General features: G+C 41.0%; 1 long non-coding RNA gene across 3 annotated transcripts; it reads right to left on the reverse strand.

The window, feature by feature from the left end:
* Positions 1-23,577: 23,577 nt before the first annotated feature.
* On the reverse strand, positions 23,578-110,866 carry LOC106043553 (uncharacterized). Of its 3 annotated transcripts, XR_010833532.1 has the most exons (12): positions 110,690-110,866; positions 96,502-96,592; positions 85,093-85,259; positions 81,410-81,626; positions 67,937-68,042; positions 55,382-55,586; positions 37,752-39,495; positions 36,965-37,083; positions 36,300-36,503; positions 36,037-36,138; positions 28,581-28,750; positions 23,578-26,256 (listed from the first exon to the last, which is right to left on the reverse strand). It is a non-coding gene; the product is annotated as an uncharacterized lncRNA (long non-coding RNA). The 3 variants fall into 3 exon arrangements; XR_010833531.1 differs by lacking the exon at positions 36,300-36,503; XR_010833533.1 differs by lacking the exons at positions 36,300-36,503; positions 36,965-37,083.
* Positions 110,867-121,896: the final 11,030 nt, after the last annotated feature.

A 121,896-nucleotide genomic window follows, 5' to 3' on the forward strand; every position in this document is an offset into this window, starting at 1 on the left:
TATATATCTCAAAAGCAAACATCAATTCAAGACAAAGGGCTGTGCAGATATACCAGATGCAGAACAATCTCAGCTTGAGATGAGCTCCAGCAGAACATGATTTCCCCCTGGTACCTATCCCCAAGACTTCAAGTCTCAGCACTAAAAGCAATTGTATAAGTTTTAAAAATATTCAGTGAGCACCAGGAAAAAAAAAAAATAAGATGCAACTTCCCCTTCCTGGTGCCTTGGACACAGCTGGAAGGGGCTTGATGCACAGGTTTCCTCCTTTTGTGGCTTTTGTTTGAAGTAACACAAAATCACTTGGAATATGAAGATAATCAAAATATCTCTAGCCAAGATATGCATCATCACCAAAAAACTGGAACTAAGTGGAAGACAATCACTGAATTCAAAAATTGATCTATTGCTTTCCCCCACATTTTCCTGGAGACAGCAGACAGGCTCGATCTGGCCAGCAAGGTAACTACAAAGGGCTATAAGAACCTGAGGCAGTGACCATTATGGATTATAGGTGCCTTTCTTCTGCCACTTCAGCTTTATTCTGTAGATGTGTGTCTGAAGCACTGGAAAACATTTTCCACTGATTTCCAGTGGCCTTGTAATCCTGGCCCAAACCAGGATGCCACGGGCTATCCACCCAGACATAATTTGGTCACAGACCATAAAAATACTGGAAGGGCAAAGGAGATGGGACCTATCAAAAGGACAAAATTGAAATTAAAAATCACTTTAATAAAGATTTTTTTCAGTTCTGTTTTAACAAAACTTTGCATCAATGACAAAGAGTGGAAACTTTGAAACTGGAAAACAAGATCATATAATGATGCTGATTTAGCAAGAGCATAAAGTAGAACAAGAAAACCGATTTTCCAATTGCATTTAATTTGGAGAGTTTAAGACTTAGAGAAAATTGTGGAAACTTATTGGAGCCAGAAACCATTAGTGGACTCTAACACTATATTAGTTTAAAGGTATTCTGTCAAGTGCGATTTTAGTGTTTTAATTTTTTTCCATGTAATTACTGTCCCTGCAACATTCCTAATGCTGTCTTTGAAGCTGAAGATTAGCACTTACTTCCTTACCTTCCCTGACACCTAACCTTCCTTTGTGTCCTCTACAAAGATATTAACCAGCGGTCTCATCTGAGTTATACTTTGCTTTGTCTGTTTATCGGGCCAGTGTGACCAACGGTATTCCTTATTCATGCTTCCCAAGGATCTGCATAATAGTTGGTAAGCAGATACAGCCTCTCCTGGATTTGAGGGCACTGATAGGCAGTGAAGAAAATAATCTGGTGCCCATTAGAGACATGAGACCACGCTCTGGAAACAGTTCACACCAAACCTGTTAGCCCCGTTGGAAAAAGTATTAATACTAACAAAAATATACACCTACGTGTAAACCAATCTCTATATATTACTGAAATCTTGGCAAGAAGCATTATTGTCACAATGATCCCATGATACAAGATCCCACTGGGTCTGGGTGTTGGGGGCAGGCGTGTGCCCATCCCCATGAACTCCGTGCAGGAAGCAAGGTTGGAAAAACATGGCCTGTAGGGCTGAACTGATATAATAATCAGAATTGGTTGTGCTTTACCTTATTTTATCTTTATCTTTTGTTAAGCTAACTTCGCTTCAGTTCCTGGTAGGATACAGAGACTTAAGGAGGAGTGTTTAAGCAAGATGTCTGATTCCAGAAAGTTTCCATGAGAAGTTGCTTTGTCTGGGGAAACCCCGACTTATTAAATGTGCCATGCTGATGGGAGAGCTGCTGACTTGCTAACTGAGCGACTCAAATGTGTTTGAGCAGCAATTCGTGGGAGGTGCCAGTCAGTTTTCCTGAGTCCTATAGATAAATGTGGATATGAATGCTTTTTGCAGTAATTAGCATTCCAAATGGCATGTGGCATTTCTGCCTCTAACATTACATTAACCGTTTTCTGTTTTTAACATTGTTTGGGGAAAAGTAAAGGCCGTGTTATAAAAGACTTCAATGTGGGAGACTAAGTTTAATTTCCTTATTTTGCCATAGACGTGGAGGTCCCCTCGGTATATGACTTAGCTGCCTTCATCAGATGAGTATTTGAAAACCATGATAACTAAAGTTTTCCTTTCCTCGCCATGTTCCCCTTAGGGATATTTCTTTTTTTTTTTTTTATACAATTAGAACACGAAGAGTTTCTGAAATAAGTGAAGATTCCTGCTACCATGATATACAAGTATAACTTGTATTTACATAATTAGATTTAATTTTTCAGAAAGGAAAACAATCCAAAAAAAGCATGGCCGCTGCTAGATGCAGAAGAAAATCCATGGGCTCTATGTGTGCTTGTGCCTGGCAGAGGCCCTGCTAAAACAGATTATTCAAACGTCAAGAATGATCCACAGAAATTGTAAGCCTATTTATACTTAGGACACTTTTATAGCACTTGAAGAATCAGAAAGTGTTATGCCATAACTTACTACAATCTATCTGCAACAGATTTTATATCCCTTATTTCATAACATCAATTCACACAGAAATCTCTCTCAAGCAAAGTTGCTTTGAATAATTTTAAACATCTTTATTCTTTCAGTAATCATTTATTATACATATCACATTTTTAGAAAGCACTCTCAATTAGAGCTTATTTTATGCTCTCATGTGAAATACTTGTCTTTTGTGCCAAAAAGATCTGAGAAACATCTACAGGCAACACATTACTGTAACAGTTCCCATTGCAGCCAGTTTATTATCTTTCTAAACTGCAATTCTTCCCGTGCAGTAACCACTGAAGTCAATTGGGCTCCACGTAGGCTCTCTGCACTGATCTGAATCTATTCCCACTGAAGATAATGGTTAAACTCCCAGGGCCAATCTCCTAAGTACTTTTGAAAGTCAGTTTGTCAACACTGGCATTTTAAGGAACATTTTCCACTGGGTCATCTATGTCCTTAGCATTTGCTTTAAGCTAGAACTTGGCATACAAGATTTCATCACCGAAGAATATTTTCCTAGCAATACTCAAACTTACTCCTTCCCCAGCTCTTCAAAATTGATGTTGTCAGTTTTGTGCTTTGAGTAAGAAACAGAGTTTATTAGTTTAAGCGTCTTCAGAAGGGCCGGCTGAGCATCTTTAATCACACACAAAAATTAGAAGTCTTCACAGAAATGACAGGCTTGAATTTTCAGCCACAGAGAGTAAATTCTCAGCTGTTTATATTTCATGCGGTCTAATTTCTACCTGAGCCTCTGGGGACTTGGAGATCTCTTCCTAAATTCATATTCCACAGAAGATGAACAACTGCGTTCAAAACACAGGACTACATATATACCCGCCAGAACAAGAGAGAAGCCTGGAGACAAGTTTATCCTATAGACAATGACTATGCAAGTGGGGAAAAGCTGTCAGCCTTTTGGCTTTTCAAAGAATTCGCTGTCCCACCTTCGAATTCAGGCATATTAAATTCAATCTATACAGCTATCAGCATTGCAACATATCATAAACATACTTGTCCCATCAATAGCTTGGCAAGCTTATGTGTCTTCCTAGAAATGGTGACATGCAGATTGGGTCACCCTGTTTAGCTACTGCACTTTTATAACCTCAAAGCTACTGTATAAGGTATTTCACTATTTGCACATATTAAAACATATATATATATATATGTGGGAACTCAATTTTCCAATGGTTTTCTATGGGAAGACTGACACATAAAAAACAGGAATCAAACGACTATCTACTACTCAAAGGTGACAGCAACAGGGCGTTCATCTCCCATTTAGGTCTCTGGAAATCTCCCAGTTTTCCTCTTTTTTGGGGAGGACATTCACAAGATACCACTTGCATGTGTCACCGCCACAGAACTTTTGAGCAGTTAGGACTACATTGGTTGAAAACAGGAATATTAAGCCTTACCTGAGCCCCACTACCCACTCTTGCTCCAGGGGAAGCTGCCGCCTCATGGGGAGCACTGGGCTTGCCAGGCTCATTGGGAAACCAGCTGACAAAAACATTGTATTTATTGGTTTTGCAAACCCCACTGGCATTCAAGCCAACTTCAGAAAGGAAACTGCCCTTCCTCTTTTTTTTATCTAGCCCCAAACAATGACAAAAATAATAATAATAATGTAATATATTTATGCCAGCAGTTGCAATCCGTTACCACAAGCCCCCCAGGTGCAGCACACTGCCAATGCTCCCATGGATTTTGTTCTCACTGGAGGCTGCAGGAAAGCAGGGTAAGAGTTGATGAAAGATTGGAGGGAAACAAAGCAACAGTGAAAAACATGCCTGAAGTATAACTAGCACCCTTTGCAGAGGAGCTTTTGTAGATTATTTCTGTTGTGAGACTGGAGAATTTAGGAACAGGGGAAAGAGGAAAGGAGGCTGAGAGTATTCGGTCAATGCCTGTCTGCAACTACACGGGCAAAATGAACAAGCAGAGCAAAACATGTTTCACCTACAGCCCTCCATCCCTAATAGCAGCCATGTTGGGAATTTTGTTTAATTAGTGTAGAAGAATGGAATAAACATGTTAGGGCAGCTAAGTAGAGATGTATATTTTTTCATAAACCCTAATTTTTCCCATTTTCATGGAAAATCTAGACGATTTCAGCTTCTCTGTAGGGGAATAAATTTTCAGTAAGGTTCAAGACAGAAGGGTTGCAATCCAGCAGGGAGTGAGAGACGCAGAAAGGGAACAAAGCACCAAGGTGTTTCTGTGCTCGGTAGCCCCCAGACACTGCTGTGCTCCAGCCTTGCTCACCTCCACCAGCAGCTCTGCCTTGCTTGGGGTGGGAACAGGGCGGGCAGGAGGGAGAGAAAACATCACTGAATCACAGAGCTGGGCTAAAGCATTCTTCAAATATCATTTCACAGAAAAATACATGCACTTTGGGAGTCAATGAAGCTCATGAAGCACTTGGCTAGAATTGGAAACGGGATGTGTTGCACTGAAGAAATGGAAGACGCTGAAATATTTCATCTTCATTTGTTCCCCAAATGCTTCAATTTTTCATTCCCAAAGGACATCGTGCATTACTTCCCAGCAGCTCATCTTCCCAAGAACCACTGAAGCAAGCATGCTTTCTGCTTCCAACAGCAAAGACCTGCTTGATGGCTGTGGGACATTTTGGGGGTGCATGAGCCGTGGTGGACACCCAGAGCCAGCTCTAGCCTGCTCAGTCACTTAGAGGGACTAAACCAGAAGCAATTGTAGATTGCACGGGGGATTGGAGAGGCACTTTTCTGCAGAGCTTTCATGCAATTGCAATAGTCACAACACTCATATTCATCTCAATACAGCCACCAGGGACGATAGCTGGTAGTCAGTCCCTTCCCAGCTCCCAGGAGGTGGGCACCAGCAGTCTCTGCAACAAATCCAACAGCCTGCTTCTTGGACAAGAAGTTGGTCAGACTAGGAAAGGCGTGGGGTGGCCATTCACAGGGACTCTGGAGATCCTTCACTAGCACAGGGACTAGGAAAGATCCTAAATATTAAAATATCGGTTTCTGCAGTGCCCCGAACAGGTATTGTTGCCTTTATTGTTTGCCTTTAATAATAATAATAATAATTTTATTTAGCAACAACATACTCCACATTCCCCAAGCTTTAAGCTCCTGTATAAAGGAAGGATCACGCATCTCAAGATGTCAAGCAATGGGCAGCCTGATCCCTGGCAGTGCTTAAAGTTCAAGATCCAGCTTTCAGTACTCGCTATGAAAGGTGATGATAGAGATGACCATGATGACCTTTAATTTCTAGCCCCAAAACAGTCTTTGCTTGTCAGTTTGCTTGAAAGCTGCTGCAGCAAATGAAGAGATCAGATGCCCCATTAGCAGACACAAAAAGTCAGAGCAGGAAACATCCTCAGCTGCACCAAGACACAAGGCAGCAATTTTCTACCAACAGAACTAACACTACAGGGCCTGGTTCAAAATACAAATTCAGTGAAAGGCACTAAAAAACAAGATAATTCGAAGGCTAAATTTCACCCTACCCCAAAAAGCCTGTTTTCCTCAATTTACTACTCAGATCATAGCTTAGATTAATAAAAAAAATGTATATACCTCACTTTTATGAGATGTTCAAGCCTTGGCAAGTGTAATTCTGTTCTTAAGTAAATGTGCTTCACATAAAAACTCCAGGACATTGTGAGGTGCTTTATTTGTCATACTTTTTGGATATTATATTAATGGTAATGGCAGATGTACATGTGTGCTAGGTGTGAACATCCTATTGGATGAAAAATTTAAAAAAGAAATAAGGCCATTCAACCAGTATTTGAAATCCACTATTTTATCCCTGGCTTATGAAAATAATTTTCATTTTCATTAACGGGAGTTATACCGCTAGAAGCGCTTGCCTTCCAGAAAGAACGATAATTTAAAGCTGATTCTGCAAGCAATCTCATTGCAAGAGCACATCTGGAGCATTTTTGAATGTGCTGAGTGCTGACATAATTAAATAGCCTCCAAAACAGTTGATTCAGTCTCTACAGCTGGGATGCTGCGAGACAGGCATGTAGCTTGTTCTATCACTCATAAAACAGGATTGTTTGATCTCATCTCAGCTAAGCAGACAAGGAAGAGAAGGAAGAAATGAAAGAACTCTGCTTTCCCCTTGATTTTTAAAACTGAAGGGACAACCTACATCTTTGATGCACCATGCGCTTTGTTTTGTCAGATGGCTGCTGCTGTAAAATGGAAAAGCTTTTTCTGAGAAAAGAGGAAAAATCAAAAGAAAAGGAAAAAATGGAAGAAAAATTAAATGCAAAGCATGTAAAATAAAGTTTGAGCCACCAGGAAAAATAATTAAGAAGCAGTCTGTGTGGACTATGTCACACTGCCATTATAGCAGAGCTATCGCCATCAGCATAAAAATGCTTTTTCCGCAAAGCTCCTTTATAAATAAAATTAAAATAATATACATCGAGAACAGCAGAGGGTTGAAAAACCTGATTTGCTCTTTTTCTGCTTCTTCTATAATAGTTATTATAGAGCAATACGCAGGTGTAGCTCCGTAACTCCTGAACCATTTCTAACACAACTATCTCTGTACCGTACTGAGAACTACAGGAAGACCTGGGGGGAGCTGAGGGTGGTCTCCACTCCTCAAACAGAACAAGGACTGCTTCCTACCACCAAGAGGTCATTTATCCAGCTTGATATAAACTGTCCTCTCAACAGGTCTGTTATCATCAACTTACCTCACTAATCCTGGCAATTACAGGATTAATTCCCCCGGTCTACAGAGCAGAGTCACCCAACTTACTGGCTGTGGTAAATGGTTTTCCTTCCAGGCCTGGCTTGGTACACCCACGGGCCTACTTTGTGGCAGCCACAAACCTAGAAAGCAAGAATTTGTTGAAAATTTGCTGAAAATGTCAACTTAGCACACTGTGCTTGAGAGCCAATCATTTTAAGACTGTGTTAATTCAGGTTTAAAATATTTCTAGCTTAAAAGAAAACTGTTAGTGAGAAAAAGCACCCAAACACCTCAACTCTGCAAACATGCACGTGCTTACAAGGAGTCAGCTTCAGTGTCAGCAGGAAGCCAAGCAAATAGCAGTGCCTAGCCGTGATTTGGGAGCTGCAGAACCGAAGCGCTGAAGATAAAGCAGGGGTGAAAGTCCCCGGAGGATGAAAAAGCACGGTGTCATTACCTTTGGCAAACAGAAGACAGCAAGTGCCACCTACGTTTAGGAAGGTCTGCAAGGCCAGGCACTGAAGAGGCATTTGGTTAAAATTAATCTGCAATTTATTTCTTAGTTGCAGAAATTTGCTAAGTCATAGGTCTGATGTGTCTTAAAAAAAATACTAAAATATATTTAAAATTTAAAAAAAAATCTTAAAAATAAAAAAGCAGATTGCAACTTGTTGGTAAAGTTGCAGTAAAATTCAGGTAGCATATCGGACTGTGGGGGTGTTTAACTGACTTTTGTTTATCAAGACTGATTATACATTAAGAGAAGTGACTAGAAAAGGTAGAAGGAGGTAAACAATTTTTCCAAAAACAGCTGTGTAGTCATCTCTATCAGCCCTTGGTAGACACAGATGCGCTGAATCACCAGGTGCCGAATGGGCTGCGAGCGAGTGGCAGATTGCAAACACCAAGCGATTTGCTTTTTTCTGCACCATTGCCATCTAAGCTGATCGTGAAAAAGAATTAATAATTAAGGGTAATTATCTGACTGAACACTTTTCAATATGCTGAAATCAGGCCCATGTCGTTTATGGACACCTTATGGCTCTTCCTCCCTGGATCCTGCTGCTGCCCCATGCAGGGACACGAGAGAGGCGATGGCAGGGCGAGGACAGGCACGTGCAGACCTTATCGTGAGACTTGCCTTGACTTGGACACTTAATCTTGCCTTTCATGAATGCCACATTCTTCTTCTCCATATGCCACTTTCCCTTGGCTGTTCACCAGCCCTGAACGCCAGAGGTTACAGGAACGGAAAAAACACTTACTTCCTAATTAAAGAGTCATTTGGCAATATGTGCTGTAATTTCACTGCCTTGGTTCTTTCCTTCTTATGTGCTGCTGGGCTGGCAATGACTTTTGCTAAATAAAACCTCAACAAAGGAATGACAAACCTGTTAAAATAAAACATTGATTTGTGACCTTTATAGTAAAAAGATCCCCTTTCTTTCCAGCTTTGTTATTAAAAAAGTATGTGCTGTGAAAGGTTAAGAGACTGGAAATAGACACCTTGAATAGAGCTCCGCAAAGAAATACCTTAGGACATGCCAGCGAGGATCAAGCAGTATTGACTGAGGTCCAGGTGGAGAGTTTCTCACAATGCCTCAGCATCCTGGTAAATAGGTCTGTCTAAAGCACTCTGCTGGCTTTTCCAGCCTGGGGCTCCGGCCGTCACTTCGAAAGAGTGAGGAAGCCAAAACCTGAGGAAAAACAAGTTTTTGAGCTAGATTATTTCAGTCAGTGTGCACATGTTTAGTCCCAGCGACACAGGTATGAAAGCAATGAGCATAGCTGAGCTGGTAGCTGGCCCATAACAATTCCTCCACCCAAAAAAAGGAGCAATAACAGCACCAGCCTCCCCAGTTCCTTGTGCACAAGACTGCACTCACACCATTGCTTGGAGACTGATGATATTTTACAAAAATGCACTGGAAAGAGTCTGACCAGCTAAATATGTGACTGGTTAAGGCCACTGACTCTGTACAATATTGGCCAAACATTTCTACATTCACCAATACAATAACCTCTCCAAAATAGCGAACGTATGCCTAAAGTGACACAGAAGCCCCACAGAGATTTCTTGGTTTTATGAGAGCCAGCAATTGCACAAAGGGAACACTGCACGGCGAGGTCTTCTGTGCATGCAGGCTACCTAGAAAACCAGCACAGATCCCTAATTTCTGACTTTCGCTCTTAGACCAAGTGCCCACAGAGGACTCGCAGGTATTTCGGCTCTCCTCTCCAATGCCTTTGAGCCGCTATGATTTTGTGTGCATCACCAGCATTTCAGATTTCAATTTTGCACCAGTTTTTGTATGGCTTTGGAAGCCTAAGTGACTTTTCGACTGTCAGTTTTGATGGCCTCACTTTCCTCACCATAACCCACAAAAGCCACGTGAAATACATGAGGGCACAGTTTCTGTGAGCTAGCTCTAATACAAAGTATTTGTCACTGAAATAACTAGCTACAGATGCACATTTGCAGGCAAATCTTTCTGTGCCTTAGGTGAGATAACAGGCTGGGATGGTATTTGTCCATTTTACATTTGTGTTCTTACAAAACCTTTGCCATCAATCTGTGTGTAGTCCAGATGTCTCCTGCTATCTTCCATCGCCTTTCTGCTCATTTCTCTTCCCATCTCTGTGTCCTGTAGGTAGGTGTAATCAATTTAAATGAGATACTTTATCTCTTGCCCAGAAGTCTGGATTTTGCTATCAGTTCAATGATTTGTACACTTCACATTGAAGTCAACTATTATTTCAGAAGTATCTTTTAGTATGCAACAAATAATAAAAGATATTGTATTGCTGTCCCAAGTCACAAAACGCTATGACCTGGCTTTGCATCCATTTTCTTTACTTACACACATATCATGTTTCCTCTCTTAAATGAAAAAATACTTTTAGATAAGGGGGAAAAAAAAAACTCAAAAAAAAAAGTGGGAAAAAAAAAGCGAGTAACTTCTGCTACTTATGCCATTGTACATTGCTTCCTTGTGCAGAGAATTTCCAATATTGGAGCAGTAATTTCAAACCAAATTGGACTAGCGGGGTCACCAATCCTCGTTAAGAGACACGGCTTCCCAGGAGGGGGGCAGCAGGTTTTCTTATGCTCTGTCTCTGGTTAAGCGTTGTGTAAATTATGTGATAAAAGCAGATGGTACTACTCTTTCTAGATATGGCTGAAAAAATTGGCCTTGCTTAGAATAGTCCCTAGGGCCCTTTCTTGGAGCATTCCTCTACAAGGAGAAACAATTATTTTACTTTTGGCTGCTATTGTCTCCTGCTGAGGGAATACATGTACAGTAATGATGAACTCTGTGAAGGGTGAAATGAATGTTGCTGCAGTTTCAGTATCTTCAGCGCTGAAGAGTTTTGGCTCCCATGGACCCGGCAGGACTTTGCTAGCTGCAATCTCACACTGACTTGAGTTTGCTTAAAAGTGATGCTTTATGCTGGCTCCTGGCTGGAGCTGTGCAGCAACAAAACCCTTCACAGCAGGGCATGCCCAACACCTTGCTTTACACCACCTCAGGCCGCGCTAACCATTTATTTTCTGGCCTCTGTTAGCATTACTGATGCTTATAGGTCTACGGGGTTTGGAGAAGAGCAAAGAACACTTCAAACACCTCGGCCACCCTGTGTTAGACAGGAAATTGAGTCTGCCATTGAGATCTCGGGTTTTTTTCCGCTTGTTTACAGGACAACACAAACAAAGAAAATGCTGTCTGAACACGGCCAGCACACCGCTGAGCTCAGTTATGTCCATCTTCTACTTCAGCTGGCCTCATGAGCTCAGTTTAACACCACTCTGACGTTGCTCATATGGTTTCCAAGCTTAACACACACACCAGTCTCGTGTCTGTCCACAATATGCAAGGAATATCTTTAACCCAAGAGTGTCCTCTGCGTGGTTTGATCCAGTCCCACTGATATCATGCCGCGAGTGGGACAGTACCTGATGTTACCTAATAAATATTTGTTTGGTGTGCCTGGAGATTCACAGCAAAAGCTGTAACCTGGTCTTGTAAAATGGCTCCCTGGATATACTTCGGACAAAAATAAATATTCTCCCCAAAACTATAACTCTTCATTTTGTGATTTTTTTGAATATAGCATTTCTTTGGGGCTGAGTAACTTCCCTTTTTCCCATATATATGGTAGGGGTTTTGTTTGATTGTTTGGTTTTTGTTTTTAGCTTTTTTTTTTTCTGTCCATGATATTCCTCAAAGAGAGGGTGTCCAAGTTGAATATTTTTCCAAACAACTTATCACAGTGCACAGTGCTAGAAACACACATACCACAAACATTAGCTCTATGTGGTCATTAGGTACAGAGTTTCGAAAACAGTGCAAATCTCAGCTATGTACTTTGTAGAATTTCCAGAAAACTGCCATCTGGCCTGAAGCCCTCTTCAAACTTCATTTATACCAATACACAATAACTTGCTCATCTTCATCAAGCCAGTCCTTAAACTTATACTCAAATGACTCACGAAAACCCACAATTTCTATTTGCACAGTTAGAGCAAATCTCTTTAGCTGTACAAACACTGACACTCTACCAGTTCTCATCTTTTCTCTGGTTCTCTTGGTCTGCAATCAACACCCTTGTATATTGATGCTGTTCACGTCCTTTTCTTTTACAGGCACATTGAATTCCATTAAAATGCTCTGTGTAGTACTTCATCCCTCTTTATCTGTTTTTCATGAAACTGGACTAGATTTTTTTTTCACCGAGAATAAGAACGGAAAGAAAGATAGTATCATATAGCATTTACCTCATACTTTTAAAGAAGCTTCTGAAAAAATGTAAAATAAATATCATTGACACCAACAGTTTTCTTCTTAGCTAAGAGGTGATCACATTATTTGGTAATTTGCATGGATAACCTCAGGACTTCTCTTTTAGCATATATGTCTCATCAAAAGAGTTTCCTTCAACATATTTGACTAATACAAAAATATTTGCACGTGGCTGGTCACTTACACAGTGTAAGCATCTTGACCCAAATCACTCAATAATTTCAGCTGAACGGGACCTCTGGAGATCATCTAGCCCTGCTCCGAGCACCTCCACTACAACAAAATCAGGCTTCCCAAATCAGGCAGTATGGCCTCATCATGGCCAAGGTCTCTCCAAGAAGAGATTGACTGTGCCAAGGTCTTTAGCACTTGACCCGTGCCTTATTCCATACGTGATACTGCCTTCATTATCCTACACGATGGGCACGCTGTTATCCTCAAAAGGATATACCTTTATCTGCTTTAGCAGTAGCAAGAACCGAGGTATGATCCCACAATGTTTGTAGGAATTTTTGCTCTTTTTCCTGGATTTTTCTATTACCAGCTTGCCATAAATCTTACTGAATGATAAATTTTATATACGTATTAATTAGCATCATAAAATTAACTTAAGACAAAATGGTAAACCTTACTTGGAAACCTGTTTTTCTTTGTCTTTCTGTTATTGCTTATCATGCTTCCCTGACAAATAGAGGAGCTTCTCTAGGGCACATACATTTCCATTCAAATGAAATTAATTCTGATCAGGTACACACAGATTTACGTGCTCCTGGATGCTGATTAGATAGAAGAGTAATCTGTTTTGAATTAAACGTTCAGATTGCATTACACTATTTCATGCCATTCATCACATTAGGAAATGAAAAGTGTTGCTTCACAAAAAACAGAATCACTGAATGAGACACACTGCTATGAAATGCTTCAAGCCTATCTGAGATACTGCTAGGACAATCTACCATCTAAGTGATAATTCAATTTAATTTTTTGCCTATATTCCTTTCACTGAGCTAGACGTCATGGCAATTAATGAAGATAAAATTAAACTAACTCGAAAAAAAGAGATAGACGGTTCTCCAAAAACATTGAAATGAAAGACATGGTGTCGTTATGCTTGGAAATATCTTTGTTTTCTTATTATCCTTGAAAACCTCTGGATTTGTTGCACTACCTTTATTAAGCACAGGCTGCACTGACTCCCAGGCAGCAGGGGCAGGACAGCAACAAGCCTCAGCAGAAGACCAAGTCTGGTCCTGTTGCCACCAACAAAGCTGGAAACTGCTCTACATTGCACCACGGTGCACCACAGGCATTTGCTTCCCAAAGAGTAACTCCTCTCAGCTTTCTGGAAAGCAAAAAAAAAAAAAAAAAAAATCTAGGATTTGGGTCTCTAATAACCTGCTTAAACTTTTGTCATACTTGCCACCATCTTGACTCACGGAAAACAAATTCCTTCTGAGCGAATAGCCCTCAGTTAGGATCTCAGTGATTTAATTAAAAGGGAAAAGTTTCCTTCCACAGCCAGAAGGCAGCTAGAAATATCGGACAGTTAGCAAGAAGAGGAAAACAGCTCAAGGATATTGTTCAAAACATCTGGGTAAGAGAAAATGCAAATAATTTAACGAATTGTGCTAAAAGGAGACCAGACCAAATAATGAAATTTAAACTACATCCGAACCAGAAGTTACTGGCCTTAAGTTTAATCTGTATTGCAGGGAATCTTTTTGTCTCTCTGGTCAAGCTTCAGCTGGAAGCACCAACTCCAAATTACTAACAGCATTGTCAACATCCTTATATACAAAAGGTGCATTATTCATGGGAAAGAGAGCCCGTTCTTCTGGGATCCAAACCCAGGTTTTTGGGCTCACGCATCAAAAACTTCACACACTTATCAGGAGCAAACAGAACCACCTGAAGCTTGTCTGCTTCTTGCAGGGAAGTAAACAAAATTCAACTATTATATCCCAGAGTTCACCTTCTGCTTTTGTCCTACCTACTATTCAAGGGAAAAAAAAAATTTTGAGTTCACAGCTCTCATGAAGAATGCTGCAGTGACAGTAAAAGAGAGATGTCCTGGGCCAAGATCAACTACTGAAATACCTCTCTGAGCTACTCATACATTTGTTTGTCACACAGAGACCTCTCCTCTTCATACAGATAGAGGAAGAAATAGAGGACATAACTTCAGCTTTGGTTAAGCTGAAGGAACAAACACCCTGTTTTCTCTGGAGCTCAATAACTTCGGTTTTCTTTGTTCACCTCAACCCATAACATTGATTATGACTGGAGTATACTCATTACTCTCTGAATGCTGGACAGCATAGAAGAAAACTTGCTTTTAACCCTTTAATATACAAATGATGCCAGCAGCCTAATGCAGTGATTTCACCAAGCTAACTTCCAACAGTCTGAAAGGCTGAGACATTTTGTATTCAAGAGAAGGACTGACCACTGGACACACATTCTCACTACGAGACCACTTTTTCCTTTTCCTCAATGCCAGATTAAATTAACCTCTAAAACCCTTATGAATCAGAGGCATGCGGGTGGGTTATAACAGTCTAAGGGCAGCAGTTACTTACCCAGCTTCCTTAAAACCAAAAAAGAAAAGGTGTCTTATTTTTCAAAGACTAGAGGCTATGTGCTTTGTCTCTTCAGGTTCCTAAGGCTTAAATGAGAGAAGATTGTCTTTGCTTAACCCATGCATTGATATAATTAGCCAGAGATATTAAGTCACTCTTTGTCATTCTAGATAACTGGCTAAGCTGACATATAAACTGTGTTTGCATAGGGTGCGTGTGTGGTTTTTTGTTGTTGCTTTCTTTTGTTTTTGTTTTTTTTTTCTTTTTTAAAGTTATCATCAGTTTTGCAGTTTCTTGCCTGATTTAAGACATAGGGATCTCATCTGATTACCAGAAGCCATCAGAAATGATTGTCAGCAGCTCTGCAGCACCCTGAGTCAGCTCCCTTCATACCCAAGGGTCATAACTTCCAGGCTGGCTGATTTATGAACCACTACCCCTTACAGCCTTCCACCTCTCCCCTACCCATCTCAGTCTCAACCATCCTGCAAGCCTCACTCATCAATCTTATTAAAGGCAGCAAATATATTAGCCAAGTACACCAGCCTCTCCTTGATGTATATAATTACTCTCCTTTCCAATTTGCAGTGAAAATCTACCAATGCTCCAGTTTTTATTTCCTAGCAACCTTTTCTAGACCTCTTTTGGCTTTGTTTCTGCCTATCCCACTAGTACATTGCATCCCATTTTCACTTGGTAAAGGTGTACTTTCATGCTTTCTTTCAATATCTGGCTTTTGGTCTCCTCTGAGCCACTGTAGTCAACCTTATGATAAATGGTCTTAATTTTGAAAAACGCTTCCTGCTATTTTCAGCATTTGGAGCCATCCAGTGGCACAAATACACACAAAATGCTGCAGCTCAAATACAGGCTGTGGGAGCCAGAGACTGAGAACTGGAGGAACTGTGTACAACTGCCATAAAATCAGGACAAAGTAAAGTATGGGACAATCTCCAGAAGCACTGGAGGTATGCCAGTCCTTGGTGGAGTCTGTTTTTTTCCTCTCCAACACAACTATTGCTATTTGCCCCATATTTTGTACAGCTACGAGGCACCAATGCCACACTCACCTTCAGAAGCCAAATTAGGCTTGGTCGCACTGTATAGGCTGTACACCAAAATGTGTTTCTACTGCAAATCAGGACCTCCCAAGGATCAGTCTCCATGGAAATACCTGAAACAGATTATTTTCTGCTGGTGGGAACTCAGAGAGCAAGCTTGTTAGCGAGTGTGAGCATTGCTCAATGGGCGAGGATCTGGCCAAAACTGAAAGAGGTTTCACAGCTCCTAAGCCCCCTCACCCCCCAGCTTCATTTCCCTGGGAGACTCCCGAGGGTGGCAGCACCCATAGGAGAAGGTTGGGCAGCAGAGGGATCTTGCCTCTTGCCCATCTGCCACAGCTCTTGGCCACCATCCCAGGGAAAAGCTGCTTCACATCTCCTGGACAGCTCAACCCTTCAGCGCATGAAAGGAAAAGAGCACGGGATGTAAAAAGGAGCTGCGGGCTAGCTGTGAGTAAGCTTTAAAGCCATGCAAGAGCTTATGCATGTGCAAAGGCAAAGCATGAACTCTTCCTGCTGGTACATGCTGAAGAGGGCTGAGGTAACAGCTGGGTGAGAATTAAGAGCTTTAAAATGCAAAAGCACTCAAAATGCACTAAGAAAAAAATATAGGGAGGACGATAGGGGAAAACAAACACCAAAAATATGTGAAGAGGAGCCATACACCCTGAGGCAGAGAGGATGCCAGTCCCCAGCCCTGTGCTGGGAACATCCCCTTCACATCAGCTCGGAGGCCCTCCACCCCCCGGAGCTGCCGTCCTGCTCAGCACAGCCCCCACGGCTGCCCAGACATTACTCATTTCTTCTAGCTCGGGATCAGCTGAGTTGGTTTGGGTGACTCATTCAGTCCATACTAAGAGTCAGGTTTTAAAGTTATTCAAGCATTTCAGTAGGTATCTTACAAGATTTTTACATCTACGGATCAAAAATATATTGCATGTGAATTGCCACTAAAAGCAAAGGGACGTAGTGCCTGGAAATAGGAAAATTCTGATGCCTACATCATAAAGAGCCTCAATGTGTTTAGAAAGGTGGCCCAAGGGATGCTGAGCACAGTTCTGCCTTAACGATATACTGAGGTACAAGCATTATGGATATGACTAGACACGGTGCTTTGTGTCCCCCATGCAAGAGACATGGCTGGGTGCATGGCTGACAGTAACTCTGATGCTTGAAAACTGGGACATACCTGAATTCATTCCAGTTTCTTTCTAAACCCTAATGATGTAAATGCTAGCAACATAAATCATCTTTTTTTTTTTTCTGTACAGCAGGTCTTGCTCGCACTCAGTTTACATGGTTATAACTCACAATGCTTTTAGTGTACTCATTCCTATCTGCAGCTCAGGGAATGCATCAAGAAGCCTCTTGTTTGCTGGTATGAATCTTGTCTTTTATGTTCTGAGAAAAATACCCAAAGTTGGGTATTTTTTTAATGTCATTTTTATTCAGTACTTGACAATGGCAACAAAAACCGAACACTGAAGAATTATACTTTTAAAGAGGAGTTTCTATCAAGCAGCTATTCTTGTCCCAATGTAATATCTCATTTTCTCAGCAGTTGATTAAAATCCTTCTGTTCCACTGGGATACACCCAATGACACTCCCCTGATACAGAGACATACAGAAGAGATAAAAGAAAATCATATATCACTGGCAACGCTTGGAACATTGTTAAAAGCATATATTCAGTGCCTACTTATCTTTTATGTATACAGATAGCTGTGGTGACAAATAGCCTATTATGGTATATGATTGACAGAAAATAGAAACCAGAAACTGAAAAAGAATACTGAATAAGCCAATGATCATTTACTGGTCATATTTTATATTATTCCTCTAATTTATGCACTTTCAGATTACCCACAGGAGAAAGAAAGCAAGGAAATAAAATAACAAAATTTTAATGTGCCCCCCAGCTAAGAACTTGAGTTAATTATGGATTTCTCCAGTGTTCAAGCCAATAAAGGATGGGACTCAGGTTTATATGACGTGGATGCCATCAACATCTCTATATGCTTCTCCAGCAGCACCAGGGGGTCTTGACACTTTGAAACGCAGTGTCACAGAATGATGCAATCTCGAATCAAAACTTAATTTGACTCCAGTGCCTTTGTTTCTACAGCTTAAAAAAAATATTAAATTTTGAGATCCCAAGCAGTTGTATATTGCCATTCATAAAACCAGCGTTGACCTTGCTTTACTCGTGCATCGACACTGATGAGTTAAAATGGGACAGGAGTTGTCAGCACACCGCACAGCCTGACGGCTGCATTCATATGTCGGAGGCTTATCTCTGCTCTTCTGCTCAAGGACACTTGTGCACACTACCTTCAATAAAATGCTCACCACTGGGAACAAAAAGTCTTTGAGCTCCTTCTTGGATTTCTATTTTATTTTTCATTTGGGCAACTTCTCTTTCATTTTATGTGAAATGCAGTCCTCACTGAAGTCACTGGGAATTTTGACACTGACGTGAAAGGACCCAAATGTCACAATTTAACAACAGCCCACAAAGAAACTGAAAGTTTGGCATCTGAAATCCGTTCAGAGGCAATCTCAACCAATGCTGGGCTTAGGTTATGGTTTGCTTTGGAATCTTATTGTGTGTCTACTGAACTATTTTACAGCAAATTTTCAGTAGCTGCTATCCCAAACGTGTTATAACTGTACACACAGAATCATAAAGGAGAAAATTGAAAAATCCCTGTTAGATAGATCTGTGCACCACAATTCTGGTGATTTAACTAAGGATTTAGTGGTCATACAAGCAATCAGGTCTTTTACAGTTTCATTTGCCAGTATAATAGAAAAAATAGAGGTTTTAAGAGTAGTACTGTCAGAGCACCTCTGTTTATTAACTCTTTAAGGCCTCAGTAAATTACTTTTGACCTAAGTATTTTTCACCTTCTCATCCATTTTCTTCATGTAGTTAAGACAACCATATAAACTTTTCTCCTTAAGCAGATGAACCTATAATTACCCAATTGAGATTTCTTTGCCCTTTTTTTTTTTTTTTGTTCTTCATGAGCATCAGCTACCCCCCACTGCCAAAGATGAGATACTGGTCCCATACTGCTGATGCAGTCCAGAATCACTGTTCCTACAACCCAGCAGGTAATCATTCTTTTCATCCACTTCATTCATTTCACCTAATCAATCATCAATTCAAGAAAGTTCCTTGCATTTTTTGTATCTATCATTTAGATGGGCAAGCAGTACATATTTAGCTCCCTTAATATTTCTTCACACATCAAGTCATCAATCTCTCTAGTCCCTAAATCATTTTTGTTGCTCTTCTGTGAATACCTTCTGGCTTTCCCAAATCCTTCCACCCCTGGAAGGGCTCAGCTGAGAATGCAGCATTTCAGCTTCACTCTCACAGGAGTACAAAGTTAAAAATGAACTCTTCCTTTTTCACCAGGCATTTCTAATCATAATTAGGCCAGTTAGCACCGTTTTTATTCCAAATATTAACTCTGCAGTGGCAGTGCATAAAGTTTGAAAGTCACTCAATTTACTTTGCAAGATTTTTAATGACTGTTTTCTACCATCTTGATTGAGTTTGTTCCAAATTTTTACTGGCGAACTGAGGTTTGAAAATAGATGAAAACACCAGAGATCAACACCTTGGAGTTTGCTGCATTTTGCCTCAAAATGATGACAAAAGTCATTTGATTTCTAATCGAACACCATAAACCATCTTTTGCTTTCCAGTTCTTGTCACTCAACTCGTTTGGCATTGCCTTCTTGCAGGCTGAGTTACTGTCTCCCAGTGATGCAGGAAGCTGACAGTCTGCTTTAAAAGTTTATATATATATAATTTGTGTATGTATATATACATGTATGTATATATAATTTGTGTATATATATATATATTTATATATATATAATTTGTGTATGATGTTTACTGTAAAACAATGCAAAATTTCCTCTTCTACTGCCTTGGAAAACTTTTATTAAACCCTTGATGGGTCTGATTTGGATATGAAGTACCTTACTAACATAAGGTAGGCAAAATCCTACTGTGGCTTCAACAAAAAGCCATGCGTACAGTTTTGTCTGATACCCCTTCACATTGTAGGAGGTCTGCTCAGCACAGCAGGATGATCAGCTGCTGCAAAGTCAGCAGTGGGAGACAAGTTCAGATATTTCCCTGAGCTCAGGAAGAAGTATTGTTTTAGAGCACAAACTGTCTTACAGTTAAAATTTTATTTCCCTGGTACTCGGCTTGCAAAGTCCTTGGTAATGCATCCTTCCCAAACAACAGCAAAAATTCCTTTTTTACCTACATCCAGAGCACAGGCCAAGGTAGAGTCTGAGAAGGTGAGCCTGACCCCCGGTGATTCACTGAAATGAACGGTGCAAGGATCTTCCATGGGACCATTGCAGACCTCAGGCTAGGAGTAGATCCGCTGCCTGAACAAAGCCGTCTTTCCATGCAACACTGGCCATTGTTGGCTGGAGCTGACTTCGGTTTATTTGAAGCTTTGAAGAACATGTTGAGAGGGAAATTCTGTAGCTCACCTCTCCCTTCTTGATGCTCCTGAACCTTTCTTCTTTTCAGACACGGCATTCTACATGGAGGCACAGAGTTTTGAGAAAAACAGTACTTTCTTAAATGAGTGGCAAGGGAGGCCAGGTGCACACACGCAGGTTAGCAGCTTTTCAAACTAAATAAACATCAGCAACCTATGTAAGCCCAACTTCTTCTAGTAAAAAATAAGGTTCATGAACCGATACTTTGAACCCTGTGCTCATTTAAGGCTTTTAAAAGTTACTTCATCCCTTCCACTCAATAAGTTTTCTGATTTATTACAAAAAGGTGAAAGGTTCTCCCTCCCATTACAAATTACCTGAGCCATGCAGTTCTCTTTGATGTATCCTTGCATGACTAAGTTTATTTCCAGACTTTCAGGTCCTCACTTCTTTAACTTAAAATATTTGTCAAACAAGAGCAATTTTCTACTTATGCAGAAGCCAGCTAATTACTATGGTAGCCTGTCATTCTGTCACACCGCCTTGACAAACAATATAGCAGATTAAAGAGTTGCTAATTGGCTGATACTGTTAGAAGCAATTTCATAGTGCTAATGTACCAAGAAAACATTAAAAAGTTGCTTTGATCAGACTATGGAAAAATTTAACAAAATGAGCTTGTCAGTTTTGCAAGATGAAGAGTGTTGTCCTGAAGAAGAAATCCCATATGCAGGTAGCACTTTCAATGTGGGATTAAGGAGCACTACTGCTATATATAGTGCACAGGTACTCTGCCCAACAGAAGAAAATTTCTCATGATTCATTCTTGGATTTGAACACCATTAATGAAAATTAGTAGAAAAAAAACAAAGAAATCATTAAAGCACAAATGATGAATGCATTTAAGAATATAAATACACAAGTTCCTTGTAGGAGTGGCAAGATCCAATACGAGTAGCAAGGTACTCTATTTCATCATGAAAGACTGCGACCAAAACGATTGCCAATGAATATCCCAAATCAGCCTGAAATATGACTAATCTCTCTCTGACCACTGACGATGAGTTAGAAAAGATTGCAGATAGGATAGAGCATGCCTTTCAGTTACAATCAATTAAGCAGAAAAAGACAAAATAATAAGGGTAATTAACAACATTTGGACTAGGCTAAGATTATAAAAATTAACAGCATTAATTTTGTTACTTTCAGTTAATGTACCCTTGGACAGATTTTAAACGGATGGGTAGAGGTAAGGTCAGCGATCGGTGCTACATTTCTATACTTGTCAAACCAATGAGAAAGAAATAAAACATAAGTAGCAGGAAAGACATTAGTGAATTGTTCTGAAAAACACCGGAGCACTCAATTTTTTCCTCAGGAGAAAAATGAAACAAAGAGATAAACATTTACAGACATACAAATGGTATTCACAGCACTGTAAATATAGGAATACAGAAGTCTACGTGAGTTTAATTCTCTTCTTCATGGCCAAAGCCTTGCTAAATCTTCATATTTCTTAAAAAGCTTGTAACAAGAGATAGTAAATAATCATACTTGGGAAGAAGACAGTGTCTCCTAACTGTATCTTGATCTGTTCAGTGAATGAGTCAGAGCTCCTCTTTCCTTTCGGCTTCTATCACCTTGAGTTTCCTGGTTCCTGCAGGGAAAAGAGGAAGGAAAATCAAACAAACTTCATTCAATCCCCTTGGTAGCCATAGCGCAGATCCCAAAACAGAGCATCTGCCTCCCAGAAACTGAAAAACTGAGAACTAGTCCTTTACACTAGAAGTGCCCAGGTATGGATCTTCCATCTTGTGCAAGAGTACTTTTTATAATGAAAACATATCAGAACAAAAAGAGGAAGTGAGCATGGAATCTGGCAAGTCAACAGGGCTGCCAAATCTAATGGGAAACCCTTCCAGTACCAGGTATTGCAGGAGACGATGTGCACGATCTAATTTTTGTCAACAGAAAAATGTAAACGTTGAAAGTTAAATAAAAGGTAAAGAGTAAAGGATGGAAGTTTCTTTTACAGCTTTCTGCTGCAGGCTCTCTCCTTTAGGAGCCAACCAGTGCAGCCCATATCAAGGAAGAAGCTGGGGGGTGGCTGGAGGAATGGCAGACCCAGAGCCCACCTGCTTGGCACAGCAGTACTCACTTTGCATTTCTGGATAGTCAGCAGCAGATAGGACTTTTTGGCAAGACAAAAGAAGAAATTAAGAAGACATCTGCTATCAATATGCTGCTCTTTAGCAGCTTCCGCTTGAGTCCAAGACACTGCTTCCCCCCCCCCGAAAAGCCCTGAATCCTCTTATGGGGGGCTCCAGGAAGAAATTAATGTTTATGCTTTTGGAGGGATCCAAATGTTACCATCTGCTGTTGTGCAATTTTTCTGTATTACACTGAATGTGTTTAACACATTAATCATTGACACACTATTGTTACCCATTACAGTAACTGATGTTGTCTAAAGTGATGAGCAAGAAAAAGAATCATACTGAATGAATTTCAGCTACAAGGAAAGTTACTGACTTCTGTTCAGCGCCTTCCCAATTTAAAACGCTAATTGAAATCAGTCTACTCCTTGCATCAACAAATGAAGGATAATTATGTTGTTCTTTCAACCTTGTGTTCAGAGATTGCATTGATCTTCATTATATTAATAAGTCAAATTATCCTTCATTTCTGCTAGCTTCGTAAGTAGAAAATTATGCAGGAAGGAAAAAGTAAAGATGTTTTGCATGAATATATCCACTTTTTTTCTCTTGCTTGTTTACCATTAATAGTTATATTTCGGTTATACTATACCTCGATTGCTAAACAACATTAGTTCTTAAATGATCTGATGTTGGTTCACAGAATTAGTTTGGTCTTAGATGTAGTTCTTTAACACAAAAATACGTGAATGGCAGCAGAATTTTTCCAAGTTCCCAGAGCATAAACAATTAATTCTTGTAGGCTGTGAGGTGCAGAATCATCGGCTTCTGTGGTGGTGAGACCTCTTCCAGAGTAGCTGGTGCTGCAGGTCAGGGTGGCTGTGGATCAGCTGGAGAGACACCATAGGGAGCAACAAGAGAGACCAGACAGCTCTAAAACATGACCTAAGAAGGGTGGGAGGACTTGGAGGAGCAGTGTGAATGAGAGAGAAATGAAACCCCTTTACCTCTCAGATGTCTCAGGAGCTGTCAAGGTAAAGCGTGCAATTCCAGGGTACTCAGAAGGCACATCCTGAAAACTAGCTGCCAGCAAACAAATTTCTGCTGGCAAACAGTTTTGGACTTCGTGTTCAACTTACCTAAGTCAGTCCTTTAGTCTGCACAGAAGATCTAAAGGAATAAATATTTAAACTTTGTTGCATCCTCGTGCGTCTATTTTGGATGCTGTATCAGAGAAAAAATCTTGAGGAAAACAGCTATTTCATTTTCCTAGCAATTAAGTTTAGATGCAAAACAAGTATCCACATAAAATCCTTGTTCTTTTAAGTGAATGAATACAGATACTTCCAAACCTCCAATATTTTAGAGACATAAGCTCTAACAAAAGAGCAATTAGTACGACAGTATATGACTCCTATCTGAAAAAAGTCTTGTTTTGTACATAATTTCATTTCTGCTATGTTCAATTCTAGTTCTTACAATGCCTAAATAACAAGGAAAAATGTGAAAAAACTTACAGAACAAAACAATTTTCTTAACTATGCTATCCATGGATAGTAAAATGTAATATGCAGACTGCAGTAAATTTAACCTCTTATTAATATGAAGGAGAAAAATGAGAACAGTCTAAGAGTGCTGCTAATGGGCATTCATTTAGCACAGATTGCAATTACAATCTATGCAGCAGTTCGAAGCTGTTCTACTGAGCTATGAACGGAGTTTATACCACAATTCACAATTTGAAGAGTATAGAACAAGAATGAAAATTATACTCCTTGTTGAATGACTAACAATACAATTTCAAGACATATTAAGCACTAAATAACTAATCTTGCAAAACACTAAATTATTCAAGTCTCATTTGAACTCTTAAGGGTTTAGCAAATTGCACTTTGAGTGTCTATGATCAGGCAAAGGTCTGACCAATCGATGAGACAAAGTCAAACTTTCCATCCGCTAGCTGTTTATCAATGTCATTTTCTTTACAGTCGATTAACTAATGAAGGTTGTTTGTTTCAGTCTGTTACACTGAATATTTGGCTACAGTTTTACTAGATTTAATCACACCTTTTACAAATCAGCTTTGTTTTCAGAAACAGCAAATGATAGAACTTCATTTTATAGGTGTCACATTAGACAGGGGCATTCACATCACATCGAGCGATGGACACAGCCAAATTCTTTGCTTCTTAGTCTGCTTCCCTATTTAGTATTTAGAGAGACTTTCAAGCTTCTGGTTAATCAAAGCTAACATAGACCATTCTCTTTGGTGTCACGCCGAATTTGTAGAAATGGCTCAGAGGCAATGAGCCACCAGCTCAGCAGTCATGGAGCACTGGGATAATTGTCTCTATGTTGACAACTTCAGTCTGAGAGAAGGCTGCCTTTTCATCCTACCACAAAACATGGAGAAAGAGAGAAAACTACATTGCAAAAAAGTTTATTCTCACTAATTCAAAGGAAAAAGGAGGGTGCTGCACCACAGCTTCTCTTTCACTACTATGCTTGACCTTGCAGGCTACAAAATAAAAAATCCTTGTAGCTGTGTTGGTAAATAAACTGATTCAGGCTGACACAGTGGTGATGGAAGTGATATACATAGAACATCAAGCTGTCATTTCTATAAAATGATTTTTTTTAAACTAGCAGCACTTCAGAAAGTGCCTTAAAACACAGCAATCTTTCAGACAATTTTCTTATAACATCAAAAACAAAAAGGGATGAAGGCTGTATTCAAGTGTTAGAGGACAAAAAAAGGGCGATTCAAAAAGCTTCAGTACTGTAATTACAAATAGGACAGTTGCTATTCATATAAGATTGGAAACAAAAAATATTTTGTGCACCCTGAAATCTATTAAAGCTTCTTGAAAGTTTTCTAAATTGAAATATACCTAACTTAGCTTCCAGCACTTCCCGCTTCAGTTACATCCAAGCTGTATTTATTTTAAACAACTGTTAAACCAAAATATGATATAATCATTAAGATCTGGTTAATACTTGAGCCTTGCAAGCATGTAAGCATTCTTGTTCAAATACTACCATTTATTTCTTCTGTGACTAGAGACATCAGTGAAGATTATGATCCTATTATACTCAACGCTGTACAAACACTCTGAAAAGTACTTTTCTCATGCAAATAATATTGTAGCAAGTACCCACCTATCATTAATCTTAGTGAAGTACAGACACTTCTGGATACCTCAGGCAACCACATCCCCTAGGTATGGGATTAGATGCCTGTATGATTCTCATAATCCACATCTGCCATCTCTGGGATTATAGTTCCTAGCTCACAGGTAAATCTCAATACCAGTTTTTAAATAAATATTTCATTAAACTCTTATGAAAAGTTAGAAAGAAAAGCAAAACATTATTTCAACTCTAATACAGAATTTATTTCTTCACCAGTGATTGAAAGTATCAATTTTACTAACACTTTCAGTTAATTATTATTAATATGACTGGGATTAATTATCTGTGGGTAGTATTGCAGCACCACTTGGAAAATTTATGCTTATGACTGTCTGCTGTGCTTTGAAAATCATCATCATTTCATAATTAACATGCAAGGTATTAAACAAATTTAATCTTTTAAAGCTAATATTTTATGAAAGAGCTAGTGTAAAGTCTTTCCCATAAAATAGCAGTCAGAATTATTTAAACCCAAAGCCCACGTAATCCCATAGCATACTCGAACCGAAATAAATCAGTAGCAATCTAGTGGAAGCTCTAGGGAGGACGAAGGAGAGCTTTTGGGGCCAGGTGGACAGTTCAGACACCCCGTGGTATAGGGGGAGCCCCGTGGCAGGTTCATCTCTCCCCGTGCAGGAGCTGAAGGATGCGTTCAACCACAGCGACTGCGGTGCTGGTGACAGCAACTTTGCTTGAACTTTTCCTGTGATAGGAGCGATGATGTGTCATTCTGAAGTTGAAAGTCGGGTTCCCAGGAGGTCGTCCAAAATTAGCTGCTGATGTGTGTTCCCTAATGAAAACATGAAAACTAGTATTTAAATCGATTGAATGAAACGTCTGAGTCATCTCAGGCAAACACTGAGATGCTTCATTTTTCCCTTCTATCTCACACTACTGACTCCAGTCCAAAAGCTGGAAAACTCTCAGAGCAACATAAAGCAGCAGAGGAGCTTGTGTACAAGACAATCAGAAATGGATTTGGAGCTGATTATCAGCAGGAGCAATTTGCTCCTGGAGGCTGTAACACTGCAGATCCAGACTTTCGTCTTTCAGGGAGGTACTAGCTCACAGAATATAGAATAGTAGTTACATAAATCATAACAGCAAGGAAAGCAGCCACAGCATTACCAAGCAAAAAAACTCAGCAATGGCATGTATTTTACAGAGGCATGGGCTCTCTTGCCCCTCATGTTACAAGCCATTTAGGTATTCCTTTCGGAGCCAAAGTACCTGCTGCTACAAAACTCTTACTGCATTGCATTTCTTCTTTTGCAGTATAATATCCACTACCATAGTTTTATGTTTGTGTATAATGTGAGAGCTTATCCAGAGGAAAATAAGATGGAGCCGGTCCAAACGCTACATTGTCCTTTACAAAGGCAGAATACAGCAGCATGCCAGCCACTGTCTGCCGCTTCTCTCATCCCCCCCGAATAACAATGACAGCAAAGGACCTTCAGCAGGAGCCAGTCCCGAAGAAGCACTGGGAGGACCCAGAATGAAGTGGCCCGGCTACAGATGACAAGAAGTTGAACTTGATAAAACGAAGCTTTTCATATATCTTGGAGCTGCACGCAGACATCACAATTAAAATTTTGTGTAGCTCCTATGTGAACCATAAATAGTTTCATCAAAAACAATTAACTCAACCAGAAGGAGGTTTTTCCCCACTTTGGTATACAAATGAGCCTTCATGGACTGTAAGCACTGTAGGAAATAGTCTGCACAACCTTGCCTTCTGTTTTGAGACTGCAGTAGTCAACATCTACATTCACAATTCAAAGGGAAAAAAAAAAAGACATTGAAATGAGTCTGCTTTAAAATATCTTTTCTCACTAGTAATCAGACTGAAACCAGTAGTGAAGAGTTCATAATCATCATGCCTACTACAAACATTTGTTAACATTTATTCTCAAATCAGTCTCTTCCAAAAAATATTGTAGGAGAGTGCCCATAGAAAATAATTATGCTGGGAAAAGACTGAAAGAACATACGAGAATACATTAATTCACTTTGTACTGCAGCTGCTGTAAAGTAACCAAATTCTGTGTTAAATCCCGTTTATTTTACCTGGTGGAGCAAGTACTGCTTCAAGCACCGCAAATTAAAAATGAATCTCTTTAAGAACAATCCCAGCTCCTTTCAGGGGATTCGTGAAACAGCTGTCGAGGGAGACAAGGACAGGGGAGGACGCATCGAGCTCAGGTGGGTGAGACCCACCAGCCCTCGCAGCAGGCACTGAAATTCCCAAAGCAGTTAGGAACGGTGTCCTCCAGTACATGCTGGGGAATGTCCAGAAGGGTAAATGGGAACGTAACGAAGGCAAATGACAAAAATCTGAGCAACAGGTGCCCAGACTGAGTTCTTAGCAAGTACGAGTTCCCCTGGATTTGCTGGGAATACATTAACCTTGTTTGGGGAACATTGCCACGTAGTCAGTAGAGTTCTGACTGCGGGGTTAATGACAACTCCGCTCACCAGGCTAATGTGGCTCCAGGAACCTGAAAACTAAATTTTCTCTTTCAGATGTCAGAATCATTTAAACCCAGTGGCTCAAAAGAGAAGGCTTTCATTTACCAAAAAAAAAAAAAGTCACCCCAATGATCTGGAAAACAAGCACAGGAAGGAAAGCATGCTCTGCAATCCTCCTCTGTGAGCAGAGAAATGCAACAAAAGGTATGCTGATTTTGTTCTTTAAATGGATTTCTGCTTTAACGGAATGCTGCCTACCTAAGTGGATTTATCAGATCTGCACAAGCAGCCTAAACTACCGAGGAGCAGGATGACTTTCCTATCAGCTTAGCATCAGAAAGCTATGCAAACACTGGCAGACAGGGTTGGGGAAATCACGTCTGCTCAGAGAACAAAATTCTGGTCTGTCCAATTGTTGGCTGCACTTTAGTAAAATCACTTCAAAGTATGTGTAAAGCCACAATTTTTATTTTCATGAAAGAAGCAATAAAGTCTTCTCTTTCTTGCTGTACTCTAAAGAGACAGTAAATGCTAACATGTCTTTGAAATGCTTTCAGGGCTGGCGGCAGAGGCCCGTGTTTAGCAGAGTGTTTGCTATGAACATGTTGCACCAGTACTGGATTTCAGCTTGCTTTCAGGTACCTGCAGACTGAAGTATAAGCTCTCCATGTCTTGAAAAGTTCACGCCACAGGCCCAGCGTGACTCCATCCCTCCTGTGTGGGAAGATCCAGGAGACAACTTGCTGAAGACCTGTAGTGATGGCTGCTCTTCAGGCTTCCAGGATGAAGGATATGTGGAGATCACAGCAGCACTAAAATGAGAAAGAAGTCACCTTCATGGTATTTGCAGTGATGGGTAGCCCATGCCTGTGATTAAATGGGGTAGAGAGCAAGCACTAAGGCTGCAGGAACAGCAGCTGCCCAGCAAAACAAAATCACGAGACCATCGTGTGCCTGGCTGTCTGCAGGGCTGGCTCCTTCCTGGGGAACACACGGTGGGGTTTTGTTCACGCTTAGAGCTCCTGGCTGAGTATGTGGAGACTGAATTTGTCTTTAAATAAGACGAGCGCTCAGTTCAGTGCCAACCTGACCACTCCGGATCCATCCTGAGACCTGACAGAGCCAAAGGGTTGATGTGGGCAGCAACGAACAAACTAGGGACCACAAGTGGCAGCCTATATATCACACTAGAAACCACCACGACCATTTAGTGTGCGTCTGTGCATCTATACATTTTATATATGTTAATAAAACCCTAATATTATTAACATGATAGGAATTTCAAAAATATGGAAATGCTCTCACAGGGTGATTGAATTCAAGAGCTCCAGAGTAGTGTAAACCAGAATTAAGTGCATCCAGTGCATTATCCGTGCTGATGCTGAGGCCCACCACTGCACAGGACTTCGTTTTAGCTCACTTGTTTAGAAACCTGTTGCCGCACAAGTGTCTGAAAATTACCATGCAGTCACAACATGCAATTTTGAAGCCAGAATATAAATAGTTTTGAACAGAAGGAGGAGGGAGGTACTTCAGATGCAGATTCTAAAAAACTTCTTTTTGAAGTTTTGAAAATTTTGAAAAATTCTTCTTTAGATTTCTTTTACAAAAGGTAATATTTTTATTAAATAGCAGTTTCCGTTGGCTACATACTTAAAGCTAAATGAAAATTTTATTCAAATATTAACAAAGAAATCAGACAGTGAATACCCTGAAAAAGTTGCCTTTTAATAGATGAAAACAATTTAAAAACATTCTTTAGTATGAATAGGTTTATGCTGATTTACTTCTCTTACAAGGTATTCATTTAATAATAGAGAAAATACTAAGAGGAGCAATGAGAGCATACATACTTTCATTTTATTTTTTATTTTTTTTTTAGTTTTAGCAATACATTTTGCTTCTTTCTTGTTTCTCCTACCAAGGATTTTTTTTATTATTTCTTAAATTATTTTAAAACCACTATTAGCCCATAGTGAAAAATAAACTAATGACAGACCAAATAGATTTCAAGACATGTAGAAAGATGGCCCTAAAATGTCCAGAGGGGTTGTCTGGTCAGTGTTTCTGTTCCTTTTTATCACCAGCTAGCAAGGAACAAAACCCTGTCATTGTGATTTGTCACGCGCTGTGCGCGTGTGTGTACTTTGCAGCTGAAGTCTCATCCACTGGCCCAAAGCGATCCTGGGTGCTACTGATACAGAGCGAGAAGTAATGCACAGAACAGAAGACAATCCCACGGAAAGCAGCTAACTACTCCCACAGACGAGCATCCCACACGTTTTTGCTTGCTCTACAGAGCTCCCCAAAGGTGTGCCGCCGCAGGGCGCTTCCTCCCACGAAGATGCCGTGCTGCATCAGCAATGCTCCCCTGCAGTGTAACACCTCTCCCTTCTCCCTCACCTCCCTGAACAAAAGCTACTGTGGAAATACATAAATACTAATATTTTTATGCGAAGCATCCACAAGTCTACTCCAAATAAACTCAGGTGGAGTCCCCCACTTCACTATGTTGTGTTATGCTAAAAGCTCAAGCAGACGCCACCGTGCATTTGTGGTTTATATTTTGCTGCTAAAGAAAAGAGAAAAAAAAAACAAACATGGAAATGGAAGACCTTGCTACTTCTTAGCAGACATGGAGCTTCATAGACAGGACTGGGAGATGCAGCAGGGAGCCAACAGGCAACATCTCCCCCCAGAAACGCAGCAGACGCTCCCTGCAGAAAGGCAGCGCGCTGCATCTGGGTTCTCACTGCCAGAGGTCTTCAGCAGCTTCGGCTTTTGCAGATTAGAGCATGCTGCAAGGACTCTGAGCACAGCTGAAAAACAAAGCCACTGAGTAGAGAAACTACTAGTTAAGCTAGTTAAAGGATCACAAAGCAGACTCGCAGCCCGCATGGCGTTGACCCAGCTGAGCCGGGCAGGGCCAGGCCGGCAGGAGGGCAGGCTCACGCCGCTCGCTGCCGCTGGAAAACACAGCACTGAGTCACAGCTTAATGTTCTGAGGCTGCAGCACATTTTTTTTTTTTTTTTTTTAAAAAAATCATCAGAAACCATCTTTAAAACTGCTTGCCTGGAATTTCAAAGAGCACTTTAGAACAAGTTCTTAAATAAGACTTTCAAAATTTGCCAAGGACTACTCCACATTAATTCAGCAGAAGTAGCTGTGCTTCCCATCCCTTGCCTTGGCAGCACATTGCACCAACACTCCTGCTCAGAAACCATTTCCAGCTCTTCCAGAGCACAGGATCAAGTTTGAGGTAAGTCATTTACATAAATCCATAATGCATCCACCAAGCTCTTAGTTCTCAAGGGTGTTATAATGCTAATAGAGAAATAACAAAGGAGTAGTTTTATCTTCCTAGACCCAACACCTCTATACTTGACATCTATGGTCCAAAACGATGGATACAGCTGCAGGCTTCCCACTGTAGTATTTTCATAATCCTTGCTTCTGGGCATTTATGGTCTAAAGCTGTCTGTTAAGGGCTGCAAAAATATTTTACTAAAGCAAGTTGAAATGTTGAAGATAGCCTGATTTTATGAATGGATATTTAAACTGATATTTGGTAAGCCATGGAGAGCACTTACGGAACAGTTTGTGGCTGCGTTCATAAGCACGGTAGGGTCAAAACCATTGGGCAGAGCACCCTGGTTTACACAGTAACTGAGGCTGCAGGCATAGCACACAGCACATGCCACTCCTGCCAGGTCTACACATCCCTACTATGTAGGAATAGCAGAGAGGACTATAAATGTACTGACCCAAAGCCTTTGCTAGTAGAGAAATAACGTTTTTTTTTTTTTTTTAATATTTTGCATGTTTTTTTCCATGCCATGACACTTTAAATTAAGGCAAAATCTTGGATTTAAATTCCAGAAATACAGGGATCTACACCACAGCCATCTTACCTTCAAGATGCTATGTGAAGAACCTAGAAATTGAAGTCCAAGAAAAAGCAACCACAGGTCTGATGTATGGTAACCAAAAGTAGCTTTGAAGATGGAAATAAACAATGGACTGACACCTGCACTGTACTCTATCTTTATCTAAGACACACTGCATATTGGTTTTCTTTAACTTTAGTTCCAGAGAACGAGGATATGAAGAATATTCAGCCCACCTAATTTAAGCTACTGAGCACCCAGAATTGCTACTAATTGCCTCCCAGGTACATCCACCTCTCTCCCATTAGCTGTAAGAGAAGTTTAGATTCCTTACTTTGCTCCTTTCAATTGTGCCTCAACATTTGGTCTGGTTTTTGACATTTATAGAATCCTTTTTCTTTTTTTTTTTTTTTTAAGAGCTTTTATTGTAAATGACCTTACATGGCACTGTATGTCCTTTGAAAACTTTTAGCAATAATTGATCAATTTTCCAAAGTTTGGGGGGGGGGTGGTGGGTTAATGTTTTTTGTGTTAGTGGAGCTGGGCATATAATACATCTGAAAGCAGTTAATCCAATTGTCTTTCACCCAAAGGTCAGATAGTCCCGAAACAACGTTTTAGAAAATGTAGTCTAAATGAGCAGTGACCTGCATACACAACAGTCCTCCTCATCCGAGCATCTGTAATGATCACATTTTCCCTTTATGGGAAGCCATGCAGGATAAAAAAAGTCCTGTTGTAGGACTAGAAAGAAGAAAGGAAGCCCAGGCTTTGGGGACAATTGTCTCAAACCCTTTTAAAGGACCAGCTGATGTCCCCAGACTCAGATATCTTAAACTCCAAAGTCAGAGTGCATTGCAATATTTTCCTCAATTGCTTCCACCATAGCCAAGGGCCATTTACAACACTGGCAAACTGCTTGGGAAATGGAGGAGCAGGATGATGGCATTTTGAACACTGGCAATGTACCACCTTTTATGGCTGAAACACCAAGCCTAATTTGCCACTAGCAACTCATAAACTAAGTAATCTCATATCAAAAAAGTAACATTGCCACGGAAAAAAACTAAAGCTGCAGTTTGACCCAGTTTCAGATTCCCTTGCTGAATTTTAAAGGATTAAAACAAAAGTTGACTTTTACAAAGTAACTCCTTTAAGCTGAAAAATAACGCATAACATAAGCATGAAACATTTAAATTAAAATGGAATTAAATATAAGGTTTGGCACCGTGCAGAAAACCTCAGTTCTTAGCGTAACGTTGCAACCTTGTCTCTGCAGATGCTCTGCAATGAGCACAGGCAGTAACGCCGCCTGGGAGTCGCCCGCTAAAACACCTCAGCTACAGAACAGGTACAGAGGGGATGTAAAAACAGTCAAATGGTGAAATCCTATTCGTGTGCTAGCTTTAAATTTATTCAACTTAGTTTGGGGAACCAAAGGTAACGTTTCATCAGATAAAGCACCTCAAGACCCTTCACTACATCAGTTGGACGTTTCACTGCACGGTGTGCCCAGAAGGGACGTCTGGAGACACGAGTGCCAGAGCTGCTGGAAAAGCAGGGAAAGAGGGAGGGAGAAGGGAGAGAGCAAGGAGGGAAACTACAGTTTTGCTTATTTGGATGTTGCTTCATTTATAGAAGGCCCAACTAAAGTGATACCCAATTATCCAGGCCCAGGTGACAAAGGAGGGTCATTTTAAACTCATTAAGGGATAGATAACATGAAATGCTTTTTCCTTCTCCTGAGGAGTCCTTTCCATGTCTAAGTACTACAGGAAAAGTCATTCTTTCCCCAGTGGACTCTCAACTATTTCCATAACAGAAAGCTTCAGAACCATGAGGTGCCCTTCAGAGGTTTGCACACCCAATTCATTTCCAAGAACTATTCATAGAACAGACAACTCAAGGAGTTTCCAACCACAGCCCAGCTGAAAACCTGAAAGGCTGAACACCAGTGACCTCTCGAGGTCCCTGAAGTGCCCTTGGGGCTCCAAAAACCTCACCAGCTTGCAGCAGCGATGGGCTGCATGTTAGCGGGTCAAGGGGCACCTCCCAGCTCAGAGCATATCAACCATGCTTACAGATTAACAAACCTAATGACATCATTTTTTCAATGCACGCTGAGAAGTAGCCAGGACACGACAAAACCAGCATATTCCCTTCAGCCTGTACTTGGTGGTCCTATTGTAAGTTTTATAAAACAGGCACGCATATGTGCACTCAAGCACGTTTTGTGCATGGATATCTTCATTGCAGCTACCTGCAGGTGTTCTGCTTTTCCCCCACCTGTCCTGAGCACACTGCTACTTGCATTGAGATGCAGATTTACAGGTAAATGGGAAAACCAGGCCAGGAGTTACCAATGGAAAAGGAGAATATGATAGCTACTTAAAGAGATTAACTTTCTCATTATTGTGTCACTGCACGCTGTAATTCAAGCAGCTGGTAGCCTCATTTCTGTAACTACGGAAAATTAAACTGGGAGAGAAAGCTCCTTTTTGTGCTGTTGTTTTCATGGCTACAAGACTTTGTTATGTGCCTTTTGTGCCTGTGGTCCTGTACAGGAGGCTCAGCATTTAAAGGGCAAGAAGAGTTGTTTTTCCTATAAAATTTGCTTTTCTTTAATTTGCTACAGAAGCAGTCCTGTAAAAGTCCAGATAATCTGAACTAATTTGCAACAGCAGTGTTAACACCTCACCTTTCCCTTACACAACAGAGGCAGGCAATAAATGTAGCAAAATTAAATTTTCTTTGTTTAAATAGGTTTTTCACTGTAGGCTAATTTTTGCATCAACAAATTTATCTTTTATGGAAACATATGCAAAACACTACAATATATGTTAGAAAAAGCAAGAGTAACTCATTTTATTGGTAGCGGAGACCCTATGGGCTGATATAAATCTGTATCACTTCTCACACATCTATGGAATTTTTTGCTGCATTAATTTTGGTTCTAGCAATATTATTGCTGGGTTAAAGCTATTTTCATAGGAACACTTGGAGCAAAACTGTCCTGGAGCATAAAGAAAATTAAAACATTTTTTTTCTGTATTACATTATTATCTTTAAGCTCCTTTGAACTCTACTGCTAAAACAGGTACTGTGGGTTAAATTAACCCATCTTTACTGAGGGACAGGCAGCATCAACCTTTTCAGAGAAAACTATTTTCATGTGGGTACCTCAGGGGCATTTAAAAATCCATGCAGAGTATCTCTTACTCATGTTCAAATTAACTATATGGATTGGAGAAACTCAGCATGTATCATTAGCTTTGGAATTAGATGCTTTCCTTTCAAAGCATGAGTAATTTGTGCGCCTTCCTATCCCATATGGGATCTACGAGCCTTTTATTGAAGTAACAGTTAGAGAAAGGTAATTACTAGAGAAAACATAGGATAACTTAACCAGATAATAGGCTATGTAAAAATCTCAGGTTTATCATTTCTAAGGAAGATTTTTCCCATCAGCAAAATGCTGTGGGTTTGCCTTAACTGTTTGTCTAGATTGAAAATCTGACTCGTGGGTCAGTGGCCAAGATGCGGCTCAAGCAAAGAGAAGCTACAAGAGAGAAGGGAAAAAAATAAATAAACCTAGAAAACACTGCCCAAAAGGAAAGATTGGGAAAACTGGGGTTGTCTGATTTGCAGGTGCCTACAGGGAGTCACGATAGCACTCCGCCAGTGTTTTAAAGGTAATGCAATGATCTGGAATAAAGTCTTCTCAGTGGTCACTAGCGAGAACACTACAAGTGATGAGCAGAAATCAAGTATTAACAGCCAGAAAGAATCAGGGTAAATACTAAGAAAAGCTTCTCCAAGGTAAGGACAGTCACACCCAGGAACACGTGTCCATGGAGGTTGTGGGCTCTCCATCAGCACAAAGTCCTGTAACGACGGGCTACACAAATGCCTGTCGGTAATGGCTTAGATGCAACGGTGTCGGTGCGATGGGATGAATTCAATGACTCCCCAAATCTGTTTTCTACATGTAAATCAAGGCTGCTCTGTTCACCAAACCTAGCTCTTATTTACTCTAGTCCTATTCTGGCAATTTGGCAATGGCCTCACATATGAACAAGTAGTTCCCCAAGTGCAAAAGAGCCATTTCTCTGTGAGGAGAGCTGCAGGAAGGTGACCAGCCAGTAGCACCTAGTGGCTTTTTTTTTTCTTACTTCAACAGTGGGATCCCCTCTAGAAATGAGACACTTACCTGTAGTCCCAATGCTATCTACGTCAGCCCCATCTCAGAGCACGCCTCAGCTCAGTACAGACGTTTTCCTCTTTTCTGCAGTGTGGTGATTTGGACGAAAATCTATCAAAGTAGAGAATATCTTAGATTGTAGAAAATAAAGAATAATTCATTTGTACCCATTTGTATCAGAGCTGTAGTTGCCCTACAAGAACAGTCTCTAATATCATCTGTCCAATACACAGCCCAACGGATATTTCAGATATGTGGTTCAAAATACATACCAGTAACAATTGCTTTCAGCTGAGAGAAAACACTGCTTAACACAGCTACCCAGCAGTCAGTTTTGCTGAAATACATTCAGAAGAGAAAATCCTTCCAGAGAAGGTGAGTGACATGCTGGTCACTGCGGTAAGGTGAATAGAGCAGCTGAGTGCTTTACTGTTCTTCACTGATACATAGCTCTTTGGAGTTAGCTCTGTGAAAAGCTGAGTAAGCAAGCCCAAAAAATGTTTGTGAAACGCAGAGGGAAAATGTGGACAACATCTCACTAAAGTATCATTTGCCTGTCCTTTGACTATTTAGTTCAGTTAAATTCATGATCCATAAAATAGAGAGCAATAAAATCCATTTTTTGTTGCTGTGTTGAATTAAAGTATTACTAATCATGCTTGAGAAAACATTGCTCTTAGACACTGTTGTGGTTTTAATCAGGAAGCTGAGCAATTGCAGATATTATTTCCCCTTGACAAGTTTCAGCCCGAGTGTTTCTTAATGCCCTAGTAGCCTAAAGACTCCTGTGAGAACAAAACACCAAGCCCTAGCATAAAGACAAAGGGCCCAAACTATTCCACGGGCAAAAATTATGCAGTGATTTAGCCCAAAAGGGCTAAATTGGTTTCACTTATTCCCCTCCCCAGAGAAAAGCTGGACGTTTCCAATGGCAAACCTCCATTTGCATGGCGCGGAGCAGAGGGGAGGGCAGAGGAGGGGGGCAGCACCTGCCTGCGTCGCCCTGTAGCCACTGGTGCTTTTGTTGCACTGTTGTGACATTTCTTTCACAAACAACTGTCAAAAAGGAGAGAAAAAAAAATCTACTTTAAGCCTGCATTAACATCCAGAAAATGCAGCCCTCTATAACCTTCATGCCTTCAATGCTCATTGAAAAAGCAACATCCCTCTGCAGCCTGGGTGCTGTACCCTATTCAAATGCAAGTCCACTCCTTTGAGATTCCTTTTATTCTTTAACAAAGGTGCACTGGTTCCCAATAAGCATCCTTTATACCTACAATTTTAGGCTCCCAGATCTAAATATAAAAAGCTAGATGTCCTGTTGCTACATTAATATGTTGTCCTCATTTCTGCATTAACTCAAGTGATTCTCTTTGCTGACTTCACCCTTTTGGTGATAGCACCCCTGTGGTGTCTAAATGGAAGGTAACTGCTCATACGTGAGTGGAGGGGGGCTGATGAATTGCAAATGAGGATGACTTATGCAGCAACAGTGCAGAGAGGGAGAACATGTAAGTAGTTTTGAACTACAGGTGTCTGACAAGTATTCTTTTCCATTTCCCCCTATAGCTTCAAAGTGAAAATTCATCCACTTTGTCCCTCTAGTAAAATTTAAATGACTGCCCCACATCTAACAGGTTGATAAGCGAGGCTGTTCTCATTTTCAGGCTAGAAAGGGTTTCTGAAGTAAACATCTGGAAAAAAAAATAAAAATGAGTCCTCACCCGGCCCTCGAAGCAGAAGAGAACTTTGCTACAACCGCAGTTTTGCAATGTACAAGAGCTGTTTGTTGCTGATGAGGTTTGCTCTTGCTGCTCTTCCCTGCTGGAGCTGTTTGCTCTCGATGTGTCTGTTATTGATGCCGTCTGCCATCAGCCTCGCTTCTGTCCTGGGATTCGCACCAGCCTCGTACACAATCCTCCTCGCTCCCAGCACCATCAGCTGTCAGATAAATGTGCTTCTCTCATTAACGGTGTACCCGGCTGGCATTAAGTTTCTCAAGTCTGAAGAAACCTGCAGCGTCAGAGGGACTTGGCGTCCCGTCTGCTGTCAGGTGGGGGCTGCAAAGCTGGGGACCAAGGAGGGGCGGTGCTGTGCAAGGCGGCTTCTATACAGGTGTGACAACTCCCCGTCAGCCACGGACCCCGTCTGGTTTTCAGCCACTCCAGCCTCCTGAGGAGTGCTCCCGAAACATGTACACGCCAGCTCAAATCATGCCGTGGAACTCAGACCCCCAGGGCACAGCTTGGAGGTGCAGGGGCTCACACCTTCCCCTCTCCTGGGCCAAGCTCTGACCCCCATCGTCCCTTACCACCCACCATGCATTTCTGCGTTTTTACAGAAATAACGTCATCTAAATTTTGAGGACGCTTGTTCAAAAGGATTACTGTTGTAGAGTACTGCTACTGCCAAAATCCATTAATAATACTTTCTACATTTCATCTGTGTTTAGAAACCTGAAGAATTCTATTGATGCAAGAAACTTTGTATACATCAAATTATAAACTTCAGTGGAACGGATGATCCCAAAAATATTATAATACATATTGAAATGCTAGAAACAGATTGGTTTTAATACCTGTACAGACCTTTACTGAAAACCACAGTCATAGCGTTGTAATATATGGGAAAAAAATCATTAAAATGAATAGCCTCTGAAAGAACAAGAAATTACTCAGTAACTTAAGAATCCCAATGAGGGAAAATGACCTACAAGTGTCATCTCCTGACTGATGCAAGCAATTGAGTCAATGTCAAATAAGCAAAGCGACATATAATTTAGCTCTAGCCTTCTTAGTATATCATAGCAGCAAGTAAAGCACAAACATAAGGCTATCATATCTCAAGAGCAAAAGAAATTAAGGTAATGAATCTTTGAAAAACACACTTGGGACCATTTTTTAAAAGATTTCTAATCATTAAATCCACTGTGCCTAAATGCAAATGAAACAGCATAGCCATAAAAATGGGTAAGCCTCTAACAACTTAATTCAGACAACCATTTCGAAATGAATCTAAGACTTACCCCAATGTCTTGAAACAGTAAAACAATGCTTCAATCTGGAAATTCTCTGTGATTAAGACTCATTCTAAGATTTCTAATAATTAGGTCCCTGCTGGCAGAAGGAAAGGCTATTTCAGTCATTTCAGTTTACCTTCCAGCTCTTGCCTGATCGAAATCCCATACTAATCAAATATTTATCATAGCTTTCAAAATCTGCTTACTGCTACCAAAATATTTCAGAGCGTTAATACAGTTCAGGTTTAGCACACATGCAGACACTAAGTTGGGATTGCATTTTAAGTAGCATTTTGACCAGAGTTATTCAGCCAAACGCTTCCTGAGGAGCACCTGCCCAGGACATACACGTGGATCTGGACTCATACCACCGCCAGTTTTGCTGCTCTTCTCAGCAGGAACCCACTTCAGGTGTTCAGCCCATCCAGTGCATCCTCACAGAGGATTTCCTGAGTGGGAACAGAAGGTAAGTGGACACTTAAACATTTTGCAAAACAACACTTTATTAGAGGAGAGCTTTAAGAGCTACAGAATTGTTTCCTTTTTTTTTTTTGCCCTTTAATACTGAAAGAAATGTTAAATAAACGAGGAACCCTGTGGTCAATGGAGTAGTCTCACTGCTATCTAGTCCTACCCTAGCAGATGAACGCATCAAGTGGGAAGATATTTTAATGAAGCAGAAGATATTTCTCTGGAAATTTATGCATTTAAGAGGCAGTGCCCCTGACGAAGAGAATTCCAACAGGTTTTGAGAAGCTTGAAGTCAAAATGGCCTTTTTTTTCCTATACAAACACTTCAAGAAAATGCATTTTATGTTTCACACATTAGCTGCTGCCATTTTTCATTCAGTTTAGCTCCAGCATATGTTAAGGTATTCCCTATTGTGTTTTTACAGCTACAAACAGTAAACTACCCAAAGCTCTAAGGAACAGAGTGAACAGCATGTGTGTTGTGTTTCATCACAACAATCACAGAGAACATAAATTAGTGAAGTCATCTGTGTCATTTATCTGCCTAATTGGGCTTCCCTAAAGGAAGCATTTTCCCTTTTCCCCTTTTAAGTTGATGGTAGACATTCTGATTTTGGGTACAGACACAATATCGCCTAAAGAGAGCACTGGGAGCTTTCCTGACCTGCAGCTTCGCAGCAGGAAGAAGTTTCCGTAGGTTTGTGAGACCACGTTTTCCTTGGTCAAGTCAATTTTGACTGAAGACAGATAATGAGCATCCCTGGAGGGGGACTGCTCAGCCCCAAGGAAGTCATGGCTTCCCCTGTTCTTACTTTAGAGCATGTTTCCCTCGAGGTACTACAGCCTTTACTCCAGTCGGGGGATTGTCTGAATGCTGCAGGACGAGGTGGGGTGTGAGGCTACGTTCCTCACCTTTCAGATTAAAACAATTGTCAACAGCACCTCAAGCAGAGTTAATGGTGAATCTGAGCAAGTTTCAGGAACAGAGGACTTCAATACATACCTGGATTTATTTTTATTGAATTACTTTTCTTCAAGTTAATAATTCTCTAAGCCACAAGCCTCGATCTTCAACACTCTGCCTGTAGCATGCAAGTTCTGCAAATGTCTTTTCAGAACCACGGCATCAATTCTTTGCATAAATCAAGCCATTCAAACATGTATCTATGAAAGCTGGAGTAGTAAAAGTCCTATAATCAACTGTAAAAATGACCTATTCAAAGTCTTCAGATTTCACGCTATACAAAATGTTTGAGCTCAGCCTCTAAGCTACCACAGAATAATTCTTCAGCAGCTATCGGTGATCAGTCAAAGAAAATTTGGCAATAATTTATGACAATTTTTCAGATAAAAGGATTTGTTCACTTTTAAGGTGATAAGTCCTTTGTTTTTGACCAGGCAGAAATCCAGTGGATGAAGCCTTACCCACACAGCACTGGAACCCCCATACAGGAGAAGGCCAGAGGGAAAGCTCAATATTTTATCAATAACAAAAGCTTGGGTGCACATCCCACTTTGGAAAACAACCATCATAGCTCTGTTCGTATGCAAAATGTCTCATTAAAATTCTGTGGAATAAAGGTTCGGTAACGATGACAGAGTAGCAAATGACAATGCAGAATTTACAGTGTGCAGGTTGCTTGGGAGTACCACAGGAGAGCCTTGAAAATTGGAAAAGAGACCTGAGATCGACTGGGAACATCAGCAGAAGGAGTCGTAAGTCAGAGGCTGGTATTTGCCATTTAGGCTGACAGATAAACAAGATATGTCAGGAACCAGGATGTAAAATAAAGAATCAAACCGAGATGCCAAATGAGAAGACAAAAACCAGCACAGCAGATGGAGATAAATAACATGACTATTCACAGGAGAGAAAGTGCCTGAGAATTACGGCTTATTCACCAGAAAATGGCAGCAGCTGCCTACACGGTCACCGCGGGCTGCCCCTGCACAGGGTGCCCTCAGGCACCTCGAGGGGAGCAGGGACACGTGCCACACACCCGCGTCCCTGCTCGGGGGCGAGGACTGTCCCTGGTGACCACGGGTCAGCTCGGGCGCTGTTCCTCAGCTTCACGGCAGCTTCTGAAGCTGCATTTTGACTTGGCCTGATGCACGAAGCCTGGAGCCCCAGCGAGCGTTCAAGGTGGGGTGGCAGGGAGCTGGGAGCCGTGAAAAGGACAAACGGAGCCCCCGTGGAGCGTGGGCGTGCGGCCCAAATTTCTCACAGGTAAAATATCCTTTGCTATTTTGCTATCAAAGAAAAACGTCTTCCATTTCGTCTGAGTTATGTAACTGAAAAGCCCAGCTGATTTTGACGTGACCAGGGAATCCTCCCAGCACACCGCTAGCACCAAACAGGAAAGTCCCCAGCTTTAGCAAAAGAGAGCAAAGGAAACATTTGGCTCTGGATAAATGGTCATCTTGAATTTCTGACAGGAAACCTGACTGCATTTAACAGAGAAAAACTGAGTAACAGAGGAAGTGCTAAACAGAAGTCCATTCTAGACAATATTAGATCAAAAATAGAAAGCGAGGAAGGGTGTACACCAAAATGATGCTCCCTCTCTTTTTGGCCACTTCTGCCCTCCAGTGTGGCAGAATTGATGAGAGCAGCAGGCTGGGAGGCAAAGCCAGCCCCGAGACAAGCTCTGCCTGCAGAGCCAGGAGATTTACTGTGCAGAAGGCAGAGAAGGCTGAATTCACCAGCGCGGTTTGAAGGCCACCCCTCCAGTTGGTATCTGTCTCAGAAAGAGCTGCTTCCCAGCCATCTCCACGCGTGCTGGCTGAAGAACCGTGGCTGAAGAAAGGTGAGACTGTCTCAGTGAAGCATTTTAGCGCACAGTCTCAGCACAGTTTGCGTTTGTTGCCTTTTGTTTCTTCACTTGGCACCACCGAGAAGAGCCTGGCTCCATCCTCGGTCCTCCCTCCCGTCAAACATTTACACACACGGGTGAGATCCCCCCGAGACCCCTCCCAGCTAAACATCCCAGAAACAAAACACAGTAGGAACAGGGCATTTTCTGCTTGCAAAGAAGCACTGCTTGACTTTATGCTATGTTACATTTTTATTGGAGATAGTTCTGCTTTCTTTGAATAAAATTTGATTCCAACAAGATCACTGTGCCACTTGCATAACTAATCACATAAGGGCCTGTACACTTATTTAAGCACCACTGCTTTCGCAACATGCCCTCAATAAAGCTTAATAGACCACATACCCCAACTCTGACAAGCCAGACTTTGATTATTTAGAGTTGAGTGATTTCTTTGTTCTCTCTTAGTAAGAGATGTCACAGTCATCACAGCCTGATTGGTACTTTTCATTGAACAGGAGGTAAATATGCACTTATGTAGCAATTTATGAAGATTTTTGAAGGATGGAGAATTGGAAATGAAATATTGAAAAGAGTAAATTAAAAAATATGAGATAAACCAGCAATGAAAACAGACACTGAAGAGGATTTCTTTACAGAAATTCTTAAAACCATATTTCTGCACTAAATATTAAGTCATTTAAAGATGGCCAGAAAGGATCTGAAAATATGATTGCACGGATTACTTTCTGTCAAGAATTAAGTAACCATTAGCTAGTTCAGATGGCACAGGACCCTATTCTTCCCTAACTCTCAAACCAATGTAAACCATGAATAATGACAAAGGATGCAGTACTTACTCCAGTCACGCTAGATGAAGAACAGAGAGACAGGAGAGTCGATGCAAATGCCTCCTACCTACATAGAGATCAGTTGGTCTTTTCCCTTTCATACCTCATAAGTCTGCTCCTCCTTACTGTTTTTATTTGTGTGACTGTCTTTGTTCCAAGGGGAAACAAATATTAAAATATACATTGAGAAACAGAGGAAACAAGATTGAAATCTGCACAATAGCATCACTGCTTAGCATCCAAAAGAACCAAACAACAACAAATATTGAGGTGGCTTCAGATTTCTTTCAAAGGAATGATTTAAAAACATAGCAGTTCTGATAGCAATTTCATAAAATTATACAAATATCATCTTATTGTTGGATTCTATGAAAAGGAGCTCCTGTGAAAACACAAAGACCTCTATGGACCAACGTGGTACTCCAGAGGGACGATCCACAGCAAGGAACTCATGGCAGCTCCTCCCTAGGATCATGGGAGGAGGTCCCCTCCTTCTTCAACCTGATCCAGCTGAAAAGCCACTTTTTCATGAAAAATTGCTGTTGAAAAATTGTGCAGAATCGTGATAAAAATGTCTCCTTTTAGGAGACCACAATTCTCTTAAAAACCTCTTCAAGGTGACAGTGACAGCCCCAGGGCTGCTTGATGCCCATACAACAGAGGACGAGCTCCCCCTGAATTCAGCAGTCACAGGATGGGAGAATATCTATCCAAACCCCATCCAGAAGCAGCAAATTCATCCAGAAAGGTAACAATGAATAAGCCAGAGGAGGTAAGACAGCACTGAATACTTTATTAAAGAGAAAGCTAGTGCTATGTGCCTTATTGCTCCAAAAATCTGAAATGCCAGGCATTTACAACCAATGCAAAATGAATTATAAAAGCTTTGTTAAACGAAAATCTGTAAAAATTCAATGTTTAAAACTAGATTTTAAACTTGTGATACAGCCTACAAACTGAGGATAAATCCATGACCCTTGAAACAAAATGATAAAAACAAAAAGCAGCGTTGGAAATGAAAAATGGCCTCAAAATGCGAGAGGCAGTCTTGTCCCTGAAAGCCATGTCTTTTTCCCCTGAATATTCAGGTAGTCATCTCACAGATGTACTGCCTGAGAACTGTATCAGATCCAGCCAAAGAGGATGTAATCATAACTATTTTTACATGGCGTAAGTCTCCTCTTTGATATTTTTTAAGAATGCTGATAAAGTACTTCAAAGAGATATATGCAGTCATGCTTATCCTCCCTCCTCAACGCAGGGTGTATTCTGAGAGCTGCAGAAGGACAGAAAATTCAGCGTATTTTTAGCTGTCATTTATAATTCTATCTCTGCATAGGCTTAAGGAAGTTTCTCCTTCTGAGAAAAATGAAAGTACCGAGAATAAAACTGCAAAATCAACAACCAACATCTGCTCAACTAATATTACTGAAAGAATCTACTTCCCAGAGGGATTAACAACAACTGCAAAGCAAGGATCAATATTGATATAGTCAAATTATCCAGATGCATGCAGAGAATCATTTGCTGCTCCTGAAAATAAATTTCAGAACTTAATAAATGTAATTCCTCATTACTGAATGACGATATATGGTATGGATGTACATCCTTCTAGCGTCAGTAAAGAAAGAAACTTGAATGCTGCTACTCTATGTAAGCTTTAAAATTTTATTTTCAAAAATATGATGAATGATTTATCAAATTATTTTGAAACTTACTTTAGTATTTCCAAATGCATTATCAATCTTCACAGACTATGAAACCGAAAATTAGATTTACAAAAATCTAGCAACACAGAAAACCGGGATTCTCTCAATCCTTTGAGGAGTACATCCAAAACACGTAAATTGTAATGGGTCAATTTCTGTCACAATTAGGCAGGCTCAACTAATGTGAAGTCAATGATCCAGAAATCAAGACAATTAGGTAGCACTCATGTCAAATGACCTTACTTTAAGGGTTATTCTACTACGTTCTCACTCCCAAACTATTTAAGTAACATTCTGGAAGTTACAGGCTGTTGACTGCATTTTGTTTACCTAGGGATGGTGATATTTTGAAGTAACAATTTGAATAGCAAATTAATTATGGAGGAACAAAAAAAAGTTGGTACCTAAATTAACTAAATTTTGTTATCTAGAATTTTTTGCTCCAATTTAATTATAGCTAAATTGTATCATCACTAAATTAAACCTAGGCCCAATTAGTTCTCCAATTCTTGTTTCAAGAATAAATACTATTTGCCTTCCAGGAGCACTAAAGTATAGAAACTGCTTGAAATTATATCTTTTAAAAAGTGTTTTCTACCTACTTCTAATTAAAACCATCTATCACTGGAATATCATTTGGGTTTTTTTTGTTTGTTAGTTCTGATAAACACTCCAGACGAAAGTCTAACGCGCTTAAATTTTTACAAGCAAATGCCTTGCTTTCCTGGGATGAACCATGAATGACTCCTGGAGCAGTAGCACTCAGCTACTCACCTTGATGCTCAGCAAAGCCCTGCACCTCTACAGAGCACAAGATCAAGCACACGTGCTTTAATTACCCAACACTTGTGACCATGGGGTCATGCTATTTTTACTATCCAGGTTGACAGGAGGACAAAAAATAGCCTCTATCTCCCTAAAATCAAAATAGACTGGCTAAATGATCACCCAACTCCAGAAGCCACACCGCCAGGCTCCTTGGGTCTCCTTGCAGAGCAAAGCTCAAAGAAAAGGAAAATGAGAGGTGGCTGTGCAGGGCAAAGCCTCCCTGCACCAACTTTCTCTTCTGGTCTCTGGCTCTTTGTCGCTACTGCCTATGCACTGTCTAATGAGGATCTAATGAATGATTTTGTGTCATTCCTACCTACCGAGATCATAAACATTGCAAGAGGAGGTCAGGTGCATATGCATGCTCTGTCGTCAGCTGCCCTGCTCTTTTCCCAGCCAGATTCATGGCCAGATTTTCAGCAACTCCAGGTCAGTGCTGTATAGAAAGTGCAGTGCCCCAAATCAGAGCCAGCATCTTAATTCCCAAAGGTGGATTGCCCTCACTAGCAATTGAGGTGGTTTTGTTCTTTTTTTTTTTAATATATATATATATATATAAAATGGCTTTAAATTTAATATTTAAATTTAGCACTTAGCTAAATGCAAAATTAGCATTTTAACTTTCATTGAATTTAAGTGGCTAAGTTTTCCAAATCAGAAAACTGATGTTTAGAACTGTTAATCTCAATGGCTATTGAACCACTTGGGCACTGTGGTACTTTGTGCAAAACAGCCTACATATACCTACAATAATATGGATCATCCTCCTTCATCAACAAAACAGAGATATGTAGGAGAAAAACAATGAACTCAGAATAGATGTTCTAAGAGGTTTTGAAACAGGAATTGAGGAAAATATCTTTCATTATGAAAGGAGTTGAACCTTCATGTTGCTATACCACAGAGCACATTTTTAAAGAAGTGAAGTTTCTCAACACTGGGTCTGATCTGGAAATTCCCTTTATGTCAGCAAAAGGTAGAAATATTTCAAAATGTTGCAGAATCAAGCTCTCAAAGCCGTGTCCCTATTAGCACCCATGCTAACTTTTCATAAAAGTCTCTTTCCATCTAAAACTGTAGAACTTGCTGCCTTAAAAACAATATGTACCTCTGCTAGTGGATGGGTTATAAAAGGGAATTTAAAAGCAGAGAAGTCAAAGAAAGGAAGGTTTCTAAAAATCACATGAGCTTTCACCTTCCTGAAAGCCTGGAGCTACACAAATTACAGATGAAATTATATTCTGGAAAGGTTTGAAGATGAGAGAAACGTTTCTGTTCACACTTCTATCACTTAGTTATCTGTAACTGTCTTATGCCATTTTTTCAATCGGACCTGCCTGCCTCTTTTTGGGGAATTTGTTCCGGTGAACAGATGAGCAGAAAGCTGCCTTTTAAGCACAGGAGGCCACAAGGATGTTATCTCAGCTGTACGGATGGTTCAGCAAAGCAGCAACCAGGACACCTGACCAAGAGCAGAAGGGTTTGGCTGCTGGCTCAGCCACGTCCCCGTCCCCTCCCCAGTCCATCACAGCTTACAATGACATGTGTCTCATACCAGAGAGAAGAACTTCCAGTAAGAGAGATCCACCAGGACGGACTTCACAAACTCCACTCCCCTTTACTCCAAAGGGCCAACATCTGCAACATTTCCTTGAGGATGTAGAGGTGACCAGAAAGAATTAGGGCTGCAGCTGTGGAGAATCATATCCATGCATACTGCCTGTATGTGTGTTAAAACAACCTTGATGGCCAAATCCAGTGGCTAATATTCCAGTGAGACAAAGTTTGCACACACCTTGCAATTTACGCCTCTTGCACGCACCAGGTGAGCACCGCTAGCACAACGTGCTGTCTGCAGTGAGAGCCGGCTCCTCCCTTACGGCAGGAAAGCCCTCCGCAGTAACTCCAAATTATAAACAAACAACGTTATTCAAGAAATTATAGCCCGTTTTGGAAGCTGCAACCATTAATTACTTTTGTGGTTTTGTGGGTTTAGGTTTTTAAACACAGCGCCAGAGTGCTTAAAGATCCCCCTGATTAAATAATTCAAAATGTTTGCACTATATAACATGTTTGAAGGGGAGAGAAAACTATGCTAAACACTTTGAATTCACAAGCAAGCACCTCATTAACATGCTATGATATCAAATATTTATTACCTTCTCCAGTGTAATGAGCTCATTTACGACAAGCGTGAGAAAACCCCATCTTATATTAAAGTTGGCAATGTTTTATTTATGTGCGCTTTAATATTCACTTTAGGCCACACCAAAACATAACATACAATTAATATTTCATTAATGAGAAGGTATGATCTACTTCTCTAGCCAGTGCAGGCTTATTTCATTTGAAAAAGACAAAGGAGGGGTCATGTGCTGTAATGCTGCAGCGCGCACAGCTCCGAGAGGGGAGCAATCAATATTCAGTTATTAAAAATCTCTTTTTCCTTCCCAGACCTGCCCAGAGAAGCGAAGCCTTGCCATTTCCACAGGAGCTGCAACCTGCTTCTTTTTGTGGGAAAGGGAGAGTACCAGATTATAGGGGCCTGGGACTAAAGGCAGCCTCAGGACACTGCGTGTGCCATAGCACGTGGTGAAGAGAGGGATCGTCGGGACGTGGAGGGAGCTGGGGAGGTGCCAGGTCACCCAGGTCAATGACTTAACCACTGCAAGCAACCTCCATGTAAAATATTGATGGGCTCGTGCCCGTGCTGCAGATGTCAGCTCCTGAAGGTGGTTCTACCCCTGGACCTGTGCCAGGCTTCGCAGCGATGCCATGAGACAGGCTTGGGGTGGCTAAGCCCAGCAGAGCACCGAGCTCTGTGCCACCGCCACCGGCTGCCTCCCCCTGTGGAGGAACCCCGGAGAGCTGTCAGCCTCTGGTGGGGGCAGAGAGGACCTGGAGAAGCACAGCAGCAGCAGTTTCCGCAGGACCCAAGCATTGTTTTGTCCCCCAGTTAAGGGGAGGAATACTTCAGGTACATCTGGGAGACCACCACCCTTATCCAGGGCTCTCTTCCAGATCTAACTTGAGATTCATTTTTTTTTTCCACGGGGATAGATGCGCATGTGTTTTTGTGGCAGGGACCCCGGCTGCAGTGTTTGACAGGTATTAGACAGCATTTCCTAAGGTGGAGCAGTAGATCAGAAGTTTGGTTCTGAAAGCAAAATTAAACAAAAGCAAATTAAACAAAATACACTGTAATCATGAGTTTCATCTGATTTGGTCCACCGTACCTAGAGTTTAGAAGACTGACTACACCGTTGCACACAAGGAAGAATACTGCTGAAGCAGCATCAGTGCAGAAAAGATTTAGAATTGCTCATCTTCCTGGCAGGATTTGTAAGACTAGGCAATCTGTAAATCAAAGTCATAATTCATTGTTTCATTATGTACAGATAAATGGGAATAGAGTAAATCCTAAAGGAGATTTATTTTCAGACCTGTTGGGTACTAGGTAACATGCTTTATCTTTAACCGTTGTTGCTAAAAATAAAAGATTTCAAATATTATTATGTGTTGACAAAATTATTGGCTGTTTCTGACAGCGTGAGGCACCTTTGGGTCAGACTGACTTACAGGCTGGCATAGCATTCTAGGAACAAATGAACAGAAAATTCACACACACACACACGGAGATTACCCACCCTCTTTGCCCAAAACACATTGGACAGGATTGATAATCTTACCCTATTTTTCTGAATGCAGAGCAGCTAGAATTCAGCAGTACAGCTGAAATCCTAATAGAAAAGAAAGTATCTGCCAACCTATTTCTGAAGTGGACTGAGTGATGAGTAGGTACATATCCAACAGAAGATTGAACCTGAAATGCATGCCAGCACTTGAAAGGAATCATTTGCTGCCAGACATGGTCATACACATTTGCAAATGCAGCTGGCAATTTGCCCACCTCATTTTGAAAGCCCAGCTCTTGTTATTGCTGAAGTGGGGGGGAAAAAAGCTGTTTCGGTTGAAGTAGCAGCGTCCATAGCTCTGAACCAATGAGATTAGAAAATCTAATTCAGGAAAAGTTTAGGACAGACCTACGTACAATGTCTACATAGTCTGTGCAATACATACACAGTTCAAGGAAGCTGAAACTTCCCCAAGCAGATGAATGAATACCATCGCCTCATGGAGATGAGGGGAAGTATTAGTCATTCTCACTGCACTTTATATTAAAAAGGAAGATGAAAATGCTTTGAATAAATAGTAAGTTTGTAAGGATTTGACATTGCCTGATGAATAATGCATTGGTGCTTAGCTTTGGGAAATCCTGACTCCTAGACCATGGGATTAAATACCCAAATCCACAAACAATGAGGTACATGAATAAAAAGCTTTTACTTCTGACTTGACAGGTGAAAAATTTAACAGACATCTTCAGATCTCCTTGTTTCCTAAGCAGACATTTTTTAGCTGCCAAGATTCCGGTGAAGTTTGGGTGACCAACATTCATGACCTATTGAATGGATGGGTGCATTAAATTTAAAAATTGCATCATTCTATGCCATCTGATGATTATTTTGTTTATTTCTGTCTTTTGTGCACGCCCAGTCAGGAATGTATCAGAGGCTGGATTTCCCCCTAGCAGTTAGGCATGATAAGAGCATAAGGAGTGCTTATCCTGTTACACTTATTTAACTGGAGAGACAATTTTTTAGACCAAAGAACTTTCCATTCAGAATGATCAATAATTCTCAGATTTTTCTTCATATCTCTCACAGGAGACATCTGCCTACGTAACTAACACAAAAATGGTGTGAGTTAACAAAGGCCTGATGACCTCTTTTGAGCTATTTAGAGAGGATATAAGCATACGGTATGTGACCCTACTGCCGCTATGAACCTCCTTGAATGTAGGCATGGATGTGTGGGATCACAGCTCCTCATTTTCGTTAAGTTGGCCAAGTTCATGAGAATTATGTCTTGACATCAGAGACAAGTCAAACAACTACTCTCTTGAAGATCCAAGCAACATGAATGAACTCATTGCATCATCCACTTCCATAACATAATTGTCCTCTTGATCCAACCAGAGCACAACTTAGCACACATACCAAAGACCTGCAACAACTCCACTAACATGACAAATAAAACATCAAAACCCAAGCCATTAGTCATTTGGCTTAGATGCAGGTAAAGGGGGGAAAAAAAAGGAAAAAAAAGGAAGAAAGTGAAAGAAAAAAAAGTATGGTAGGTTTTGACAGGATAAAAGCCTCCCACTTTGGAAATAAATGTGTCTGCTTCACCTTGATGTGTATTTCTGATAAATGTCCCAGCTTTGCCTCAGTATGTATCTGGCAGCAGGACCATTATCCTGTGACAAGGTCCTTTTCTACAGGCATTATCTTAACAGCGACAATATGATCAATTTAAAAACACCAAGATGAACAATTTGCCTCAATGAATGTGATGAGCGCGCGCACACACACACCCCAAAGCGACTGGGGTGTACAATGCAAGAATGTACAAATTTTTAAAAAAAATTGAGGGTAATAAGCTCTTTATGGGCTCTTTACAGGCTTATTGCATACAAAGTTCATACAAAATATCTAATTATTTTGATAATCTTTCTTAGGTTCCTCAAACAAAACCAGTTGCTTTACACCCATTATATTACCATAACCTTTTTCAATCACAAGCATACATAATCACAGTTTCTACTGGCTGAAAGAACATTTAGAATGAGTCTCTATTGGCTTGCAGGAAGCAGAGGAAATAACCATTCTAGTGACGCAAATTCCAGCTACAGCTAGCCATGCATTTCTACACATGAATCAATACAACAGAACGCATGCTTTGGTGACCAGACATGTCTGGAAGAACGTGCCTAGGAAGAACATTTAGAAAGGTCTGAAAAATCCACTGTCTGCAGGGGGATTTGCCTATTGAACAAAATTCCGGAAGAGTTGGCAACTCAAAACATTAAGTTCCTAAGGAAGTGCTGGGAAGCATCTCTTTTGAGAAAGTTGTTATGGTGTTTAATTCCATGCATATTTCCTTTTACTCTTAAACTCAGCAGTTCTCCCAATTACACCAAAATGCCCATTTGACCTACAAAAAACAACAACAACAAAAAGGTGGGGGGCAAGGGTCAGGTGGAGCCAAAGCATCCCAAAAGTCTTCTAGACCCTCAGATGTTGACAGATTTTGCACAGAAACTTAATAAATAGGGAGTAGTACACAATCTTAAAACTAATTAGGGAGAATCTGCCCCACAGTTCATCTCCAACTCAACACCCATTATGGTGCCTCTTTCATCTTCTCTTAATTCTCCTTGCAAGCTTGCAAGGTCTTTCTTCAAAAGCCGAAGAAAATCTGTTCATTTCTTTGAGCTAAATTTTGTCCAAGTATGTGTGAACTAGATCAAAAGCTGCCAGGTAATCAGGTTGCATATTGCCACACCTACTGATGCTGCTCAAATAACCTGACTGTAATCCTCAACACAATTTCCCTAGTCTGCATCCAAGCTCATTTGAAGCCACTAGAAACATTACCATTAACTGCAACAAGATCTGGGCCCAGTACACTTGTAGAATTCCCATGCCTTTAATTGGGAAGTTTTTCTGCAAACAAAACCATCTTTTCTGGCCAGAGCAAAGAGCCCACCATTAAGACGGTTGAAGAGTCACAACTCAGTAAGTGTATCAAATGAAGAACACCTACTCACCTGTATCCACAGCACTGAATGCATCTGTATCAGCCCTTTGCCATAATAGAAATAAATTTATCTTAGGGGTTTTCTCCCACAGAAATTCAGCTCACAGCTTGGAAAATAAATGGGATGGTTTTGCTTCATCCCTTATCCTGTGGCAGATAATATTTTATTCCATTGGTATCTTGAAGAATTAATCAGCAGGGCAGTGGGAACATGCAGTATGTTACAACACTTCTGTCAATACATCCTTGCTGGTAGTCAGCCTGTTACCTCTTCTGTGACAATGCAATTTTTGAGATTGACATCAAGGATTAGCTCTCACCTTTGCTCTAAGAGAAGACAAGTGATCTGGGGTTACCATCTAGAAAGACTTTGACTTCAAAACAGATCTTAGGCCCGTATCCAGCCGTCAACTCTTTTATGGCATTCCCAGGAGATGGGATGCTCTGTGATGCTACTGGAGACAGCAGAGGAGAGGTACCCGTCCTTGCTCTAAAGGGCCCTGCACAGAAAGCACGCACTGGAAGACAAAGTCCAGGACAAAAAACCTACCTCCTTCTCTCTTAGCTCATGCAAGAGCTGCGTCTTTCTCACTACTCTCTTCCCAATCTCTCTGTGTCCCCAAAGGCTGCTGCTATGTGCCAGCGGGCTGCATGTCTCAGCTATGAAGCACTGCAGGAGCTCCACATCCCGCCTTAAACAATAAGCCAAGTCCATTGCCCTGTTCACAGCCCTGAAACAGAAGTAGCAATCGTGGATTTATAGTCTCAAGTTAGGGATGTTTCATCTGACTTGCGATATTTTCATTTTTCTAGTGATCTCATTTGTCAAATTGGGATCTAATTCCAAGGCTTAAATCGAGTTCTTTAAAAAAAAAAAATCTTAAGGGATTCTCCCCAGTTCTTAGCTAATTTAGGCAGGCTTAGGAAGCTGGGAAAAATACAGCTGCTCCAAGTTAAAAATTAAGTCACAAAAATTGGCAAAGAAAGCTGCTTATAAACAACTGCTCATTTCAGAATGGCCATCTCTTGGGAAAATCATAGTATTATAACTTAACAGTCCTTCCAAATCTGCATTCCCTCCCTTCTCTCCCACTGAAGCTAAACACAGTTCATAAAAAGAACAAATAAAATCTGGCATAACATTACATTAATTTCAAGGAAAGTAAAGAAGGGTCATTTTATTCATGTATTGATTTAGACCAGTGTAACTCCAACAACTTAATCTGAGTTATTATTCCTGTTAATCAAAAATGCTAGTGGAAGCAGAATCAAGCCCTGGGGGGCTCTTAGTGAATTTTTTTTAAATGAGCTTTACTAACACGACTCAGTTGGATGAGTCTGAGTAAGCCACACAGAGAGTCTAGGCAACTTCCAAACAAACTTTTCTTGTATTTCTTACATGGCATTCCCCTGGGGATGGACAAAGCCAAATTGGTAGCTGCAGAGACTGGACATATTCATACTCACAAGGGAAAATTTACAACCACTGTACACTGGTCCTAGTCTTCCCCAGCAATTTTTGCTGTAGGCAGTGCTACAGAGGTGAATACCTCTGAGATTCAGTAGATAGAGGGAAGGAGCTGAGCATTAAACATGGGTCAGAGGAACAGAGAATCAAGGGGTGAAAGAATGATAAAGGGCTATTTTTGTCTTGGAAAAGGTCACTGTGAAAGTTGAATTAAAATGAGTAGCTACAGCACAGAACTGCCCTGGATACCTCAAGAAAGGGTTCTTCAATGCAATGCCAAACTACACTTATACATGCTGGAAAGCAAGGTCGTACCTCGTATGAGACTTCTTGGGGAAAAACTGGTTCATTGTTTTAATGTAAATAGTGACAGTAAGAGAGATCTAGAAAACCGCTTAGAGCTGATAACTCAGCCTTCGGCAGCGCTTCTGAAGTCGACTTCTGTCAAGCAAGAACCTTACCCTCCTCCGCCTAAAAACTCTCATAAGAGCCAAACAAGGGCAGGCTCCAAGTTAAAAAACACTATCTGCACTGGTTTTCCTTAAGGGACATTAATAAGGAGTGATAAATATGACAGCAGAGAGAATTTAGATGGCTAATAGCTCGGGCCCACATAGCATTTTGCACAGATCACTGAAGACGAGAGACCCAAAGCATGCGCAGAGCTCCCGTGCATAAAGCACTGCCGAAGGACACTGGACGCAACTCACACTGAACAGTAAAATATTTGAACCCTTCTTTTATTATCTTAGAAACCTGACTGAGACCTGCACAGCAGCGTAGCTCAGTCTTTTAAAAAGTGACCTGAAATTTCAGTTCTTATATTAAGCAATATTTACTCACGTAAGACCACAGTGACACACAAGTTTAATCAGACTGAGAACAAATCAAACAACAAGCCAAACAGGGACGGCTGCAGCTTCTGGTAGAAATGGCACTTAATGCCCATTTCTGACTTTAGTAAAGAGTTATTTCAAGATAATTTCATTTGCTCTTCTGAGACTGCAAACCAGAAACACTCTCACAATTTTTGTACTTTCCTGTTCTTCAGAAACAACAGCAATCCTTTCAATATAAGTGGTTGTTCAGAATAAAGCAACTAGATATTTTCTTGTAAATATTTAGATTAAATATATATATTTTAGAACAGTTGCTTTCAATGTCAAGCCTCTTTCAAAAATTCTATTGAAACATCCTGTTTGCTCACATACCTTCAATATAATATTTCTGTTTATCCTTCAATTATGTTGCCTCCAAAAACAAACTGCTAATGTTGCCAAGCCTTTCATAAGCAGAAGGTGGAAAACTGTACAGATAAATCTGGAGGAAGGGAGACACATTGAATGTATAAACACTACTTTTTGCTGTCTTACTGGTATGCTGAGGCTTTCCTCCGTATAGCATCCCTTGGGTAAGGAAGCTGAGACTCACCAGGCCAACGCAACATTATTTCTCATGTTTAGAAAACACAGGATTTAAACAGCAAACCACCACAAAGAAACACCCAATCAGCCAAAACAACGTCAACCCACCTCCTGGGCTTCGAGGTATATTGCCCTGTGATCTGCTGAGGAGATTAGAGTTTCCATCCTCATGGAGAGCCACGTCTGCCATCAAGTTGCGGATTTCAGCTTTTCCCAGTGATTTGCCTGGAAACCTTCACATGCTGACCAGGAGCTCTGCAGGGAGCTGGAGAGCCAGACGTTTCTGTTTGGCCACAAACGTGACACTATGAGCCTAGGGTGAAGGCGAGCAGATTTCAGATGTAATTCCCATGTAAGGATTAATCAAATTACTGTGTTTGTTTGCTTGTTTGTTTTGACAAGTGAGCATTTTCCAAAAGAAAAAAATCAAAAATTTCCAAACCCAATCCACACCTGACACATTAAATCTTCAGCCTTTTAAGGGTCAAATCCACTACTGGTCTTAAGTCATATTTCATCAAAGTGTACAAAATCTAACTTGTTTTCTAATGCAAACAGAAGTTTTTTCATATTATATATTTTGGTGCATAATCACAGGATAAGGGTTCAGAAGTTCAACGTTTATTGACAAGAGAGTAAATTTTACCTTTACGTATGCAGCCACACTATATCAGCCATGATTTACGTGCAGGCACTTGCCCAGGAAATCAAACTGCCTCGGCCCCAGGGAAGTTGATAAATTGGCATTTCTTCCATTGCCACTTTGCACAGAGCCCCTGAGTTCCTGTTGCTTCTCCCGTCCTTGGGAACAGCTCCATCCTTTTGGAGCATGTGGAGAAGTGCACTGCTAATGAGCACACTCACAAGTCCGTAACCTTTCCTAGAGATGCATCCATTGGAATAAGAGCCTACATCTTCACCGGAAAGAAGGCATTAGCTATAAAATTGTGCTTCAAAAGCACTTAAAACTTTGACCATATGTTTATAACTTCATTTTTGCAAATTCTCTTTAAGGAAAAAAGCACCAAAAAAAAAGAGACCCGGAAATTAACAGCTGTTTCAGCTAGAAAGGTATTTCACACATTGAGAACCTGCTTACACAAAGCTATTATTGTGTTTATATAGACAAAAATTTGGTTTCCTAATTAGCACTGGGAGGCATGTAAAGCAGGCTGGATGCTGTCTGGCCGGTATTCTGCAGACTGCATGTTTACGCTATTTGTTTGTGTTTTCTTTCCCAAAAGAAATTCTCTTGAAGAAATGAATCCTCCTACATTAAGGGAATTACTGGACACATGGTTCATCAAAACGTCTCCACAACAAAATGCTTCTTTTACTGTTCTGCTTAATTAAAATCCAACTATGAAATATCTAATTCCACAAAACTTGCTTCAACTATTAATTAGCTAATGGACAAAATACAAAACACCCACTACAAAGCAAAAAAAAAAGAACACTCACTAAATCCAACAAGATTAAGCAGAATAGGATACACTGAAACTTTTAAGATGTAGCTGTACTCCATCCTTTTAAGGCATGGAGTACAGCTACAGCATACTTACTTCTGTTGATGTTCAGTTGCTATTATATCTTTCATTAAAAAAAAAGGCACTTCAATGTGAAGTCAAGAGATGAAGGATGTGTTCATAAACTCTGGTGAATTGAGTTAAGGGAGCTTATCAACAGTTCAGGAATAAAAATTGATGTAGTTCAAGCTATTAAAAAAGATTATAGTGGACACTGCTTAATGCTGACATTGAGCATGGCGCAGGCTGAGCTAGGATATCACCACAGCCTAGATGAATTATTAGCTAAAATGCCCAATGCTGACTGCCATAAACATGTAAGAAGCTGAGACGTATCCTTGCCCAGCTCACCCTGGAACACATTAAAGTTTTGAAATCCATCGTGTGGGCAGCAGAGCAAGCAGACTGCAAAAGCTGAAATGCCATGCGAGGCACGGGTATACCAACCAACTGATTTCAAATAATATAGTATAATTTGCATATTTTAAGGTTAAGGTTTTATAAAAACAACCGTACATACATGATCCTTTTGTTCAGGTGAGGTTATCTCCCACTCTTCAGCAGCTCTACACATTTGCCATCCTCCCTGGGCCATCCCCCTTCACCTGCTCTGTGGACACCTGGCCCCAGGTCTGCATCCAGCAGCACATCAGGGCACCAGCGTTACTCACTGAAACCGGAACAGAAGCGCTCAAGAAAATCCGACACACATGGGGAGAGAAGTGCATCCATCACCATCTTCCATGACCAGAAACAGAATATATCAAAATTTAGGTGGAGGAGACATTTATCAGCTAAACGTGACAGTGCAAGTGCATGGGCTCTTTGTTTTCATGTTGAGGAGGTTCAGTAAAATAATGAGGTGCAGTTTTATGCCAAATATATCAGTTGTGAGACTACCGGACTCTCTAGTGTCACTTTATAACCTAAAATACCTTCAGATTAAGACTTAATACATTGTGTTCACTGGAACAAATGTCCAACATTTGAGATGTTCCTTGCAGGGTTATTAAATGGATTATCATAAGAGACATTACATTGCTAAACTGAATTACAGCATATAAATGAAAAGCTTAGAGAAGCGAAATGGATTAACAAGCTGCTAAAAGCAGCAGCATATGACAAAAAGATAACAACCATAAAATAAAATGATTTTGGAAATTTTACTTAAAGTTATTCTGAAAAAACTTCCAATGGTCAAAATTACTACTTAGCTCACACCTGTGCTGCGTATGGAAGAGAGACGGGAAACAGCAGAAATAAATAAGGCAGCATCCTGCCCTCAGGGAGAACCACAGCCGTGCTTTCCTCCACACAGGAGGAACGAGCACACACACGTGGCGGGGGTCCTATGGGCAGCACCACTTTGGTCTGCACTTTTAAAAATCCTGCCTTCTCCAGCACGGCCTCCTGTGGCAAGCAGAGCTGCATCGCAGCATTGCTGTCGCCGGTGCCATCTCCTTACATTTCATTACATCCAATTTTCTCTCCCGTGCTTCATAACTTGACAGTTCAAATTGCATCAGGCTCAGAGGTGGCGTGTGCCTCGTCAGGCTGCACGCAGTTTGTTTTCCCTCGCCTTACAAGAGACAACACTAATTAAAGCGCAGATTAGATTTTAAATACTGGATTATTGCTTTTCTTCAGGGAACTCGGTGTATCATTATTTTTATTTTCATGTGTGGATTCTGACAAGAAGAGAATGCGGAGATTTGGCTTCTCCTCTTTAACTGATATCAGCTGCCTTAAGACGTTTCTGAATCCCGTAATCACATAAATGCTGCTGCATGCTGTCACTGAAGGTCTGAGGACAAGGAGACCAGCTCTTGTCCACAGCTCCAGAGGCTCCACCGTGCAAATGTACAACAGCCACGCTGGCTGCAGAATGGCAGGCATCTGCCCAGTGTCAGGTTCTGGGGTTTTATTTCTCAAGAGGAATCACATCCTTCTGTAGGGAATGATGCTGTAATGACAATAAATACAGGGGCCATCTGGGATGGGAGATACTTTTCTCAAGAGAATTTTTAAACTACTTTGGAACAGCATTTGCTGTTATGGTCTTAGGCTCTGCATTGTACTCCTAAATATGAGCAGGAGCCACCAAGTGTAAAAAATCTTGCTAAAAAAATCAAAGTAATCATCATCAAAACCAGCAAAAATTGTAAGTCCTGTTCCCTTCAAATTCTTTAAGAAAAAAAAAAAGCCAAAACCAAGCTTTAAGAGCAAAATGATTTCAAGCTTCAGGCCAAATGGCCACCGTGGCATGGGCAGGGCTAGAAACACTTGGTGCCGTGAATGCCCGTCTCTCCTGGGGGAGCTTCAGGTGCGCATGGAGTGGGAGTGCTGGGGACAAGGATAATATTCTCACATGAAGGAATCAAGTGTGCTAAGACTCACCTAGCTCCCTTTTAATGGGGGTTGAACGCAGCACTTGGAAAAGAAGAGAGAGCACATGAATATGGAGTTGCATGCAAATGCCAGCCGCACGGCGGGTGCGTCTTCGGGTGGATTTTTAGCACCTTGCAGCGAAGGAGCCATAAAATGTCTCCATGCTCTCTCTGACTGTAGATTGCCTTACGCTCATCTTGCACCTTGGGGTGCAAGTTGTCCTGTGTCTCTATACCTAAATGCCAGAATATACATGTATTTCTACCCAAAGCCTTCAATCTACTGTAGCTTTTAACATATAAACTATTTTAAAGCTATTTCAACAACAGTTTTTCAGTAACTCATCTATAGTATTACATCTTTAAGATTAGTTTTGCAGTCTTTCCTTTAAGATTTTGAGCAAACTATTAATCATAAGACTAAGAGACACTTAACCAATTGATGGTTTTATGGTTATAGCTGTTATTAATCAAGTATTGTTTTGCCACACTCTTTATAGCATGCCATTTTGTATTTTCACAAATACTTCACACCTAGCTTGTCACTTTCCCCGTGGTTTTTGATTTTAAAACAAACAAAAGGAAAATTCAAAAGCAAAATTAATAGCAATTTTTCAAGTACAAGTTCAGGTTTTACACGTTCAGGTTTTAAAAGGGAAAGGTGCCTAAAGGTATTAGATGGAGATTGAACAACAAAAAGGCAGAAATTCAAACCAAATCCTAAACACACACACATGGCCCTTGCTAATAGTTCCCAGGGCAGCTTTGTCCTGCAGGGCACTGCAGCACAAACACAGCAGGACGTAAGGACATGGAGCACAAAGACTTGTTGGTCATCACGCCATCACATCATCTCAAGGCACAATGTCTCGGTGAGCAGTGCAGCACGGTGCCATGGCCCCGTCGCACGTTCAACCCCAGAGAAACAGCAAAGCCCTGAGAAAACAGGCCCCAGGACCAAGGGGCTGAGAAAGCAGCACCCAGTCTGGGCTCCAACCCAATGTTCTCAGCTCATAAACCTTCCCCGGCATGTTCTTAAAACCACCTTCTGCTTTTCCTCACCCACAACGTTACTTTTCCATAACCAGCATTAAGAGCTCTACCTGGTATCCATCCCTTCTCTGACCGCCTCAGTGCATCCTTTGAGTGCCCGTAACCTTTACAGCTGTTGTGCCAACAGACAAAAACCTAAACGCATGCTGCAGTCGCAGAGGGAGCATCTTTTCTGGGGACATGAAAAACACCCTTGCATATTAAATAGGCTGTTGGTGGCTACTAAATTGTAGGGCAGGAAAATAAACTGTGGCTGAAAATGGGCTTTCCCTTCTCCCTGTCCCATCTGCGAAGAGTTGCTCCTGCCAAGTCCTGTGCACTGCACCTCAAGGAGACCGCACTGAGCGTGTCAGAAAGGTGTGGAGCTGCATTTACTGCAATCACTGATAAATGAATTAAGAGCCTTATAAAAGTGATGGAAATGGCCTATTTATAGTTGAGAGCATATTTACAAGCCTCAAATCGCAATTACATTTTCAGTTTTAAAAATGTCATTGTCTCCTCTAACCTTTTGTTGCTTTCTCGTGCCCTTCAAATTAAAATGAATTCACGAGAAGCACCAGACAGAAAACTTTACCTGTCACGTTGTCAGTTTGCAGAGCAGAGGCTCTGGCAGCACGAGCTGCCAACAGAGAGGCCGTCGCTGCGAACCGAAGGGCGTTGAGCTCCCGATGCAGCGCTGACAGACGTGGTACATACGGCGCAGCGCGAGCTGCCAGCCCTGCAAGCCTGAGCTGGCTGCAGGGGCCACGGGGCTGCTCTGCCCATGCCTCATCCTTTGTGGTTCCTGTGTTTGCCTGCCCTAAAAATATATTCCTGCGTGGTAAGGGCCCCCCTGCGGCAGCGTAGCTGTGCTCACGGCTTTCCCAGCGATGCTAGTGCCAGCAATGAGCTCCTCTACTAAGTGCCCCTGCAAGCGTGCATGGTGCAAAGAGAGGCCGAGAGGTGGGTAATCACTCACTGCACGCACAGGAGCACCAGTGCTACGTCCCACAGCCCCCAAGACACCGCAGGGAGGAAAGGCAGAGCAGAGGCACTTGCCCGTCACCCCATCAACCCCCCCCAGCCCCCCGGGGGACCTGCTCAGAGCAAGGACTCAAACCTCATCCCCAGAGTAGGGCTCCTCGCAGGGTCTGGCGGAGCATCTGAGTGCTTGCGGACTGTTGCTGCACTCCCGTGCTGTCCTCCTGCTTTGTCCCCACACCAGCTCACGTGGATTTTTATCCACAATGTTTTCCATAAAGCCATAACTCAGGAAGCACAATAAGACACGCTTCCCCAGATCACTGGGAAGCCCCCAAAGCAGCTGTGTGCCTATGAGGTGCAATCGAGCCCAGTCCAATTATGATATTTTCAATAAATCGCTAGATTTCTTTTAATATGTTTCTAGATGAGTTACCGTTTGTTTTTATTTAATTCAGTTCCTAAAAAACCCTTTAAGTATTGCACAGCTCAAAATCAGCAGCGGTTGAGAAGCCCCATGACTGGGAGAGCTTTGTTCACATGGGCAGAAATTAGGGACTGCCGCTGCAAGCTAACAGCTGGCTTAGCCTCTCCGTAACCCAGTCCAGCTCGGCATCGCATCCTGGAACAAGTGCCTGTAGATGAGCTAGACAAGCACTTACACACATTAGCAAACTCAGGTTAACGAGCAATCAACTCGCTTAAATGCAAACAGGGACCCAAACTCTCCAGCCCAGATAAGCCCAAAGTGGGGCCCTGACCCCCTGCCGTCCTGCCCTGCGCCCTCTCGTTTACGCTTGCAAATCATGAGTACAAAATATCATCAAATGAAACAAATGCAAAGCAACACACAAGAGTCCTAAGGGGACAAATTATTCTCTCATTTACATTAAGGTAGCCCCAGAGTAACTCACTTGACTTCAGCCAAATTAAGCTGTACTTATCCGACAGTAAGCAAGAGCTCTAACGACTTTTTATCATTTCAAGTCGATCCCCCAAGCCCACGGCACTAAAATCACCACCACCTGATCCTTCACAGGTTGCTGTTAACTGCATGCGGCATCTTTGAAGGGTTTTCCTTCCACGCAGCATCTTTGAAGGGTTTCCTTCCCAGGAAGCACAACGTTAAAAGCCTAAAACCACACTATCAGCAGCGCTGCACAGCCCTGCTGCTCTGGGGTCCGTGCTGTGCAGGATCCAGCTGCTCCCAAAACACTGCAAACGCTCCTTTCCTCCTCCCAGCGCAAACTATGAGAGTTAGGCCATATATGTTTTCCTGCTGTGTTACAAAAAAAGTGGTTTAGCTTCCAGATCAGCACTTTTAATATAGCTCAAATTAGTTTAGTTATAGCTCCAAAAAAAAAAAAACCAAACACTTTGTTGTTTCAGGCTGTTAACCACAATGTCTTATAAAATGAAACATGTTTACTGTCGCTTTGGAAAAGTCGTTCTTCCTTTATGAATCTGGCAAGGAAGGATTCAAAAGATACCAGTGTGGGATTGTTATCATGCGCAAGCCAGCGCTGTCAGGCTTCATTACTTCCGAGACAAAAATTACAGAACGGTGCTTTAAAGGCTCAGGCAGGAAGGCGCAGCGGCAGGGGGATGACACCAGCCGCCGGCACCTTGCACTGCAGCACGGGGGCTGCAGCCCCTGCCCGCGGCGCTGATTTATTGCAGCAGCCCCCAGGAACGCTGCCCGTGGTGCCACCGTGCACAGCTCTGCTCGGGGAGGGCTGATTCTGGGGAAAAAATAAGGTTTTCGGTCCTTCTAATAAATACATATATGCATTATTTTTTAAAAAGTGTTCTAAGGAAGGGAGGGAAAACCCCACTTTCAAAGGATTTATTGGGATGCTGAAGATAAGAAAATTGTTGATTTTTAGAAAAAATACTGGCCAAAACTCATCCTCATTGCAGCTTTGTGCCTGCCTTAATTTTAGAGGTTTGTGCAGGGCTTTTCACCCCTCTTCTACAGACAGGGGTTACTGCCCTTTGACAAGGATAATCTCAGGATATCGCCTTCCTGCTGCAGCCCTGACCTCCCCACACAACAAACTAAAATCCAGAGAAATGAACATCGCTGCACATCCCTGCATGACCCTCATCACCCCCTGAGTCTCCCAGATTGCTCTGTTTGCTCAGTGCCCTCGCAAGTGTGGTTCATGCCAGAGCCTGGTGCCGCCGCTGTCCATCCTGCTCCCAGCCTCCCCATCCTTCGTCCTCTCCCTCCCCTTTCTCCTCCTCCCAGTAATTCCTCAGGTCTTTGTCCATCAGAAGAGAAAACTGCCTGCAGAGTGTCTCCGCGCTCTCCAAGATGGTAATGTGCCTGCCAAGGAGCTAAAGGATGGATTTGGGTCCCGATTTGGGCAGCTGGGTAACAGACACCTGTTCATAGCCTGACTTAGCAATGTGTTTTCTAGTTTCCTCCAAACAGCTTATTTTCCAAAAATAAGCAGCCAGGGTAAAAGTTTACCCGCAGGCAGAACACTCGCATGAGACTCAGTCACTTAAGCTCAACTTAAGCCTTACTTTGATGGTATAACAGGAATTTACATGGTACACACGACTCTCTCAAGTTCCCTACACAGGGACGATTTCACCCTCTTTGCACTTCAAAGCCTCAGCTTTCCCATCCAGCTTTTCAGAGTGTGCATCCCATTGTGCTCTTAACACCTTTCATCCCTTTCAAATCGCACCGTGGTATCTCGCAGAGCTATAAAAGCACCAGCCTGCGACCAGCGGGGATCCACCAGCCGACTGGAAGCTCGGGGTAGCTCCAAGCTAACATCAAGCAAGCGTCCTGCATGGCTCGCTGCAGCATCGCGTGGGGCCGTGCAAACAGCTTCCAGCAGCACGTTCCCACTACAGAGCTGCACCTCCGGAATCTTCATTGTTTTGAAGAAGAAGGAAAGAAAGGAAAAAAAGAGAGGAAAACTTTTTAAGATTGACTTCTTGCTCTCACTGCTGGCAAAAGAAGCGTTTGCACGTACCGCTCAATTCATGCAAACAAAAGCTTTTACCACATCCTCCGTCTTCCCACATTGAAAGGCAGGATAATTGGAAAAGGCCTTTTGGCACTGGCACCTAGACCAGAAGTGCTATTTCCAGGAGACAGGCTTACAGCTTGCTGTGAAGAGAAGACTACGGTCCCCACATAACCCCAAAGAGAAGACCAGGCACCTCCCAAAGAGCAGAAGCGCACAGAATACTCAAACAAACGTGTCTGAGCTCCTATAATGAGTGTATTTAAATCTACCCCAGACCAACCATCAAGGAGTTTGTAATTTGTCTTTCATGTCTCTTAATTAAAATTTGTCAGAAACTTAGGGATGCTTTTCAGAAGTGCCCAGCACTCCCTATCTCCTGTTGTGACTCATAACGTCCAGGTTTGCAAAAGGGGTCTGAACATCATGCTTTTTTTAAAGTAAGGCTTAATTTTGAGCGTAGATCCATAAAAGTACACATGGGTCTCACATCCCCAACAGATTTCACAACACTCATCTTAGACCATGAATGTCATGAGCAAATTTTGGTACTCAGAAAAGCAAACGTATGGAGCAAGGAGCTGTGAAAAGCATCAGTGGAAAGTCCTGCACACAGATCCCATCCCTGCCTAGGAGTGAGGAGTCTTATTTCTGCCCCGAACCCCATGCTTAGGTCACAGGGATGCTTTTGAACCTTTCTTTGAAGTTGTCCTATCAATCTCAAATCTTCCTTGAATGAGAATTACCTTACCGGTTGAGACAGGCTTTTTGTCCCTGCCTCCCAAAGTTTTCATTGTTTAATAATAAGGAAACAGCATTTTAAGATAAGAGACCAGTGACTCACAGAGTGAGATCTAAATGTTCCCACAGCCACCCAACAAGGTCATTCTCAAAACTTCAGCCTCAGAACAGAATATTTCCTTCTTTCAAACAAAGTAGAAGTGCTCCTACAGGAGGTAATGCCAGCATCCGTCCTTCATGCCTCCAGCATAGCCCGATCCTCAAGTAGGTTAATTAGGGAAAAGAGCCGAACCCTTATCTCCTGCTTCTGTATATATTAAGGCACTAAACTATTTCAGAGGGTTGCATGGACCTCACTGAGGAGCTTGCTTCAGGAGTCCGTGAGTCGCTCCCTGCATTAACAGGAGTTAACTAGAGAAGGGAAAATGGTTCCCATCAACACCAATTTGACCCAGTCCCTAGCAGTTTGGTGGAAAGTCTCAGATGCATCATTTTAGGTTGTCTTTGACGTCTCCACTCTGCTGGCAGCTGAACTGGGCTGAACCAAGCTCTTCAAAGTCATTTCAAGCAGCCCACATCTTTTGGGCACTAATGACCTCAGCTAGCAAGTTCCCATTTCAAACAGAATTGGACTCAAAAAATAGCTTCAAAGTAAACTGATAAAATGATGCTTTGTTCTACGTTTTTCAGATGCCATTAGGCACAGTACCACGAACACTGAGGGTGGCTTGATACCAATCTTTGCGTGGCCTCAGGTACTTAAAATTTCTCTTTCCCATTAATACAAAGATTGCACTGCTGAGGGGTCATTCTGCTTAACATTTCTTAATTGAAGGCTTTCTTGCTATTTGCCATTTTTCAATGACTGCATCCACCAAATGCAGCTTTGTAATCCTAGCTCATTTAGTAATCCAGCCGTTAGCAGCCTGCTCCTGGTCTTGACTGTCCCAAAATCTGCTCTGGGCTCAGGCTGGCAGTGTTAATGCAGGGGAAGCAACTTGTGGTTACAGCACTCAAACCATCAGGCTGTAGAAATAAACAGCTGAAGCTACCCAGGTGCTTTAGGCAGAAACAAGCGTAAGGTAGGAAGAGCAGGGGAAAGGAAAAGGAAGGACTATATGGAAAGAATTGGGCACTATTATTTAAGAGAGGAAAAGGAACAATAATAAATGGGAGGAGGTAAAAAAAAAAAAAAAAAGAAGTAAAAAGTAAAAGCATGAACCATGAACAAAAGAAAAAAAGCAATTAACCAAGAATGTGAAGCCTGAACATTAGGTGTTCCCAGCGGTCCCCAACTTGAGTCAGGCATTCCTGATTCCTGAGAACAAATCTCCGTTTCTTTCTGAAACAAACAAAACCACCAACAACAGATCTGGATCTTTTTACTGATCTCCCATGAGAATATCACTGGCTACCTCTTCACAATCATCCCTCTTGGCTTCCAAGACGATGGTCATGGACCATTTCACATCATCCAGCTCTAGCTAGGACAACTGGCTCTAATCATCCACCCCAAACATCAAAGTGCCTAAGAACAGCCTTCTGCTGGCCCTTCGCATGAAATGCATTTCCTACATTGGACAGAAGAGAAACAGCATTATAGCTAGCTGTCTCTTACAGGGTTTTGGCCTGCTCTTTGGCTTGTAATCCTTTATTTTGCGCACACACATGCAAACCAAAGTAGTGGTCAAGCCACCAGCATAGATAACTATATCTTCCTGGGGTCTTGTTCAGTCAGCAAAGCAATGAATGGCTTCCCCCTACACCCAAATGCAGGCGACATACAGGTACTTTGTCCTCTTTAAGCAATATTTTAATAGCTTTCTCACATGTGCATCCCGCTGATGAAATTTGCGGTCATTAACCTGGATGGCACTACACAGCACTGATATGTTTTTCAATGTAACTTAAAGGTTAAGACTCACAAAACATCTCTTCTGGAGCAGTAAGGAGTTACCCGCTGTGTTGGAAGCTCTTTTTCAGTATTACAGACCAAGTGACAGGGTTGGTTTGTTTTTCTCTCCTGCTAGAATGGTTAGAGGCAACCAAAACCAAAAGAAGTAGCTTGTGGCATGAATCAAACTTAATTGCTTTCTACATTTTATAGAAGGAAGGAAAAAAAGCCTTGACCCTACCAAAGAAACTGGCAGGAAAATATAATGTCTCCTTAGAGCAATTTGACCTTCAAGCACTCCCTTCCTAGCAACTTTCTCTAATCCCAGACAGATACACTTATCAATCATAGTGGGTGAAAGAAAATGAATCTGTCAAAACAGTGACATTGCTAAAACTATAGCCAGCAGTGTCATTTGTTAATTTGCCCAGCGCCTCTCATTTTCAGTTTTTGAGGATTTATCAAAAGTATGTTTGATCCAAGAGACAAAGCATTTAACTCTTGCCCAAAACCCTGTTTTTCTAATACGGACTCCTGCTAAAATTTATTCCGGCTCAGGAACCTGGGGCTCCTCTGCAAGAGGCTTCCCAGGGGCTGACCACACATCCTGAGAACGTCAGGGACCTGGAGTTACCTGTCCACAAAGCAAGTCCAATATGTCATTCTGAGCAGGCTGGGTCTCTTCAGCTATCAGAACAGGAGAAAGTCATCAAATAGGCTTAAGTAAAAACTTTTTAAATATTGTTTTTAATTGTTCCCCCTCGGCTGTGTTATTTAGCTCCATTTAAGTAACGTTTTCACTGAATTTAAAGCGAGTCAGTAGTGAAAAACAGATTCTGCTATCAACAAAATGCTTCCTACTATTGGTTGCTCGTGGTGTTTTCCCAGTCTGAGCGGCGTACGACTCTGAACCAGTGAGATATCCGAGCAATAGCAGGCAGAAACCATCTGTTCCAGTCAGGACAACCTCCGCTCCAGTCTGCTTTTAGGTGGGTACACCCCTTCCACCGGGTAAATCGTGGTGTATCGCACACAGACATCTGAGGCTGCCTTCTGATATTCAGCTGGAATGAAACGTTTCTGTTGATGGTAACTAGAAGCACAATACTTACAGAAATTAGTCTCTAGACTTCCACTCCTTGCAGAGGAATTAATACATTATTCAGAGGGTGAAGCTTAGTCTTGGCTACATCAGTCAGAACCGCAGTGCAAGAGAAACTGGGAGGCAGAAGAAAACATTTAAGGTTTTATTACTCCATTTAGAATGAAAAAAATGCAAAATCTAAATAAAATATGAATCTACCAGAAAAATAAAAATAAAGAACAACCCCCTCCTGCCACTGGCAGTTTTTGAAACAAATCTTTGAACTGCTCAATTTGTATTCACCTAGATCGGTTAGCTACTGGTAAGGTGCTGATGTCTTCACTCTTTAGGAAGTTATGAAATGTTAGTAGAAAAACAAAAAGCCTCTCTAATATAAGCCTCTCCCCTTTTTCTAAAATGAGTCTATTTTCATTGCAAAATCCTTCAAGCAAAGAGAGACTTTCTTCTTCCTTTCTTTCCTAGCTAGCATGGGATTCATTTACTTGCAAGGCAGGGCTAACTCCTGAGGAAAAAAAAAAGACTAAACTTTCCACACAAAAATGCTCATGCTTAAAAAATAAACAAACAAACTTTGCACTCATATTTCATATGCCCTGGTTTTAAAATTAAATACACGTTAATGGACAGTTATCTGAATATGAATGTATCTCAAGTAAAACAGCCAAAATATTCCTTGCAATGTGCCAGCCTGTTATGCAAGCTTGCATGAGCTGGGGGCACCCATCCAGTCATCCGCATCCCCACTTGCAAACAAACCTGAGGGGCAGGAGGGGACAGGGGACTGCACAGAGGAGGAGGAGGATGCACAGGGACCAGGGTTGAGTGCTGCTGCTGGTACAAGTTGTCAGCAGCACAGGAACTCCACGCTGCTCTCATCTGCTCAATACTTGCTCTGCAGGTGTGTGGATATATAAACCCTCCCAGGCTACCAGTCCAGTATATTTGACAAGCATTGTCAAAAAAATAAAACAAAAAATAAAATTAAAAAAAGTTGGCAGCACTTACAGCTGTCCAGAAGGAAACCAGTAGGAAAACACTGGTGTTGACAACATGGTTTATTGCAGAGCACTGTGCATTCAGCACAGACAGTTAATTTGATACAGCTGGCATGACCCTCCACTCAAGACCACCTATATTATTTTTTTTAAATAAGATGTGCAGTTCACTTTGAAGAAAAGTATGCTTAAGCAGCTGGGTAGAGATGACCATAACTTGTGTTTCATCTTCCGAATTTCATTTCTTTAATGCTCAGCACAACACTAACAAAGTGGATCAGGGATCCTTGCTCAGTGTTATGCTACACATTCAATGTCACTGCAGGCTCTCAGCCTTGCATAAGAGCTAAATTTATGGTACATAAAATTAGGAAGTAAAGAAATGGGGTCAGCCACGTCTGATCTGCTTTTAAACAATTGCACTCTGGAGTGATTCAAATCCTCTCAGATTCATGGCATTTGGAATAATTGTACCATCATTTACAACCCTGCTCAGGGGCCAAACGAATAGGAGACATTTTAAATCACATTGTGGTGACAGCACTGTTGGAGGGCTGAGCCACATGAGCGGCTTTCATCATGGCTTTATGGGACGTCCATAGGTGCGGTGATGTCTGAGCATCCCTGCCTGCCAGGAAGGGGAAGGTCCGGCACCGCCGCGACGCAGGGGGACGGCGGGTCGATGGGCATGAGCTTGGCATGGACAGCAGGTAGGGAGGGTGGTGGGACAGAAGCAGCAGCAGCATCACCTCACCCTTCTTGCAGGTCGCACTTACGATCAAAAGGTCACACTTACGGATCAAAATCCATTAAATTTGTGTCCACCTTGGCAAACTCACAGTACGTTCACTCCATCTCCAATGGGAAATAAACATCTGTCTTGCTTCATTAAGTCAATAACTAATACCAAGCTCTAAACATCCACCTGACCAGGAAGACAAACGCTACAGAACAGTGAAGTCTTTTTGAATCAGAGCAGGAATTGAAGCAAGGGTCTCCCACACCCTGAGTACTATAACATCAGGGCACTGGGCTCTTCTGGGGGCTACGTCTTCTCTCCTTCCTCCAAGAAAACACATTCTGATTTTGAGAACCATTTCTGAGAGAAACTCTTGATATTAAAGGGAGAAACTCTTGATATTAAAATATGGCATGAGTGGAATTAAATCATTCTGACTTTGTACAGAGGTCCTCTCATTGCATCCAGGAAGGATTAGTTCACATTATTTTCACGTTCAAAATGGTTCAGCTTCTTTAAATAAGAGAAAAGTATTTGGATTAAAACAGAGAAATAGATAATCACATAAGTTATGCTGCAAGACAGAGCCAACTAATAAAGGCAAGTTTCACTGTATTTTTTTAAGGTCCAAAGTAACAACAATAACAAAAAAAATCCCTTTTCTATGATGTTTCCTGTAGTTAACGCGAGAATATTGCAGTCTTTAAAAGCTTGTAAAAAGAATATCATGTAATACCCACAAAACTCCATTAAACTATGCTTCTTTCCCTAAATGCACGTCCAAATTATTGGGTTCAAAACTTAGCGAGCCAAACAGCCAACAGCGTTGTGAGCTGCTACTCAAAGTGCCTGCAGACATACAAGGTATGGTCACTGGTCTCCTTTCTACTTGACCATATTTTCTTGGATTCACTTACTCTAAGTGGTTTTGTGCACAGACTCCTTAATGCATTCCAGAAGAGTTTCTTCTTTTACATAAAACATGAAATTGCCAAGCATGGAGGCCTGCACAGTTCACTGCAGCCAGCAGAAGCCATTGATTCTTGCATTTATTTCCTCTATATTTCAAATCTATTCCTCATGCTGCTTGTCACATAGGGTTGACATATGTCACAGGATGCCATTATACACTGTGACAATGCATAGACATCAAATGTCATCTGAAAGAGAATATTATATTTAAAATACTCCTGTGCACACTGGTTTGTTTTATTTGCTGTGGCCTCATAATTGCCAAAAGTCAACAGTCATTGAAACAATTCATCAGAGAATATAAAATTGCTGCTCTATTAAAGATAAGAAAAACTGAGCTAAGTTGAACATAACACCACCAGAATGATAAATCTGCACAGCTTGTTTTACACTTCGGTCTTTTTAATGCATAATTTATTTGTATTTATCTCCATTTATAAAAATGTAATTTTCTGTTGGGAAAAAATAGCAGAACTACCTCAATGACGGAGTACGTTTTTGTGTCACGTAGTGGTTAGACCACAGGATGGGAGCCAAGATAAAGCCCAGCTTTTGCCTCGATGCTGCCATTGCAGGCTGTGCCACAGCAGGTTTAGCCACCCTATGTCTCAGAGAACCCCATAATAAAATGGCTTTAATGCTACTTACTTCTAGCACTGTTCTATGTCCTGGCTCACTCTCATGAGCTCAGATGTCCTCGAGTTGCAAGAAGCTACTCCCGGCCATGGACCGTGCAGGACCATGTACCTGCAGCACTGAGCTCACTACATATTCATTTGGGGCTGTACAGCGACGTAAATAAGAGGTGCTGCACCACCAGCAATTGTAATTCTTCACACAGAATTGGACTCAAGGATGCGTGACATGTTACGGAAAGAGAACGTGAAGCCTGAGAGAACCAACAGAGAACAGACACCAACAACAGCAAGCACAGGTACACCAGTACAGCATGGGCTGCAGAGGGAAATTTCTTTCTTCCAGCTCTATCAGGCAATTATAAATGAATCCTGCTCTTTTGTGAAGAGAGAACTCAGGCTTTATATACGTGCAGGAATGATGTGGGATAAAATACAACAAAGTGATATCCTGTAGTATCCAATGCCACTAAGTACGAGCAAAATGTGCCAAATGAAAGCAAAAGGCGAAAAAAGGCCAGCCTCTACTGAGACAAATTGCACAGCATGAAGCCCACAAATTTCAAACATGTCAGGATGTTTTCCAGAAAAATACAAAGAAATTCAGTCAGAATTTCTTGCTCAGCGGATCCTGCATCCAGCAATCCTTCACCATGTCCACAGAGACAGTCAGCTCTCAACCGGGCAGCCCATTTAGGGGGCCTTTTTGGCTTTTGCTCTGTGTTTTGGGTTTTTTGCTCTATATGTTATAAAAATGCATTTGCTTAACTGTTTTTAAGAGTGGTACTAAATATTAACATGTCAGCTCAGAAACGCGCCTTTAGAATAACATTACTGATGCCATTTGGAATAACTATACTATCATGGATAAAGGTCTTCTCTGCAACATCCTCACACGTAACATTTCAGAAGTGGGAAGTCCGTACTGTAAAGTGCCTCTGTTCTCTGTAACAACATCTTTAGCCAAAAAAATAAAAATAAGAAGTGCTTAACCTTGGAAGCATCTTCACAGGCTTAGTTAACGTAATCTGACTTACATACAGGTAGAAATACTTCCTAAACCCTTAGTAATAGCAAGTATTTCAGGCAGTGTTACACTCCATCAGCTTCTGTTGTAGGAAGTAAGAATATGACACCTGAGTTACACTGAAACGTGCTCCAGGGTTAAGGCTGCCTTCAGGCATCTTTAACTTGCATGACCGGCACTTACACAGCCAATAAGCCAAACTGACACTGACCTTGGCAAGGTTACGGGGGCAGTCTTTACATAATGATCCACCGGTCTTGTTCATCATTGACTTGTGGCTTAGTCATCTGGGGAGAAAAACAAAGCTCTACAGGTTTTGCCTTACTACCAGGCACACGTGCTCTGTGCCAGTGATGTCTGTTCCCAGTGCTATCCAAGTGGCCAGGTGAGGACGGCACCCCCAAAAGGACCATTAATCAAAATTACCCCTTTAAAGGTCATGGGTTGCTTTGTCGCACAGGTAGACTGATAGCTCTGTCATACTCAGCTGAAGAGCTTGATGAAATTCCTGCCGACCTCACTAGAGTTTCAAAAATAAGAAATGACTGAAAACGCATCATGAAGGCCTTGGTGCTTCCAGCTCTGCTCTTCTGAGCCTAGCATTCTTCAATGTTTTTAAACACTTATCATCCTAAATGATTGCTGTAGACTTTGACCAAAGTTTCCCCTTTCCCTTTTCAGGTGCAATGAAGATAATATGATTCTTTGTACACAAACTATCTTAAATTCAAACTTTTTTTTCTTGTTGGTGTTTCATACCCACAAAACCATTTTCCCTCCATGCCAAGGACATAAGACTAGAATTTGCTATGGTGCAGGTACTCTGAAATGAGTTGGCTGGTCAGCAGTTTGCAGGTATTTTTCCAGAAGTTTCACACACTTTTTCTAGTTAATGTTTTATTTAAACATCACTTAATAAAACCACAAGTTTTTACCACCAGCTTCCATTAAAATGTTCCACTAATATCTAAAATGTCACACTAGATTAGTAAATTGTCTTAAATTCCTTAACGTCAATCATAAAGCTACCATATAGCTCGGAGCGATTATATAAGCTGAGCTTAATGAAATATATCTCAAATGTAATGAGGAAAGCTGTTCCATATGTGCACAAATGTATGCTGTTTACAGTGCAAATGCCAGATTAGCAAGTACTCCCACAAGTCACTACCCCCACGCTGGCAGTACCAGAAGAGGATTTCAGTGGGTCGCACCTTTCTGAAATACAGAAATGGCTCCAGAGAAATTCTCTTTAGCTGTACAAAAATCCAAGTCTGTAGAGACATCACTTCACAAAAATGTAATTGATTTAGCGCAAAATAAGGTTATGTTCCTACTGGATTTCTTGATCATATATACCTACGGCAGTGTTCTGTAGCCTCCCTCATTTCTATACATAGGTCCCACGACTCTGTAACATGCTGCTTGAGAAGCTGTCTTTCTCCCCAAATGACTCAGCCACATCAGCAGCAAGATCCCAGACTTTTTCTCCTCTAAAAGAAAACTCTGAACTCTTCAGGGCAGAGGCTCCCTGTGACAGGCATCTCTGCTGGATGCAAGATGTTCTCCTGGCTTCCCATGACACTGCTGTGGCTGCTCAAGTAGACTTCTGCCACAAGACCCCAATGGCAAGCACAGCAATTCCTATGGTAAGCACCATGTAATTACTAAAACCCCATTTCCCGTGATTCAAACCAGATATACTCAGCTGGCTGAAATATGCACTTTCTTACTCAGATTTAGAAAAGCCGTCTTTCCCCAAGATGCTGATTTATTTATTTTCTGTGGCATGCCAACAATATTCACCCAAATATTTACTATCTGTGGTTCTAAAAAAGTTTATGGAAATTTAACCATATAATTTTATACAATATTTAGCAGCTTTATGCCTTTGTTACAGTAGTTGTAATGACACTCTTAATTTTGGTAAGGATATTCATAAAACAAGTAGCCCTTTATTATTTTATTACCTCTCAGGTAGGGGCAAGAACGACATAAAAGGGTGAAAGATACATCTCAAAAATATCGTACACTTCCCAGAGACTATCAGCTCTTTTCCTCTTACTGCATGAGGAGTTTCTACTCAACCTTGTTTGGAAAAAAAAACCACTACACTGTCGTTCTCAAATGCATTAATACTCTGATTGAATTATTCTAACAGTAGTTACTAAGGTCTCTGCGCTGCCACTCTAAGTCAACGGGAATCCTTTTATGAGATTCAATATACACTAAATGTGGCTTTTGCCCCTAAATGATCTAAGTGATTATTAACCATCAGAATATTATAACTGTCAGAGACAAAGAAGGACTGCGGAAGACACTGTATGAATGAAAGCAACATATTCCTTGGTTTTTGAGTCCATTGTCTGCCTCTGAATGTCACAAATCCACATGATGTCCCTGACTCTCGGTCTTCGCATTTGAATAGCTAAAAAAAAAAATTGTGTAAACTCATCTGGCTCAGACAGCTGACAGCTCCGTATTGAGTATTCATCAGAGGAAAGTCGTGTGTGCTGTTTATTCCAGCATGTGTTTGGAATATATTGTGCTCCTGATAAACCAGTGACAGGACTACGTGGGTAACAAGTGCAAAGAAGCCGAAACTTCCTTCTTTTAGTCAATTTTCCTTTCCTTTGTCTTCAAACACAGATACAGTTAACACATGACTGCAACCTTGAGAAGGACAGCAATGTCCCAGCACAATTACAGTTATCAACAGAGGCCAAGAGTCCTTCTTTAATGTAACGCAAATTCAGATCTAAGATGAAAATGAAAAATAAAAACACATTACATAATCATTCCTTTCCTGATACCCCACTCAAACATTCCTTCTTATGGTCTTTTCTGCATTTCTCTGGTACTCCCAGAATAGATTCCAGGTGATAAAAAAATAGTAAAGGTCAACAAAATGTGGAAAAAAAAATAAAAGTTTTATCTTCCAGGGCTGGTTACTGAATATATTCATTTAGAAAGAAAAACTTTGCCTATTTTAGGTAAAACAGGGAAAAGTTATTTTTCTTTCTTTCATTTTCTATCTCTGCCTCTGAAGTCTTAGAGTTCATTAGTTCATTTATGAAAACATAAATGAACCCACAGAACCCCCTACATTCGTCTGTGTATGTTATTGAGCTGTGAATAGGGTTCTGGTTTCTGAATCCGAGCACGCCCTGCACTCCAAGGACACGTCTCTATTTCTCCTCTTACTTCTCACCCTTAGAAACAGGGCAGTGGTTGGTCCACTAATGTATTGAGACTACTGTCTCTTAAGCTGATTTGTCCTCTTTCTTCCTGCTTCTCTATCACTTTTCTCCGGTATTGCACCCACACTTCCAGCTCTTTAGGAAAAAAAAAAAAAACACTTTGTCTTGCTCTTGAGCATAACCAAGCCAAGAGGTTATCTAGTCCATTCCCTGAACTCCAAGGCACTGGAGTAATCTGATTGTAAATAGCATAATCACATTATAATCTACATTATCAACCTCTTGGAGCAGAAAGTCTTACTGTTTCTCACATATTACCTAGCCCAAGTGCCTTGAGTGATGTCTGCTGGAGCCATCAGGCATCACTGTTACACTAATTCAAAACAACACTACTTCCTCTTTGAAAGATGTTAAAAGTTCAAGAATATGAGAAGAGAGAAATTTCTGCTTCGTGCTTTGCAGGATAAAATATGTGGGCCCCTTGTTTACTCTGCCTGAAGCAGACTTGTATGACACAAGAAGTGTTAACACTGGACTCCAGCGCACTGGGCACTGCATCAGAGTTGAGGCTGGCAGCAACAAGGACAAATATGACCCTTTGGATTTTCTAAACAAATGGAAAGTGATGTTAGCCTGGAATCTTAAACATTCCACATTATCAAGAACCCAGCAATACAATGGAAGTTGAACTCTGCAAAGTGATATTACCAGCTCTCGGCATTTCTTCTCCTTGTGGATGGATGCATTGTTAACACAGCTTAATGACAGATTTGGCACATGCAGTAAGACTGCCTCTACTTTATTGTTTTTCTTCCTTTGTATTTCTGCAGAGACAACAGTGAGCTGGCATAATCACCTGGCCACTACTTTTCAGTTTATCTGACAATTAAAATTAGTCTCCTGAAGAGAAGCCATGAAGGAAATACTAGGAAAAAAGTCAATCATGACCAACAAAATTACCAAAACTGCAACTCATTCTGACCCAATATTATCCTCCTATGTCTATCCAGTAATGATGTTTCACACTCTGCCTATGACTTCAGTTAATGAAGGAACAATTCTCATCTATTCTTCCTTACTAAGAATTACTGCTGTGGTAAGGCTGAGGAGTATTTGCACACAAGGGGCTTGATGTTTACTCACCCAGTTTGACCCAACCAGATTTCTGGTATTGTCTTGTAAGACAATTACGCTTTCCGACTGCTTGCAAAGGTAATCTCGAAGAAGACACGAGGCTAAGACACAAGCAGCAAACCCACCTCACATCACCTCCAGCAGTAAATCGATCACTGCTCCAGCAGACCTTCAACTCTTCCCAAGAGGAAGATGGGTTGCTTGTGTCTTCAGCTCTCCTGGGAGAGACAGTTACCCCAAAGATATTCTGCTGACTGTGAAACAGCTGAGAGAGCTTCCAGCTTAGGAGCAGAAAAGGCATTGGTGTGACAGGAAGAGTTTGCTGAGTTTGGGGAAAATGAAGATAAACTGCAGCAGCAGCACAGGGACAGTAGATGAGATGCAGCAGGAACAATGCGGATGGCAGGCTATTCAAAGGAATCAGGACCCAGTACTCAAAATACACACACAAACTTAGTTCCTACCATACAGAAAAGCAACTGAAGGACCACTGGGGCTGTGATTTTAGCCATAGATCTGAATCAATTAATCTGAGAGTTTAGGGAGGGAAGCTGGATGCATGTCATCATTGCTGCAAAATAAACACAACAGGGATGGCCCCTGGAATCTGTTGCATTGCAGCACTGTGGCAGGCTTCAAGATTTTTCAACTCCTGATGAGCCAGAAAGAAGCTTCAAGTATTTGGAACCATTTTCCCATTCCAGTTTGCTTTCTTCTTTCCCTATCCACAGACCCTGAGCGCATCATCCACAGTTAGCACTTGGTGAACAATGTAAGTGGCCTTCACAGTGGTATCTGTACACCTGCTGGCTGCATCCCCAGATCCAGAGCAAAAACCTGCACCCAAATTCAGAAAGGATTGTCCCTACCTGCAGACTGTTTAGTACCCGTGCTGTGCAATTTCCTTCTTTTGCAATATAATGCTTCACAGAGAGAGGACAAAAAGCAAAGAGCAGTAGCTGCCCACAAACTCCAGCCTACCACTGCCTGTTTCCAGAGCTCGCTCTGCTGTTTGCACAAAGCAACATCTGCCTACAAATCACCATTTCTACTGCCTGGAAAGACCCCATTCTCCACAAAGAGGGAACTGGAGCAGCCCCCACGTACACCTCTGCCTACACACCCAGATGAGGGCTCCAGCTTTAACAGGGGAAAACACGTTTAACTACAGATCATGTCAGTGTCAAACACAGACCATAGAAGAAATCACTTAAATGGTTATCAGGAAAGCTCAATGCACTTTTTATCATTCTTATACTCTGCAGAAATGCCAGCCGCTGCAAATGGATTATACACAGCATATGCAACGTATACATGGGGGAAGGGAGCATCATAAATTAAAATGCATCTTCCACATCAGCACAAAAAGCGAGACTGGTTCTGTATTCGCTACCGACCTCTAAATTGCTGAGCAAGAATGCCATCTACAGGCCGATACGACAACTTTTCCCATCCAAATACACACCAGGAGTAGAAACAAACATAAATTGAGTACTCAGCATAGTATATGTTAATATGACTTTCATATGCTAATGGAAAGTTCATTAAAAATAAACAAATACAAAAGTAAAATACTTGGAACCCCTTTCAAACAAAATCAAAGACTACAGACCCTAAAATACTAAATCTTTCATAGACTAACCTAGAGAGGATCATTATCATTACAGCGCTGTGTTCTGCATACATATTTTATGAAGAAACTTTTTGCACATACTTTAGAGGTTACCAGCGCATTACATTTTGTCTGCTGCTTGATTTAACCAAATGCAATGCCCTGAGGCATTTATTAAAATCAGAAAAGAGAAAAATGTTATTACTGTTAGCCTCAGACTGTAACACATACAAGGCTTTCCCAAAAAGGAACTGTCATGTTTTTCAGTCCTTCTTATGGGGCTTTGATACTAATACCAAAATAGTTAAAAGAAATATTCCTACCCTTTTGCCACTTTTACACAGAACTTCCATACTGATGGCTTTAGACCTGGCAATACGTTAAATCAAGTAAGTACCGGCACCATGGGATTTGTGTCTTGAGGAGATCAGCCCTCAGGGAAAGCAAACTGAAGACTATCTGCCCTCTTCCCCAGTGGGCTGCCTTTGGTTGATTTGGTTACCCTTGCTTATAGATGCATGAGAAAATATCAGGCTGTTACGTCCACACCCTGCTGAACACCTTCCACTAGAGCAAATTTGAAGCTAGACCTTTCAAAGAGAAAATTCTGCACTCTCTTCCCCATCAGATCCATGGGAAGTCCTGTATTTTCACAGTTCACAAGTGCTACAACAACAAGAATGGAAACTGGAGTCCTGTCAGCAGACTGAATGAAAGCAGGTAAATCAGCAAAAGCCCCAGAATCTGCATATTTTAATGGTTGTTGTTATTCTTTGTTTTTACTACTAATTAAATAGAACCATCACAAACAACAAACTGATTTTTTTCCCCAATTCTTACTGTTACACATTTGCTTCACTAACACTCATACAACTGTAATCTCATTCAATTTGTCCAGTAGAGATTATACCAAATTAAACTGTCATTTAAAACTGTTTTTCTCCCCTCCTCTTCCTGCCCCCGCCTTCTCTCTCTTCCTTTCTCAAATTATTCCAAGCCAAATTGCTTCAAACTCATGTTTTTTTCCATTTTATTATTCAGTTTGCGTGCCTGTCAAACAAATGAATTCCCTTTGATTTGTTTGGGTTTTTTGAGTTTGTGGATATATTAATTCTTTGAATTGCATGCGCTTTTGTTTAATTTTGTAAATAATGTTCTGCAATTACTCAGTGGTGTCATTTTGCAAATAAAACTAAATGGCAAACTTATTATCGGAGAATGATTTACATACTTTTACCCATAGGGACTGGACTTAATTAAAGATGGCAGACATATTTTATTATGGGTGCAAAACTTCTCCATTACTTTTACAAACACCACACATTTTTGTGAAACATGACATGATGTATAACAAACTACACCAAGGGGCACATCCTAGATTGAACCTGGCTACATAAGACTCAACAAGGAATAATATCAAGAACCAGATTCTTCCTTTTCTGATTGTTCTGGAAAGTTTGTCTTCTAAATGCATGTTTAGCACATAAAGTTTAACTGTTTTTTCTCTCACAGCTTGACTGCAATCTCTGCGTCTACTGATGAGAACTACCAGCCAAGGACAAAGGAGAATCCAGACAGACAGCACTATATGGAAAACACAACCCACAACCGAGTTCTTCTAAAGTGATTAACCAAGCAGCAAATTACAAAGAGATTTTTCAACCCATGTGAAAACTCACAGGCAAACAGGTAGGGCAAAGAGGAGGTACCTCTTCACACCACTCTGACACACCACCAGACAAGAATTGCAACTCCCCTGCCAAATTCCTCTCTCACATCCACACCGCAGGTCCAGGTCCACTCCTCTCTTCACCACAGGTCCAAAAACCCACACTCACTATCCAGATCCAGAGTACTTTGTTTCCGTGGAATTTAGCCACAACATATTTTCCTCTAGAAAAAGAGCATTAGATTGTGGTGCTGTTGACGAGAAGCCAAGAATGGTTGGTCTGCATTGTCTCAGCAACGCTTAGGTTGATAATTCCGTAACTTATTTCAGGAATTTAATGATACAAATTGGGTCGTTGGTCATAACACGGTTGTCATGGAGGGGACTACATCACCTGTATCCCTGGTTCTCACGTTTTCAAGGCTGAGGTGATGTCAGTGCAGCATGTACATCTCCAGATGTTCAACAGATAACAGTGGCTCGCTGTTAGGTCAGGATAATATAACAAGAGTTCAGATGGCAAGCTTTGCCCTGCAAGTGTTTTTTCTCCAGTCTTTTCTTCCCCACAGCTTATGTTGTCAGCTTGGGAGCTTTTATTACCACACATATCTAAAGTCAAGAGAAGAGTAGTATTAATCTATGCAAGAAAAAAAGGACAAGGAACTTGCTGCAGTTGTAGTAGATATCTCTTAACAGAAGCGTGATTATTATGAGCTGGTGTGATCCCTTTGCTCCTCACACAAATTCTGCCTCCATGCAACCACCTCCTGGGCTAATTGTCTGTTCAAACTCTCTCACCTATAGCAGTGGTAGATATCGATAGCAAAAGTGCCCAAGCATTACCCATTTTGCAGACTTCACAGTGCTCCCCTAAGGGTGGCTGAATAATTTGTTTCGAATAATCTGCAGGAATAAATTTACCATTTTTTAATGTATAATTAAGGAAGGAATCATCCTCCACTCTCCTAAACGTATTCTACTGACAAGTTTCTTCCGGGTGGTAAATGCAAGTTCTCATAGTTGCCAGCACTATGCCTACTTAAAAAGTTAATCCATTCCTCTTTGAAGGTTAAGAAAATGCTAAGGAAAACAAGATATGAGGGCTTAGGTAAAGTGGGAGGTTCCAAATCACTGGAGCTCTGCATATTACAGAGCCCTGCTACATCTGCAGCAGCAAAACGCTGCCTGTGAATTTACATCAGAGGGAGCATCCTGACCTCCATCCACCTTCTCTAATGATCATGGTTCTGTCCTAAGTGGGAGGTTTTCGCTGTGCTACTGTTTCCCATTAACTCTTTGTGTAAGCAAATGTTCCGTCTGCTCTTACAATAAGATGTTGCCACAGCACTAAGATGGGGGGAAAGGACAAGGCAACGGTGGGCCGGGAACACTCCTGTGAGTAAAGGGGTCGATGCAGAGATGACCAACCTGTTTAAAGTAACATATAGCAAAGATCCAGGAGTGCTAGATCCACGACCCATGACCCTCATATCCTACCTCCATTAACTGCTCTGCAGCCCTTCGCTCTTTCCTTGCTGGCAGCAGGTTTGCTCTCCATGCCGCCCTCGCTGCTTTCCAGCACTGAGCAGGAACACATTGCACCAGCTGCCCGGCCAGTGCCACCAAGACAGTCCTCTTCTCAAAAGCTTTGTACTTAAGACAAGCAAGAACGTAGGCATGCATTCATAAGCTCTGCCATCTGATCCAGTTTCCACTAATGTTAACAGGGAAAAAAATATTCTATTTAAATTTTTGAATATAAATATCATTTATCTTCAGCTGCCCCTTTGGTTACCGAAGACCGGTTAGGTAGTTTCCTATGTATTCGGTAATTTATATTTGTCTAGATATTGAATAAATCTGAAGAAAGGAGCTCAAAATCCACTCAGGAACATTAATTCATAACAATTACAGGCTTCAAAAACAGAAGTCATGATGGAAGAGGTGAAATAAAGAGCTACATTTGTGTGGAGTTAAATGAATTCTTACTAGAGCCTCTCTCTGCTAGAACTCAATTCAATCTATTATCCCTCTTTTTTGAAAAGTCGATAATTTTTTTTGAATAACCCCCAAGTTAGAGCTTAAAATTAGCAAGATGCTCTCAGCTGAAGACTGATGATAACTATCATTTATTGCAAAATATACAAATTCTGAGCACATCAAGAAGTACACAGATATGAGGGCATACTTGTTTTGTTTTGTAGAAACTGTAGCTCTGCTTCACACTGCTATAAGTGTCTAATGACATATGCTTCTTTGCACGCAATATTAGTATCATCAGACAGGAAGGAAAGGGCTGACTACGGCAAAGAAATTCAAGCTCCTAGTTCTCAAAGCAGGTCCTATATCCTGAAAGAGGGAAAAAAAATATTCCATTTCAAGAGAATGGATCAAAATAGTCAAATACATATAAGAATACACAAGAAAATATTTTAGTCTGAATTTCTCCTAGCTACGTATATCACTGTATAACCACCTATAGGAGTCATTGCAACAAAAGCTATATGGTGCCCATGTGCATTTCTAAACTAATAAACAGTTTACATTTTTTGGTAACTATTAATTGCTAAATTAATTTATTAGACTACTATAAAGCCACATGAAAAAAATGACAAAGATCTTTCCTGATGTGACTCCAAATTTATTTAATAACCAATTTTATTTTTTTCCCCAGAAGTAACCTGCCATACTGTCAGCCAAGAGCTCAGCTTGACAAAGCATTTTTATATCAACAGCTACTCTGGAAATACAAGGAAAGAAAAACTGCTTCCTAGGGAGCACAGTCCTGCAACTTATTCACCCGCATGGCTGAAATGTATTCAATTTAGAAATTGATTTTCCGGTCTTTTTCCCTGTATTTGTTTAGACATTTAAGCACTAGGTAGACTATGTCTCTGTGTAACCTATAAGTCTATATGTATATAAACTAAATATGTATATGGAATAAGTTATTTTTCAAAGGCTGAATGAGAATATAATCTACTACAAAAATGGCTACTTCTGTTCAAAGTTGTAAATTATATCAATAAAACTTTGCAATCCAGATTACGGCTCTTAAACAGAAACAGGCCTGAGCGCGAGTTTACCTGGGTTTGTCTGCAGCTGCTGATGGTTATAGCAGCCATCGACTCCACAAAAATGCAGTAATAGTTAACTTTCAGATGTAGATTGAAGCCTACAAGGGAGATAGAGGCAGAGGCAGATCTCCAAGGGCTGAACTGATTTGCCATTCCTGTTAGTTATAATTGAAAGGGACTAGTAGAACTGGGCTAATTGTTGCTCTCTCTTCAGCTATTACCATTTTGTTTTAACTGCTATTCTTGAGATTTAGGGAAATCTGCTCTCACCTACTAATCAAATTATCTATGCAAAACTACCCTAAATTATTTATTCTGATCTTCCCTTAGAAGCTATTAGAGACTGTTCTATTATTTGCTTTTATTCATTCTTTCATAAGTTTTAGTATTTTTCTATTCACCTATCAATCAAGTTAGTAAAAAAAGTTGTTGCTTCCCATGTTATTGTAATACAAGATGTGTACTAATAATAATTTTAGTTCCTTAGTATCAGAATTAGATGCGCCTGAGAATACATAGCCAAATTCCAGTCCCTTTGTAGCCAGCACAGAACTTGAGGACTTATTTCCACTGTCAATAACACCGAGGACTTGCCTGAGTTGAATTATCTTCTCTTATGCAGCTGAGGTGCACGAGTCTGCCAAAAAGCTCTGGGTGCCCAGTTCCCATTCATTTCAGCATACAATGGTTTCCAAACCCCATTTTGGGCTGAACTGTAGGAAGCTCTGAAAATCGCCGGTCATGCAAAGACTAGACCATCCTCTTAAATTCTGTTTGAAGAGTCCTCTCTTATGTTCCTGAGAAAAAGACGGATGGCAAAGACACAAGTCGATGTGGCCAGCCACCTTGCTCTGGCTGAAGCACCATGCTGGGAGGGAGAGGCTAGGAGACATCCCAAACATGACCGTCTCTACCCTTTCTCAATACTATTTTTTCCTAGGGAAGGGGAGAAATCATCCCCTATGAAAAGGGGACAAACTATGAAAGGGCAGAAGAGCCTTCATGGTGGAATTTTTGGGGCAAGAGCCCTAACTATCTCAAAGATGCAAAAAGCAGCGAAGTAAAATGACTGGCCTTGTACTCAGATCAAATGTCCCCTTGAATGGGTGACTATGGGAAAGCTTTTACTTTAATTCAGTGTGAGCCGTTCATCCGGGAGCCGTGTATTTCTCCAGCTTTGAGCAGGGATTTGCTTTGATAATTTAGGATGGGATGGAACAAAGTAAGCTCTCACCTAGCTACAGCCCTCACCCACCTGTGTGTCTGGGAGTGTTCTTGTATAAAATTAATTGACATAACAATTTACTAGACCTGAGAGTACTTGTTCTTGTAGTGGGAATGTATATTTAGTGTCTGCTATTAATGAGTTCTTGGAAAATTTCCCATAAGATTTCTTCGGGCAGGGATACAAGATCTGCTATATCCATAAAACACAATAGCTTGCAGCTGTGTTAGCATGCTTAGTAGCACATTAATGACACTATATTATTAAGCGAGTTCAAAGAAAGAGCAAACCATTGCAAAATCCTTCCTAGGCCCAACAGGATTTTTAGCCCCCTAACAGAAGCTCTTCAGTCTACTGACTCACGGCGTAGTTCGAGGTCTCCCTGAATCTCCCTACCCTACCCCGCAGCCCCCCAGCCACACAGCAGACCGTTCGGGTTTCTCTCCCTACAACTCTTCACTAATCCCTTCCTTCTGCAAATTTAATAAAAGCCCTTTGCAAGATGTCAAAGCAGGCATTGAGTGACACACCAGGCTGAAGGCAGAGCACTTTGAAGAGGCATTAAGGGGAGGTCCAGGCTCTCAGGCACGGCTGGAAGCTCCCAGCGGGCACGCCGGAGACACTGGTAGTCATGGACCTCTGAGGGGTGCATCTTCCACTTCGCTTTCCCTTCCCAGTTGAGAGATTAGGTATGCCACAAAGAGTTGCCTAAAGTCACTGTTTCCATGCAATTGGTGCCTTTATCATGAAAAAGTTATTGCTAGACTTGATATAATTTCACAATGAACTGTGGTAACTACTCTCATCACAGCTCACCTTAGTGATCTTATTAATATTAAAAGAAAACATCCAGTTCCACAGTACAAACTGGTACGTACAAAGCTTGAACCGTAGCCCAGAACGCAGCAGCATTATTTGTGTTTTCCACCAGAAATTCTTTTTTGTGGTAGCCCATCGTGCAGGCACTGCTACCACTGCAGTTTCACAGCTAAATCGCGTGGGATCTGAAATCTCGCCCAGGGTAGCCTATGCACTTCAGCACTACCTGGGGAAAAACGAAAACACACCACAGATTCAGCTCTAAAAAACTGTCATGAAAGGGCTTATAGAGCTGCTAGGCAGAACAAGAAGTAGCCAAATGGAAGAAGAGAGGCCATCAACAGGCACAGGTTGAACAGGACAGGAGATGAGCTTGGGGAAAACAGGAAACAAAAGGAAGGGAAGGAAAGGAGAAAGAAGAGGGCTCAGTGGGTCCTCTGGGGCACCAATGAAAACAACTTGTGAAAGAAAAAAATTATTCTCTACAAAAAAGTGAATGAGATGGTGAGATGTGAAGTGGAATAAGAGGCTATCCAGTAGCACCAGAAGTTCTGGGGGTACTCCTCATAGAAGTGATCCCTTATCACAGGAAGGTTCATCAGTTTCAAACAGGGACATCACGCACCAAGAAGTTCCAACTGAAGTGCACACAGCCTTATTTTCACTGGAATTATCCAAATATGAAAGAAAGTCACGTCAAGTAATCAAGCAGGCTAATCCTCTGGAAATGACTAACCATAAAACTCTATGTGGGAAGTGGGATGTCCCATCAGCTGCACCAGTGTCCGCAATAAAAAAAATCCATTTTGCTTATAGTCAAAAAGAAGAAATTCAATGACAGATGGTCATCCTAAGTGCTATGAGTTGTCTCCATATATAATGAAAAATATATAAACCTTCTGTTGCACAGTGGAGGAGAGAGGTTCGAACACCTGTTCCAAATTATTATGATACTATAAACATTCTTGGAAATTGGAAGGCCCCATGTTTTAAGAAAGTGAGAAGTGCCATTGCCAGCTAAACTAAATTGAGTAGGCTTGGGTCCAGTAAGCAGTGAAAGAGAGAATTATGTGTATAGCCCGCTGGCATACAGCTGATAAGAAAACTGAGTGGGCATAAAGTTTAAGCCTAACGCTGTAGAAATCCTGTCATTTTATGAAGTATATACATAAATTAGCTGTGCAAATGATATTTAATGTACTTCCAATGTTTTCTTTTCAGACTTGTCACCTCTGGAATCCCTCCACAACAGAATGGATCATCTGAAGGGTCCAAATTAAAAGAAACATTAGGTAGGTTTGGCTAAAATTTTAAAAAAAGTTTTCATCCAATATCTAGCAAAGACTGACTGAATTTTAGTTCACTCTAAGGGACACAAGTTGTTGCCATTTCATTACTTCTTGCAAACCCATTCCAAAGATGGATCCAAGTTCACCTCAGTATGCAGTAAAGTTATCAGTATCTTTTGCCTGATTCCTTCCAGAAAACATCCACGTCCTTGAAGCTCTTATAACAAAATGCTGACAATTACAGAGGGGCAGCATATCCAATGATTAACCCAAAAGGTATACGCCACTTGCAACAGGCTGTGGCAAGTAGATGTTGTCCCAATGCCTCTATGCACAGCAGGTCAGACACCGGGAAATGCACATTTCTGTTCCATCACATAGGTACACATCTGTTATTCAACGTGAATTCCTGTTTCTACACCATCAAGTGAGAAGTACTGGCATATTTATTGAACAAATTAAAAGGGAGAATCTTTTCAGTCTGCAGTTTCATAAGTTGGACAGATACAAGAAGCTCCTCAGAAGCACCGTGCAGTTGATGCAGCCTTTTAGCATCCACAACTACACTGACAGCACCATTAGATATTAAAGAAACATAAGGAAGGCCTTATGAAGCAAATGTATTAAATTTATGATTAAAATGTATTATTAATGTTCCCAGACACTTCAGTGTTTTAGGCAAGCATCAGTATGCCACCTTTCAACCTGGGGAACTGCTTACACAAGCTGTATTTAGACTGTAACCGTGTCTCCTTTGTATAGCTTTTGCATGCTTTTTGGTAGCACTGCTCCCTTGTATAACGCATACTATCAAATTTGTGTCATAGCAAACTCAAACAGTGAAATCAAGAAAATTCTATTGCAGTACCTCTTACTTTTCAGTTATCGATTAATCCAGGAATAGCAACAGAAGTGAAAGTAAAGAGCTAAAAGTTATGGTTTTACTTTTTTCCCCATACACACATTGTAGAAGGATTTGGGGTACAGCTCTCAACCTACAGAGAGGAGAGCTCCTCAAGCACTGAGATCAACATAGCTCCATCAACTTCGTTACACTTCAGCTGCAGTTAAAGGAAATAGCAGCCAGTTAATCATAAATGCTATGCAGTATTTGCTTGGGTGAAAGACAGAGTATTTGAAGTAGCCCAAGTGCCATACTGGCTGATTCATCTTATTATTCTACTTGAACTAAAAATAAAAAAGACTTCCTTATAATTGGCTTACTTTCCTTTGGCTGAACAGAATTCAACAAGTCTATTCTAAATACAAGCAGACATGCTGCGTGCTTTTCAGATTTGCCTTTCAAAGCCAGACACTGGGATTACAAAACTGACACCCACCTCTTTCCTGTTTAAGATTATGTGTAGAGTTTATTTTTTATGTATTTTTTGTCTTTTTTATTATTATTTGAGCGCAAAATTTATATAAGTGTGCTTTACAGCAGTACAGAATTTTTAATCAGTTTAAAACTATTTAAACCGAACTAATCTGTTCTGGGCATAGAAGTTATTTTGGAGGGTATTCCTCTCTATTCTTCCTAGAATGTTGACGAAAAATCTAGAGTATTTTTATGAATTAAGTCTACTTTATATGCTTTACTTTACATGCTATGATGCCCAGTCAAGTTCTTAGCTTGCCACACTCCTGAATATGACTGTTGACTGTAGCTATGCTGATTCTAAAGAACCTATGACGATGAGAAAACCGGGCACCAGTAGGTTGAACTTGCCTGGTATGTATCCTCCGTAAAGTCACTCACAAAAAAAACAAACACACTTGGTAGGGTATTTCCAAAGCCAAAAGCAAAAAGTACAAGCCAAAAGCACAAGCAGTACCTAAGACATACTCTTTTTGTGGTGAGACTCCATAACTTTATCTATTAGCCCTTAAACCAAAGGTGGTAAAAGACCAGTCCATTTACTAAAATGGAACATAGCCAAAAAAAATCTAGAAGATTCAGTGTCTACCCTGCACATGCTGTTGCAGAAACATGCAGCACTGTCTACTTCAAATCCAATTTTTTATTTCCTGAAAGAGACATTGTGGACAGGGCAGCACTAGTTCAAGTTGAGATCACATTTTCAAACTGCCAGCTTTCAACTTCATTTCCTCTACACAGATTATTACTTCTTTCTATAAAAATAAAAGCCCGAAGGATAAAATTTGATATTGCTTAACATATTGATTAGAACTATAGATCATAAACATCAGCATATGGCATTGCATTGTCAATCCTTGTTCTGATGCTCCTGATGAAATGCATGAAGCTAGATGCTGGTTGCACTTTAGCAACACTTTGGACACACTGGTAATTGATTCATATTGGTCTACAGATTAGGTTTTATCTACGTGAGTATATCACCAAGTGTACAAAAACAGAAACCGTACTTACATTATCGGTTTAGCAGTTATTAAAAATAGAAACAAAAAATGCACAAACTAAACTTACTGGGTAGAAAAGAATGCCTTTTAAGGTGTATATTATTTTCAATACTTAACAGATCTAAAGGTCGCATAAAATTCAAGTAAGACCCCTAACACAAACAGTACTCAAGCACTGTAGGACATGGTCGCAATTTAAGACACCGTTGCAAAATCTGTTATAAGCCTACAAGGTAAAATAGAACCTTATTTAACGAGGTACTAGCATAATCTGAAGAAGTAGAGGCAGCTCTGGGGCTTGCTGTGATGTCCAGAAAGCCCCTGGAGGCCAGCAGGCCCCAGAGCAAGCGCCACGTGCCATCTGCAGCGCATGCCGGTGAGGTCACGCAGCATGGCCACCCTGCACCCAGTCAGCCTTTGGACGGTGCTCCAGGCGTACGTCTTCAAAAGTGGTGGGAGCAGAGATCTCCGAAAGCACTAGGACTTCTCCCCACCATCTTCGATGGCACCAGGATCAGGACTATGGAGAATTTTATATATTGAAAAAAACTACACGCATCGTCCTACTTTTTGTCAAGTACACAGGTTCCTTTGGTGCTTTTGAGACAAAATGCAGGTAGTCGCCACCCAAAGCAGTGGGTCCAATCTGCACAGTTTTGATGACCAATTTTCAGCTTTCACCAGCCCAAGTTAAGGCCACCAGTGTAAGCAGGATAAAAACCATCTCCTACAACACAAAAGTGCAACTTTTTGGATGGATTTGCCAGCCTACTTTTCTACTCACTTAAACATTCCTGAGTTTCTACTTTACTTCCTTATTTTAAAAAAATTAATGTGAAAGACCTACTTTTACAGCAGTAACATCAATATTTTATATTCTCCCTTTTGCTGTAAAGATACCAGGCTGATTTACACATTGTTTAAAAAAAAGTACTGAACCCATCATATTATGTAATATAAAATACCACCTTTGTCTCCAAGGGAACATCACATGTTAATCCAAAGCTACAGAAATAGTCTGAGAATTAAATCTCCAACAAAACTCACAGTGGACGAAGTGTTAAGATAAAGGAAACTCTCGTATTCTTTAAAAATGAGCTTGCTTTGCCAGAGCAATCCCAGAAGGACTTTAGAAAATTATTATTTTATTTCTGACATAATTGGCACATCAGAGTGACAATGCACGTTCAGTAGTGTCCTAAATTGTCACAAATGATCTATTTTAAGTGGCTGAATAAAAAGCCATTAAAAACGTGGCTGCACAGCAATGCTGATCATCAGCAACTCTCAGCCCAGCAATCCATCTCTGCCAGCAGGAATTTTTATTCTACCTTTTTTTCATTCCTTTATTATCCATTTGTAGACTGACCCACTTATTGGTAATAATGTCAGGATTTTTTTTTTATTATTGTTATTACTACTGCTTTTTATTTTAGGAAGCAAAGCCAAATAAAATTGTCATGAAAGTGTGCACTTAATTTTTTTTTTTAACATACGAAAATATTTGTAGAGTAGATGATTTCATGATTAAGAAATGGCACGCAACCAGTTAGACAAAAGCCACTTGGCCATGTACTGACAAATCTCTAGTGTACAGGATTCACGCACTTTTAAGGAAGCTGTGAAAGTGCAGACTTAATCATGGATGGAGAGATGACTACTGCCATGGGTTTTCCTCAGGAATCCTCTGCTAACATCACTGGAAAGTTCTGAGCACTGGTTTAAGCTTTTTGCTGTGACACGATACATATCTCAGTTCCATCCCAAAGACAATTTTGCAATTGTGTCTGTTTTGATAGATTTTATAAAATATACTAACAAGATGTAGCGCTGTAATGCAGAAATATCCAGAAAATATACAGAATTAAACACTTGGAACAGCCTCTACTAGATGTTGCACAGTAACACTGACCAGAAATCTTTGAGTGCTTGCTTCTTTCTTCATTTTTTTCCTCCCTTCTCCTTTTAAACCAGTAATCTAAAGTAATCCAACAAAATAGTTGCCCTGCCACCATTTCAACTAATCTGAACAAATCAAAGCTGAGGCAGTGGCACACGTATATAGGTACTGACTTGACAAAGTACCTGAATCCCTCCAAGGTCAAGCACACACTTAAGTTCTTTCTGAAATAGGGCTGAACTTGCTGGCTTTAAGTGGAAAACAATAGCAAGTAAGGTTCTGTAGAGGTAAATCATGGCTTCCTAAATCACACTACTTGGGAAAAAAAAAAAACTCAGGGACCTGCTTCACTTATCTCCATTGTCTTCTGACATTTTGGACCAAGAACCATCAAAATCATCCACCTTCAGTCTAGGGTACCCCTGCGATTTTCGGTACTCCAGAACTTTTCCGTCAGCAAAATGAATAAGTGATCCCACCACCCACAGACTGCCTGACTTCATCCCATTCAGCCTCGCTCATACTATATATTAAATACTCTAGAGGATATCACCCACAGCCTTAGCTGAACTGAGGGCTAGCGGTGTTTTGGGGCAATGGCAATAACATACACGGCTGGTGGTCTTGCTAACAGCAAGGTGTTTTTTTCCTCTGCTTTTCACATACAGACAATTTGGGTGTTTCCTACACCACACACACCCTCAGGAGACACCCAATAGCAGCCTTTAAACATGTAAAAGAGGAGAGAGGATGCTTTCCTTCATGCCTATTGGGAACAGTACAAGAGTAATAGGCTTAAACAGAAGCAGAGATTTAACTAGAATACTGGGATTTTTTTCTACTACTAAAGAGCGCTAATCAGTGAAACGTTATTTAGGGACCTCCATCAGGATAGGTTTTTAAGAGGTTAGACAAGCATCTGCCAGGCAGGCAAAGAGGCTAGAAAATCTCTCAGTTGTAAGAAAGAGGGCAGAGGGGGACCTTCCTAGGGGCAAAAGTTCACTAGACTTTCCCTGTGCTTAATTCAGTAACTTGCTCGCTGTCAGTATTTTTGCTAAAAGTTACAGAGGCCAAGTGACCTTCCCTGTGGTGGGAGAGAACAAAGCCAGTGCAAGAACCAGGATTATAAACACAGACGTGGAACACCTGCATACCCATTTGCAGCTCTCCCATTGCATATGTGTGTATCATATGTACGTACGTGTGCACAGAATGTATGTATGCACACAGACAAATTTTCAGTTACATGGCCTGTAGGCAGGAGGCACTCTGAAGGACGTACCAATGCCTCAGCAGGGCAGGGATGCTTCCATGCAAATCCCCCGCAGAAGCATAAAGCAGCTTCCACTTAACTCTTCGGGAACAGAGTTTCCCTCCTGGCCTCGCCAGTGCTTTATCCTTCATCCACGAGAGAATGCTACATGATATTTTATACGTTACATTTTTATGCACACTTTATCTCTCCTCCTTTTCAAGTTTTATTTAATAGCAAACAGCTTGTCTTCTTAACAAGAAAGAGCAAAGTGACAGAAAACAAATTAGTTTCTAAATTTAACACTGTGTTACGTTGCCAAGGCAACTGAAGATCTACAATTACACAAAGCAAATAATACCCACTTGTAGGAGCAGAACCAAAACTAATTCTAGAAAAGATTTGGTCTTGGAATATAATTACACTCAAATAACAAACTAATAATTTTAAAACTACATTAGCTCATCAGGGTTATATCTGGTTGCATTCAGGAAAGTCAAATACTCCCAGGTTATACTCAGGAAATGGCTTCTGAGAGACAAACAATGAAATCTGTATTTGCCAAGTTACAAGAGGTTTATATGTACTCCCTACAGCAGTCAAAAATCATTTTTGTATGCAAATGAATCATGTCTCGGTACCCAGAGTTTTACAAGAGATGTGTTTAGCTACCAAAGACGTACGGGAATAAAACAATGGTGAATACCAAGTGAACTTCTCGAGGTCCTGGTGGCAGCACGATCTCCAAAGCGGCACAGAAAGCAGGAGACAGAACATGAAGAATTTCTGATTGTTTCAAAAATATCCCATTTGTCCCAGGTACAAAGATCCGAGGCAGCCGTGGAAAGCAGTAAGAAAAAGAACGAACAGCACCAACGCTGGATGTCAGTGAGCAGAGTGCCGCGCAGCACCGGTGCACAGACCTGGGGGCTTATCGCCCTTCTGAGCCTGCGGCTCCACACCTGCAGGAGCCCACATGGGACTGGCCTTTATATAAAACAGCTCTGAAGTGTGGGAAATAATGAAAAAGGATATCTGTAACCAGATGCCAGGTTCAGAGGTAACAGGCACTTCTCATTGGCCTTCTGGAAAGGATACCTCAGTGAAGAAGGCATTCAAAAACCCCACGTTCTAAAAAACAAGTATCAAGTTTAAAGTAGGACCTGAAAAATGTATTACATACAGGTTATTTTGCATGTTCTTAACACACCTGGGCATCTTACTGTCAAGTGAGTAGAGGGAAGCACTTGTCTCCAGATGCGTCCAAAAATGTTTATTATTTCTTTGTAATATGTCATAATCCTGCAGCGTGACTGACTAGCCTGATGATGTTTTGGAAAAACCATCTGCCAGTTGTCGTCTTTTTTTGAGGTATAACCACAAGATAAATAGTATTCCTCACTAAAATAGACGTTGCACTCAAGATGAACCTTACCTCTTCCAACTCCCCTTTGTGTGCCCTGTTGTATAAAGAGCTTACAAAAAATCATCTGCTGAAAAAAAGTTATGCAAAATGTATCGGCACTGCGGATGTCAACTAAGCACGCAGCACCCCTTCAAAATCCAGACCTCCAGGGATTGTTCCAAGCGAACTCGCTTGGGCTCTGCAAGAGGCAGGCGTGGATCTGAATGCCTACATGACAGGCTTAAAAATGTAGCAATACCCCCTCTATATTTTGGTGTTAAGACCTCTACGGATGCCCACAAGCTAGTGAAATGCTGCGATGATTGTCCAGACGGGCCTGCAGATTACCTCTGAGGGGTACATGAAGCACTGCTGGGTAGCAGGAAGCTCTGAGCTGTAAGTGCTGTGAGACCAGGGAGCTGGAAGGGCTCCTGGGCCTCTCCCTGCTGACACCCCAAACCTTTACTGCACGTCAGCACTGCCCTCACAAACCCGGACAGGTTTCTTACGCAGCACTCCCACTCCTCCCGCAGTCAGAAGCCTTCCATTAGTTTTCAGCCTAAATTTATTCAAAACCAGTTTTTAAATCACTTGTCCTGCTGACAAAAAACGTCCTCTGGAGTTTACCCCCCTCCATTTCCCTCACACCCAGATGTATTCATGCACAGCAATCATTTCCCTTCATTTTGCTCAGCTAAATGAGCAGAGCTGCTTCAGCCTCCGCTGGGACTGGCTCTTCTGTCCCCCCCTGTCAGTCCAACAGCCTTTCTGGGCATCTGCTCTGGCCCAAATTCTGCTTTCCCCGAGCACAGGTAGCCGCAGCCCCAGACAGATTTCAGCTGAGGACTCGACAGCACCTTTCACAACACGCTGCATTGTATGAACAGGTCAGAAGCATCGACTAAATGCCCCAGAGGTCTCTCTCTTCCTGCTGGTGCTGAATGATATTCATGTTGTTAGTCCTCGGGACATAACCCTGAACTTGCACTACTCGATTTCATCATAATTCTATTATTCTCATCTTCAACACCATCCAGCTCTGCCTAATTAATCCAATTTTTCTCAGCATTGACAGCGTCTTCTGGTTTTATGTCATCAGAAAATTTCATTAGCACATTTTTCACTTTAGTGCCAAAGTCATCAGCCAAAAAATAATATTTCTCTTAAGCCAGCCTTTCAAGGAACTCCACTGACAGTTATCCCCTTGCCCACTACTCTTTCAACACAACCTATTGTTCTCACCTCTTTGGTTCATATCTTAGGCTCTTTACAGCTTTTCTATTAAATCTAATTATCTCCTGTTTAACTACTAATTGGCTTCCTGGAAACCCTGCTCCATCATTTAGTCTTTGGAGACTAAAATAAGTTTGCCTGTTTATGTGGGCAGGAACAGCGTGCTGCCCAGATTTGTGGGAACGGTCACAGTCACTGTGCCATCAGAGGGTGCAAAGGGCAGCAGCCAAAGCTGCCCTAATGCCTTTTGTGTGTGCAAGGACCGCAGGCTGAGCCCAGCATCCTTCTTTACAACATCTGGATGGCTAAAATGGCTGCGGGGCTACCTACACCTAGATTTCCCAGCTGGCTTCGCACCAAGGATGGTCTACCATCTCCCTGCTCTTTGATAAAGAAACACGCTCCTTACATGGTAATTAAAGGAAACTTCAAATAGCTAACACTTTTTTTTTTTAACACTAAGTTTGCACTATTAAAATATCATAAGCATGAGACACTTTTTAGAAGACTCCCGTGGGCAAAATAGGCATTCCTATAAGGAATTTTTCGAATTGTCCCTTTTTCAGAAATAGCACTGATTTCAGCAAGGTTACACCATGGATTAATGTGACCCAGTCTCTTTGATACACTCAAAGCAAATCAATCTGTCATGGGTCTCAAGCTGTGAATACCTGCTCAAATAATTAAAACACTCAGCAGGGAACTTATTCAAAAGGTCAACTTTTAACAAAGATGAATTCAATTATATCTCATACCCATAAAATTTGTTTCAAATTAACAGAAAACAATGGATTACCCAATGTATCTTATACCAGCATTAAAAATGCTACTTATTTACACAAATAGTTGGAAAGAAATGGCACATGCACCTCAAACTCATTTGTCATGTAAAATTAATGCAATATATTGCACTGGTGGTCCCCCGGTGGACAGTAAATAAAAGCATTTTAGTTTTAGATTACTGAATCTTTATGAATAAAAACTGGTTTTATGTTGCAACAAGCTTAAGTTAAGTATCCCTAGGTGCAGATAGAGGATCATATGGTACTAATTTAAGCCTTTTTTCTGCAAAGCTTTTGTGGTGGCATCCAATTTTCAAACCAAAGGAAGATCATCTTCACACAGCCAATATGTACACCGTGCAACACAGAAAGTGCCCCTCTCTTTCTTGCCCTCTTTCCCTGAGAGTTTCCTAGCAAGCAAAGGATGAGATAGATATCTAATAGACTAATTCAAGAACAGGAAAAGGTTTCAGTGAATTCAGGTGGAACAAGAGCAAGCTCTGGACCCTAATGGGGCTGAACTCACCACCCTAGGATGGTGTTCTTTAGGCACTCAAAAGCAGTCCAAGGAAATAAAGTTCAGTTCACTAGTAGTATTCATAATCTATGTCACAATCACTAATTATGATTCTTCAGAACTGAGACAGCTAAAAATTACCTAGCTTGACCAAATAAACTGATCCATCTGAATTAATATAATTTATCATTATATTCTTCATTTCTTCAGATAAGCATGAAACTGGGAGTTGAAAATATCAATATCTAAAAAGTAATAAGTGCATATTTCTGAAAGTGAATTACTTTTAAGACTTTTCCTTATTTGACTCGCTGGCAGAGCAGTGGCTTACATGCAACAGCAAGGTGAAATTTAAAATACCATATTAATTTTTGTTAAACAAAATTGAAGGAAGACATGATCCAGCAGAAATTTAAGAGACAGTCCTCATTTCACACTAATTCCCTGAAAATAAGCAACATCCCAACTTATTTCAGCAAAATTTTTTCTTCTCTACAGATTATTCTGAGCAATTCCCTACTATAACGGAAAAGGTCTTTGCACTGATGCAAAGGAAAAGCATCAGTGGAAAGGAAAAGGTTTTTCCTTAAAGGAAAACTCCAGTTATGTGGGGATCTCCAATAGATTTTGAGCACCTCCACATTAGAAAGTGAGAGGTGAGAGCGAGACTTAGGGTTAGTATTTACCTTTACACTTAAGAAATCTTACCTCTTACCAGGAAGGAATAGTCAGAGTAGTCTGGGTTTTCTGCTCGGACTGTTTCCCCTCTAGGAAATAAATATTCCTCGGTGGTGTTCGCCTATAAAAGAAGGAAAAGTGCTGTCAAATAGCTAGTCTTTACTACCCCAGACATCCACCTTTTGCAATAACAGGGCATGAGCTCTTCCTGTGGAAACCATAAAAGTGAGTTATTGCATGTAATGGGAAGAAAGAATTCAAAGACCACTGATCTTTAAAGAATATATCAGTAAGGTAATATTAAAAAAAAGCAGCAATTAATCAGAATAATTCAGGAGACCATTGCAGGTATAGCAAAGACCAGACACTGAAGTTCAGTACTGACTGTTTTAAAGTTTTGTTAGCCAACACACAGAGCTACTCTTCAGGGTGTCTTAGGACCCAACATACAGGCAGTAAAGCTTCATTCTTCTCTGTAAAAAAAACAAAACTGCACATTTTCCACACCAAATTAATTTCAGCTTTTCCCTTTAAAAAATTTGCTTCCAAAACAAAATGCCTTCCCCCCCTAAAATTTACTAATTCATTTACTAATTCTCTTAGATACACTTCATGGGTTCTACCCCGCCTCTCTGAAGATATTCAGTACTAAGATAACACTTCTGTCCGATGCACATACGTTGTTGTCTGCAACTGTGCCCTCATAATTACAAAAAAAAATCTTCATCCTTAACAGGAGAAAAGATATATGATGGGAAAAATGCTGCTAGGTCAAGATTAATGAGCAGAGACAGAGAAAGAGAGAGTGCTGTCTGAGGTGCTTGCAAAAACTGAATGTTCCCTTCGCAGAGTGTATTTCATTGCCAGAGATCCAAACCTCTTCTCACTTGACCTTTAACAAATTTCTGAAACTTGCAGGGTCACAGCTTTTGCTAATCATCTACCAATCTTGCCATGCTTACTGCTAGAACAGGAATCTACTACTTGTAAGATGGATGATGGAGCGGAAAAACCATCAGTTCATCTGAGAAGGGTAAATTTTTCCTCCCTTGATGATGGATGAGAGCTATTTCTTCTTTCTTCCTCTTCATTTCTCTCTATTGCCATGCAAGAACTTCAGGTAGGAAACTAGCTTCCCAGAACCCTCCTCCCACAGCACCCACATTTGCAGACTCTGCTGCTTGCTTTGACATGCTTTCAGAGAAACTCCAGTCCCACTGAAGACTTCTGGTCATTGAGAGTTTCAAGACTATTCTGTGCTGATCCTCAGCTCAAAGGAGAAACTGAACGAGACGCAAGAGGAATTAGTGAACTCAGGCAGGCTGAATCAACATTAATATAGTTGAACCATCAACACCAAAAGATGTTCCGTGTTGCTCCATAACCCTGTTTGACTCATAAGAGCAGATGTGATCATTCGTTATTGAAATTAAGGGCAGTACATTACTTCTTGGAAATGAATATCATTGCAGCTAAGCTCAAAACTGCATGGAGGACTAAGGAAAAAAATAAACTCCCTTCTTCACAGCCTCTTGACTTCTAAGATTTCTCATCAGAACACCAAAATATATTCAATATATAACTTCAAAATTTATGAAGGCATACAGTGAATATAACATGAAATATAACATCTCAATGTTTGTGGACTACCTATTTTTAAAGAATTCAAAAGATAACAGTAGACTAACACAATGTACATATTATCAAATAGGAATCATTGTTTTGTGATTTTTTAGTAACTTTGGATTTGCTTTGCATGAAGTGAAAGCTAGTTTCACTGTTGACAACATTCAAGGCAAATAGGACATGTAATGAAAATTATAACTGGTCTAGAAAACACAACTATTGATGAGAGGCTAATTAAAAAGAGAAAAGCAGAAAATACTGGGAAGTGTGTGAAAACCATTAGCAGAGTTTAGATGTGCATCTGCATAGGATAAGATAGGTAGATCTGGAGATGCAAAGGGATCTCTTGTCTGGGATCCTACAATTGCGTCCCGCTCTGCAGCCCAATGAGTCACAAGACACAGAATTGTTTACGTTGGAAGAAATGAAATAGAGGTGCCATAGGAGACACAGACGTGCAAAGTTTATCTGAAGGGCTTTTTGTTTCTAGGGTGAATATTCTTTTCTGTAGAAACTATTGCCATTGATAGTGTAAAATTAAACGGTGTGAACGGAACCTCAGCCCTGAACAAAACTAAATTTGTACAAAAGAGTATAAAAGTACATATTCTGTTTTCATTCACATTACATTATACATTACATCTTTAAAAGGATAAAAAGAAAAGCTTTTCTTTTAAACAGGTGAATTGAAGTTTACAGACAGGATGCAATAACTGCATTTTTGTACGCAATAAATGAAATACCTGTTATTCTGTAATCAGCCTTTAGATAACAACTCTACTTGAACCCTTTGGCTGTAATATTCTTGCTATTTGGGGATATGCAATCAATCCTTCCACTCAAGGAAAGGTATCTAATGGTTTTTCTTAAATTACATGTTTATTTTCTTTGCTTGCTGGCACTCTGAGCACTTGAACTTAACATAATTAGGAAATTGCCTCAAAAACATAAACAAAGCTCATTTGTTTTTAACTAATTCAATATATTTGGCACACATTCCTTTGAAAAATCATACTCTCCTTTGCAGCAGCTTAGAAGCCTAATTATAGACATAATACTCATCAAAAATGATACCTTCCCTGTAGTCCCAAGAACACACACTCTTGGAAGCAAGCTATTTCAGGAGATATAATTTTCTGTGACTGCCATCCTTTCTCACTCCTCCCCTGCACCTCTGAATGTGCTGAGCAGTCTGTCCACATCCACACTCACCCTGAATGCACACTTCAGTCTTCCACCCAAGGACTGGAATTACCTCTCCCAGACTTAATCTCAAAATTTATTTTTCCTCTTTCTCTAATATTTCTCCATTGATAGACATTTACACTTGTCTAGAGCAGGCTGCTCTGCTACCTAGTCCCCCCATCCCCTCCCTGGTAACAGCCGTCCCTCCCCACTGCCATCAGCCTTGCCTGCTTTTAACCTCGACATCATCTGTATACACTCAGAAGCTAGCTAGCACAACTAACTTCGTACACCCAGGCAGGCAACCTGGTTCCCAAATAAACTTACACCTTCTGTAGTACAGTATCACAGACCACACCATCCACCTGAGAGCTCACCTCTTGCCAGATCATCAGTTTTTCAGGCAAGAACTGTCTCTTTCTATACTCTAGACTGTTCATAAAACACCTCAGGAGACACTATAAATACACTAAAAATAAACCCCTTTCCAAAAAGGGTTCAGAAGGAAGGCTATGTTGCTGCTCTGTATCTGATAGCTTCAGTAGGCCACACTATCAGGTGAAGTCTGTTCACCTTCAGTCTGATATTCATAATCTAGGAGTGATATTGCTGAAAAAAAAAGTCAGGAGAAATTTCAGACTATTTATAAGGAATGAAGTTTCCAGAGACACTGAAAGCACAGACAAAAGAAAAAGTCCTCACCCAAAAATGCTCCATCTGCAGTGACCAAATACATCTGTACCTGCAAAGTTTCGCAGGTCATACTCATGGGTGTTTTTCCTCTTTTTAAGTTTTTAGTAACAGATGTTTTTGAAGAGTCACCATGCAAACAGTGGTTAATATGAAGCGTTTATGGAAGAAAATGAAGAAACCAGAAGCATTTACACAGAATGTTCAGTTGAGCCACATGCCCTACCACACCCGTTGGCCATAGCAAAGCAGCAGCTACGCTCTTCCACTTTGGTGGGGTGCAGATTATGAAGATCACCTCTTATGAAATGTGCCGTATAAATTCATTAAACTGGGAGATAAGCAGAGGTTTAATTGGATCTTGACAGGATTGAACACTTCCCAAGTGTTGACCGATCTTCGCACCCACAATGCTGAAATCTGATGTTCCTCAATCAACCCAGGCCGGTCTAAGTAAAACTTCTGCAGTTCCTATGGAAGCCATTGAGACAACATCTGTGCTAGAAGCAGTATGGTAAATCAAACAAAGTTTGGGGAGTTGGGAGGGAAATTTTAAGAATGGGTTTTCCCAATAGTGTCTATTGTCTTCCAACTTACAGCTAGATGCACATAGAATTATGAAAACCTATTTATAAAAATGGATTTATAAATCCACTGGAGTCCAATGGAATTATAATAATTGATTATATTATGCATTATGAATATGTAAAGGATAAAGACTTAAAACACATGGGCAAAATAGCCATATGTCTTCAGCTAAAGCAGGATTATCATTTGGATCAAATTGTTGCTTCATTTATTTTGGAGCATTACGTACAATTTAAAATCCCTTAATGCAGCAGAGACTGTCACCACATTTTTCTCAAGGCAGCAAATAAATGAGTTATGGGGAGGATCAACACAGGCACACACCCTGAGCAGGGATGCTGCATACACCTGACTGCAAGGGGTAAATTTCTCAGATCTCACAAAACTGGGGTGAACCTTTTCCGGCATTTGTGTTACAGAAGGATGAATGCAAGACAACACTGCTACGTAAGGTAACTTCCTCACAGTTATCCCCTGACTGTCCCCCTGGGGTCAGCTGTCTCGGTCTATCTCAGACTACAAGTACAGTCAAATTAAGCTCTTATTGTCAGTTCCCCCTTAGACATTCAGGTAACACAAAAAGAAACCACCCAAAAGCAGATTTCTCTTGGTCCTATTGGCATAAATCATTCCCAGATGAGCTACTTGCCCTTCTAGCATCCCTCTGGGGAGGATGCCACCCTCCTCCTTCCCTTTCCCTCTAAAATGGAGCAGGGAAGCAAGATAGTGACCCCTCTTTCAGTATCAACTGAGGACAAGAACATTGTCCTTTTCATTTATGTTTCATATTCTCCTCCTCTGTTTCTATAAAAAAATCCATGCTCATTTTTGTTTCTTTTTTTCTTAAGTCTTTTTCTTATAGGCTGACCATCTGCTGCTAGCACATAGATCGGAGACCTTGGCAGAGCTACACTGGTGCTTGCACTTTTGTCAGGTTTAGGCTACATCCTAGGCAAATCCTTAAAACATTTAGAAGTGTTAATTCATTTTCCCCCAACAACACCCAATATTAAAGCACTTTAAACACTTTTACCTCTTTGTTGTTGTACTGACAGAATCAGAATTAGCAATAAAAAAGTAAATACTTCTCCCCCCACTCCCCACTGGTCTTCATTCTACAAGATCCTTTTGGGAAGTCCTTGTTAACTGAACCTACAAGTTCTATCCATTGCCACCAGATGAGCCAAGGTCAAAGGTCTGAAAAATCTGAGAGTTATTTTCATTTTTTCTCTGGGGTGCATTTTCTTTTTGCAGCCTGGACATCCAGAAGGACATGCATCTTTGCTGATCCAAAGAGGTGATAAATTCGGTATCTTTTATCTGACCAAAGGCATTCATTTAACTAGGCATCTAACACCAATCCATCAAAAACTGCAGGAAACCTATTGCCAAGTATTTATTATCCTAATCACAGAAATAAGCAGCATAAAATAATATCAGTATGGTTTATTTGAGGAGAGCTTTGATTTTATAGCAGTCATTTTTATTGAAAGTTCTACACGAATTGTGCAGCAGTACCATAATATGCTCAGATAATGAGACCGCAAGTCATGCAGTGACAGTAAAGTTCCTTTACCCTTTGTTTACAATATGTGAAAGGCTTTTTTTTTTTATGAATTACAGTACGTGGAAAAATTGCTCTGAAATCTCAGGAAGTACTGGTGCCATGAGTTATGCAAATTAACTATAAAATACTAGAGAAGTCAACGTTATGTCACCATCTTGATGGATAGAAATATGTTTAGGGCTGACAGGCAATCTGAAAATTACCATTACATCTCATTTCCTCTTCTGAGAGTTTTTGTTCTTACTGAATGAGGAAGATCTTGAATATCCTGATCAAACAGCAGAAATTGGCTGCCATCTTCTGACACTTCACTGATAATGTACTGTAATTTTGCTGAAGTAATTGTCCTGATTCTGTTGTAGAAAAGCCCTTTTTAACTTTCACAGGAGAATGAAATGTTAGTCAGGACATGGGATATGATTGGTAATGTCCTTAAGAAAATTACAGCACAAAATCCTTCAGTACCCACAAAATCACCTGAAGTTTTCAAAATGAAAAGACCCGCTGAAAACAAAGCGTGACATGCAAGAAAGACCACGACATTGAAATCTCAAGAGTATAAAGAAAATGGATTCATTTTTGTGGCACTTGGTGTTTATGTTACAATTTTACACTGAAAAAAAAGTTAGACTTTCTCATATTCAATAGCGTCCACAATAAATGCTCTATGTTGTTTCAACTCCTCTTATATAAAGTTTTGAAAATAGTTCAAATGTTCTGGTCATGTTTTTGCCCACATAGGTATAAGGTTAAAGGAGTCTTACCATCTCAACATTCACCTCCTCTTTCACATCCTGAGAGAGATGTACACTCTGCAACAGCCTGCCAACACAATACCCCTTGGCCTCATATAGCAGAAGAGGAAAATAGCTATAAAACCAGGATAAACTTAAGTCTGGATTTTTTCTTTGCTTAATTCCACATTAGGGAAAAATGAATAAGCACAGGTACTAACGAATTAAGTAATAGTGTCCCATAGGAAAGGATGAAAGCAAGAGAGTCATTTAAATATTACGTAGATAAATAACTATATTATATATTGCAAGAACTAATCCTGTCATTTCAGACAACCGGCAGCTTAGAGTGACGTTTTCTTCCATCATTGACCTCTGCAAACAGGAAGGAACCTGACAGCTGGCACAGCTGCAGATAACTATGGGGTGTACAGATACACACACAAGAGTATTACTTTGTCCATCACAAAAGAGCACAAACAGTGGGGTGAGCTGCGAAAAAAAATTATGTATTTGCTGGATATTAGGTCAGGACTGTATCCGTGTTTTTTTCCCATTGACTTGCATCTTATTCTTTTTATTTTTAAGATTTTATTACTGCAATCAAAAAGTGTAATTACAACCTTCTAATAATCACGTATGCTATACATATGTTAAAAAGCCAGGTTTTTCATTTCAAATGCAGCTTCAACCATAATCCAGGTAAGAATACCATTCAGTACTATCACAGCTTTCATTTACCATATTAGCTCAGCTGCTGGAGCACCTATTGTTAAATCCCTTAAATCTTTTTTATATATCATGCCTTTCCCTGCTGACTACAATAGAGCAAACTGTTTTCACTCACTGTCTTCTCCTTTGCTCATCCACACAATCTGCTGCACACAGACTGAGAAACTATTCCAAATATGACAGCAAGACAAACAGAATTGCATTTTGGGAAAAAAGTTAAAATAGATTTTTATGGCATTAGAAAAGTAATCTTTTGTTGCTGCAGAGAGAATTGTTTTCATTCTCCTCCCCTCAATAGGGAAAAAAAACTAGGAAATACTAATTTTTAAAGTAAGCAATGTTAAGCAGAGATTACGTCAACTCAAGCAATTTCTGTTGAACTCTTATGAGTTCTACTAAAATTTCATACCAGACCTCTCCAGTAATCACTGTGCTACAAATACTACTGAATTACAGCATTATGGCATGCCTCTCGCCATGTCCAATACTCAAAGAAATTCAAAAGGACCTTTACAAATCAAGTGCTATCAAAGCCATCTCTTCCGAATGAGTTCTAGAGATTTTTGACTTGGGTCACAGCACAATACAAGTCCCTATTTTCTCTGTGGTATAGAAACATTGATATGCTGTTAACAGTCACGTAAATCTCACTAGATGGGAGCAACAAACATCAATGCATCCAGCCTACAAGTACCATTTCTAATATCAGTCCTGCTTGAACTCCTGGAAACCTCTTCATCATTCCTTCTCCTTCTCTCCCTCTATGAAGCTCCTCCCCAGTAGAGTATATAGTTCATGAGAAACTCACAGAAATTCACAGAAATGGGATTTCCCCTCACCTGGGGTTTAAAACAAAAATAAAGGCAAGGATTTCAGGAACACGTTCAAGGAAGGAAATGCCACATGGAACAGTTCTTCACTTTTTATCTTGATGAAAAAGAAAACAGGCAAGGAGAATGAGGAGGTCTATACACGAGTCACACTCAACCCAGCAAGGGATATGTAGTCTTGTACACACCCATGATAAACATCCAACAACAAAAAGCTGATTTTAAGGAAAATAGAAAAACAGAATATTGGAGAAAAATAAGGACCATGTAATGTAATTTTATAAATGCATACATGTACACATATTTAGCTATTTCATATTTCAGAAAGATAAGGCTGCTGTACATCAGCCACCACTCATACTTTGTAAATATTGACTTTGATTCTGCAGTTATTTCTTTAGAGTTCTAGGAAAACTCAAAGCAAGCATTTCACCCAGCTCTTGTAGTCAAACAACCAAGGCAGTCACTAGCCTACTGAGCATACCCAAAGTCAGCCTCCAACCAAATATTCTCCCCCCAAAAAGCGCATCCCCTGGTGCCAAAGCTATTGTTTTTCTGATAGCCCGAAGAAGCATACAAAATGGCTGATGACTTCAAGCTTAGTAGAATAAGCTATTGGAAAGCATTTCCCTAAAGGTGAGAAGTTTTCATGCAGAAAAGGGGAAGCAGAAGGAAGTTCCCCCTTTGTTAAAGGTAGGGTCCAACTCAACTGTTTTCTCTGACTAAACTCATGCGTATTCTTACAGAGGAAAAGTACAAATTACCTTGTTTACCAGGTTGTTCCAGTTTTTTGAACTCCACTGTCTTGCTTCCTGATTTTATAGCTCGGGTCTTGAAATGATGGCATGATAACATGCCCTGTAAATTCTACTGAGTGCCTTCAAGCAACACAACTGTTCTGTAATGTGAGACTATTTCTTTTGGCATAGCATAAAGAGTTTTTGGTCATAACTAGGTAGAAGTTAGCTTTGACCGCCAGTTTAGGATCAAGTGGCTGCATCACAGCATTAAACATTTTTATAACAAATACTTTTTTCTTTACCTTTAGCAACATCATCAAGTCTCTGCATAAAAGCTTGCAATATTATTATGCAACTTTTTAGTCCCTTGTGAGCACATATTTAAAAATACATCTTAAATACAACTTGCACTGACACAAAGTAAAAATATCCAACATACTTTAAATATATTTAAACCCTGGGTCTTAAGAGACATTATTAACTCATGTCAGGAGATCAATACACACACACACCAGACAGACACCTCTATAGGATATTAAGGGATATTAACCAGCTCCATGGAAGTGTGAAATGAAGAGCCTTATGGGATACAAAATGAAGATTTGCGTGATTAACTCATATGGAGGAGGTGAACTAGAGACAAACAACCCATAAAAGTCAAAACGTGGAGACAAAGAATGAAATATTTTGAGGGAATTTACCCACGCTGACAAAGTCAAAGAGGAGAAGGATATATAAGAGCTGTTAACTCGCATCAAAGAGTCACAAAATCTTTTACAAAATGTTTCAGAGCTTTTTGAAGCTGTTACTATATTCTACAAAAAGCCCTGCTGTTTACAAGAAAATTAACTGGCCCCGCAAAATTGGCTGGGTATAGAGCACATAATTACTATCCAAGTTTAAGTAAAAGTTAACTGCAAATTTTTTTTTTTGCCACTTCAATAATTTGTCTGCAAGAGCAAGTAGCACAGGAAAACCTGGATGTGAAGGACCCTAGCAGCACTTAGTGGAAGAGGAGGGAAGATTTCCTTGCTCTGCCCTGGAACATTGGTCCAGCTCCAGCAGCATTAGCCCAAGGTACATGGAGCAGGCTACGAGGCCAGGCGTGTAATAAGCAGGGCTTGCCAGAACTGTCATCTTCAGTAACCAAAATGTAAGGAAATTCATGCAAGCAGAAAATGTAGCATTGGTCTGCTTTTAAAAACAGTTGGGTGTTTTGGAGAAAAAGCTCACAGATAGCAAAGACCTTGGAAGAAAAACTTTCAAGTTTTTTTTGCTTCTTGCCAATACTTTAATGTATTTTGTTCCCCCAACAATTTATCTTCTTAAAACATACTTTTTAAACAAGCAGATGTGTTCCCAGCTATTCCATATTCAGTGGCATTTCTGTATCAGTTAATTATGTAGTTAATCTAAATCCGTCTAAGTGTTACTATGCAAATAGTTGTTGAGATAATAAGATCACTTGTATACTTTGAGTATGCTCTATTTGGAGCCTTTGTTGCTAGCACAGAATATGTTATAGTTCTGTTTCTCACATTTATTTCCATGGGTCTTCTAGACATCTGTCTGGCTGGTTTCAAGCCTACTTAATCCTACCAGAAAGCTAAGAGATTTTGAATAAGGAAGTGCTCTTTAATAGCTCTGTACAACATATTCTTAAAGTTTCTGAAGTGCTAATTCATAAAGACAGACATACATACCGGGAAAATCTTTTGTTATTTTTCAAATTCTTTCCCAATATAATTAAATACATTTAAATATACTGATAGACAGTATTCACAGGAGATGTTATTAGAGCTGTACCATCCATGCTTCTGCAGATGTAGCTGTGTTAACTCCACGTGCCAGAACTTCCAGTGTGAGAAATTTTTCATAAGTTTAAAAGTTGATTATACACATCTCAGCCATAACTTGAGACATTTTCCATCAACCAGTTGGCTCAAACTCTCTCAAACAGCAAGGCAATGCTAATACGCACAGAAAACAGCATGGTACGTGGAGATGCTGTACATTAGTCACTGGCAGGGGCTTACAAACCATAGTTTGGGATGATCACCACTCACAAAAAAGGTAAACACTACCGAAAGTCAAGGCAAGACAGACAGCAAAGCAGTAGAAAAGGTAAAGTCCTTTCAGAAGGACTGGAAACCACACATTCAAATAGCTGTCTCCAAGTATCTGTAAGAACATGAACGATTTTCCATAATGTTATTGCACATTGCAAAATTCAGGAGTCATTCTCAGTACACACAAACAGCCTGATGTTTAACTTGCTCTGGCATTCTCTGAGTATCTCCTAACCCTTCAAGGATAATCACTTTGAACAAAAAACAAGGAAAATATTGAAACCTAGCTACCTTTTTTTTTTTTTAAAAAAAAACGTAAAATACCAGAAGTTTAATATTGCAAAATGCTCTGGGATGTATTGCTAGGAAGTATTGATTTTTCCCTCTCAGGGCTTATTTTTTAGTACAAAAGGAGTCCACACTTAGAGAACCGTTCCAGTTCTCAAGGACGAATGCCTGCTCTGACCACCACTAGGCCCTGCCACTGCTTAGGAGATCCCTGCAAAGCAGCTGGGCAGGAAGCAAAGCAGAGATCTGCAGCACCAAGCCAAAATGTTTTCCATTTTGCCACAATGGAACACGGAATTAAGAAAACTAGAAGAACGTGACTGATTTGGGCGTGCTCTGGGGGGATATAGGGGGATATACGTTCCCTGTGCTTTCAATCTAAGTGGGTTCACAACCAGAAACTTAGGCCAAAGTTGAGAAAAAACAGTTAGAAAGGAGGCTTATATAAGATGGTCATCACAAGCCAAGAACTGCTTTCTGACTGCAGTCAAAAGATTATTCGAGATTAAAAGATTATCATTTCCAGATTCAGCTAGATGCCTCTGTGAAACAGGGATCAGGGACCTATGCTGCTGGCTGGGCCCTCTCTGCTTTGAGCACCAACAGCTCACCAGGACCATCCTGACTTCTAACAGGGCTTCGTTTGGCCTGGCCTACTCAATACAAAAAGTATTTTGAGCTGATCACTCAGCTCCCCCCTACACCCCCACTTTGAGCACGGTATATGTGAAATTCACAAAAGGAAATCTCTGTGGTTTCCACGTTTATCCCTACAATCAGCACCCGGATGCTAAGGTGGCGCTGAATGAACAGGATGCTCCTTTGTGACTGGCTTGCGGCAATCTGCAAAGCTCTCCTGTAATCCTCTCATCATTTATACTGAAAATGTAATGCTTGGCTCCTGAATCAGAGTCGACATGGACTCGGTTCACTGTATGGCAAAGCAGGCATCAACCAATACACGAAGTCCAATGGACGCAAGCCTGTTCCTTCCTCATAGGATTAGTGCTATGCAACCAAAGCACCAACGAGATAAGGTCAGAGATTTGAGTCCAGTTTCCCAAAAGACTGCGTTCTCCAGAAGGTCAGAAAGATGCAGATACCTGCATCTGTGACAGCACGCAGGTGTCAGAGGGGCGGTTGTGTTTTGTTTTGGTTTTATTCTTTAAGAAAAAATATTCATACACTTAAGCAAGCAGCGAGAGGCTCCTCTGGAGAGCATCTGCACCTGTCTCCGCTGCGCCACAACACGCTCCTCTCGCCCAAGATAGCAGCAGCGGGAGTCTTTGAAGACACAGTGAGGCTGCGGGGTTTGACATTGCTGAAGAGGTACAAAACCAGGGCGAGGTTTCTTGTTCCCCTCACACCTACAGAGTCCTGGCAACGCAAACCTGAATCCGTGATCTAATATTACTACCACCTCCCAGAGGTATCACTTACTGCCTCGCTGTTTCATTATTTAAGTGCTTATTATTCTGCTGTACAGCTTTACTTGCACAAAAATTATCACTATAAAGGAGCTGCTCTCAGACTCCACATACGCATTAATTTTTGAAGGCTTTATATGAGTAGCTTCAGTGCAGAACCCCACTCATGCTGCTCACCCAAGTAGTCCCAAAGGTTTCCTAACACAAGTCAGATGAGTGGGTGAGAAAGTGCCTGCTGTTTATTTATTTTCTGAGAACACAAAATTTAGACCGATTTGGCAGGACTCAGCTTTGAGCTAGGAGAAACCTGAAGACCAGGGTGGGAGCCTTGCTATTTCTGCACCAAAGCTTTCCCCAGCTGAGCAGACAGCATTCAGAGACAGACACATTGATTTAGAATTCACAAGAATTTAATTTTCAGGAGAAAGATGACTTTTGTCCCCCCTTTTTTTTTTCCTCCAAATCAGCTTACTTCGAAGGCCAATGCAAATATCCTAAATGTATGCTCATGTATCTGCCCTACTTCTGCAACCTATTTTAAGCATTAAGCAATTCTAAACAGTCTGATTCATCTCAGGTTATTAAGGAGAGAGAGAAAGGGAAAAAAAGAAAAAAGAATGGTCCCTAACATCTGATTTGATTTTGATAACTTTAATTCTTTGTTTTAGATATGTAATAACAAAATAGTTATTATGATTCTGTGACAATCCTAAAAAGACTCATTCAATTTTTAGTATTTATCTGGATTTATGCAAATTCACGTAACTTAAAAAGGTAATATGATTAAGACAGGATTTTCAATTTAATTCCCCAAGTATGTGCATGTCCTTTCTTCTTATGCAAATTATTGGGACTAGTCAGTATTTTTCTCCTCTTAGATCACTTTTCCTAAAATAAAACACTTCAAGTGTGTACAGTGACATTCAACTTATACCTGCAGTTCTGCACCAGTCTAAATAAGCAGCTGGCTTTAGCTGTAGTCTAACCACCAACATTGTATTTCCCAACAACATATTCTTCATGTAAATGAAGACAAAGAAAATAGAAACAAGAGCATCCATGAAACCATAGTGGTCAATTTGTCAAGACAAACATAGTGCCTGCATCTGAACTAAGTACCTCCCTGCTTTGTGCCCTTGCATCAATTAACATTTAATTTGACTTTTTACAACCTCACTTATCACCAGTTTTCATTCCTTTGAAGCCAGAAAATGTTAGCTTCTCAAGTCTGTTGTTTTATGATTACTTACAACCAATGCAATTTCCGTTGAACATAAGATTAACACACCATAAGTGTGATGCTCCTGCAGTTATTTGTGAAACGAAGAGAAATTTGAAAGCTTAAAAAAAAGGAAAAAAGACTACATAATCCTGCTGGCAGCTTTCTAACAAATAAATATATTTGATGACAAACTGAACCAAAAGCAGTGCAGAAACAAATTGTGTCTTTATCAGTTTAAACATTATCAGGGCCTTTGAGGGAAAAGGCACTGTCTCGCTCTCCTGTTTACACTGCATCAGATCAAAGTAGCAGCTAATCGAACTGCAAAACAATTTTAAGGAATTGCAATACATATTTACACTGCCCACGAGTTTATAATGGTTCTGCGAAATTTTGACACCAAGATCTACCAAAATAAAACAGTAACATTTTTTTAAAAATCAGGATTCAAGAACAGATTAGGCAAAGGCTTGTAAAACCGAGCAGATGCAGCTCCTCTCCTGTCAGGGTGCAACCTCACCTCTGCGTGACTGTGGCACGAGGGAGGTGTGAGCACAGATGGTGTTGGAGACCTGTCCACCTCGATGTTTCTCCTCTTCAGGTTTCTTGAAGTGCTGCTCTCAGTAGGTTTACCTGAGACACCTCGCAGGGACAGACGTGCACAGAGCAGACCGGAGCCTGCAGCATCTCAGTAGACGTCAGCTGCTTTATTCCAACTGAGCAGTTAAATAACCAAAGCCATCCCCTATTCTTACTGCCATGAAGAGTTTTCAGCTCAGCAGAGCCCGCGTGGCACAGCTGTACATCTCTCGCATACTCACAAAACCCACAAAGGCTCGAACACCAGCTATAAATAGAGCCCCTGCCTTCTCAGCTCAGTACCTTGAAGCACCCACTCTTGCAAGAAATTAAAATTCTTCATAAGGGACTGGATGCGCGCACACATTTACATCCACACCTTCATACTTCAGAACAAAGCGCTGGTGGCCAAAAATGCAACTCAGGAGCTAAAACTGGCTCGGGAGGCTCCAGGCCATTGTATTTTTCTCCTACCTGAATTTTGTACTGCAGACAGGGGAAAGGACTGGGGTAGGCCCTACAACAAGGGAAGTGAAAACACACATGGCACATGCCAAGGGAAGCAGGCCCAACCACAGGTCACAGCCCGGGATGGGTGATTGCTAGGCACAGACCCCCAAAATATGCCTGTACAGCCCCACAGCCTTCTGCCCAGCCAGGACACAGGGACAGGAGAGCCTGGAGATGAGTTGGAGGGGCTGAGCACGTCAAGGAAAAAAACATCCACGTCCACATAGTTGAGTTATGGAGTCTTTTCTTATATAGCAAAGAAGTCTTTCATGGAGAACTGATGCTTTCTCAGAAGCAGCAGCTTATTAAAAGGGATGAACATCCTTATAAATTCTTTTTGATTCCTCTGATGCTACAGGAAGGACCATCTGCATCCATCTCCCTTTCAACTTCTGACGTCTCAGCAGCCTCCACTTCCAAGAGCAGCACACCACCGTGGAGAAAGCTGTGAAAGATTTCACCTCCATCCTCTTCCGAGGGATTTGCTTGATAAGATGCATCAATTCATAGAGAGAACATACAAAACTTTACTTAGCTGTTTGGATGAAATAAAGTGAACTCAGTTCAGCAGCTTCTTCTGAAGTAAGAATAGTTTTTTGCTCCCACTGCCAAGGGGTGCACCAGGATTTCCCCGGGGGAGTTCGCAGCAGGCTGGCTGCCAGCAGCACAGACAACTAAAAACATGCAAGCAACGGCTTCGGAGGTGGCTGCATCCCAAGGGACACGTGAGACTGGAGAACAGTGGTCCCAGAGAGCTCGCTACCAATTAAAGATTCATTTCATCATCCAAAAGAAGAAAAAAAACACAAGACCTCGCTAAACTCTTCCCTTTCTTCTGCTTTCTTTGGGGCACTTCGCTCTTCTCTTGCTGTCTGGAAGCGTCCCGTAAGATTTCCATAAAAATTGAGTGTGACAAAAAGTTTCAGCACATTAACAAGTGGGAATTCAGCGAGGTACCCAGAGGTGTCCAAATGAAGTTGCCATGGTACGAGAGCAGTCTTGAATCATCTTTTCTTTCCAGCTGCAGTCTACATTAATTGAAATACCTGTTTTAAAGACAGCGACAGGAAGGTAGAGGAGAGCGCTTTGATCTATAAAAAACATTGAAAGGAACATGCTATAGTGTCAGAAAGAAGAAAGAAAGAGGAAGGAGACCTAGGAAAACTAAGGATAAAGCAAGCATAATATAGCATTAAAGAAGAATTGTCAGAGAAAATTGTTGAAGGGAAGCCTCAAGAATAACTTCTTGCAACTCCTTTTCATCTCAGAAAATTTCAACATCTATGTGATGAAATGCAAAGCATCAGAACAGCAGGAGAAAAACTCCTCTGCTTGAAAAAAAAGTGAGAGGATGGTTGTGCCACGCAGAGCTTATCAACAGGAAGACTCTGTAAGAAGGGTGTTCTCAGCAATTAAGTTTCCCTAAACTTGGCCAACTTCAGCCCAGAGCATTCAGCCGCTGCCTTTAAAAAGATCACAAAAATGCAACACCATCTGTGGTCACTCCAAGTACAGATATTTGTCAAGTTAAAAGCCAATAGCAATGCGTATGACCTTCTGGACAAGAAATATTCCCATGAGCAGCATTTTCTTCCCATTATTTACAATTGTTTCTTCTCAACGCAATCGCATCAGCCCTGCTTTATAGTGATGTTTCCTGCAAGCAGAATTAGGTCCTATTCATCCATGAAAACACCAGTGTTTTCATGAAAACAGATTCACCTAGGCACACATTAATACAAATCACTTTTGAAGCGTCCAGCATGATGTAAAGCTAAGAAGCTACTACTCTTTTAATCATCAAAAGCCAGGAAAATAATATTGCAGCAAGAGCCGTGGGACTATGAAAACAGTAACTTCAGGACAGGTTTCTGGCAGAGGAACGTAACAAGCCATTCTAAGAGGATCCTCTTATTTTTCAGAAATGAAATGTAACTGCCAGCTTGGCTAAATTAAAGCCTGTTCAGAACTCCAACCAAAAATCTGCAAAGTCCATACAAAGCTACTCAAGGACAGAAGATTCAATCCTTTGTGCCTGACGACCCAAATCCCACACAAAGCTGGTAAGGCTGCCTTTCTGGCAAGAGACAGCACAAAGGAAAACACTCGCTGGGATATAGAAGAGTTCTGTAAACCAGGAATGAACATGTCAGTGTTTTTCTCTTCATCTACCTTTGTACTGATTTCCTGATGTTGCTTGAACTTAGCCCAAGCACGAAGGCAGCCTCCATCTGTTCTCGCGAGCAAGGAACAAGATGAAGATCGCTAAGTGACCCCGAGAGCTCCTGCAGATCCTGGGCTGGCTTCAGAGAAGCACGGAAATCCTCCAAAATGCCTGAATGCAAATATAAGGCTTATCCCCAGACTGTCAGACACCAAACAGTACTAAGATTTTATTTATGTGTATGTAAATTTTAACTGGACAGAATCCCTTGTGTTTCCACTTCTTTTTTGGGGGGAACAAGTTTGTATGTGGAACAAATATGCCAGCAGAGCATCACACACAGCTAGATAGAAGCTCAGACAAGAAAACATACTGTACAAAGAGCTAAATTAACTAGAAGTCACTGAAAACTTTTTACCTTCCTCTCTACAAAGAAAAATAATTCCTTCAGTCTGCCTCATCACCACATAAGCTTACAGCACGCCCTCACCTCAGCTGTCCCCGAGCTAGGGACGAGGACTCGCATCAGCCCTGATTTGTGAGAGATGTCAAAGAGGAGAACGTTTGTCCCAGTGGGGTAAGCGACAGGAGTGGGACACGAGGAGCAGCTGCAAAACCTGGGGCTGGGGCAGGTGAGGAGAGCTCAGCCCCAGGCAAGATCTTGGCTGCAGAAAAGTGAATTTGTCTCTGGCTTATGGTTTAGTTGCAGCAGTTCCTGTAAGAGCGCCCGCGTAACTTTGTGCAAGGACAGGGCTGTTTTGCTTCACAAAAATATACTGGTTAGGAAAAGAGGCTATTGATTATTTCAGAAAAATAGCAGTATTTAAAAGTATAAACTTTCAAGTAAAATTATTTAATACATTCTATACCTCAATTCATTAAGAACGTATCCCCCAAGTTTCCCAAACCGTACGTTATGTTTATCTGAGACATTGTGCTGTTAAAATTACTCAAGCACCCATCAGGTTCAGACCACAGATGAATTCCCATGCCCGGCAGATGTTACTAGCTCACAGCGCTCAAATACAACGCTCATTGCTGTAGTTATTCCCATTATTAAAACTCTCCTTAAGGAAATAAAAGAAAAGGCTTCGCTGAAGATGCCTAGAAGTTTGTGCACGTGCTTTTGGAGCTACCAAAAGGTGCATTAACCGACTTCCAGCAGGAAGGCACCCACCTGCTTCATGCTGCTGGCAGGCAGCTAGTCTAATCAAGCCTCCCAGGCAGGGTACAGGTCCCCAGTGGGATCTCAACTCCGCGTAAATTTAGAATAATCTCCGAATCTTTGAGCCTTTGATTGACGTCCCAGTTACTTTGCGACCATTCATGGGATTCCTCTGCTTGCCCTTACTTTAGGCAGGTGACTGATTTCTGCATAGTCAGGACCAATTAGCACGCCGATGGCAGCAGTTCCGACTGTCAGTGCTATTTCTGGAATCCAAAAGCACTTCAGGCTTGATGACAAAATAAAGACTTACATATTCCCTAATGGAAAACAATTCCAAATTTCTACACACAAACCCCAAATAAGAAAAGCACTCGATCATATGCAGATTGTTGCAAGGGTTCCCAGCCAACACAAGCTCTGCCACCAGGGCTTGTTGCAAGATCAGCAAGAGTCCATTCAAGGATTAACAACTTGAAATCAGGAAAAATGTTTCATTTATAAAGCTCTTAGTCTTTGCTTAAAGACTTCTGTTGCAAACATCCTGAACAGCCATAAAGTATATTCTACTCTCCTGAAACAAATCATCCTCCAAAATATGTTATTATGTTATTACATTATACTCTATTTAATATACTCAATTAAATGAGCATCCTCTCAAAATGCACATCCTCTACAGTTCTTAGACTAGGTCCAAATTTACGTCTGAAGCAGAAGCATCATGTTCAACTCACCAGAAGCCAAATCACCACTGGTATAAACTTCCAAAGTCTGCAGAGCTGAATGTGCTTTAGCCAAACAGTGAACTTGTCTCAATACCTACAAAGAGTTCACAAGTTTGACAAGGTCCATCCTATGCTGTTTGACATCTGATGCCTTTAAGCTGTATTGGATGTGTTTAAATATATGATATATATTTAATGAAAACAACCCTACATGAAAAAAGAAAATCAACAGGATCACAAGGATATTTTTCTTCCTGGCTCTGTGTTAGAGCAGAGGATTAGCATAGTAGTTCAGAGGAAGCAAAAGGGGAAAAAAAGAGTGTATTTCTCCCTAAATACTGGGAAAAAAGTTTCCAGCACCATCCTCGTCCTTCCCACAGAAGTTTCCTGGTAGCCCGACTCTGGCTTAGAAGGCTCAGAACTGCTGGTCCCTACCGGCAGGCACGGGGCAGGGTAAGCACTGCATTTGTAGAGATCCTGCACAGGTATAACCTTGGCAATATATATAAGGTGAATCACAGTCAGGTGTCCTGGTTTTAATTAAACCAGTCCACAAGAGAATTTCATCTTTTTGTTTACAACTACTCCACATCAGGCAAGTTCCTCCAGTAGGATACATCCGCAGAGAAATTGTTGAGATTTAAAGAAGGCTTTTTGATATCTAAAATAAAGTGAACAAGTCTCTGCTACAGAGCGTTAAAATTTTCAGTACCAATATTAAAAGATAAATCCAATATTCTCCTCTGTAAAGATTTTGAAATGACTGTGTTTAAATGTCAGACAGCACGACAGTGTTTTCCATAGACTAATCTAGCACCAAATATCAGCTCTTCCTCAATAAAACGTGCGCTTCCTGCAACTGCAAAAGTATTCTCAATAGGCCAGAAAAGTTTTCTGCCGATCAGAATGCATTTTCATTCTTGTCTGTCCATCAAAAAAAGTTTTAGAGAACACACTTTGCCTTTTTTTTTTTTTTTTTTTTTTAAGAGAATACACTCTGCTGGGGAGTAGAAAACACCAAATGGGACCAGGGCTGGGCTCCAGCATGACCCATCCACCACACACTGCCACGGTGCCAGGCACACCAGGCACCCCAAACCCTTAATAAAGGCATGTCTTTAAAGCAGCATTTATTTTACATTTCAGCAATTTTTCTTGCTTACAATCCATTATCTGTCATACAAGCCTTTCTGCCTCACACACAGAAAGGAACGTTAGCAAATTTGGCTAAAATTAAAGTCATGCCACTGAACTCAGATGGCCACTAAATGCAATCGACCTACAGAAGAAAAATCTCTCATTAGCAAATTCTCACCTCAGAAGAAAGCGGCAGCTGAAGCCACAATCCAGAGGAAAAAGAAAAAAATCTGTTTCATGAGACTAAATCATGCTATGGGAAAAAATATATACATATTCCATTAGAAGTTGCCATATAAATAAGGAACACAATTATTTCTCACAGCTCTCTACATTTTCAGAAATATTATAATTGTCAGAACTATAATTGAAGTGACTCTCCCAGACGCTTGGGCTTCATTACATGTGAATTCATAGCTTCTGCTAAAGAGTATCTGAAAATATCAGACACTTTGCATGCATGCTACCATTAGGTATCCAGGAACACGTTGCTATTACAGACAAGGAGAGCGGTGAGCTGGAGACACGAACAATGAAGAAATGTCATCCTACCCAGTCAGGTAGCTATGGATAACAAGATTATTTCTCAATAGTTGAGCTAAATTAGAGATAAAGGATTAAAAAGCCATCACTCTGGATATTGGTATCCTCTAATTCTTCCCTCCCCCCCCCCCCCCCCCCCCTTAAAACTGTTCTGAAATATTGACTTTGTAAGGACAACATCATCACTTTTTCAGACTGAGCCGATTGGATCTGAGCCCATATAAATAAAGCAACAGACAATAGTCTCGCAGACATCCCCAAGCAAATACCAATTATTTCTTTGAAAGGACCGCAGTTATTATACTTGCTCCGAGGCAGGCACCTAAGCCACAACATTTCGCACATTATAAAACAAGACAGAAGATGAATATGCATTGCTGCCAAGTGCTGTGCCATTTTCGTGGGACTTCTAATGTCAGCTGCAGAACAACTTTATATACCGTGAAGCCCAGGCACACGGGCACGTCCTGCCCCGGGGCAGAGGATGAGCAGAGCCTGTCCTGACTGCAGGACTTCTTTGATGTAAAGATATTTTTTTAACCTCATACTTATGAAGGGACCAGTAGCAGCTCTTAGAGAGCTGATAAAGAATAGGAGGGGGAAATTGAGGTCTTCTTTAAGACAGTGCCTTGCTTGAGCAAGAGATGGGATCTGCCACAGCAAAGCAGCTTCTCCAGCCCGGCCTCCACACCAGGAGGGAAACTGAGGAACACACCGAAAGATGAGGCTTGCTGGGGACCACCTGCCAGAGATGATCGAGTCAAATGGGGATTCTCTAATCCCTGTGCTGTCCCTGGATAAAGCCCAAACAGTCCAAAGGACCCAGCAGGCCCTGAGTTCCCCATGCCTGTGGCGTTTCAGCCATAAACCAGAGCATCCACAAAGCCGGATCCACTAGATACCCGGCAAGGAGGGACTTCAGCAGAACAGAAATGAACTTACTAACCAAAAGCTGACAGCTTTGGATCAGGCCTCTAGCAGAAGAGCTAAAACAAACAAAAGCCAACTTGCTGATATTTGTATTCACTCGGGTGCAGAAGCAAGTCTGCAATACATAACCCAAACCCCAGCGGCACAGGAGATCCGGCAGAGGTCAGCAGTTTGATCATGGATCTGGTCCATCACCATGCTCTGCATCCATCAGCACATCCCCAGCAGACACAAAATACAGTAATTGTCATTCCCTGGTAAGTTGTAGATGAGTTCAACAGAAGCAGCTCCGTTCCCTAACCTGCTAATTAGCTGAGGGATGAAATGGCCATTGAGCACCTCCTTAATTGTAGCAGAGCAATTCTTTGAAACAAGCTGGATCTTTTGGATTTCAGGAGAAGTATTTTTTGTTCATAAAGGAAAAAATCAGCAGCTCCCCATCACCAGAGCTTGATCAGACAAGCAGCCAAGGAGGAGCAAACAGCAAAGCTCAGATTAATTCATCTTTGAATAAGAGATAACAATGACGTTTTGCTATCAAATGTCAAGGGGAAGGTACAGTCACGACAAAAGAGCACCAAAACACTCCGTTAATGCTTTCTTTAAGATTTCAATGAAAAAGATTCACCCTTTTACGATAGCAAAAAGCAGAAATGAAGGTTTGTGGAAAACTAGAATCCAAACCACACCCTGGATTTTAAATACTCTGAGATTTGAGTCAGTTGGACCAAGAGGTGGTTCAGACAGGCTGTTCCACCCCTTAGATGTAGTGTCCTTTGAATGTCCTCACCAGCTCCATGATACAAGTTAAAGCCTCCTCCCAAGGTCTTGGTTTAATTACGTACGGCTGTCAGACCTACCTAAGAATTTTTAGAGCAGTATAGGAATACCCTCCTCTGTCCCAGAAATGCACTTACTAGTCTAGATCACAAAAAAAAGTTAGGAATGAAGAGTAATAACTACAAGATCACACAGATGCGAGATTTTAATTATTTAAGTTTAAAAAAAAATTTGTACTGGCTGAAGTTTTCAAGGGAGTTTAAAGGAAACTGGCTTCAAAGTTGCTTTAAAATTCAGGATCTTTTGAAAGTCTCACCCATCATTAATATCAGTAACTCCTGCCAGCCAGAAATAGTCTGGAAATAAATATGCAGCGTGTCAAGAAGAACCAAAGAGAAATAATCAGATAAGTACCTGCTTCCAACACTATTCTTCCAGCCTCCTACTCAGGAAGGAGCTCAGCTTCAGGGTTAATTACTAGTCAGAAGATAAGAGCATCTTCCCTGCCCTGCTTTACGCGCAGCGCACGTACCGTCCTTGGCAGCCGTGAGCAGAGAGTGTAAGGCAGCACGAAAGCAAGCACAGGCTGTATTCTGCATTGTGCCGCTGCTTTCACAGCTCCTTTGGAGCGTTATTTGGTTCAAGACCTCCACTTTTTGAGTGCTTTTTGTTCCCCACTTACGGGAATGCACTTGAGTGAATCCTTGGGGGGTAAAAAGAATGAAGTTGTTGGTTTGATAAACAACAGCCACCCCAAAAACAGCAATCCCTAACAGGCGGTAGAGGGAAGAGAGCTTCCCCAGCCAGAGGAGTTTGCTGGATTTACCAAATTGCAAGAATTGCTGTTGTTCTCTTTTACTATTGACTTGTTTTTACTTTTAAAGTGAGGGGTAGCCGGTAAGGGTTTTCTATGGTCTATGCCACGGAAAGGTTAAAAAAAGCCACTATCCTGATGCTGCTGGAGGCAGCCCACCGCAGGACCTGCCAGCTGTAATGGACCAGGTACAGGGGCACGGCTGAGACCCCCCTGCATCTGCGTGACATTATATATAATGAAAATGCAACACTTCGCCTCTTACCCATGAGGGCAGTTTCTTCTGAAGTGACAGCGACTTCAGCAGGAGGCGGTGTGAAGAAAGGTGACCTGGCCCCGTCCAGAGGTGAGGCTCCCAGCAGCCACATCCTCCCAGGTCACCACCCAGCTTCCACCGACAGCTCCTGCTCAGCCACAAAATAAAGCCTCCACTGGAAAACATCCTCATTAGGAGGCTTAATAATCCAGCCACATCATCTTGGCCATGAATAAATTAGAACTTAAGCATGAATTAAAACACGCAGTAACTGTTGAATACAAGATGTCTGCAAACTATCAAGCTCCGGTGGAAATAGGACACAATATTGCACAACAGAAGGGCACCTCAAATCCCTTGGCAACATCTCCTGATCCCGTCCTTGAACTAAATCAGCAGTCTGGGTAGTTGGGCGACATTATGCGTGTCCATATAAACAGATATTCTCCACCAAAACAAAAGGGAAGCAAACCTTTACAGAAAGCAAACAAATTATTTCTGCTGCTGTAAAAAGTTCGGGGTCAGGACACCTCCGCTCATATGTGGGCAGTGACCTGGCAATTCAAAGGCTGACATTTGCTGTCCTTCTGCAGGAAGTCCCATGAAACATTTCCCCATGAATACAACATCCCCTGTATGAAACAAAAAGCATCAAACGAGCAGAGATTCACGGCCAGGTTTTGTACCAACACGACCTCCAAATCTTTCTTTGGAAAAAATAGCGTAACTACTGCATCAGAAAGTAGAGCACAAACACCATAATTGAGGGAGAAAAGCTACTTTCAACACAAAAAAATGTAAGCAGTATTTATTTTCAAGTGACAGGAGACAAAAAATAGTTATTTTCTGCAAATGACAAGAGCTGCCAATACCTGCCTGTTCGGCTAAACACGCGCTCCCGCCCCATCACACTGGGCTGGGGAAGCCCAGGTGCCCTCCAAGGTGCAGGCTCTCACCCAGCTTGTGTGGTGCCAGCTCACATCGGGGGTGGCTCACACCTCCATCACTGCACCCACAGTGGCACCTTAAGGGGAACAAAACTTCACCCAGCTAGGTACATCTCATCCTTCAGGGTCTGACCACCCCATTCCCATGCTCAGACTGAGCCTGGAGGACAGGAGCGATAGCTTTCCGTGGCATTTACCCTGCACTTGCTGCTGGGTGGCAGACTAAGTTTTCTGCACGTGCAAAGGAGTCACTTGGAGCTTAATTCCTGAGTTCTCACATCCTCTGTCTGCCTACCCCAACTCTGCCTGGATGTAATTGCTCATTTCAAGCTCCAACCCAACATTTGGTAAGAAACCAAGAAGAGCAACAGATGAAAACAGCAGTTACGCCTCAGATTAAATCATAACTATCCCACTGGAGTCATTTTTATCAACTCTTTTTAAATAGATTTACTTTCCTCAGGAGCAGCACTGATGCTCAGATTTCGTAAGATTAAAAGTTTAATAAGCTTTCTTCTACATGCTCAACTCAACTTTTTCCAGCCTCACCAAAAAAAAAAAATCCCCAAATGCCCCCATGCTCCAAACCCAGCTCTATTAGGGCAGGTAACTCCTCCTTTGTGCAGAGCCTCATTAAAGCTACTATTTCCCAAAAAAACAAGATGTTCTCCTAGCATCTTAAAGCCAGAAATCTTATCCACAGGTGTTTACAGAAACCCATACAGCATATGTACAATATTATGAAATTTGGAACCAAGTATCTGCGATGCCTAAGGAGACATCTCTAGAAACTAAGCTAGAGAGGTCAGAGAAACAATTTTGGAAACCAGCTAATGCAAAATCAGAGCTTCATTATCAGCAGTTTAGGCTCCCTTGCTGAAATAACTCCTGTTCCCTGGCACCTTCCAAAGGACAGAGCAAGCAATGAGCTTTAACGTGGACGGAAGCTGGTCCCTGGTGCTACCTCTGAAACACTGGAAACAGCACTGATCTACCCCAAAGTTTTCCTGGGCAGGAGCTCCATTTTGTTTTCCAATGAACTGCTAGAGACTTCAAACACCCTGCAGTCTAGCTACTGTACTTCAGACATGGTATTCGCTATTGCACCCTCTGTTTCAGTTTTGCAATCATTTTCCAATAAAAATAAAGGAAATAAATAGTATCCTGCTCAGAACAG

Source organism: Anser cygnoides, chromosome 9, assembly GCF_040182565.1.
Source record: "Anser cygnoides isolate HZ-2024a breed goose chromosome 9, Taihu_goose_T2T_genome, whole genome shotgun sequence".
Classification (NCBI taxonomy): Eukaryota; Metazoa; Chordata; class Aves; order Anseriformes; family Anatidae; genus Anser; species Anser cygnoides.